The sequence below is a fragment of the Natator depressus genome, chromosome 7 (genome assembly GCF_965152275.1).
Source record: "Natator depressus isolate rNatDep1 chromosome 7, rNatDep2.hap1, whole genome shotgun sequence".
Taxonomy (NCBI): Eukaryota; Metazoa; Chordata; order Testudines; family Cheloniidae; genus Natator; species Natator depressus.
Window position 1 is genome coordinate 78,554,105 of NC_134240.1, and position 144,179 is coordinate 78,698,283.

The following is a 144,179-nucleotide window of genomic DNA, read 5'->3' on the forward strand; positions in this document are numbered from 1 at the left end:
AGACATGAGACATATTGATATGCTAGTTCTGGTATCTCCATCACTTACTATGATTCATTAGCTTAACCTGCAAAAGACATTTAGTGTCCAATCGAATTTATATACAATATTATTTGGGTGGGAGAAAATAAAACTTACTGAGCCTCCTACGGATGTTTTTAAACCTGCCATACATTTTCCCTAAAAAACCGACTGTAATGTTTTCTATTTTGTTTCTGAGGGCCTGATTTAAATACGGTATAATTACATTCAACCATTTAAAACTATTTATTGCAATGTAACCTACGCTATGTTTCTTGAAATGTTCAAGTTATCCATACTTTGATCACTCTAAGAAAAACAAGGCAACAAAAATGTCGCTAAAGCAGGATATTATATCTAGGGCTGTCAAGCGATTAAAAAAAGTAATCATGATTAATCACGCTGTTGAACAATAATAGAATATCATTTATATAAATATTTTGGATGTTTTCCACATTTTCAAATATATTGATTTCAATTACAATACGGAATACAAAGTATACAGTGCTCACTTTATATTATTTTTATTATTAATATTTGCACTGTAAAAATAAGATAGTATTTTTCAATTCACTTAATACAAATTCTGTAGTGCAATCTCTTTATTATGAAAGTTAAACTTACAAATGTAGAGTTATGTACAACAAAGAGCTGCATCCAAAAATAATACAATGTAAAACTTCAGAGCCTACAAGTCCATTCAGTCCTACTTCTTGTTCAGCCAATCACACAAACAAACAAGTTTATTTACATTTGCAGGAGATAATGCTGCCCACTTCTTGTTCACAATGCCACCTGAAAGTGAGAACAGGCGTTCTAATGGCACTGCTGTAGCCAGCGTTGCAAGATATTTACATGCCAGATGCGCTAAAGATTCATATGTTCCTTCATGCTTCAACCACTGTGCCAGGGGACATGTGTCTATGCTGATGATGGGTTCTGCTCGATAATGATCCAAAGCAGTGTAGACCAACGCACATTCATTTTCATCATCGGAGTCAGATGCCACCAGCAGAAGATTGATTTTCTTTTTTGGTGGTTCGGGTTCTGTAGTTTCTGCATCGGAGTGTTGCTCTTTTAAGATTTCTGAAACCATGCTCCACACCCCATCTCTCTCAGATGTTGGAATGCACTTCTGATGCTTAAATCTTGGGTCAAGTGCTTGAGAAATTTCACATTGGAACCTTCTTTGTGTTTTGTGAAATCTGCAGTGAACTTGTTCTTAAAACGAACAACTTACTTGGTCATCATCCGAAACTGCTATAACATGAAATATATGGCAGAATGCAGGTAAAATACAGAGCAGGAGACATACAATTCTCCCCCAAGGAGTTCAGTCATAAATTTAATTAACACATTCTTTTTTTAATGAGCATCATCAGCATGGAGGCATATCTTCTGGAATGGTGGCCAAAGCATGAAGGGGCATAAGAATGTTTAGCATATCTGTCACGTAAATACCTTGGAATACTGGCTACAACAGTGCCATGAGAACGCCTGTTCTCACATTTAGGTGACATTGTAAACAAGAAGCGGGAGCATTACCTGCCCGTGACAAAGTTCCTCCTCTGCCTTGGTGGGTCCTGCACTTTTTGGCAGATTTGCTCGCCTCAGAGGTTCATGGCAGCCCTCAGTTTGGCCGCTTCTGCTAGAGGCTCAAACCTGCCATTCACTCAGCTAACCTCATCACTGGCCAGCATGGGGGAAATGGAGAACAATCCCCGCAGTCTCTGTGTCCCACCTACTGGGTTGGGGACAGGCCAGATCCCTTTCCAAAATTAGACCTTCCCTGCTGGTGTTCCTCACAGACCAGGTCAACTCCTCCTTTGTCCGATCAGGAGTTGGAGGGATGGAGGGAACCCAGGCCCACCCTCTACACCAGGTTCCTGTCCAGTGCCCTGTGGACAGCAGCTGTCCACAATGTCCCCTGTATCAGCTGTGTGACAGCTACAACTCCCTGGGCTACTTCCCCATGGCCTTCCCCCAGCACCTTCTTTATCCTCACTGCAGGATCTTCCTCCTGAAGCCTGATCACACTTGTACTCTTCAGTCCTCCAGCATCATGCCTTCTTGCTCCCTGGTCCTTGCGCGCCCCCCACTAACTGATGGGAGGTCCTTTTTAAACCAGGTGTTCTGATTATCCTGCCTGCCATAATTGATTCTAGTAAGTTCTTAATTGGCTCCAGGTGTCTTAATTAGCTTGCCTGTCTTAATTGGTTCTAGCAGGTTCCTGATTGCTCTAGAACAGCCCCTGCCCTGGTCACTCAGGGAACAGAAAACTATTCATCCAATGGCCAGTATATTTGCTTCTACCAGACTCCTGTACCCTACTGGTCTGGGTCTGTCACACTCCTATAAATGTAAACAGACTTGTTTCTCTTAGTGATTGGCTGCACAAGAAGTAGGACTGAGTTGACTTGTAGGCTCTAAAGTTTTACATTGTTTTTGAGTGCACTCATGTTACCAAAAATAAATCTACATTTGTAAGTTGCACTTTCATGATAGAAATTTCACTGTACAGTACTTGTATGAGGTGAATTGAAAAATATTATTTCTTTTATCATTTTTACAGTGCAAATATTTCTAATAAGAATAATATAAGGTGAGCCCTGTGTACTTTGTATTCTGTGTTGTAATTGAAATCAATATATTTGAAAATGTAGAAAAACACCCAAAATATTTAATACATTTCAATCGGTATTCTATTGTTTAACAGTGCGATTAAAACTGCAATGAATTGCAATTAATTTTTGTAATCGCAATTAATTTTTTGAGTTAATCGCGAGAGATTAATTGACAGCCGTAATTATATCTGATACTAGAAGTACCAGATGTGTGAATGATGCTATTTTATTTGTATTAATAATAAGTACAGTTTCATGTACATATGGTGTAAAATCCTGGTTCTACTAAAGTCAATGGCACAACTCCTTTTGACGTCACTGGGATCAGGATTTGACCCATTATGTCTGATAGGTAGGAACTAATTGAGCACGAGTGGGACAATCAAACGGAAGTTTAGAAGTCGTGACCATAATTTAGTTGAATTCAGCAAAGTAAGAAATGTGTTCAGAGCCCAGCAGTAAAAGGGCTTAAGAAATTTAAGATGGAATTCACCCCAAAGCATAAGTCCTAAGCACCACCCAAGCCCTACATTCTTGGCTAACATGGGATTTTGAGGGCACATCGGGGCCTTGTTGATTAAATAAGTACTGAGAGGGAAAAAATAGCTACATCTGTAAGGCCAGGTTATGATACTCCTCACACCGGGTAGAATTTTTTACTCTTTTGCAGTCCCACTGAGGTTAATGATGAAGTAAGAGGCTATTAAGCATATGTAAAAGATGGGATTAAGCAATATGTTCCTTGAGCATAAGAAGCATGAAGCTAAATTGGTTTCTGAAGAATAGATCTTGCCAGATAAACCGGACTACTTCTTTGATAGTTACAGAAATTAGGCCTGAATCAAAGCCCCATCTGAAGTCACTTGAAAGTTAACTTCAGTAGTCTTTGAATCAGGCCCATAGTAAATAAAATAAAGTTGTGAATATAATATGTTGGGGTTTTAAGAAAACATTTTCTGTGAGAAATCTCACTGTGAGTTTAATTTAAATCAGTTTGGAGAAGAACATTGTCACATGGAATGAAAACTGTCTACAGCAAAGGGTTGTGATATGGGTTTATGGAGAAAGCCTTGAATGTTTTAAATGATTTGGCAGGAAAGCCATCTGCTGCAGGTGCTTTACCTGAATATAAATCTTGAATGGCCCTTGCTGTCTCTTGACCTGAAATGAGATTTTTTTCTGACCAATCTGATCAGGACAAAAGGAGTTGGAAGCTACACACTCAAGATTCAGATGAATTCTCCTTTGGTGAATGTTATTAACACTATTATATAGCAATTCATAAAATTATCTGACTTGGTAACATTTGGGGCTTGATTTCAAAGTGACAAATGCTTTGAATTATAAAGGAGAGGTTATTCTTTGTCTTGTCTGTTTTTGACTCATGTTGACAAAAGCTTTCTGGCCTTTTCACTACTTGCAGTATCTGTCCCTGTCTGATCAGTATAATAGCTTTATTTTTTTCTGGAAGATGTTCTATTTTATCTATGCTTTGCATTTATATGAGTTCTTAGTAGATGTTTATTTCAAATAATCAAAAATCCAGTACTGCCACCCCCATCCCTACCTCATGAAGATCCCAGAGGGAATTAGCAAACTGCTAGGAAAAAACAACAATAACTAGAGTTGAGGAAGGAATTTTAACTTCAGAAAATGTGAGGTTAGCAAATGTGTAAAGCCCTATGTTAAAGAAGTATATGCTTTTTCTTAAAGAGGTAACTTGTGTTGTCACTCTTACACCTGGTAAGCTAAGCCAAAAGAGCACTTAAAGTGCATGTTAATAAAGGTCTGACTGATCAAATGTCATTATTTTGGTGTTCTTTGCATTTTTACTTTATGAAATGATTTTTTTTGCATGTACAGCAGTTAGAAAAGGTGCTTTATGGCTGCAACAACAGTACAACTTAATATTTAGGAAATTGGCAGATCATATTATATGGTCTTCCTTTTAATCTTTCAGTGTAGGTCCAATGCATGTTCGCAAGTTCACTAGATCCCTCTCAAACTGTGTGCTGTGTATACCGCTGTGTATACCTCAATAGTCTGCTACTCCCATATCATTTACGTATGATGATTTCACAGCAAACTGACGTAGGTTTTCTCACATTCACAGAAGACCTGATAGAACTAGTCATACGTAGTCAACCTTTCATTCATGTTGCTTGGCAAGTACATCTTAATTTATATTTATTTAAGCTGTTACAGAATGTCAGGGTCCTGTTTGGAAAATCAGTCAGTGTAAGACACATTTACCGTAACAACATTATGTAACAAGATCTGAAATTCCTAAGCTCTCTCTAGCATTAGGTGGCACTATTTTGTAAGCTTGCTTTTCATAAGAAGGCTGAGAAACTGAAATCTAAACTGAAATGCTATCTCCCAATGGAGGTTTCAGTATATTTACCATAAGATAATTTAATTAAAATGTGGCCGAGTACAATAGAAATGTAGTGACTGCTATCAGTTAGAACTATATATGTTTTCAAAACCAATGCGGTTACAGTTTTAGGTAAATGATGCATCCCCTCAGCATGCCAGGGTTCTTGTTAACTCTCTAATGTGGCTTGTTTAGAATGGGTTTTGTGTTTAAATTTATATTACTACAGTTGTTATGGCTGACAGTAGTGATCTGATTTATTTGTAGAATCAATGCAGTGCATGGTGCACATGAAGTGGTGGTGGTGGTGGGGCAGTGATTTCCTGCATGAATTTCGGACATGTTTCTGTCTTCCCTAATCCAGGGATGACCGAGGCTGATTTGGCCCTGGGTGAAATTTAAAGCAATGTGTTGTATCAGCTTGCATTAACTGCCTAGGAGCATTACATCAACAGGAATCAACAGCACACTCTAGGCACCTTGTCATCCCACCTGCACCAGGAGAAAGCAAAAGGGGTTGATGCAGAGTGGGCTACAGCATTATGCCACTTTCATAATGGATTAATCCCCACTTGCTCATTTAGGGCACCTCTAACTACCTTTTGCACTGTTGTAGGCTGTCCTATATGTTTCTTAACCCTCAACTTTGTGTTTAATACTAAGCAATATAAAGTCTCTTTGTAATAGTTGTGTGAAAGACTGCATCCTTCACTGCTTGCATGCTTGCAGTATCTGTGTAATAGCATAGCAGCTTGGCTCCAATATGCACATTTCAACATTGCTAGATGGAACTGCAGAGTAACTCTGCTGTGGGTAACTGAACATTGACACAATGCCCCTCTACATTCAGCAACATGGGGATCTGCTTTAAAGCCTCCCGAAGTCAAATATCAGAATCTCAGCTTTCATTTAGAAAAACCTTATTTCTAACATTCATTAATGCTAGGAAAAGCTTGGAAATGTCAGCTGAATTTCACCAATGCTGTGATGTCTGCCCAAATCTGCAGATAGTCTCCAGAAGCAGCCACTAGAGCCAAGGAAGAAGCCACCTGGCTTCATGCTCACCACCTGACCCGATCCCTGCTGCCCCGGCTGTAGGGCTAATGGTTTCTGGACTTGGACGCACTGGGTTCTCTGCAATTGGCTTCTCCTTGGTTAGGCTCAGGGGCACTTGAGGGCTTTTCTCCAGGTTTCTGGCTCCAGAGATCAGACTGGGACAAGAAAAGTGGTGGTTCTTTCCCATCCCATCCACTTGTGGCACCAAACTTGGATGTCAGCTACAGTTCATTGTGCAGTTCTGTGATCCTCTCTTTTTCCATGTTCTTTAATAGCAGTGAAATAATCATCATGTAGGCACTTGAATTATCACCATTGGGCGTCTTTCTGAGTTAGCCCCTTTGAGATGAGCAGGATAGTTCAAACCTGACAGAGCTATTTTTCCAGGCTCTCTGCAGATGCAGGCAGGTATAACTGCCATCCCACATGTCTCTCAGTAACCAAAGCAACAATCTTGGCTTATTTTTGGTAATACTTTGATAGATTAGATGAAAAATATTTCTGTCTGTATAATGTATGTGGTTTCTTCACATACAGATTCCGTTGCAAATAGTATGGGAGCATTTATGGAGGACTTTATGAAATTTGGCCCATTATTCTGCCCTGCCACTACTTCATTCCTTATTACTCAGGAGAAAAAACTTGGTGAAGCCAACAAAGCCTTTGTGCTCTGCCCCAGCAAAGCACCTTAGACACATGCTTCAATCTAAACATGGGAATAGTCCTATTGACTTCAGTGGGACCGTTCATATGATTAAAGTTGAGCATGTGTTTAAGTGCTTATCTGAATTGGGGCCTTGGTTATTGGGAGTGAAGGTTATGATGAGACCTTTCTGCTTTAGTGGTCTGGGGAAAGTGCTTGCTTGTTATGTAGCATGAGATCTTAAACGCCTAACAATGGAAATGAAGGACAGCTATAACCCTGAATTCTTTAGTGTGCATCAGAGAGTCTAAACTATAGCATTAGAAGGGTTATGGTACTTGTTACCAATGGCAATAGTCAAGGCAAGACTCATCAATGAGGATGGTACAGCAGCAATCAATTTAATTTTCTCACAAATCAGAGGAGTTGGCTAGATGGCCTAATAGAGGAACATTTTAATCTGAACAATTGTGATTAATTTATAATGTTTAAAATTGAATTTTTTGTACAGTTAACTTCAAGCTGACTGGTTAATTGTAGTAAACAACATTACTGGAGAGGCAGCAAAATGTCTGACATTTTGTCATGAGATGTGGTCGTGTAACTTTCGTAATAAGGGGCTTATAGCATTTAGCCTTGAATTCCATGTTATTTCATGGTTCTGCCCACACCTGATCTAGACATACCCATATGTATTACAGAAGGAAATATACTGGATGGAAGACAGTTAAAAATAATAAAATGCTGACATAGAGGAAAACAGAAAGTGGGGTAATACGTGTGACTGTTTTTCTATTTAATGCTGACTTTGGGATTTTTTATCTTTCTTTTCTAATGAAGCGAAACACAAACAAGACTATAAAGGATAAAGAGAAACGTAACTTAGAACAAATGAGAATATGATCTAAAGATAAAGAGCCAAATGCTGAAGTCCTTTTCTTGGGTAAAACCTTCACTAATTGCAGTAGAACTTTGGCCTGAATAAGGCCCACTCTGCTTGTAGGAGCCACTCATGTAATTCAGATCTGGATCCAAACTTTCCCGTGGTTCTTGAGTATTCGGATAGAGTGACTTTGGTTCAAGAATACCTGTAATTTTAAGATTCAGCATGACATTGTCCTCTAAATATACAACAGAAAGTTTTGTCCTTATAGGTCCTCCTTGATCACAAGTTCCGGAGAACATTAGTTTCATTTTTGATTTATGGGAGAGAATTGGTATTAAAAAATTAAATTTATAGCTGAGGAAGGGAATGCTGTTGTCTCTTCCCATCTGATGAACTATAAATTTACAGTTCTATGCAGCAGCTTTAAAATATTTATTATTTAGGGGCCTGTTCTCTGCCCCCATTTACTTAGTCCTGCTGATTTCAATCGGACTACTTTTGTAGAAGAAGTATGTGAGTACAGAGAGATTTAATGATAGAGATTGGAAAATATCGGCAGGAGCCCACATTAAATGTTTTAGAAGAAAACATGCATTGGATTTATACCAGTGGTTAATTTACTATGTGTACTAAAGCATCAGAAAGGATATAACCGAAGCATAATGATCTATAGTACCATTTATAGGGGCATTCTGGATAAACAGAATTGGGATTTAGACTTAAATTTAGACTTATCTGCATGGTGCATTGGTTTGCAGTAGAGGGGTGTACATTCTACTATGTGCCAAATGTTGCTCAATAACTGGCTCTGCTGGTGCACACTAGAGTACATTTATGTAGTACTGTTTGAAACAGGAGTACCTTATCACATACTAGGGAACTTTTAGTGAATGCCAACAGAGTTCACAGGGACCAGTTAGGATATGTCTACACAGCACAGTAAGCCAATCCAGCAACATTTGTAATACCCATCACCTTTGGGTACATCACAGTCCTGATTGTCTCACAAACCTCTGTCACAACGAGCCCAACAGTTGATTTGCCAATTCCAAACTGGTTGGTCGCAGACCTGTAGCAGTCTGGGGTAGCCAGCTTCTAAGTGGCTATAGTGAACCATTTCTGGACCAGCAGGGCCTCCCTTATGTGGTTGTCCTGGCACTAGAGGATAGGTGGAAACTGATCAGGAATGTGTACTACCACATGCAGAAGTTCTGGACCCACTGTAGGTCATTCCCAGTCTGCATGACAATGTGATCCCAGTCTGTGCTTGTGGCCCTGCTTCAGAAGCACTGGTCTACATTGGGGGAATCTGTGGCTAAGGCAACAGGCATGAGAAGCATCAGCTGCTTTGCAACTGGCATGTCAATATCCTCCCCCACCCCGAGAAATGACTTCGGCAGTTCAAATACTGCTGCCAGAATGTCCAGCAGTGTCTTGCATATGCTCCACCTGTTTCACAAAATATGACTGATAGCATGAGGTGGAGAAGTTCTTCCACCGGGTCACGATTCATGTTGGCACTGGCTGCTCGGAGTATGAAAACACAAAATGGCTCAGCTTGATATGTTTGCAGGCTAACACCACCCAAAACACTGCTGGGCAGCTCCTTTGGGACCTACAGACAAATTCTCTCACAACCCAGTATAAACCATGCCCTGTAGCGCTTCAGCTGGTGAGGGTGCTAGGAACCTTGGGATACGATAACATAAGCTGACGTTCTGACTCAGGTCTGCATAATGCAGTGTGGAAATGCCAGTAGGGTTACAAGGCTCAGATTTCCAGGGCAGGGTGGCTGCTCAAGCACAGGCTTGGAAATGCTGAGTGTGACGTACTCCATATGATTTATGAAAATATGCTAATGAGTGTGAATATAATGTAACTGGAATATGCTTCATGCAAAAGGTCTCTTGTAAGGTATCATTACAAAGCTTATAAACTACCGAGTGTGGTCATCCTATTTGTAAAAATGTATCTTTCTTGTATCTGAAACTATAAATATGAAATTAACTCTAAGGTCCTATTTTAATTATGCAAAGTGTGGGCCATTAATGGTGGTTTGGAATCTTGATGACTCTGATCAACTAGGACAATTGGTTATAAATGGCTGTGTTTACTTGCAAGTCTTCCTGTGAGTCAGGCCAGGAAGAATAAAGGCTTGGGGGTCTTACAGGACATGTGACCATGTCACCTGGTACTGGAAACTATCTTAAACCTGGGGCTTCTCCATTTAGAAGGAGGGGTGGGGACCCAGCGAGACAAAAGATTCCCACCTTGTTCCAAAGCTATATAAAGGGGTGGAACAGAACAAAGGAGGTTCCAGTCATGAGAAATCCCCTAGTTACCACCTGAGCTGGAGCTAACAAGAACTGTACCAGGGGAAAGGATTGGGCCCAGACTAGGAAGGAGTCCAGTCTGTGAAAGCAGCTTATTGGAACGTGTCTGTGGGTGAGATTTTATCTGTAATCACAAAAAGAAAAGGAGTACTTGTGGCACCTTAGAGACTAACACATTTATTTGAGCATAAGCTTTCGTGAGCTACAAAGTGAACTGTAGCTCACGAAAGCTCATGCTCAAATAAATGTGTTAGTCTCTAAGGTGCCACAAGTACTCCTTTTCTTTTTGCGGATACAGACTAACACGGCTGCTACTCTGATATCTGTAATCAGTTTCTTAATGTATTAGGTTTAGACTTGCGTGTTTTGTTTTATTTTGCTTGGTAACTTACTTTGTTCTGTCTGTTATTACTTGGAACCACTGAAATCCTACTTTTTATATTTAATAAAATCACTTTTTCTTATTAATTAACCCAGAGTAAGTAATTAATACCTGGGGGAGCAAACAGCTGTGCATATCTCTCTATCAATGTTATAGAGGGTGGACAATTTGTGAGTTTACCCTGTACAAGCTTTATAGAGAGTAAAACGGATTTGTTTGGTGTTTGGATCCCATTGGGAGCTGGGTGTCTGGGTGCTAGAGACAGGAGCACTTGCTAAGCTGTTTTAAGTTAAGTCTGCAGCTTTGGGGGCATGGGTCAGACCGTGGGTCTGTGTTGCAGCAGATTAGCATATTTGGCTCAACAAGACAGGGTTCTGGAGGCCCAAATGACAGAGAAAACGGGCTCAGAGGTAGTCTCAGCACATCAGATGACAGTCCCAAGGGGTTTCAGAGTAACAGCCGTGTTAGTCTGTATTCGCAAAAAGAAAAGGAGTACTTGTGGCACCTTAGAGACTAACCAATTTATTTGAGCATAAGCTTTCATGAGCTACAGCTCACTTCATCTGTGACCGAACCCATCACACCAAGTTTTCAGGTGCCGGTCACACAGACCTGGGCTCAGTGTGCTGTGTGGACCTACCCTTAGTGCACAGCATGCTGATGCATACTAGAATTTATGACCCTCTAGTGCAGACTAACGCACCATGTAGACAAGTCCTTAGAATATTCGACTGGAGATTTTACTGCTTTATAGATCAAAATCCGCCCTCAGATATGTGAGTGCACTAATCCCATTGAAATCACTAGCTGAGGGCAGAATTTGGCCCTTAATAAATAAAAATTATATGGAATAAAAACTGAGAAACCCAAATATATCGAACTCAGTATATTTCTGTCTTGAGATTCTGGTAGATAAAATGTCTTGTGGTTTGATTACTGAATATGTGCAGCTTGCACTGGGAGACTTGTATAAATTGAAAGTATATCCAAGGTCACGCTATATAACTGCAGGTGTCTGAATCTAGGTCATAAGTACATAACACACACTTGTCACACTGTATGGACAACATTATCTAACTGAACCCATGGGGCTGCATCTGCAGATAATTGAAGTCATAATTACAATGTTGTGGTGCTTTTACAGAGTGTAGCTGTCACCTAGGAAACTACTGGTGTTCAAAATTTTAAAAAAACCCACCCCTGTAAAATACAAAATTGGTGGGATCAGGTATCTGATAACACATTTGTGCTCTAGGTATAAATGTAAGGGTTCAAAGATTTCTGGTATGCAGTCTCTTTAAGGCATTTTTTGAAACGGAAAACTTCATCTTTAAATTAGTCTCATTATTTCTGGCAGTTTTTCACCACATACTGTGAACTGAGCTAGTCTTCTGAAGTAATGATCTCATTCTCTCCCCCACTTCCCTCCCTACCTATGTCTTTCAACCCAGCAAGATCAAAAACAAAAGAGAATGCTTGAGTTAGGGGAGTGTGTTGCCCATGTTGCAGCTGACTGGCAAAAGATGTGATATATTAATAAATCATGTAGTTACTGGTGGCTTGTTGTTTGTTTACAACAGAAAAGATCTATTAGAGGCCAAATGAATTCAGAGGTATAACAGTAACCTTTGGAATTGGTGGATTCTGGGTCCCTGTCATACAACAGGCATATTGAACTTAGTAGTAAAGTTCAACCCAGGAGAGGTGACTTGGGCTAGGGAAAAAAATCATTTGTTTTCTATTTGCCCTCATGTGTTGAACATTTATTACAGAGAATTTCTTGGCTGAAATGTGTCAGCTATCACATTAACAGGGGACACTCTTGAGTAGTGGCAGTTATTTATCAACATTGATGTCCTTTTCACCTCGGAATGAGGGTGGTATAAGAACTGTCACACCATCTCTTTCTCAGGTCTGCAGCTCCTCATATCCCAGGAACTGCAGCGTCCTTTTTGTGACTCAGCCATATGGCTAGGTCACTCAGTATTTCCCCGTTTCTGGGGTATAGTCCTTCAGCTCTCTGTCACTATCAAAGTTACCCAGGCAGTCTTCCCATTCACTGCCCTGCTGCATGTCACGCCCTTGGTGGCTGGTAGGGGTACCTGAGCCTGCCCACTACTCTGGATTTCAGTCCAGGGATCCTACACCCAGCAGTTCTGGGCTTTCTACTCCCAGCCCTTCCCTGGGCTGCTTCCTACAACTCCTGGTTCCCCTCCTTACTCTAGGTGTACCAGCTCCAAACCCTCTTCCCAGGGAGTGAGTGCCCTATCCCAGCAGCAGCCCCTGTCTGTTGCCAGCTTCTGGCTTTGTAGACCCTGCCTATTCCTGCACAGCTGAACCTTCTTGCAACCAGTTTGCGGCTCCTTGGCTCTTCCCCCAGGTGCAGCCTGTGGAGTTAATAAGTCTACCAGGCCATCCTGTGTGGGATGAACACTCCATCACAGCAAGAACTTTCTTGTACTTACACAATGTAGCTATCTCTCACCAGATGTTTGGAGGAAGGGCGTTGGCGAAGGCTGGAAGCCATGGACATGGAATGGACTTCACGGTGCCAGTTACAAGTCTCATAGATACATTTAGCTGGATATTGACAAGATCTGTGTGTGAGTTTCTTCCACAGACAGGTGTGCAGTACTCAAGCATGTAATAATCTAAAGCCGCTGATAGCATTTGGCATCATGACTCCAACTTGAACCTGCTAGCTTTTGGATGAGATTGATGTGACTTAATTTGATGGGCAGGCTTTGACACAAACAGGTACCTCATAGATGATCCCACCATCAAACTGCCTGGTTTCTTGCTCCACTGAAGACAGTGGATGACCATGAGTCATATTAGGATGCTACATGGAAGACGTGTACCTGGTGCAAAATGAAGAATCAAGGATTTGCCACAATGCGAATGCAGGGAGCACCAAATCATCAAATACATTGTGAATGAGTGTCCCATTTTTTCATTTCCAGGAGGTGTAGAAAAGGTGCACTCTGCATCTCCTGGAGCTGTCAAATGGATTTCAGATCTTTCTATTAACTTGTAAATTTACTGTTTCCAAATAAAAGAAGACTACCACGGGCTTTCTGGTGCTCTATACAGCTATCTGACATAGACAGACTGGACTCTCAATTAATTTATCAGTCATGTTTCTGAAGAGGAATTGCTAAAATTTCTTTAGCAAGGCGAACCTTAGAATTTGACCTTGGCATGAAATAGCTCATGATTCTGTCATTATTTAGCAATTAGCTTTGAAGAAGTAGAACTAGATAGAAAGATTACTACATAAATGTACTTATTTTCCTCAGTAGTGGAAATTATTAATATAATATTGAGGGAGTGGTATTCATGAGTCCCTATAACCAAAGAACTGGCTGTAGATGTGACATTTAAAAAAAAATTTGTTATGGACCACCGTTGTCATGATAAAATGGTACAAGATATGAACATGAATCAGTTAAAGCTTGTGTTGGTGTATTTGCCTAGATGGGGGAGTAAAAAGAATATTGGATCCATGTTAAGAAGGCTAAAATGAAAAATTTAACCGTATTTCTTTCATACAATATAGGATTCTTGAAAGTACAACCATATGTGAGGTCTAGAGATGTGCAAAAAGTTAGAATAATTATATATAACTAAAACAGCAGGGAGATGAAATGTTAAAGAGGCAAAGCATCTGTTATCCAGATATTAAGGTAAAGAATCAGATGCAAGAAGCAGTGAATTGACCCTGATGATCAAATATCAGAGGGGTGGAGTAAGAGGGAGGAATAATGGCTGTGTGGTTAAGTCACTGTACGAGGCCTCTAGAGATGTGGGTGCAGTTCCCATTTCTGCCTCAGACTTTGTGGGCCATATTATGGTAGCGCCCAAGAACCTCAGCTGAGATCAGGGCCCCATTTGCATTGGGCATTGTGCATATACATAGCTATTAACACAGACCAACAAAAAACTAGTAGATTGAAGGTGTGTAAATGGAAAGTGGATGAACTGGAGTACAAGGTGATTTTGTGTGGGAACCTCCAGCTTCTGTCCCCTGTGGTTGGAAGAGGTGCCAGTTCTGTCACCCAGACAGTAATTCTGTATCACTATACCCCAATCCCTCCCAAAACTGGTCCCCAATTAATACTGGTCTCCAGCACACATACAGCACCTGCCTTCTACCCAATTTATTCAGTGCAGTTAGGGGTGATGGAAGAGGCAGGCACTGGCCATCACTGCAGTCTCTGTACACAGAATACAGTGGCGGCTTCCTCTTAGTACCACCTATGGCTGCTAACTCTCTCAGAAAGGGTAAGGAAGAGGAGAGGGATGTGCCCCCAACATCTTCTGCGTTAGAAGAAATAACAACCACAAAGAGGAGTGGTTGCTGCATGTCCTTGAGGATTATGACAGCAGGTGTGCTCTCGCTGCATGTCTTGAAGTGTGGGGAGGCAGAGTGCTCATATTACTATGGTGGAGATCTGAACCACACTTGCTTGTGAATGAACCTTTAGATACTAATATTTTGTGCAAAACAAGTACATGCATGAATTATATTCCAGTGTAGAATAAGTAGTGAGTAGTTTTCTGACTTTAAAATGTTTTGGAAAAAATTTACTAGTGAGAGGTACCCTCTAACAATACTTAGCAATTCTCTGCATGAGAGCAGTGAGACATAAGACTTAGCAATTTAAATACATTCTACACTATTTCCCTCAAATTACAGAGCAATTAACTCTGGGCAAAGCTTGGTTACAGCAATCACACTGTCCAGGTTCCCCCACAGCAGACCACTTATGTCAAATAGAGAAATCACTACTAAAAATTCAGTATTTACCAGTGGACCCTGTACTACACTGGAACATCTGAGATCCATTATTTCCTGTTCTAAATATCAGAAAATAGTGATATGACATCTCAGCCATAACTGTAGCGTTGAGCCCTTGCATAGTGTACACATTGTTTAATGTGTGCACAAATATGAATCAAAACAATGTGTGGGTTTGTTACAGATAATGTTAAATACTAGATATAGTACTCTACACTGAGCAAATGTCTCAAGCCATTTTAGTGCCTTCTCTCTTACGCTCAAGACCAGAGGGTAAAAGCAGGGCAGATTAGGGGCAGAGAATAGGTGTGTTTCAGGGGACATGAATTCAAATATAATCTTGTGTATGCAGATGATATGCTTAGCTGCCCATTTCCTTCTAACCTTCTAATAGGCAGGAGTAACTTTGTGATTGCCCAGCAGCACTCTAATCAATGAAGGATCAGGTCCCCTACAGCTATTAATCGTTTTTATTGTGCACATATATACACAACATTCCACCCCGGCACTATGCAGGATCAATTTCTCTATGGTAACTGTTGGGAAATGCTGAGTTCTTAGTGGTAACCAGCTAAATTAATCAACTGAATACAGCATTAACTATCTGAATGAGTTAGTCTTAGATTTCAAAATACATTGAATTAGTAGAAAGCAATTTTAGCAAGAGTAATTAAGATAGCAGTTGGTGTATCTTCAAGCTTTTATTAATTTTATATAGTTTGTTAATAAACATTTGAAAAGCTTACTATGAATCAACTGGAAGGGCAAAATACAAAGCTAGTTTTGATAGAAATAATGTTATTACCATGCTAGCTGTCAGAAATTTGTGAAGCCAGCTTCATTCTGTAAAAAACCACTGTCCTGAAGGCATTGCTGGCAGTCAAATTATCACCTGTAGTCAACACCTTAATGGTATGTATACAGTCTTATCTTCGAGTGCTATTTTCAATTCCACATCAAAGCAATTACATAGTTCGTTTCCATCACTGGAGAGTTGGCCTCCATTGGGGGGGAGGGAAATCAGGAAATCCCTAAGCAATTGTCAAAACCTTAGCTGAATAAAAAAAGATCAGTGAATAAAAATATATTTTCTACAGTATCTTCACACAAACTTCCACGTAAACTTTACTAAGGGGTGGCATAAGAAAAAAGCATGTTAGCACAATGGTACTAGCTACTGTACTCTGCTCCCATATAGGTCCATATGTACCATTTCTTCATAAAAGATTGAGAGGGAAATGTAGTAATAAATCCCACCATTTTATGTTTGCTCAGATTTTGGGCTGCAGTCTCCACACCTATCCTTTGGAGCAGCAAGGGTCTGGGAACTAAAAATGGAAGCAAGGGACCCATATGAAAATATGACTGCCACAGAGCTCCAGCCAGGCTTTTGGAAAGACTATCCTCAGGTAGTACGGTAGTTGCTTCTTGGCTAGGCCTGCATTCTGATCACGACCTGATCAGTGAGCACATCAATATTGAGTTAATGATACTTCGAACAAAATAAAGGAAGATATTTTATATTTACTCTTGTTGTCCTAGAAAGGAGTTCCTTTTCATAGTTCTCTTCATTCCCCTAGCCGTTCCTTTTTATGTGCGTGGCTCATGAGCTGCAAGGATTATCTTCCAGAATGGCTAGAGATGTCTACCCAGTGTGGGGCAGTACATCCAGCAATACTGTCTTTCACCCCTGTTATAGTTGTGCTTGCCCTCCATGCTACATTGTAGTGGTTTTGTTGTTGATAGTCTCATGACTTCAGTGCAAGTTTCAAGATATATGATATCTTTTATTGAAGTCCCAGGTCGTAGAGTCATGGAGTTATGTGAGAACCTTGATTAAAAAATAAAACAAAAATCTAGCTCTCATGGTTGTAGAAAGAAGCTTGAAAACATGAGCACAGTCTAAAGACTCAAAAAACAGAAGGCCAGAAAGAACCACCCCAAATTTATTAAATATTTAAAGCTCATGATCTTTTTCAGGGGTGGGGACCTGACTCATGACTTTTGAATTCTTGATCCACCTGCCTTTTGTGTTTTTCATCTGTGTGTTTGAAAAATACAGGGTGTTAGGTTTGCTGGTATGAATATATGGCTTATTCCAAACATTACTGATATGTTGATAATTTCATGCAGTTAATGACACATCTCAAAGTATTTTATGGTCTACCCATTCTTCTCCCACAGCATAGCTAGGGCTGTTTTGCTGTAAGTGACAGATGTGTGTCCCTCTTTACATTTAAAAATTCAGAATTTTTCAACCAGCTCTAGCTGTAAGGGGCATGTGTTTTACCTAAGCCTTACCCCTTTTGGTGCTTTAACAAAATCCTTTTTCTCTTTCTCATATATCAGTTTCTAGGTGGGATGTAGCTGCTCCAAATTAGGTTTGCTCTTTCCCTTGCTGCGTTCACAATTCTGACTGCAAGCATTCCAACAATATGGTATTCTCAGAGAAGACTGAAAACAATTCCTGTTCTTAATGGTATGCCACTGATATATTAAGAGCTAATAATGTAGGTAAAAATGAGGCTCAAACTTACTTGTCAGGTTTTTTTTTCCAGAATCAGTAATGAACAAACAAGAGGGTCAAACAACCACAATCAACACGAATGCCATTCATTCAAAACATCAATAGGAATAACTTCTTTAAGCAATATTGTGTGACTGTAGTTTTTTGCCCCTACCCTTCTGAAATAGCTCAAACTCTTGAACACGCCTTTTCTTTTTTGTTTTGTTTTTGTTGGCTTGCTTTTGCATTGTCCTGTTAATCAGGGTTGGTGGCTCGTATTCTTCATAGAATATTAGGATTGTAAGAGACGTCAGGAGGTCATCTAGTCCAATCCCCTTCTCAAAGCAGGACCAACACCAACTAAATCATCCCAGCCAGGGCTTTGTCAAGCCGGGCCTTAAAAACTTCTAAGGAAGGAGATTCCACCACCTCGCTAGGTAACACATTCCAGTGTTTCACCACCCTCCTAGTGAAATACTGTTTCCTAATATCCAACCTAGACCTCCCCCATTGCAACTTGAGACCATTGCTTCTTGATCTGTCATGTGCCACCACCGAGAACAGCCTAGCTCCATTCTCTTTGGAACCCCCCTTCAGGTAGTTGAAGGCTGCTATCAAATCCCCCCTCACTCTTCTCTTGTGCAGACTAAATAACCCCAGTTCCCTCAGCCTCTCCTCGTAAGTCATGTGCCCGAGCCCCAGATCATTTCCGTTGCCCTCTGCTGGACTCTCTCCAATTTGTCCACATCCCTTCTGTAGTGCGGGGACCAAAGCTGGACACAATACTCCAGGTGTGGCCTCACCAGTGCTGAATAGAGGGGAATAATCACCTCCCTCAATCTGCTGGCAATGCTCCTACTAATATAGCCCAATATGCCGTTGGCCTTCTTGGCAATGAGGACACGCTGCTGACTCATATCCAGCTTCTTGTCCACTGTAATCCCCAGGTCCTTTTCTGCAGAACTGCTGCTTGGCCAGTCGGTCCCCAGCCTGTAGCAGTGAATGGGATTCTTCCTTCCTAAGTACAGGACTGTGCACTTGTCCTTGTTGTATCTCATCAGATTTCTTTTAGCCCAATCCTCCAATTTGTCTAGGTCATCTCCAAGTGTTCCATTGAAGTCTGTGTTCCGAGCTGACACCGAAGTTCATGTCCTCCTTCAGCATTTTGAACCACCTTTTTCTGTGTCCTCCTCGTGACGTTTGTCCTGTAACTACTAGATCTCCTACTCTCTAACCAATACATCCCACATCTCATTGTCTCATATGATCAAATCATCTCAGCTGATACTTCCTCATCTTTTCTGTCGTATGGGCTACCTGCATCATGGCTTGTACTGTTTAAATTGCGTAACCTATTAGGTCTTGTCTCATCCAGTAACAACCTGAGCATTCTCATGTTTGTAGTGTGAAATAGTTCTTGTTCTCTCTTCCTCATTGACCAGCATCCTGACCAGTATAGCATGGCTGGTCTAATCATGGTCTCATACACTTTGCTATTTATCCTTATTGCAGGAAATTCCTGTCAACTCCCTCCATTTACATCAAGCGCTCTTCATGTGATTCTTAACATCTGTGGTCCCATCACAGCTCAATACTCAACTGAGGTACATGAATTGTTGCACAGACTTTAACTGTATATCATCTAGTTTCACTGGTGGCTTGTTGTCCCAATGAAGCATCATGTATATGACGTCTTTTGTTGCTGACACATAAACCATTTTCTTCTAATACAGCCCTCCATTGTTCAAGGTCTCTTTACTGTTTCTTCACAAAACAATATAATGTCGTTGGTGAAAAGCATGCTTTATGGAGCTTCTCTCCTAATACGCTGCATCAAGGTTCCCATTACAATCACAAGTAGGAATGGGCTTAAGATTGATCTTTGATGTAGACCTATCCCACAGTGAATGGCTCACTGCAGCTGCTTCTCACTTCTGTTGTTGTTACTCTCATGTGTGTCCAGGATAGTCTGAATGTATGTTCTGGAAAATTACACAGTTGTAGGCACCATCACATCTATTCTGTAAGAACTTTGTCATAAGCCTTCTGTAAGTCCACAAACACTTAATGCAATTCCTTGCGTTTCTTCCTGTACTTCCACTGCAATATTTTGGCTTCAAACAATGCATCCATTGTTGATCTTCCTGGCATAAACCCAAATTGGTTGTCACTTACTTGGTGCTCCATTTCCTCATAAAGTCTTTTCTCGATAATTCTTTCCTAACATTTCATCATGTGATTCATTAACTTGATGGGTTGGTAATTACTGCATTCTTGCACATCACAAACAGGGCTCTCTCTGACTACTTATTAATTTAACATCATGCCAAGGCACAGCTGGAGGTCACTTCAAAGCATTGCCTGATTTTTGTTCAACTTTTACATGAATATTGCAAGATCCATTCAGTTCTCTCAGTGCTTGGGTGAGATTCCCCAGAGTCAACCCACCGCTTGTTCCTAAAAAGAAAACAGTGCAAAAACATAGTAAGTGTTGTAAAGCAATATGCCATGCATGGTTGCTGTGGTACAGCAATATATTGCAAAGAAAATTATAGCCATTTCTACTGAGAGGCTGTAAAGTCCATTTCTCCACTAACTACTCAGGGTAGGAGGAGACTATATATGAGGGTAGAGGACTGCTGTGAACGTTCACCACATAACCTGGGAAGATACACCGGGGAATTAATATATTTGTTGGGATACATTAAAGGAATCAACCTCCCTTCGTGCCCTCCCTCCCAAAATGGGTCAGCAATGGCTGTGTTGCTTCTTGCACAGGCAGAAAAGTGACTTGTTTTAAACACTCCTGACTGATAAAAAATGTACAGGCTGTTATTGAGATGCTACTGGCAGCCTGTGTGAGAAAAAATAAGCAAGTATGCCTGCTGCCTGCAGTATGCAACTGGTTGCCTCAGTAATAAAGCTACTGTTCAACTTTAGTGCACATACACAGGTCAGCTCATATCTGTCTGGGGATGCATGTAGCAAGCAAAGGGAGCAGGATCATAACCTAGTATTCCTAGGTGGGGAATAGAGGAGAAAGAAGCAGACATAAGTGGTTGTATCAGTTAGTCAGGGTAGGCACTAAAAGACCAATAAGTGCAGTTTCCATAAATATTGATTTATAAATGAACAAACACAACATTCAAGGGCACCCACTGTACCCCCAGAGAAAGGCATGTTGCATGAAAGGAAAAAAAAACAGTAGCAACTAACACATACAGATACCAGTCATAAACAAGAATGTGAATGAACTTGAAATCCAATGCAGAGGATTAACGATCATAAGAATACAAATACTGAAAAAAATCACTTTACATATGTACGATGAGAAAAAATGAAGGGTAACTTGGGGTCTTGTGATGTTGAAAAGAAGAAAGTCAGCAACTTGACTATGAAAACCTGGTATACAATAAAAGGATGTTATGGTCCAAAAGTGACTCTCCTACTCTTCAGGTACCAGAAGAGATTGTCAACAAGAGATGTTATATTTCAAACAAACAAACAATTGAAGCCTTGCACTGCATGTATTTCTTTCTTCTGAAAGACAAAGCATCTGTCTTCTTTAGGTTTTGCTATAGATAATTTAGGCTTCCTCATGAAGGTAATAACAAATCCACAATCTTGTTGAGAACAAGACAATGGGACTTGAAATTTATTTGACTCTTCTACCAAAATGCAGGCACAAATTGAAAGCCACATACTGATACTGAGAATGTACAAAACAGCCTCTGTTGCTAATGTCTTAATAAAGACAAATAATGTACATTTGTACAAAAAATGTACAAATAACCCACACAGTCTGTTTTCTGTGAGAGAGATGGCTACTGAATGAGCAGTTGCAATTTCCAGTGTTCTTTTTTTCTTTAGTGTCTTGACTTTTATTATTTGTATTGGAATGCAGTTTGCTCAAGTAATCCTGTATGGGTCAGATTCTCTTCAGCAAGTAGTGGTGAGGAGAACTGCTTCTGTGGGTATGCCAAGGATCATTGCCTCTTTGAGGTACAATACCTTTAGAAGTGCAACCATGGCTATATCTTTTTGAAAGGATACAACATGCTTCTCTTCAGCATCTAGTGTGAGGATAGTTTGCTTCATACCCCCTCTCCATTTACCTACGGAGGGCTACTTGTTGGATCTGTTAGACACCTGTACTTCTGCTTCCTGAGCACAAATACTGTGACTATGTCTTGGCCCCGTGTGCCAACTCAGGGCTGTACACGTTCGGCTTGCCATCCCCGACGCCCTCACTGAAAATGCACTTGAATCTCAGGAGTCCAACCCAGTGAGAAAAATGTTAAATGGTAGTTAATTATAAACATTTATACACATTTGTAATTTAAATGTTAAATAGCATAGATTAGGACAAAGATAACTCCAGCCCAATATTGGCAGACAGTCACGCAGGTTATTTCAGTTGCTTTTATTTTTTAATTACAAGATTAAATTTGAAGTCATCAATTTTATTCACATTCTTTCCTCCCCTCCCTCAAGCTGGAATACGATATTAATTAGCTGCATCTCTTGAATATTGAATAGCGTGTAATGTTGAATGCATTCAGCTGCAGAGCATTCTAACAGCAGCCTACACAAAAATCCCAATCCAATATCTGACCTGTCTCTCTTTTCTGGTAGAAAGAGCCAAATAGTTTTATAACACATATCAATATGTAGGTATAGGACTGACTTCAGTAGGACTCTACATGGATATAAGGTTCCACAATAGCAGATCGCAATGCAGAGTTGGAGCCTAAAAAATAGAAATAACATCCAGTTCTACCAGTTTCTCCAGTTCTGCTGGTTAAACAGAATTTGTTTGTGAAGCTAGGCTGTACTGTAGCTTCATATTGCTTATATAAAAAAGCAAAGCTTGGCTTGTCCTATTGGAGGAGCCTGGGTCCTGTCATCCTATTAGAGAATGATAGCTTTAACAGTAGGGTCTTGAGTGCTAGGTGGTTGTCTACACTGTATGTGGGATACAATTTGATATTCAGAAGACATTGCTAATGAATTTAGTATTCCACCTTTTGGAGTGAGGGAAATGTGAGTAAATTTACTGACTTTGAGTTGTGAATGTATGCAACAGTTGCTTGGTAACTAGTGCAACCACTTGTGCGTAGCGGGGAGTAGCCATGTTTAATCCATTCCTTCACAATCAGGTTCCAGAAACGACCTTGTAAAATGTCATATCTTAAGATACAGTGTTATTGCAATAGAGCCTATAAAGCTTGACACAGACATAAGGGTTCACACCAGCAAGTCCTGATGCAAGATCAGAGATTTATTTTGTGTCAGTACTAACTAAAAAATCCAAATATGGAGGGAAAATACAACCACAATTGAGTCAATGCCTAAGAAAATGTTAAGATGATGCAACACAGCAGCTTAGCAAGAGAGCACAACATTGTGCATTATGGGAAATATGCTCCGGCCATGGAGCTCTGCCCACAGAAGAGAACGGGAATGAGGAACCTGAATTACAGTTCTCATGAAGCACTGCAAATTTCCAAATCAAAACTTTCATTTTTTGGTCAATTTTTTTTTTAATTTTGAAATTTACCATAGTGGAGGGAGAAATATTTTGCAAACAGCTCTGGGAGAGGACAAAGGATGGAAGTCATTTGCAGCTCAAAGCCTAACTTCATCAGAGTTTCCTGTGTACCTATTTGCAAAAGGAATGGGGAAGGAGATATTTGGAAGGTGTAGTGAAAAAGCAGGAAGGTAGATTTAAGGTAAACCATATGATGAGTTTTTATTAGGTCTTTTATGGAAAGGCTGAATTATCACATTTGCTGTTGGGTATTTATTGGAATGGGATGAACACTCTATTCAAATTGTGACTTTTTTATACAGGGACATTTAAATTCAGTAAAAGCACTCAAGGTTTGAGATGGAGGGCTTGTTGATGTTGATATAAAGTTCAATAAAGCTGCTTAAATGGAGTGAACATGTTGGTACCTCTCTCTTTCTAAAATGCTAATATCCCTACTGACCCTACCAATTATCCCATTTTTTCTGCCCTGGAGGGGAGTGTGAAAACATAACACACTTCCCGGAGCCTTACATCGCTGCTTATTAAAGTGAGTCCCTGAAAAGCAGCAATGTATTAGCACAGACATCGTGCTCCTACTAGCAATGTGAAATCAATAATAATAAAAAGTACCACTTCAAATGACGAAATAACTTTCCAGGCAGTTCCAAGTACCATGCCTACTCTATTTGAACAAGCAGGATAATGGCACTAAATAAAATGATCAAATACCCTGTGCAAGTTAAAAATCATTTAGCTAAAGAAATTCACATGGATTTGACTCGGGGGAAAAAAACTTAGCTTCTAATTGGTCTTCCTCAGTTCCTTTAGGTACTATGCACAAAGACGTTGGGATCTGGATGAACAATGAGTTGATCCTTTTTGAAACAGATACTATTACATTATTTGCATAAATATGTTCTAAGCTTGGGCTTATTCCCAACTATCTGCATTCCTCACAGAGAATTTCTTCTACTGAGCTTATGCTAAGCTGAAAAGAAATACTTACATTTTAGAATATGTTGGAAAACTGACAAAAGTGTGGCTACAAAAAAAGAGTACTTGTAAAATGTTTATTCTACACATATGCATTGTTGCTTGTGACAGGGTCAGGCCAGATGGCTACAAGAGAGTGGTTGAAGGTAGATACATTAGTTCCAGATTAAGCAGGTCCCTTTTCTCTGGGTAAGATAACAGGGACTATTCCAGAATACTCAGGAACTTTCTAGAAATAATTAAGGCAGGCAGGCAGGCTAATTAGGACACCCGTAGCCAATTGGGAAGCTGCTAGAATTAATTAAGGCTAATCAGGGCACCTGGTTTAAAAAGGCTGTCACTCCAGTTAGTGAGGTGTGTGCGTAAGGAGCTGGGAGTGAGAGGATGTGCTGCTGGAGGACTGAGGAGTACAATCATTAACAGACATCAGGAGGAAAGTCCTGTGGTGAGGACAAAGAAGGTGTTGGGAGGAGGCCATGAGGAAGTAGCCCAGGGAATTGTAGCTGTCGCGCAGCTGTTCCAGAAGGCACTCTAGACAGCTGCAGTCCACAGGTCCCTGGGCTGGAACCCGGGGTAGAGGGCGGGCCTGGGTTCCCCCCAAACGTCCGCACTCCGGACCCAACACAGGAGGTTCCACCAGAGGGGAAGGTCTCTGAGCTGTTCCCCGACCCACATGGTGGATCTGCAGAAACTGCGCGGATGGTTCTTACTCTTTTTTTCCCCATGCTGGCCAGTGATGAGGTTATCCTAGTGAAAGGCAGATTTGAGCCACGAAGATGGCCAAACTGAGGGCTACTGTGAATCTGTGAGGTGAGCAAAATCCGCCAATAAGTGCAGGACCCAAAAAGGTAGAGGAGGAACTTTGTCACATGCTGTATAGAGTATGTCTTCAAATACCAAAATCAAAAAGTCATTGCTATATACTTCAAGACATATTCATGAAGTCATGCAGCAGATTTAGGAGGCATCAATTTCTTTGCTGTATGTATCTGTGTTGTGTTTGATAAGCTTTGATTAAACCCTTTCTTGGTTTTGATCATTCCTTGTCAGCTATAGCCAAGTGAAGATAGTTTAATGGAAATAATCCAATCCATTTTGGTGCAACACTTTGTATATATATATCGGGGTAGGTGTATATATATACACCTCTACCCCGATATAACGAGACTTGATACAACACGAATTCGGATATAACGCGGTAAAGTAGCGCTCTGGGGGGCAGAGCTGCGCGCTCCGGTGGATCAGTGCATCAGCGTGTCTGGCTCCGACAGGCTGCTCTGAGCGGCATGGTAAGGGGGCCGGGCCAGGGCCGAACGGTTGGATAAGGAGCAGAGGGTCTTGGGGGGTGGTCAGGGGCAGGGTATCCCGCCCCCAGGGTCTGGGAGGCAGGAGCTGTGGGGGGCAATTTGGGGGCCCCAAAGGCCCAGAGTGGCCCAGGTGATTAGCAGGGGGCTGGGAGCCTGCTTTGCTTCCCTTGCCCCAGCTCCAGCCGTGTTGTTTGGGGGAAGGTATCCCCCCCCCCGCACTCACTGGCAGCAGCGGAAGTGGAGCAGGCTGGGACAAGGAAAGCGGAGCAGGCTGGGGCCGTGTTGCTCCACTTTCTGCTGCAGGTGAGTGCAGGACCTTTCCCTAACCCCCCCACCATCCCAGCGACAAAGCTGGGGCCGGGGCAAGAAAAGCGGAGCGGGCTGGGGCAGTGTTGCTCTGCTTTCTGCTGCAGGTGAGTGCGGGGGGCATCCTTTCCCCAACCTCCCTGCACTCACTGGTGGTGGGAAGCGGAGCGCCGCGGCTGGGAGCTGGTGGGAGCTGGTGCTCCACTTCCTGCTGCTGCCGGTGAGTGCCTGTCAGGGGGCGGGGGTGTGGATAGGGGTTGGGGCAGTCAGGGGACAGGGAGCAGGGGGGTTGGGTGGGATCCTGGGGGTGATTAGGGACGGGGGGGTCTCTGGAGGGGGCGGTCAGGGGACAAGGAGCAGGGGGGCCAAAGCAAGTTTGATATAACATGGTTTCACCTATAACCCGGTAAGATTTTTTGGCTTCCGAGGACCGCGTTATATCTGGGTACAGGTGTGTGTATGTATACACACGCGTGTGCACACACACACACACACACACACAGTTATTGCTTGTGAAAGGTGCAAGATTCACATGCCTTCAGATTGAAATCCTTAATATCCACATACAGCAGGCATAGTATGGATTATGCTAATTTCCCTAATGCCACCTCAGCAATATGCCTCAACCTTAAACCAGAGGGATCACTCCAGGAGATTCAATTTAATTCCCATTTCAGTTTTTGGCTTCTGTATTGAAGCAGATGACATGGACAGTTGTAGTTTGTAGTGGTATTTTTTCTGATGTGGACCCTTGTGTATGAGGTACTGGAATGAGCTTCATTTTACATAAGCCGAGAGATAAGAGGCTTTGGGCCAGGTTCCCTGCTGCATCCAGTTTATGCTGTGTAGAGCAGAGAATTGGAGGCTGTCAGTTAGTTGGCTAGGATTCCCCAATTCTCTACCCCAGCCTTGAAACAGTTCAGAGCTGCTCTAAATTGCATCAGTTGGCTCTGGTCCCCTAGGCAGGGCTGGCCTTACCATGAGGCGAACTGAGGCGACCGCCTCAGGTGCCAGACTGTGGGGGGATACCACTAGGACCCAGAGTGTAGAAAATTGTGTCTGCTGCTGGTGCACATATATTCTCTCTGCTCTAGATGCACAGAGATGGTGGAATACTGGGCTGGAGGAAGGAGGGCACAAGAGACATAACAGGCGGGCAGGAGAAAAGGTGAGAGGAAAAAACATAAAGCAGCAGGAGCTTCAGGGAGAGAGAGGAGGAGGAGGAGCCTTTTATGTACCTCTCTAGCACCCCCAGGAGCCTGGACTGATTAACACCAGCTTCTCAGGGAGCTTCCTGTTTCCTGCAGCTTCCCTGAACCCACTTGAGGAGAACAGTCAACTGAAGTAGTAGGAGCCAGTTAGGCCCTTAAGATGCTGATATCTTCCCTCACTCAGGCCCTGCTACCAGCCTGCTCGTTTGTCCCCTTCAACTGAGTGTTGAGAGCCACTCTAGCTGGCACAGAACAACAGTCATGAGTGAAAGAAGAAAACACCCCTCTGGGGCAGCATTCAGAAAAAGAAGAAAAGCTTCCTTTGCTTTCTTATCTAAGCAGGAAGGAGCTCTCCTGAGATACATAGACACAAATGTTCACGGTGAGCCTTCCGGCCCCAGTGAGGATGTGAGTGGTGAGGAGATGCCTGATCTTCCAGTTCGTCAGAGTGCAGGTGACCTGGCAGCTACTGCAGCATCCATATCTCCATCTCAAATGGATGTAGCCATGCACATTCCTGAAGAAAAGTGTAGATCAGAGAAGAGTGTGGTGGAGGTACAAGAAACGGCTGCTGCTGAATTTAGTCCCTTAAGTCTAGATGATCCAGGACTGTGGACCCACTTGAGCAGTAGCCTGAGGGACTTCCTTGTATTGCATGGGCCACAGCAAGTGAAAAACTTCATGTTCCCCAAAGACAATCAAACTAGAAGTTTCCATCCAACACATTACTGGTGTGAAATCCCCAGTGGTGACAAAGTGGAGAGGCCTTGGCTTATGTACTCAAAAACCCAGAATGCTGCATACTGTATTTGTTGCAAACTTTTCCAGTCTAATGTTCCAGCCACATTGGGTTCTACAGGAACAAAGGACTGGAAAAATCTGGCTAGAAATCTGGCATGCCATGAGAAGGCAGCAAATCACCAGAGAGCATTCCATAGATGGAAAGAGCTTGAAATGAGACTAAAGTTAAAGGCCATCATAGATGATCAACATCAAGAGAAGATTGTATCAGAGTCTCTTTACTGGCAAAATGTTCTGAAAAGACTCATTGCCATTGTGAGAATGCTTGCTACCCAAAACCTAGCACTGCGTGGCACTTCAGATCAGCTGTATGTGCCAAACAATGGAAACTTCCTTAAAATTGTGGAGCTGATGGCTGAGTTTGATGCTGTACTCCAGGAGCATCTAAGAAGAGTCACCACCCAAGAAATATACACACACCGCTACATTGGAAAAACAATTCAAAATGAGATCATACAATTACTGGCAACAAAAGTCAAACCGAAGATTGTGGCAGATCTGAAGTCAGCAAGATATTACTCTGTTCTTCTGGACTGCACACCTGATATCAGCCATACGTAACAAATGACTTTAATGGTGCGTTTTGTAACAACAACAGAACCTAGTGAAAATGTCCCTGTAGTGGTGACTGTCAGAGAGCATTTTCTAGAATTTATTGACATTGATGATACTAGAGGAACTGGTATGACAAATGTGCTTCTTAAAAAGCTGGAAGATACGGGAATTGCGATAGCTGACATGAGAGGTCAGGGCTACGATAATGGTGCCAACATGAGAGGAAGGAACAGAGGAGTGCAGACATGGATCTGAGAGTTAAACCCTCAGGCTTTTTTTGTCCCATGCAGTTCTCATTCATTGAACTTGGTGGTCAGTGATGCAGCATCAGCTTCTAGTGAGGGTGCTGAATTTTTTAATGTAATTCAAAGCATCTATGTATTTTTCTCTGTATCTACTCATCGATGGCAAATTTTGAAGCAACATCTGGGAACATCCTCTCTGACACTGAAACCACTGAGTGCCACACGATGGGAAAGTCGAGTGGAGGCGATAAAGCCTATCGAACACCAAATTGGGAATGCCATAGTTTCCATTATGGAAGATAATGCTATGACAGGAACTGTTTGTGGGAGAACAGTGGCAGAGGGAAATGGAGTCACCAGAAACATACATAGCTTCAAATTTCTGTGTGGCTTAGTGTTGTGGCATGACATGCTGTTTGAAATAAATGTTGTAAACAAGAGACTCCAAGGTGTTGACCTTGATATATCTGGAGCAATGGACCAACTGGACAAAGCAAAGTCATACCTACAGTCTTACCAGTCAGATGAGGGATTTCAAAACATTCTGAAGAGTGCACAGACGTTGGCAGAGGAACTTCACACTGAAGCTATTTTCCCACCCATTCAAGAATACAAGAGTCACCGAAGAAGATGACATTTTGATTACGAGGCACAGGATAATCCCATGAGACCCCAAACAACAATTCGAAGTTGAATTATTTACCCAGGTGCTAGACTGTGCAATACAGTCAGTTGAAGAATGTTTTATGGAGCTTAAGGAACACAACAGCATATTTGGGATGTTGTATGATATTTCAACACTCCTCACTATACCCGAAGAAGACCTACACCAGCAATGCAGGGCACTAGAGACAGTGTTGACACATGATGACATGCGCAATATTGATGCGAGTGATTTAGGTGATGAACTGAAAGCCCTTTCAAGATACATTTCAGCAGGATCAACTCCAAAGGCTGTTCTGGAATATATGTGCACAAATAAGATGACCACCCTCTTTCCAAATGCTTTTGTTTTTCTGCGCATACTTCTAACACTTTCTGTAACAGTTGCCAGTGGAGAACGCAGCTTCTCCAAGCTGAAGTTAATAAAAACACAACTACGCTCCACAATGACACAGGAGAGGTTGGTCGGCCTTGCAACCATCTCAATAGAGCATGAGCTGGCCCAGACTGTGGACCTTCAGGAAGCAGTTCAAATCTTTGCAACCAAGAAGGCACGGAAAACACCACTTTGATTATTCAAACAGATAAAAATGCCAGTGTTTACTGTGCAGACAAGAAAGTTACATTTGCTGTTCAGGCCTTGGAAAGTTAAGTGTTACTTAAAATTTTTGAACAAGGCATTTTAAGTTGTTAGTTCTCCTTTATTGGGGTAGGTAGCAGAGCAGTTTCATGAAAGGAGTAGAACAGGATAGCAGAATTGAGACCTTTCAAAGTTTTGGCTGAAGCGAGGGGGAATGGGGGCGTCATTTGAGCTCCCTGCCTCAGGTGCCAAAATGTTGTGAGCCGGCCCTGCCCCTAGGTACCATACACCATCTGCAGGCTCCAGGAACACTTCTCACTCCAGCCATTCTCCCTGTCCACGACACAGTTTCTGTACTAGGGGCTGCAGAGATGGGGGCTTAGGAGCTAGCACTGTTGGCTCCCTGTGGACTCTCCCATGCCAGGAACATCTTGAGCAAAGGACTTAAGGGAGGTTTCCCTTTGTGCTGCCTGAGTGATGCAAATTAACTGGAGTGTGTCAGCTAGTCTTCAAATGAGTCTGTGTTTAAAGGATCAAAGTCAACATTTTAAACCCACCATTTGACCTCCTTTATTAAAAGTCTCTTCCAGACACTTAAGATTTTTAAATGTTTGCCTTCATTTACATTTCCAAAGAGCTATTTCCCATCCCCAACCCCTGTCCCCACAGGTGTAGCCTGGCTGGCTTAGCGCCCACTTTATGAATCTCATAATATCTTATTGCAGTAAAATTTCCTTGGCTTCTCTTCCATGTTGGCCCTTGCCTGTTTTACTAACCTTTGCTCCATTTTGGTATTTCCTGGGGTCTTGCTAAGTCCTCCATGTTGTTATCTTGATTACATTTTGTTGTCTTCCATTTAGATGTTTGCTTCAGCTTTATATTTATTATGCTTCAAAGTATATAACTTTGCTTTTTAAGGTCTGATTCTGCAGTCTTTAAGCATCCAAACTTTCCAGAGCTTCTTAAACCAATTTCTTGCTATTGTTATTTGTAGCTAACCTTTTCTTAAATTTGGTATGTACTCAGATAAGAGATTACTTAGGATCAAAAAATTAAGAGTGATTTCTTTATATACATATGAAAGATACAGCCTGGCAAGGAATCAGTAGAGCCATTAAAGGACTTGAGAGAGAAGTTAGTGACAGATGCTTATGCTTTTATCATAAGCATGAATTAATTCTTTGTCTTAATAGTATAAGGACCCATACTTCGGACTGGAGTCTCTTCTTAAATGACGGGATAGAATATTAAACCATTTTTATCATTATGTGAGAGGAAATAATTAGGCACTTTCAACAGACAAACTCAGTACCAAAGGAATAAAATATGACCTATTTTAAATAGGTTGCTTAAATGACTTGGGATGTACCAGAAGGCAGAAATGCAATTCTTATATTTCCCATACTTAAAAAAGGTTTTTTAAAAAAACAAGCCCAAATGAAGTCAGTCTGCACTGGGAACTTCTGAATTTAAAATGGATAACTTATTTAAGCTTAGTTAAGTGAAAAGAGAGATAATACCAAATGGGCTAGAGTCACTGGATTTTTTTTTTTTAAAAAAAAGCAATTTGAAGAAGTGGAAATAACTTCCTGTGTTGTACCTGGATAAAAAAAAAAAAGCTGCACAAACCTGGATTTAAAGAGAGTCAAGCAATGGCAAAAACTGAGATATGATTAAATAGAGTAAATCAGCAGCACAGACAGAGGAGAGAGAATATGTTAGAAGTTCCATGTGAAGAAAAGCAACTTTTAAGGAGATCAATGTCATGTGATATATCACTGACAATGTCTGGTTTCCTTAGAATCTAGGAAGCTCTTTATCATGTCCTACAAGTTCTGGTGCACTGTGAAGGTGGTCACTCACTGCAGGCACTGCATAGTTGGTCAGGCAGAGGCATAGCAGGCTCTCTTTTTGGAATCCCTTGTCGACAGCTGCTCCAGCCCTGCAGTGGTCTACCCCTTTAGTGATTCAGCCCTCCGGCCAGGCCATGAGTTATGTCTGCCACTCTCAGGATATACAAAGAGTCCAACATAGGATAGCCCCAGAGTCAGGCAAGGGGTTCCAGGCCTCACCAGGCCAAGATCCCAGCATCATAACTTTGCAGGTTATATGGTGTTCTGAGTCCACATTCTTTTATATCCAGGGTAGGATTTTCACCTTCAGCCCCATCCAGAGGTTGGTAGGGGAGCCTTTCTACCACGCTCCAATCCAAAACCCTGTAGTAGGCGGCAAGTTTCTGCACCCTCAAAAAGTGCTCCAGCACGACTCACCTGGATTGCTTCTTACCAGTCTCCTTACACAAAATGACAAATCAAAGCCACATAAAACAAATCTAAGGATAAATCCTAGATTTTACAAGTGTCCAGAGTCCTTTTTCTTCAGCTGGTCAGGACTAAGTAGATTCTCAGGGGCCCCAGGCAGCTGGATCTCCCATAGCTTAGCTCCTTCTGAGGAGCTAAGACTGTATGTCCGTTCACCTCTACTGGTGAGCAACTACTGAGCTGCTCTGCTCCTCTTTTAAGCTCCTCCTCCAGCCCATGCATGCTTTGCAAGTGTGGTGAGGTGGGGCTGCCTGGGGCAAAAGTAGCTCTTTAACCACTTTCTTTCTAGAGCAGGGTTTGTACTTCCCATCACATGCACATATCAGAAAGTCTTGATTTATGGTTTTTGAACTTGAACTTGATGAAATAAGTTGTAGTATGACCAGACATCCCGCTCCCATGCACAAACTCGGTGAGCTGGATTCTTTGTTTTTCTTCACAAAGTTAAAATCTAGCTCTGGCACATTCAACTAGTGCACATGCTCTCAAATGCATGGAACTTAAGTATGTCTTCTCTAACATAGAAAATATATTGTTAATATATTTTTAATTCTTCTTGCAAAATCATTAAAAAAATGAAAAGTATAAAATTTTATGGTGTCTTCATATCCTTTAATAATGTTCTGAGGTTAGAGACCAATCACCACCATAGGATGCAATCCAAAACACAATGCTTGGAAGCAGTAAAGTACTATTCAGCATTAATTAATAAAGCTGCTATAATATTTAAGATACCTTTAGAACAACATCTGAATCATCCTAATTTGCACAACAAAACTCCACTGACAAACCCATTGTCCAGAACATTTTAATATAAGGTGGATGGGACCACCAGCAGGGCAAGACCCAAAAAGATGTCCACCTGCTGCTGATCACCAAACTTAAATTGCCCAGGGCCATATTTTTAAACTTAGAAATTGGTGTGTGTGTGTTTTTAGTTATGAATCCAATATAACTTGTCTCAGTTAAACATCAGGTTATACTTTTGGTTATTGCTCTGAATTACTTTAATCCTGAAATCTATAAATCAAAATCTGATTCTACGTCAACACACCAAAATTGTCCTTCATAAGATAGATTGCTCAGTACTGTGAAAAATACCTACTGACAATATATGTATAATAAATTAGATTGAATTGGTTCAGTTCAACTTATGAAGAAACTGTGTGCGCATATTATATGAACTAAATTCAAATGTATTTTTATGTTTTGCCATCGCAGCATAAATTATTCAGTATTTGCTGCAAAGATATAATGCAAATAGTTCTGAAATTAACAAAATGTAAATTTGGGGGCTTTTTGTTATTTAGAATCGTCTACCTTAAAGGCCAAACAAGACTTGTATGTAAGAATCACTGGGGTCCACAAGCATGAAGAACATTTTTTAAAAAAAGTCCTTACACTGTACTGGAAAAGAGATGGGGTAGTTCCTTTCACCTAAGTATTTGGGCACCACAGATTGGTTGGCATTTCTCTAGGATGGCTCTCTGATACTGTATACACAAATATTAACTCCTTGGTTTATATCTAGTCATTTTGGCCCTTCAATCCTAGGGGTTTTCATAGAATCATAGAAATATAAGACTGGAAAGTACCTCAAGAGGTAATCTAGTCCATCTTCTCATGCTGCAACAGGATAAAGTATATGTAGACCAGCCCTGGCAAGTTTTTGGCTAACTTGTTCTTAAAAACCTCCAGTGAGCAGGATTCCGCACCTGCCCTAGTTACTTATTTCAGAGCTTAATCTCTGTAGTTAGAAAGATTTTTTTTTATAATATCGAGCCTACATCTCCCGTGTTGCAAATTAAGCTGGTTGCTTCTTACCCGACCCTCAATGGACATGGAGAACAATTGATCACTGTCCTCTTTATAACAACCGTTTAGATATTTGAAGACTGTTACTCCTTTCCCCACCTTCTCTCCTCAAGACTAAACAGGCCCAATTCTTTCAACTTTGCCTTATAAGTTGTGTTTTATGAACCTTGTGTTCTGTCCTCTGGACTCTCCAGTTTGTCTACATCTTTCTTAAAGCGTTGTGCCCAAAACTGGACAGAATACTGCAGCTCACCAAAGCCAAGTGGCGCAGAACACTTACCTCCCATCTTTTACATATGACACTCCTGTTAATACACCCCAAAATAATATTTGCCTTTTCCACAACAGTATCACAACAGCATCATGCTGTTGACTCATTCAGTTTGTGATATACAGTAAACCTCACATCCTTTTCTGCAGTACTGCTGCTAGCCAATTTTTCCATATTTTGTATTTGTACATTTGACTTTCCCGTCTTAAGTATAGTGCTTTGCACTTGTCTTTATTGAATTTCAGCTTTCTGATTTCAGACCAGTTCTCTAATTTATCAAGGATATTTTGAATTCTAATCCTGTTCCCCAAAATGCTTGCAATCTCTCCTTGTTTGGTGTTATCTGCAAATTTTATAAGTACACTCCCCACTCTATTATCCAAGCCATAAATGAACATCTTGGATCAATATAAATATATAATATGTACATATAGTATATATTTATACTTGAGCCAAAGTATATGTGAGTATAATCATCAAGGTTATCTAAATTTGGTGAAGTTGCATTTTATTGGTGAGCTCCTGTGTAATATCACCACTCCCAGAAATTACCCCACAGTCTCCAATCCTGATTCTGGGAAGTCATTACTTTTTATCTCAAAGAGTTTTTGTCGCTTCTTCAATTAACTTCTGGGTGATGCTGAAGATACATAATGACACTATAACAGGCAGAGTTATTAAGTTTCCCTCTTTACTTAACATCTCATTGCTGTCACACATTGATATTATTGGCATTAAGATCACTGGCATTATGCTTGCTACTGATACAAAAATATCTCTGCTGAAGACGTAGGAGCATCTACCCAATTGCTAAATACACTTGTCCTCAGTTTTTCTAATGAGGAACATGCACATTTTCTTATTCATAAGTCATTAAGAATATTTCCATATGCTTCATCTTTTGATTGCCTCATGTTAAGACTAAACTTCCCATATTTATAAATGTCCATGCATTTACATTACTAATGCTATTTACAGCCTGGTTTTTTCCCCTATCACATCCATTAAGTGTAGTAAAAGCTGGTTTGCTTATTACAGGTCATGGTCTGCGAGAAGTCAATAAAACCATTCATGAGCCTTCACTAACCACACCAAATTTTCTCCTTCTTTAATATTTCTTAAAAATGTAAATGTATTTTAAAAAGTTTAGAAAATAAGCTGTACTTATTTATGGAGCGGCAGAATCCTCTCCATAGATAATTTGAAACTAACTTTCCATTATAACCTGATTTTAAGCACCTCTCCCCTAACTTTCACAACCAGAAACCAATCCCTCTGAAATGTTACATGCCATCTCTTCCTAGAATTCTTTTTTTCTGAAAAGTTTGGGGAGCAGGAGGGAAATCAGAAAATACATTTTATTCCACTCTCCCCATATATGCCACTCAGATGTAAACACACACACGCCCCTCTTATGGAGTCCCTTAAAATCTGCCAGAGAAGAGTTCCTGTCCTGCAGGCCCTATATGCCAATCTGATTAAAACTTTTGTAGCTCAACCCGGAAATTTCCCACAAAATGCTTATTTAAGAAGATGAAGACTTTGGGTGTCAGCTGAAAGTGCACCTTAACTACTAATATTGTTTCTTTACAAAAATTTAACACCTTTAAACAAGGCAAAAGGCTAAAAAGTCTGGAAATTAACAGTTAAGATATGCAGCAAATGCCTCATTTTCATATTATCCCTTCTTCATCCATTATCACTGCACCCAATTTACACCGCTACCCAACCCAATTTTTACCTATTAAAACTTGACAAAATAGAAGCATAGGTCAAAATAATTTATAAAAACCCATTTCCTATTTGAGCATTCCATTTCCAGTGTACGATAATGCAACACTACTCATGCAAAAGTCCTACATATGCTGGTTGCTACATAATACAGTTAATATCCTTAAAATTCAAGCCTTACCAATACTTGACTAAATCTACACCGCTATATAATCAACATTTTATAACACCAAGTAGATCAATCATTCCAGTTCTGTTCATGAAAGGATTCTTTTACTTCACCAAAATATAGTGCTATGAGCAAACGTATAGAACTCTGACATAATTTAATGTACCCTGGCACTATATGCATTTTACTATGCATTTAATACAAATAAATAAAATCAATAAGATATATCCAACAGAATATTTTCATTACAGAGCAAAACAAAAGGGAAAGGTTGAGGGGGATATTTATGGCAGGTAGTGTGACAAAGGATTTTATGGCAGTGTGGAACTGGCTGGGTTATTTAACTGTTTGTTTCTAGTCATGTAAAGATTTGTAGAGGGCACAGGGTTTTTTTTTTCTTTTTGTTTCTTTGTTTTTAAAGTATAGCTATTTAGATTATAGCACCAATAAATATAATTATTGTACAGGATTCTGTGAAGACTTTTTTGGAACTTGAGATATTAGAGAAAACAAAATTGGTGAATTTTTCAGGTGCTACATAAGACTTTAAAATAGCCACAAAGACTGCAGTGTGAGTGTAGGTCTGCAGAGATCCAGTAGTATTCTCGTGTGTTATCTGTGTTGTGAAACCAAGGTGTAAGGCTACTAGTTAAAGAGCAACAGCTGCCTTCCCCCAATTCTAAGTATAGTGTAATAATATATTATGTTTTATTATTGAGAAACATCAGTAGGATACTGCCAAATTACTTAGTCAATGTAGATAGAAGGTACAAAATAACTTTTGCTTATAAAGAAAAAAAATTGAGTCAAAATGATAAAGTAGCTAATAATCCATTTCTTCCATTGGGATAGACCTACAAACACACAGCACGAGATGGAGATGTTTAAACAGCTGTCAGATAACTGAAGGAAGTATTGAGGGGCAGTCCTTTAAAAGGTAATACTCCCTTTGACTTCACTGGGACCCTTGCCTGAGAAACGACAGAAGGAATGAAAAACTGTTACCTGCTTATGAAGATATTAAGGTGAGGTACATTAAATATATTGAACACACTCCCAGCTGATATTTCAGTCTGTTATCTCTTCAACTTGATAGAACTTTGGATTAAATTCCTTGAATACTGCTGTACATGTAGGTTTATATTCAAGACAGTACTGCAACTGCTGAAAAAATAATACAATTAGATGTGGGTTTGTAACTGCCACAGCATGAAACAGACTTTGTATGCTGCTAATTTATTTTTATTTCTGTATAATTCTTCTGAATTCTGTTCCAAAATCCTGCCTTTATTGAATAGCTATACTTGCTGGTACATCATAAGAATTAGTACAATTTTACAAATAGAAAAAAGAAAAGGAGGACTTGTGGCACCTTAGAGACTAACCAGTTTATTTGAGCATGAGCTTTCGTGAGCTACAGCTCACTTCATCGGGTGCATAGCATATCGTGGAAACTGCAGAAGACATTATATACACACAGAGACCATGAATATATAATGTCTTCTGCAGTTTCCACGATATGCTATGCATCCGATGAAGTGAGCTGTAGCTCACGAAAGCTCATGCTCAAATAAACTGGTTAGTCTCTAAGGTGCCACAAGTCCTCCTTTTCTTTTTTCTTTTTACGAATACAGACTAACACGGCTGTTACTCTGAAACCTACAATTTTACAGTACAGTGGTAGAACTTTTATAGAAAGTTGTTAGTGCACAAAATATTTTATTCAATGAATCATAATCAGATCACAGCAGTGATTCTAAGATGGCTGCTGTAGCTCCTCCAAGTGGACTGAATCAAGTTTTGTCTGGATTCAGAACTTTGGGTCTAAATGCCCACAAGTATTGGGAAGTTGGATACAAAGTTACAGGGTTCGGCTAATTAATTTGCCATGGTCACAGACTGAGTTGGCACTCGAGCCGGAAATAGAACCTCTCAGTAGAAGTGGAGACTTCCATTCCTGACACATCTCATTCTCCTTTGAAAAAGTCTGAACATGTTGTGCTTCTGGAACAGAAAACCCTGGGTTCCATTTCCACACTAAGAGTTGGTCTCTTTTTTTGAACACTTCATTAAGACATCTAATTGAGGTCCTTCCTACCAGTCTCCTGCAATTCAGGTGGAAGTTGAATTTCCCAGAGTATTTTGAAAAATAATAGTATAATGGCTGGCCATTTTATAGGAACCTTTAACATAGGCAGTGTTATCCTTGATCAGATCCGTGGTCCAGTATCCTGTCTCTCACACTGGCCAGTAACAGATGCTTCAGAGGAAGGTGCAATGGACCTTACAGTAAGCAGATGTAGGATAATCTGCATTCAGGGAAAGACTCATTATCCTCTCTAATTATTAGAGATTGGCTTAAGCACAAAAGTATGAAGTTTTATATCCCTTCTAAAATTTTTGTTAGCGTATCTAGTAATTTGTTGTTATAACCCTGGCTATTCCTACTGTCCATTTAAAGGTCCAGTCCATCTATGAACCTTGCTAAATTCTTGGTCTCAGCAACATCCTATGTCAATGCATTCCATAGTCTAATTATTCCTTATATGGAAAAGTATTTCCTTTTATCTGTTTTGATTTTGCTACCTTTCAATTTCATTGAATGTCCCCTTGTTGTTGAGTAATGAATCAGGGAGAACAGAAGCTCCTGATCTTTCTTCTCTGTTACATTCATTATTTTATATACTTTTATTATGTCCCTTCTTATCAGGCTACTGGTAAACAATCTTAATCTTTTTCTTTTCAATATGAGGGTTTTTCCATGCCCCTAATCGTTTTCATTACCCTACCCTGAACACACTAATTGTGTAATATCCTTTTTGTTATGCGTGACCATTAGTGCACACAATATTCCAGAAAATCGTGAACCTTTGATTTATATAGTGGAATTATAATATTTAGTGTTATTCTTAATTCTATTCCTTGTATACAATAACATCTTTTTTGCCATCTTAACTGCAGCTGCACCTTGAGCAGAGGTCGTTATTGAGCAGTCCCCAATGAGACTCATGTCCCTTTCGTGAGATGATAGTGTTAATTTAGAAGCCTATAAAATGTATGAGTCGTTCAAGTTTTTCCCTACAATGGGTATTACTTTGCATTTCTCAGTTGCCAGTGTGTTGTCCATTTACCTAGTTTGGTTAAATTCATCAGTCTTGTCTGGACTTGTCTAACCTAAATATCTTTAACAAAATTTGAAGATGCTACCTCACTACTCACCCTCTTTTCCGGATTGTTAATAAATATATTAAAAACACTGTGTCTAGTACAGAACCTTGGGGCATCCCAGTGTTAACCTTTTGCCATGCTTAAAAACTGACCATGTATTCCTGCTCTGTTTTCCGTCTCTTAGTAAGCTTTTGATCCATGGCAATACTTTTTCTCTTACCCATCACTACTTTGCTTCTTTAGTAGCCTCTTGTGGGGGACTCTTTCAAAGGCTTTTGAAAGTCTAAATAAATTTTCAACTGATTTCCCTCTCCCGCCTACCCCACATCCACTGGACTCATCATGTGGCCCTGGAATACAATTACCCCTGGGGTACAACATGATTCAAGGCTCTCCCAACTCCCAGGGTAGTGGGAAGGGAGCAGAGAGAGAGAGCCCAGCCAGGCTCCCTCATAATAACCCAGGGCCCCAAGCGCCGGAATCCCATCTCCCACCCAGGGATGCAACCTGAGGAAGCTCCTACCCTAGGTTGGATCCTAACTCCTAGAGCTGGAGAGAGAGTAAGAGAGAGAGACTCCATTTATAAACTCGTGGTCCCAGCAGCCCATGTCCCACTTTGAGAAGACCCCTTCTTCTGCTCCAAGCTGATGTAGTCCTGAATCTCAAATGGCAGAAGTCCATGCTACAATGCTGAAGATTCAGGGCCCAAACCCTGCATGATGATGCATGGTGTAGAGGTTGTTACAGCTGCACTTAATATAATCTGTTTGCCCATTTAAAAAACAACAACAAAACAATCTGGGGAATTATATACCAAAAAACATTAAAACATTAAGGTTCCAAAGTCAAGCATTCAAAAGTTAGGAAATGTCAGATTTGCAGTTGCCCATGCAACTTTAATTCAGCCTGCTTGTGTGTGAATTATCAACTTTAATTACATGATTTCATATATTTCACACATGCGTGCATGCACACACACAATATCTCTGCCTCGTTCAATGCATGTGTGGAATGCACAAGGCGGCCAAACTAGTGTTGCATGGGCAACTGAAAATCTAGGATTCAAGTGCTTCACTTTGCAATCTGAATAATGTTCTCTGAACATAGTTTTAGTATACGTTATTGCATAGATGGATAGCAATTTAGTGTGCTGTTCAGTGTTATTGGTTCAATGTTTTTTGGTTTTGTTTCTTAAATTAAGATATCATAATAGAAAGAAGCATGAAGGCTGAATAAGAAAAGGGCCTCTATTTGTTTAAGTTAAATGTGTGAAATATGCTTGCTATTTGGCATTCTCCATTAAACTATTAATCAGTGACCTTGGTGTTTACATTTGAGCTATGTGATCATAGCTTGCTTGCAACAATAAGAGGCCATGACATGTGTTTAACAAAAAATTTAAGCTATTTGTCACTGACTCTTGATTATATAATACTCCGTGGTTACAGAGTTTAAAACACTTCACTGTAAGATTAGTTGATGTTTTTAATAGGATTGTATGCCTGAGAGGGTGCGCCTGTCCCACACTGGCCTGAAAGGGGTTAAAGCAACCCTAGGGAGGCTGTGCAACAGGCAGCCAATTGGAGAGGACCTTAGGGAGGCTGTGCAGGAGACAGCCTATTGGAAAGGGGCTGCGAGGAGCAGCCAGTCAAGGCCAGGCAGGCCCATATAAGAAGAGCTGCAGGGCAGAGCAGGTCAGTCACTCCCTGAAGCTTGAGGAGGGAGGAGGACTGGCTGCCTTGCAGGTGGAAGGCAGCTAGCACATTGGACGGAGCAGTAGTAGGCAGGATCAGGGGAGTGAGAGCGAGCTCCTGGCTGACTGCTGACATGCTGAGGTCCTGAGACAAGGGCACAGAAGGTTCTGGGGTGCGGGGAAGTGGCCCAGGGAACTAGACTGCGAGGTTGGAGGGATGCAGCACATGGCTGCCATCTACAGGGTCCCTGGTTCGGGACCTGGAGTAGTGGGTGGGCCCGTGTCCCCCTGCACCCCCACTTGCCACGAAGGAAGTGGCGGGACAATGGACTATGGTTCCCCCAGAATGGGGGAGAACAGAATGTGACACAGCCAGAGGACTGTGTACTGAAGCGGCTGCTGTGTTCTTTGGGATGACACGCTTCCAGGAGCAGACGTGACAGTGGCAAGGCAGCACCAGACGAGGACACACTGGTGAACTAAGTTAATTTCCAGGACAGCCAGCAGGAGACGCCACAGTGGTGAGTCGAATGCCATCACAATGCCCAAGATTGTAGAGCGCCTCCACATCCCCTCTCTGTCCCCTTTTAAGTGTTGACTACAAGCTCAGTCCAAAGCCCATAGAAAAACTGAATGAATATCATCCCTATTCAGAAAGAGGAATATATCTAGGTATCTCTGGGAACCAGAGAGGTAAGTGATTTTTTTATGGTCAGGCTTAGAGCAGGAGATGGGGATTCTGTTGGTGATGAAGGTGGAAGGGAGGAATATAGAGATGCTGGAGACAAATACACTTATTGCTTTAGGCGTAAAGATTCCAGTCCTACAATCGTTGTTCACAGTGGTTCAATCGAATTGTGAATGTACGTTACCTGCGAAAATCAGGTCACTTCTTTAGATTCCTAGACATGCATCTAAATACCTAACTTTAGATGTTCTTTAAAAACAAAGCCTAAATTTCTAAACAGAACTTCTGAAATATCTGAAGTTCAACCTAATTACTTATTTTAAAACAATACTTTTCCATATACTTTTCCTGGAGTCTTTAAAATAAAGTATATTTTCCTTTAAACTGTGAGTAGATAGAAATTATGTTAATTTGATTTACAGCCAAACATATGCTTAGCAGTACCACATCTGAGTAGTGGTAATACTTTATTCTTCTATGAGATATGTCATCTGAAGTTTGCAAAGCACGTTACGTGCATTAATTAAGCCTCACAACATCTCTAATGTATATAAGGATCATTTCATTCTCCATTTCATTAAGCCCAGTTCAGCCTATCCCTGCTTAAAATATCTGTCGCAAATTAGATTTTAACCTGCTTAGAGAGTGCGCAACTATTGCAAGCTTTATAATTGTCTGCCCCACTGTTACCTCCTGATGAGCTTCAAGTCTGTGGTTCTGCCCATGAGGAATTTTTTCCTGTCCTTTTGAGGACAAATGCTCATCACATTACTGTAAAGAACAACTTGACATCTGGCTCATTTTGTCTCAGGAAACTGGCCACCTGAGTTTTATATCTGATTTCTTAAGGAAACTGGAGTGCTGAACTATAGTACGCTCAAACTCAGCCGCTGTCTGTCTATTTTTATTTCATTCTTCTTGTAATAGAAACGTCAGTTTGAGTGCTTTACATACAACAGGATAAACAGAATGGTTAAAATTCGATATAGGCAGCAGCAAACAATTCCATCATCTTGGCAAACATAGCCTTGCAATTTTTTTCTTAGTACAGTAGGTAAAATAAGTCTACACCTGAGAACTTGGGAGATCTGTAGGTAGCAAAAAGTCTCCATAGACCCTTGAAAATTTTAATTTTAAATTGTTTATATCTATCTCTCTATCTCTCTATCTATCTATCGAGAGAGAAATGTATGCTAGCTCATTTATTTCCATAGCTTGTGAAGGTTGACAGCCCTGGAGATTGAAATCCTCTGTGTATATACTACCTCTTGAATGTGTCTCAGCTCTCTTCTGCAAGGATCACCACTGGGGTAAGGATGGTAGTTACAGCTTCATGCTATTCAAAACTTGGCTTTCTGCTTAGTCTGCCAGTTATGGTGATGGTTTTGTGGTGATACACCTAGTCAGTGGTAACTGGTAGAGCTGGTTGAAAATCTTCCTTTGATGTTCTTCTATGGGTATTTTTGCAAAAAAATAAAATGTTGTTTTGGCAAATGTGATTTTACCAAATATTCTTCTTAGAGTGTCCTCTGCATATTCCCTCTCATGGGGTGCTCTGATTAGTGCAGCCTGAATGGTAGATTTCATCTGCCTCATGCTCACGCAGCTCCCTCACTCCTCCCTCTGGTGAATGTAAAAAAGTTCCAGGGTGAGGATATAAAAGGGACATGGCGCTCCAGCTGTTCCAGTTCCTTCCAACCATGACAAGCTGAACCGTTTAGGAGATGCTCCAGGGTCTTCCTGTATCTGTACTTTGCTATCTATTTATCTATTATAATAGTACTCCTTTAAATAGTGTAGATAGTTGAACTTGAGATGGCAAAACAAAAGAATATACCAAAGAATAAAAAACCTGGTTTCAAGAGATGTGTATCATGTGCATCTGACACACATGCTACGCACCTGGCATACTTGGGAGAGGAACACTCACCCTTGAAATGCTCAGTTGGGTTAACTTCTACAACTTGAGCAAAGAGCGAGACAGAGTAGACCTCAGGAGATTTTAGTACAAGAAGCACTGTCAGCAAAACAATCCAGAACTGAGAGAGGACAGGGTTTGAGCAGGTCTCAGAGACCAGCATCTCTCAGTGAGTCTGCTGGGAAGAAGGACAAACCCTCTTCCTGAATATCCAGTACTAAAGGATCCAGTAGTGACAAGGATGAGAAGAGCAACACTACTGGGGTGTCAGCCTCTGTTTCCAGAGCCAGTCCTGTTAGAAAGGACTCAGCTGTTATGACAAGCATGCACATGCAATCCTCGATGGTGTCAGCCTCTTTACAAAGAGCCAATCTACCCAAAAGACTCATCTAACCAGAACTCTTCAAGGAATCCATTCTGGATACACATTCTCATAGTAGAATTAGGAGACTTTTTTTTTTTTTTGGAACTGATAGTGTTGGATCAGGATGAGCTGGTTCCAAAAGCAAGAGCTAACAAACATATATGATGAGGAAATGATAGAGGCAGTAGCCAGTATCAAAACCACACTGCAACAGATAGTCAAGGCACAAGTTCATTGATCAAATCTGTTGGTGATCGAGACAGGTATAGCAATTAGGAAGGAGTTGGACATATTGTTACAACCAATTCAATTACGTGTTTTCCCAGGGAAGAGTGGAGGAGTGAAAGAACTTAGGATCTCTCCTCTACTTCCTTCACCTACGTCTCTTTCTGGGTCCCCAGAGGAGACTTTTTCTCCGCTGTCCTTTACTCAATGAAGGAGATTGTTGTCTCTGTTTTTTTCTGAACCAAGAATATACTCTGATCAGAAAAGGAGTACAGATCATGAATTGGATCCAGAGAGAGAGAGAGTACTTTAACATCCTCATTCACATACCCTCGATCCATATAGACAAAAATATTTCCAACTGGATCCGAGTATGGTTTCTGGCCTGACTGGCAAGAACCCCCTTAGGTTGAATGGTCACATTATCAAGAGGTCTCTCTGTATAAGAATAGACCTTTGCCAGTTTGGTATTGAGAGGATGTTCAGTTATCAGATCCAAAGGATTTGGATCTGGCAATGCATCTAAGTCCTGACAAGTATCCTACAGTAGTAACAGATTTGTTATCAGAGAAGAAAGCATTAATGGAGTTACAAGAGTTGGATACAGATTCTGGAGGGATACCATCTCCAAATGAAAATGTTGGTGACACCTTAGCATTGTTGCCATCAGAGGATTTGGTGACCTTCCATGGGCTGGTCGATCACATGGTAAAGATATTGATATTTCCTCAATTTTGGTTGAAGAATTGTCTCATCCTGATTTTAATATTTTTGGGCAATCTACCAGAAAACAGGTCTCACTTCCCTCGTTGGAGGGATTGTTTCAGCCAGAGAAAAGGGTTTGGAAAACTCCCTCATTCTTTCAGCCTTTATATAAAAAGAAAAAAAAAGCTGACAAATTGTATCAGTTTCCTCAGGAAAGCCTGGTTGTGTTTCATATCCTCCCATCTCCTAATTTGTTAGTGATAAAGGTGACACAACAAAGATCAAAAGATGCCCAAGTTCACTCTACTCCTTCAGATAAGAAAGGAAAAGACTGAGGGTAATTGGGAGAAAAGTGTTTTCTTCATGGATATATCAAATTATGAAGCTGTCATGACTAGATAACAATACCACTTATGGGGGAAAGTGCTCCATTCTTAAAAGCTGTGCCAGAAAAGCATTAAAAAGTTAGTGAAAGCCCTTCTGATGGAGGGGCAGAATGTTGCTAAACTTCAGCTAAGAGCAGCTTCTTCAGCTGCTTTTGCTAGGGTAAGAGCTTCAGATATCACATTAAGAAAACATGCGTGGCTGAGGTTGGTGGGTTTCCCTCAGGAGACAATGATGAGGATTGAAGATATTTTCTTTGAAGGAGATGGTCTGTTTAGTGTGCAGACTGAAGAGGTGCTGGAAAAATTAAGAATGTAAAATCTACAGATAGATCTTTGGGTGTCTTTATTACAGCAAAGAGATCATCATTGGCTCCACTAGTCAGATACCAAAGACAATACCCAACTTCTTCAGCAATTCTTTACTACTATCAAAGAAGGAATAATTAACCACCAGCCTTAGCATCATACTTCCCAGCATCAACACCAAAGAAAAAAGTCAATTTGTAATAATAGGGGAAAACTTCCAATTCTTCATCTTCTGTGATTCCTGCAAGGTCTCAGATTTGACATAAGAACACAACTTCCAAAGAAGTCCAGTTAGACATCTTTATCCCTCTGTTTGGGGGCTATTTGTCCCACTTTTATCATCAGTGGGAATTAATAACAAACGGATTCTGGAGGTTAATGCATGAAGTTATTCAATACAGTTCAAGAACCTTCCTCCCAACAATTCACCAGTTTCATTTCGGTCCGGGATCCAGTTAATCTCTGTCACTGTTCAAGGCAACTGCACCTGTATTTCACCTAAGTAGTTCAGGAAGGACACCCACTCTTGACTTCCAGGTCCTCAGCTGTTGCATTTCTGGGTGGAGTCCCTTGTCTCTGTATCTTTTCTGACTGGGGGGCTCCCAGGCTGCACTGTGTATTTCTCAGCAAAGAGACTGCCTAACCAGGCCTGCTTGCTTTCTCATCAGAGAATGATACAAATAAAGGTTACCTCACATTTCTTTCTAAGCAAGCCTCCTTCATCCTAAAGGTAAAAAGCATTACAGAGAAAACAATAAATGCACACATGCTAATAAGCTTACCAAGCAACACCCCACCTAGGGTTTTTTTTTCTGGTTACAAGTTCATCACAGCTTCAGCTCAGAATAAGCTTAAACAGTTTTATGAGGCCTTCCATAAGGATTGGGGCCCTCTGTGGACCAGGAGTCCTGCCCTTTTGTTGGATCAGGAAGAAGGCACTGAGTCGGTTTAAAACCCAGGCTTTGATCCAGAAGTCTTTGCTTTATCGGGTCTCTGGAAAATCCAGTTTGAACTAGTATATGCATATCACTCCAGGAGGCTTCAAAGGCTGATAATAGAGGAAGTTCATTAGCATTCCCCCTCCCTACTAGAGAAGGTACATACTGTGTCACCACAAATACATACATATTTGCATTTTTAATACAATGTTCCCCAAATATATTAACATAATTCAATAAGGTTTAATTTATTCAGTAAAATTTATCTTAATTCCCTGAGGTTTATTCAGGAAGTTGTCAGTCTGTCACAATCTCAATTTGCTCAGAAAAGAGGTTCAATCTCTATTGCAGTCAAGAGCAAAGGAGGTAGTGCCATGTGATCAGAAAACAAGGGGTTTTTATTCATGTTATTTTCTAATTCCAAAAAAGGATGGGGCCCTCCATCCTACTTTGGATCTTAGAAAATTAAACACCCTTAGAAAAAAATTTCATTTCTGCATGTTATCTCTAACTTCTAGAAGCTCTTCTCTCTCTTCAGGATTAGTTTGCCCCTCTGGATTTAAAAGACGCATATTTCAATAAGGCTATGTCACAAAAATATCTGCATTTCATGGGTGGAGGGGACCATTTTTCAGTACAAGGCCCTCCCTTTTGTGTTACCACAATTCTGAGGGTGTTTACAAAATGCCTGTTGGCAGTGGTAGCATATCTAAAGAGGCAGGGGAGGTATGTGTTTCCTTTCCTAGGTGACTGGCTAATGAAAGTATCGTCAAGGGAGAAAATCCTCTTACATATAAAACAAATGTTTGCTTTTTGTCAGTCTGGGATTACATGTGACCTGAGAAAAAATGGTCCTAAATTCAACTTGGAGAATCCCTTTCTCCCAGAGGAAAGGTTTATAAAAATAAAAGGGTCAGTGTTATTTCCTTCTCCAGTTCCCGCAACAGCCAAACTTCCCTTCCACCTTCCATTTTGTCAATGGGTCTGTCATAAATATAAAGGGAAGGGTAACCACCTTTCGGTATACAGAACTATAAAATCCCTCCTGGCCAGAGGCAAAACCCCTTCTTCACCTGTAAAGGGTTAAGAAGCTAAGATAACCTCGCTGGCACCTGACCAAAATGACCAATGAGGAGACAAGTTACTTTCAAAGCTGGGGGGCGGAATAAAGGGTCTGTCTGTCTGTGTGATGCTTTTGCTGGGACCAGGTCAGGAATGCTCTTCAGAACTTTTCTTAAGTTAGTAAGTAATCAAGCTAGAAATGCGTTAGATTTCCTTTTGTTAAATGGCTGGTAAAATAGGTTGTGCTGAATGGAATGTATATTCCTGTTTTTGTGTCTTTTTGTAACTTAAGGTTTTGCCTAGAGGGATTCTCAATGTTTTGAATCTGATTACCATGTAAGGTATTTACCATCCTGAGTTTACAGAGGTGATTCTTTTACTTTTTCTTTAATTAAAATTCTTCTTTTAAGATCCTAATTGCTTTCTCATTGTTCTTAAGATTCAAGGGTTTGGGTCTGTGTTCACCTATGCAAATTGGTGAGGATTTTTATCAAGCCTTCCCCAGGAAAGGAGGTGTATGGCTTGGAGGGATATTTTGGGGGGAAGACGTCTCCAAGTGGGCTCTTTCCCTGTTCTTTGTTTAACACGTTTGGTGGTGGCAGCATAGAGTTCAGAGACAAGGCAAAGTTTGTACCTTGAGGAAGTTTTTAACCTAAGCTGGTAAGAATAAGCTTAGGGGGTCTTTTATGCAGATCCCCACATCTGTACCCTAGAGTTCAGAGTGGGGAAGGAACCTTGACAGGGTCTATTGGCATCGACCATGTCAGTGACACCATATGCTTGTCTTCATCTGGGTTAGCAAAAAATTCAGTTCAGTTCAGTACTGGTTAGCAAAAAATTACAAACTAGGTGTAGACCGCATGCATCGCAAACTGGTAATTCCATAGTAGGTGTTAACATGGCTGGTGGACAAGCACTCCAAATGTCATGACGGGTACACCTTTCAGTCTTCATTTGCCATCAGTAATACTTACTTCTCATGAACTTACATTGGGATGGGGAGCCAATTTAAAGATAAATCTGTTAGTCAGAGCTCAGTGGTCACCAGAAGAAAATAATCTACATATGAATATCTTAGAGTTGAGCACAATCAGGTTAGCTCTAAAGGCATTTCTGTCTCAGGTCAAACAAAGGGCAGTTGAGGTGGACACAGACAATAGGATATGATTACATTATCGGAAAGAAAACGTGGGGCTCATTTCCCTACAATTATGCATAGAGACAAAGCATTTTTGGGAGTGGTGTATAGATGTTCACTCAATAGCAACCCATGTATTGGAGGGGGAAACAACACCCTTGCAGCTTTTCTGAGCAAGTTGACTTTTCAGATGCACAGCTGGTCTTTGAAAGACAGGGCAGTAGCACACCTCTTCAGTTTATGGGTGAATCTGATTATATATCTTTTTGTATCCAGCAACAACAGGAAGTGTCAAACTTTGTTTGAGAGCAGAGGGACAAAGGGACTCAACATCAGATGTATTTCTAATGCACTGATGTCGGGGCTTAATGTATGTTTTTTCCTATTTCCCCTCATTAAGAGAGTGATAAACAAAATAAAACAAGGCAAAGCCAGGGTAGTTTCGATAGTGTCAGCCTGGGCCAGACAACAGTGCTAACTAGACTTAATTCAGCTGGCAGGGGTTAATTGAGCTTCTGCTATTAGTACTGGACTTGTCACAACAACAAGGGCTGGTTTATCACTCAGATCTTCAGTCTCTTCAGCTAATGGCATGGGGAGTATGACCCTGGGATTGTTAAAGAATCTTGTTCATTAGATGTGCAAACTGTTTTGATAAGTTCAAGAATGAGTCCACAGAAAACTTATACTTATAAATGGAAAATATTTTTGTTGTGGATTTCTATGTATGATATGGATCCATATACAGCTCCAATTATATTAGAATATTTATTGTATCTTAAGAAAGCAGCTTTCACTATCTTCAGCGAAAGTTCACCTTTTAGCCTTATCAGCATACTCTATACCTGTGGATGGTAAATCACTTTTTACTAATGATACAGTTAAAAGTTCTTAAAGACAGTAACAATTTATATACTCTAGTAAGACACCTTGTGCCATCCTGGGATTTGAATTTAGTGCTATCACAGTTGATGAAGCTTCCCTTCGAACCTTTGGGAGATGGTGCTTTGTTCCATCTGTCTATTAAGACAGTATTTTTGAAAGCTATCACTTCTGCAAGGCATATAAGTAATTTGTTCCTTCCTCAGGGAATTATAACAAATTCTACTAGATCAGACAGGGTATCTATGACTTTTTCTATACATATTCCTTTAATACAGAGATGTAGAACAGCAAGATGGAATGTTGTCCACACATTTATTAAACGTTACTTCTTAGATTTAGAATCTAGATCTGATGCAAAATTTGGCAAGGCATTTCTGCAATCCTAATTCAATTAGCACTGCATGGTCCCATCCTCCTGAATCAGACTACTCCTTTTAATCTGTCCTATAAGTGGGAATATGCAGAGAATGCCCAAAGAAGAAATGAAGGTTACTTACCTGTAACCAGAGTTCTTCAAGATGGACTCTTCAAATTCACTTTCCTCGAAGTCCTGCTTACTAAAGGGTTTGGTGGCAGAGGAAGGAACTGAGGTGGCTGGATCACCATACTCCTTTTATACCCTCGTCCTGGAATGTTTGATGTTCACTAAGGGGAGGGCAAGAGAGGTGCGTGAGCGCTACTGTGTTTACTGCTAGCTACAATTCTACTGTTCAGACTGCACCAGTCAGAGTACCCCCTGAGTGGGAATATGCAGAGTCCCTCTTGAAGGACATCTGTCACAAGTAAGTAATCTTCATTTTTCAGTTTTAAATGAAAATATTAGAAAATTTCAGTGGGAGATAATCACTTCTGACCAGCTCTGAAACTCACTTGTTTCCTATACTTTTATCCACCGAACAGTCAACACTTCACAAATTTAAGATATTATCAAGCTCATCTGGATTTGAACTGGCAACCCTAGCTGTGAAAGCCTTTGTAGCTCATTATAATTTACTGAATCAATATGTCCTCTTGCCAGGATCATTTTAACCAGTCATTAATAGTATGTATGATTTGGAACAGCGTGCTTGCTGTGCTTTTTAAATTTCCATGCAGTTAATAGCTTCAATTATTCAAGTACTCTTCCAGTAACTATCAAGAAGACTACATGAGCTGAATATTGTTGATGGATGACCGAATTAGTTTTAAATTAAGCAGAATACATTTTATTACCTGAATCACAGACTGTGACATCGGGTAACCTTAGAAGTATGACAACTTCTCTGATAAAGGCCAACTTGTCTTTTAGCAGACATTTGAAGGCTCGTTCACTTGAAAGTGGTACTTGAACTACAGAGGAAAGTATTAAATGTATCAGAATCAGGGCCACTGCAGGCTGGAAGTTGGAATGGGAGTTAAGTGAGCCTGTGCCAATGAATAGATAAAGAGGACTGTTGCTGAGCTTGAGTAGCTTTTCTTTTTAAAGCTGTTGCTTGCAGAAGGTGTCTGAAAGACTGACTCCTTGCACTCCAGTATCCACATCTCCTCTCGCCTGCTCCTCTGCCTATGTTTCAAACAGGCAAAGAAGGGCCTGAGAAGGCAGGGGTGGAGAGACAGGTGTGGAGGGCCAGTGCTGAGCTCTGCATGTCCAGTGTTCAGCTCTCTTCCATGGGCAAGGAACTAAGAGGGGAAGATCCAGCCCCAGTAAGAACTTTAAAAAAAATCACAAAACAGTCACATGTAAATAAATGAAACCCACAACCAGCGCAGTTCAGGAAACACTAGACTGAAACACCATGGTGGCGTTGGAGGATGGGTTAGGTACTGAACTTGAGCCAGAAGGTGTCAGTCTTTCTGATCCTGAGCCCCTAATCAGAAAGGAAGAAATCATCTCATAAAGGTAGTCAAGGGAAGTTTCAGAAATGCTCTATTCCCTTGTTCAGTGTCTGCCTCCTGCTACAATGCAGTGACAGAAGGTGGCTCCTGAGGCAGTCTTTCCTTTACAGTCCCCATGGTCCTCCACATGTGCCATTGTTGAGGTGAACAAAGATGGAGTTGGGGAGAAAAGCAAATTATTCCTTCATCTGTCTGGTTTACATTGCTGCTAATGCTAGCAAAGCTGACAAGAGATGCCACTGAGGAGGCTGCTTCTGAGGAAAGACTCTCCTCGGTAGCCATGGATCTAATTAGGCAAAAATAAACAAGCAAACACATTTCAAAGACCTGCTGCAAACCATGTAGGTGTTGGAGCACTGCACAGAAGCTTGCAAGATTTATTTTTTATAATGAAAAATGTTATGTAAGCTAATCATAGGGGTTGCTGCCTATAATAAATCATCCATTATGTGGGGTTGGGACTTCAAGCAAACTTTTTGTGCAAGAGATTGCATTTCTCATCACCCAGCAGTGGAGCAGGTGACTTCCCACTTGACATGCCATTAGTTTGTGCAGCGTATACTTCTGGCAGTAATATTTTTATATATTTTTGAATAACTCTTGGAAATTAAATTACTATGTGTGCTGTTTCCATTTGCTTTCATTGTAGTTACTGCAAGTGGTGCATAAGCTAACTTTCTTTCTATATTGTATGCTGGTACAGTAGAACAAAGATAACATGCATCTAAAAATGTGTAGTAAAATAACCATAATAAATATCATCCCACTCCCTCAATACAGAGAATGTGATAGAGGAATTTATGGTTGACTTTGTGGTGATGAAATAACTTTGCTTTCTGTGAAAGCTGTTTTGTCATTGTCAGCTCCCACCATTTTGTTTTTTACTTTCACATATCAGCTATTTTTATTTTGAGATTATGTATTTTTTACAGTTGTAAGGGAAACAACCCTATGTCACCTTTGCTGACTATTTTTCTTAGTTTACCTTGTCACTGGAGTATTAACTCATTTTCAAATATTTTCTCTTTCCAGTAAATCAGTATCAGCAGAATGTTGTTCATAATTTATGATGCTGTGTGTGTGTCTGTGCCTGTGTGTTTGGTTCCCAGAGACATGTCAGCAAGCATCACATCTCTGGCCGCAGTTTAGAACCCTACGTGACAAATGCTACACTTAATGGAATATTCTATAAATAATTATAAATATTATTATAATCTTATAAATTATAATATTATTAAATATCTATTCTATAAAATACAGATGGGGGCATTATTTTGGTCATAAGGAAACTGTTTGTGAATGAATTTATTTTTCTTAGGAAAGGAGGTGATTTTTATGGTAACATTTATTTTTCATGTGGTTGCTGGTATTAAATATCCTCAGTGTAACTACACTAGAATGATCTTTAGGTGTAACAGAATGTAGTGTCTGCTCAGGCCTCTGCTGACCATTGCAGCTTGATCAAACAATCAGAAGTTCATTCGATAATCATATAAAATCACATGAATGATCCCAAGTGAGAGATTTGTTCTCAGTGCAGGAAAGTAACTGATGCCCTCTGAAATGTCAGTATTGTAAAGATTTCACCTGATGAAGACTGAAAGCCTTGACTCCATGCTTAGGGGAACAAGAGAAAAGTTCCGCAGTAACACTGTTGGAAATTTCCATCTAACAATCTGTTGTCAAAAGCATTGGTGTGAGGCCCCAAATGTTTCCCAGGCTGCTTGCTCCAAAGACAAGAGCAACAAAGTACTCATTTTCAATTACCATGGGACTTTAAAATATAAACCATGTTCCTCTGCTGTCAGCTGCTCCGAAAGCTGGAAAAGAAAATCAGCAACATCTCTGTTGTACTGTTAAATTGTTTGATTGCTCTCTTAGTTCATATTTATAGCCCTTATGGTTAACGTAAGTAAAACATTTTACACTCACAATATTGCCTTTAATGTAAACAGTATAAAATATTGGGTTCTAATAGTATTGAAATATTTTTCTCATCTTTACAAAAAGAGTGAAGAATCTAATCTATCTCATTAATTCAAGACTCACCTAACACACAAGTAGATATCGAATAACCGAATAGCCATCCAATACAATTTCTAGGCCTACAAATTCCAAGTCTTTATGAGTATGGTGGTTGGATTATACTTCAGGTCTCTGGATCAGGAAAAAAGATATTTAGTGTGAAATGCTGAAGCTGAAGATGAGGGGAAACAGAATCAAATAAACCAGTAATAATTGGTGACTTAAACAGAATATAAATACTGTGACAGGGTCAGGCCAGATGGCTACAGGAGAGTAATAGAAGGCAGATATATTAGCCCCAGGTTAGGTAGGTCCCTCTTCCCTGGGTAAGGTAACAGGGAAGGTTCCAGAACAATCAGGAACCTTCTGTAGACAATTAAGACAGACAGGCTGATTAGAACACCTGCAGGCAATCAAGAAGCTGCTAGAATCAATTAAGGCAGGCTAATCAGGGCACCTGGGTTTAAAAAGGAGCTGGGAGCAAGAGGTGCTTGGAGCTGAGAGTGAGAACGCATCCTGTTGGAGGACTGAGGAGTACAAGCATTATCAGACACCAGGAGGAAGGTCCTATGGTGAGGATAAAGAAGGTGTTGGGAGGAGGCCATGGGGAAGTAGCCCAGGGAGTTGTAGCTGTTGCACAGCTGTTCCAGGAGGCACTTTAAACAGCTGCATTCCACAGGAACCCGGAGTAGAGGGCGGGCCCGGGTTTCTCCCAAACCTCCCAACTCCTGGTCAGACAAAGGAGGAGTTGACCTGGACCGTGGGTTCATGAAAACGGCCAAACTGAGGGCCCTTGTGAAGCTCCACGGCAAGCAAATCCGCCAATAAGCGCAAGACCCACCAAGGTAGAGGAGGAACTTTGTCACAATACATTAGGTCAAAGTTTAGGGAAGCAATTTCCCAATGCCTCAAACAATTACTGCTTAGAATATCTAGTTACAAAGCAGATGAGAAGAGAGATTACTCTCAGGTTAGTTAGAAATAACACAGAAGGAATTGATTCAGGAAGTAGATGCAGTAAGTAAAAGTGTCCATAATTATGGTGAAGTTCAAACTTTTAATGCAGGAATTATGACAAAAATTGAACAGCGTTGGAGAGGGGCTAGTGGACAAATTGGACCACTCATTTGACCCAACGTGATGATTTATATTTTTTTTATTTCAGAATTTCACAGTGTATTATAAACTCTTCAGGGCAGGGACCATCTCTTGATATTATGTTTTACAAGGTCTAGCGCAACTGGGCATCAAGGTGCTATAGCAGTATAAATAAAAACAAAAATAATGAAGAAACCTACAGGGGTCATCATTAACATATTCTCATTTACCAGGAGTAAACACACAGTGGTATTTCAGATACTGTACTTTTTTCTGATTCTAAGTACATTATGATGGGGTGGAAACCCCACACTAGCACTGAACGTGTTAGCAGTGGCCTGAGGGCTCAGTTAACCCGGTTGCTGGCACCTGGAGGGGCATTAAGTTGGTCAATTAGCTGATCCACCTGGAAAGGAGTCAGGGTTCCTTAAAAGGACTGAAATCTCAGCTAGGGAGAGACCCTAGAGAGGAAGCTATGAGTTTCTGTTCTCTGAGAATGGTCTGATAGATGTTCAGAGCAAGGAGAACTGGGAAAGGTCAGGGGAGTTCACTCCTATGATGGGTCTCAAAATAGGCAAAAGGCTCCAGAGAGGCAGTTCTAGTGTGCCACTGTTCAGCTAAGGAGCAGAGTAGTTGGGGAGATTTGTGAAGGACTAAAGTTCAGGCTCAGAAGGAGTGGAAGTGAGTTCGTACTTTTGGGTTGGGATTTGTTGGAGAACTCCAGGGAGGAATCCTCTGAGACACTGCCCTGAAGGAATGGTAAAGCATGACAGGAATTCAAGTGCACAGTGAGCCCAGGAAGGGGCTGGTTGGACAGGCCGGAAGACAGGTTGAGGTAGGAGGAAGTCCAGGAAGGAAACAGGGGGCCTAAATATAGAGCTCTTGACTATTTATTATGTGGTTCTGGACTGGAACCCAGAGAAAAGGGAGGGCCTGGGTTCCCCTAGTGGGTCACTGGAAATGGTGGTGTGAAGACCTTGGAGACCAGGATGGAAGAACTATTGAGTCAGGTCTCAAGCCAAAGACTGCAAAGCTTTGGTTACCCTGGAAGAGGTGAGACTTGAAAGTGACCTGGTTGGATGGCTGAGTCCCAAGAAGAAGCCAGCCAACAGAAGGCCCAAGGATGACTGTCAGCATAGGGCACTAGATGAGGAAAGCCTGCTATGCCACATCCAGCCATGACAGGGCACCTCCAGGTGTGAGTCACTTTTCTATTTACGTTTAAATTTTTTCTAGCAATTTGAAAGGCAAGACTGGGTCTACTGATGTCCCCTTAAGTGAGATTTCTTATATTTAAATTAAATGTAAGAAACTTCTACAGTGCAACCACTGCATAGTGAAATACTATGTTTCATCTTACTGTGTGGCAAATGTTGACTTGAAAACTATTCTCCTTCCCTGAAGAGAGAGAGACTAATTAGCGTTCTAGGATTATATGAATACACTTTCCAATGCCCACACAGCGCAGACAAATTCTCCTAAAATGCATTGTTCAAAAAAGAAAAACAAAGTTGATACTGACAGATCAATTTAATAAAAGAGGACATTAGAAATCCAATTTCTAAACTAACATTTGTGGCTAAATGCTGAATACTCTTAATCTGAGAAACCTTAGTGTATTTTCAAGAGTCACAAATCTCTAAAGTGGTTTTAAAATACTTTATTTGTTTCTCAACACCATGCCATGTCAATGAAATAAGATAGTTTAATGTGGCAGCAAGTTATAATTAATGACTGCAAGGCATTTGAATCAGAAAATCAAATTTTCTAACTTGGTTGTTAAATGGCTAGCATGCTTGATGCTAGATAAATAATAATGTTGTCAAACCTTCTACTTTGAGAGGTTTATTTTTTAAAGTTCATGGCATATTCTGACCTCCTTTCAAAAAATACTTTCATGAAATATTCTTAAAGGTTATGCTTTAAATGTTAAGGCTCAAAACTTGACATTAGATGACTCCTATATATTTGTACTGCAGCCCCAAACAGTCACATTTTGATGCACCATGTCATTTGCGTCTCTGTGTCAAGACATTGCATCACTGCACAGTGACATTGCATCCTTATGTTCTGGCAGACTGCTCATCACATATTTCCATAATATCATAAAATTCAAAATCAATGTGGGATGCTCCCACTATAATGCATTCTTTGCTTACAGGATCTAAGAGAGACCCATGAAAGCCATAACCGCCCTATGAATTTAAGAGGTTGCAAAACTAAAAGGACCAGTCAAGGTTGTTTACTTTTGATTTCATTGGCAACTAAGCTACCACAGTTATTAACACTAACATTGGAGGCCTGAATGTGACTAGAAGAGAAAACAAACTTGTGATGTGCACTGATGATGCTCTGACTCTGTTCCTCTTCCTCTTGACTCTTCCTCTTGACTCAAATCTAATCCCTTGTAGGGGACAGATGAACATGGGTTAGCCTTAGAATTGAAACATGATCATATTAAATCCACAATGCCACAACTTATAAACATTCGTGATGTAACCAGAAGCCAGAGTAGAGGTCTCCTTTTCAGTGGGGCTAACGAAGACGACAGAGGGTATTTATGTAACTTTTCCACTTCACAATTTGAAGACCTGAGCTGAGTTCACTTTTTTCTGTATTACCCAGCCTCAAAAAGGTGATCCTGGAGTTAGCTGAGATGTGTCTATATATGCCTTATTTTACCCATACATAGTATTGCTGACTTTTTACCAATGTGAAATAAATAGACTATTTGGTCCTTTAATTTAGGCTTTTAAAGACTTCCCATCAAATATCTTGAATAATTTGAGCACAGATTCCTGAAGAGAATATCACTTCTAGAGCTGTATTGATGCTGTGATCTGCTTTAATTCAATAGTTTAGTATTAATTCTAGGCATATGGTTTGGATTGCCTACAGAGCAATAAAATTGTGATTTTTCTGCTATTGAGAGGTTTCCTTTGGTTCACACTTAAAAAAGCTATAATTTGTGGCCAGTAGAGTAGCCAAAACAGCTACAGAGAACTTTTTAAAAAAAAAGCCACTTGAAATTGGCCCAGGATTTGAGATCTAGTGCATTCCAAAGCCTCATTCCAGGTTTTTGAAGGTTTGGCAAACTTGGGTTGAGGAAGGTGGCTCATGGAGCTGTAAAGCTGTCAAACCTCCTTCACCCACCAACCACCTTTTCAGTTTCACCACTTAACCACAACAAGCTTCCGATATATTCTGATGATTCTAAGGCAAGAAGAGGGGAAATCCCAGAGTTTGTGGAGAAGAATGGTGGGAAGGTGGCAATGGGAGGAAGTAAAAGATCGGTTATTTTTAATCTACCAAGTAATACTAATCTCTGGGCATGTCTAGACAAACCGTGAGTGTGCAGCAAACTGCAGTGTAGATCTTAAAAGCTCCAGCAGGCCATGCATTAACTATCCCTGTGCTGCTGCACACTAGAAATTTCCTATTTGTAATGCACAGCAGCAGGGTTCACAGGGATAGTTAGTGCATGGCACACTGGAGTTTTGTAGACTTACACCGCAGCTTATCGCTAATTATTTGTCTCGACCAGTGTTTCTCAACAACCAGTCCATGGACCGGCACTGGTCCCTGAGATCTCCCTGACACAGTTTAGGAAGGCAGCAAGCCAGTCCCTTGTATCAAAAAGGTTGAGAAACACTGGTCTAGACAAGCCCTCTGTCATGTGACAGATAAGATACACATTTGACCTCCTACATGATTTATTCCCATGGGGGTGAGATAGAGTTGCTATGGGGGTGATTACCTCTTCCCCTTTCCCCAAAGAGACTCAGGAGATGGGGATGGTTGGTTACCTATACTTGCAGTTTCCTTCACCATGACCTAACGGAGGTACAAGCAAAGTGCTCTTGTTTATTAAGTGTCACCCGCTACTTCCTCCCTGGCTCCTACAGCTTTAGGAAGGAACCTTGTTGTCAGAAGTTCCCCCGTCTCATGCTGCCCCTCGAATCCTTCCTTCCTCTGCAGTAACTTGTGCCACTTAGTCTCACAGGACTTGGAGGTGAGTGTACTATGCAGACCAGTCAGTCTTGTCTACGCTCAACCATGGAGTAAGCTTCATGAGGAAAGACTTCTGCAGGATTGGGGGAGCATGCAACGGGGCTGCCACTATTTCAGTCCATGCTTCCTCCGACTCAGATCTCTGGGTTTCAGCTCCCCACAACTTACATAAGCAAAGGGAAACTTTGGGGTCCTTGACACAACTTAAGGTGGACTGAATGGTTCCCTTCAGTTATGGACCTCTGTCATCTGTCTGTGAGGAAGGTCATGCAGCGGTAATGGGAGCTGCTGGAAGCGGTGCGGGCTGAGGGACGTACTGGCTGCCACTTCCAGCAGCTCCCATTGGCCTGGAGCAACGAACCATGGCCAGTGGGAGCTGCGATCAGCCGAACTTGCAGATGCGGCAGGTAAACAAAGTGGCCCGGCCCGCCAGGGGCTTTCCCTGCACAAGCAATGGAACAAGTTTGGGAACCACTGCTTTAGAGGATGATATATCACTGTGGAACTCTGCAACTAAAGTATATTCTGCTGTAAGTTTAACAGCGGTTGCACAAATCCAGATGTATTATATGATTCAATTTTTTTTCCAACTTCAGGTTCGTGAAAAATTCTGGACTGAAATAAATGTTAACTAAACTCTTCTACTACATTACAACTTTCTGCATCTCTTTAGGTTTAATAAGCATGTGTCAGGATTCTCTCCCCACTCTGAATTCTAGGGTACAGATGTGGGGACCCACATGAGAGACCCCCAAAGTTTATTTCTACCAGTTTGGGTTAAAAACTCCCCAAGGCACATATTCTCCCTTGTACCTTGGATTAGGTAATGCTGCCACCACCAAGTGATTTAGGCAAACTCAGGGAAAGGACCACTTGGAGTTCCTACTCCCCCCCCAATATCCCCCCAAACCCCCGCACCCCCTTTCCTGGGGAGGCTTGAGAATAAACAAGATGACCACAGACCAACCTTGGTTTTTTTTTAGGACACTAAAAAAACCCAATCAGATTCTAAAAGAAACAGAACTTTATTATAAAGAAAAGAGGTAAAAGAAGCACCTCTGTAAATTAGAATGGAAGATAATCTTACAGGGCAATCAGATTCAAAAACACAGGATTTCCCTCTGGACCAAACTTTAAAGTTACAAAAATAAAACCAGGAATACACCTTCCTCCCAGCACAGAGAAAATCACAAGCCAAAACAAAAGTAAGCTAACACATTCCCTTGCTAGTACTTACTAATTCTAATGGAGTTGGATTGCTTGCTTCCTTGATCTGTGTCCGGCTAGCACACAGAACAGACAGACCAAAACCTCCCCCCCACCCCAAGATTTGAAAGTATCTTGCCCCCTTATTGGTCCTTTTGGTCAGGTGCCAGCCAGGTTACCTGAGCTTCTTAACCCTTTACAGGTAAAATCAGGGGCGCCTCTACCAATTTTGCCACCCCAAGCAGTCACTGCCGAATTGCCGCTGCCGCAAGAGTGGCGGAGCTCCAGCCGAATTGCCACCACGCCCAGAAGAGCGGCGGAGCTGCCACTACGGGACACGGACTGTCGCCCCATTCTGAATACCGCCCCGAGCACCTGCTTGGAAAGCTGGTGTCTGGAACCGGCCCTGTGTAAAAGGATTTTGTGCCTCTGGCCAGGAGGGATTTTATATTACTGCATACAGGAAAGTTGTTATCATTCCCTTTATATTTATTACAGCATGTTTCTGAAAACTGATTATAGGGACAACTTTAATTGTTTATCAGCAAAATATTGGCATAATTTCATCCACGATATGTCTTAGTATCCATGTGCTATATCTTTTTTGTATAGTAATTCTTCTCTCACAGTTTAGAATCCTTTAAATTAAGTGTAACTGACATTTCTTCAAAATCCCGAAGAATCATCTTCAGAATTATCTTCTGAGAAGAGTTCTGAGTGAATGAAAAGATTGAGCTCAGGAAAAGAACTGTATTAAGCTGCTTATTATAATCCTTCTGAAATCATTTAAATGTATGTATATTTGCATGTGAAAGCTGCTGAATTATCATTCCAGTGGAATTGTTTATACAAATGATGCCAGTCACTGTCTATCTTGTATTTTATTTTTGGCTGGAAAAACTTCTGTTGAGAAACACCAACTCATCTTTAATTGCCTTAGTATTTTACAGACGGATAGGAACCCGTTAATGAATCATGCTTTGTTGTGAACTGATAGGATTGCTGAGACTACATGTAGTCTAAAATTGCCATATTAGAAAACAAAAAAAATACAAATAAAATTGACTAATATTTTCATGCATTGTGGCTGTTATATAACCAGGAAAACTTTTACCTTATTGAGCAACATAAATGCAGAAATTTGGCTTTTAGAATGAGAGACATGATTTTTGTAAGGTTGTCAAAAGTGACTGGTGATTTTGAGTGTTGGAATTTTTGGGTGCCCAGCCTAAGACCCCTTTAAAGCTAGAGAAACATGCTGGTCTTTTAATTGAATAACTCTGGAAAGAAGAGAGTGGGTTAGAGTAAAATGATAAATACAAATGTGTTTGGACATAAAATCGGCTTTGCAATCCCCCAAACAACTTCAGAGGTTGAGATTTACAGCTGGCCAAACTGTGGCATTAAAAGCTGACATCTCCCCAGTGCAGAAATCCATCATGAGCTTGCATCAAGAAGGGCAGTAGAAGAGAGCAGAATTTACTCTACTGAAGGCTCTGGTAATGACCTAATATATGGAGAAAATAAAGTGGCGGGGGGTGGGTGAAGTATCTCAAACACAGCTTGAAAACAACTCTGTAAATAGAATCCCAGAAGGCTCTCAAAAAAAAGGCTATATGGTGGATTTTGTACTAAACTTCCTTAAAGGATTATTGGGTCAAGATGACTCTCTTCCTGTTCCTGCTGCATGTAGAACAAAGACAGAGGGCTTACTGAAAAAGCCTAAAATGAGAGCCGCAAATCTTAATTGCAATAACACTGGGACATTCAGTCCCAAGTTATACAGTGAGGGAAGTCAAGAAAATTGCAACATGCACTGCTGTCCTGATACTAAACTATAAAGGGGAGACAATATTCTCTGACTCTGAGCAAGTTATGGAGACTCTTGAAAAGTATGGAGTTGGGCCTGGGGTCTCCATGATTGTGAATTCTGGAAGGCCCTGATCACCAAATACATACCAGCTTTGTTAAGTGACACCTATTCACTGTTTACCAAAATTGTGACTGATCTGGACTCTAATTCTTCAGGTGAACTGTGCGTAAGCATGGCTTCCAGACTCTAAGGGCCTCATTCTCCTCTTACTTATGCCAAGTTTTGCAGCATTGCAATTGTAGGGCAGTTACTCCTGAATTAAACTAGTGTTTAAGCCCTTATCTGAGAGGAGAATCAGACTCTCGTTATCTTTTAAAGCAAACAATTGGTTTCTTTGGCCAAGGCTTTTTTTTTTTTTTTTTTTTTTTTAAGGGTTGCTGAAGTTCAGTCTCTGGCAAGCACTTTTGTGCTCTCTCCCATGCTGTCTCAGATGAACTGTAAAGCTCCTAATCAAAATCTTTAAAGCTGTTAACTTGTTCCCTTCTAACTGATTCCTCAAAACACATTTCATCCATAAAGCATTCAGTGAAGTATACCCATTACTGGTAGACAGATGGAGAACTGTGTGATCATTACAACTGACTGTCTGCGAATTCCACCCATCTTTGTATCTCTCACCGCACCCTGCTCCTGGTTTGTCTCAAACAACAATTATGTCTTCTCTTAGACAGTAAGCTATTTGAGGTAAGAAGTGTCATTTAGTGTATGTCTGTACAGCATCTAGCACAATGGGACCGAACCTGATAGTAGCTTTTAGATGGTACTGAAGTATGAATGTTTAATAATCAATATTTAGGCACCTAAACAAGTGGCCTGACTTTGAAAAGTGTTAAGCATCCAACAACTTTTTGGGCTAGACATCAGTGGAGGGGTGTAATGACAAAAGTAACTCGGTGTGTGGCTGACACACTTGGTTTTGCTACTAAATGTATTTTCTCTGCTTATATTTTAAAACTGGGGGCGGGGGGGTGGGGGTGGGGGGGAGTGAGAATGGTTCCATCTCCTGTTTCAAAATTAGACAGAACTGTGACCACCCACTACCATTTCTCACCTGTTTATGGAGATCCCTAGAGATAACTTGCCCTTCATATTAGCTCCAAATGCTATCTGCTAGTTAGGAATTAAAATATTGAAGTCTGCCTGTTTTATTCACAGTAAATTACTTCCTTCTTTTTCAAAGTATGACTGACGATCTGAACCATTAGTAAAGACAATTTGTATCCTGGAATGCCTAGGTAAATATTAATAAAATGAACGTCTGATCAAAAGTTAATTATCCCGTCCAGGTTATGCACATTACTGCATGCTTTCCCCCTCCTCCTCCTTGAGCTTGAGGAAAATCTACTAATGAATGTATTTAAATTAATGGCCAAAATTAGCCACATACGTCTCTGGCAAAGAAAAGAGAACAGGCACCTCCTTGCCATACTTAATTTTGTTATTGTTGGTTTTGGTCCAGCATACACTGTAACAAAATGTGCTGGCAAGCCCTGCCAGCAAAGCGGCGACACTAAACAAAAAAAAAGCACAGCAGGTGAGAATCTGGCCTTTCTGCTAGTGTCACTCACTGTTGAGGGTGTATTATGCGTCCTCCTCTGTACCTAAATCACCAGAGGATGTGAATGTTACAAATGCCAGCTGTGGAGTATGGTTCTCTAGCTCAAGCTGTAGAAACTCATGCTTTTCCCCAGGGTGTCACCAGTTCAATCTCCAGTGTTGGCCAAGATGGTGGCTGTCAAACTTGGATGGGCAACAATGAACAACTGTGGTATTTTCTTTGTTGTCTATCTGAGGACACTATGAGCAAATGAAAATGGATGTTCAGAAAGGGAATTCTCACAATCGGTATAATGTAGCAACCACTGTGCTATAATAATTCTGGACTCCTTGGGGGTTTGATAGTCAATATAATTTATTGAAATAGAAAGCTACCCGCAATAATGCTGCAATGGCAATTTACTATGCCTTCTATTTCCCCAGTATGTTTTCTTTAGAGAGTGAACAAAGTATCTCAGCAGCTTTATTAGTGCTTATTGATGGACTGGTAACTTCATGCTTTGCAGCATTTTGTTTTATAAATGGCTTAATTTTTGACAGTAAACCCTGGAATAGATCTGTTACTATTTGTTCAGTCAGCCCCAAAAGCTGCAAAATGTATTTCTCAAAAGTTTCTGATATAATGGTAATTTCTAAAGAGACTTCCACAGGCTAATTTTCTGTTTGTGAATTAGACAATTAGGGGTATCTGTATTTTTCAAAGCCAACATTTTAGGAATTATCCAAATTGGTACTTTTTGTGCCGGTATTTTGTATGGAGACAAAGGTTTGAACGCACAGAAATGGCAAACTAACATCTTAAATTAACTCTGGTTAATTGAGGCTATTTTTAAAATTTAAATCAGTAAGTCCTAGACCATGTACACAGAATTAAAAATAATTTTTAAAAGTGTCTTCTCATACAGCCTGCCTGTGAATAGTTAGAATTTTTACCATGCCCTTTGAGTTGCATTTTCTTTCTGGAGGTTCTTTTTCAGTCGGGATGTTATTTTTCCATCTCTTAAGTTCATCTGCCAATCTCCACTTGTTTTTAGTGTAGTTGTCTATCAGGCTCACATTTATGTAAATCTCAAAATCTAACACTAGCTATTGGTGAGGAAAACATTTTGGCAACTAACTTCATTTAGACAATGCCAGCCAACTCTTCATATAAAACTTACACAGAAACTTACACAGGGCTGTTTCTCCTAACATTGCGTACACATGTCCATGTTCTCTTACCATCCATCTCTTGCTTTGTTAAATGTTCTAAATTGTAACTTATGCTTTGAGGAATTTCAGCACTCCACGTGCTATTTCCCTTGATTCAAAAACCCAATTTATTTTAGGTCATGAGCCATTTCTGGAGGAGTTAATAATATATACAGGGTAGTGTGGTGAATTTGTGCATCTACTGAACAAATGGAGTATTAGATAGTAGCCAGCTCTGTTTCATGTCTTAGTTTAATTTCACTTTTTTGTAAAAGTAAAGAGAGTTTAAGAAATACTTCATTCTGATTGGCAGAACTGTTTTTGCATGTAGATATTTCCCAGTGTGTTTATTCCGGAATTCAGTTCCATATGTCATTGTGAGATGACACATGGCTCACTTGATGATGTCCGATGAGGAGAACAGTTGATGCATTGATATTTCTCATGTGTTAGGGTCCTCTGAGTTAACTCCATGTGGCGTTGTAAGATAACATAGAAGATGTGGTAGAGTGGAAGGGGTGAAAGAACTGTTTGTATACCTTCAATGCATCAAAAATACTGAGGTGCAGTGGTAAGGAAAGTCCAAATACCCAGCATTTAATTCTTTTTTAAAAAAATTATAAAACAGTTGTTTAAACAAGGTGCTCTGAGGGCAGCACATTAACCCAAACTAGTACAAATACTTTGTGATGTCTGTCAGGTTCAGTTTTACTCACTTCAGAAAAGAAATCCAACAAATGGTTCCTAAAAATAAGATAGTTTATATATTCTTTGTTTTCATAATGCACTATTACAGACAGAAGAAATATTTTGGTCTGGCCATTTTTGTTCTTCTAAAGTGTGATTACAATTCACTCATCTGCAAATAAATGCTGTGTGAATTTCAGCTAATGACACAACAAAAAAGTAATGTTTGTCAACATTTAATTTTATGAGAATAAGGGCTTGTCTACATGAGGAAGTAATGCACAGTTAGTTAGGCTAGTTCACTAGTTACTCTGGGCTAACTCCCTAGGTGGACACTCTTATAGTGTACTATAAACCACGTGGGTTTAGTTCAATTCAAAGTACATTAAGCTACTGCCTACAGGGGCGTTCTTAGTGTGCTGTAGGAGTGTATTGACCCCCTATGTAGATTAAATATAAACTGCATTTTGCAATGTTAGTGTTACATTTTCTAGTTCATTCTTTCTGTGGAAGCGAACAATGTTTACAATGAACTAAGCTGTAAATATTCTCTTTTATTCAAAAGTGAAAGTATAATTACTGTGAACACTATTTTTGATTAAATGTTTGTTTTACCTGTATGTGCATTTATATCCGATCACTCCTCTGATGTAGGTGGAATTAGTTTAGTAATTCCATTTCTGTTGACTAGCAGAATAACTGTTAGAATAATTAGTAAAGTAATTATTCCACCATAGACTGAGTGATCACTGTAGTGAAAATCCATACAAATCAGCAGATTAAAGTTCAGGAAGCCTTTCTAGCAAACTAGTTGACACCCAAAGCAATTAGTTCTGAAAGGGGTCCTGTTTTAGGGGGTTGAATCTGAATTGTAGCCAGGGGCCCTATTTCAGTGCCACCCAACCCCTCTGTTTAATTTAGATTTCTTGTTGAGGTCAGGGAGGACTTGTTAAGCATTTATGTGCGCTAAAAGTACAGACATTAAACATACTGCAAACTTCATGCCTTTGGGAGTGTTGTATGCTCTACAGGTTTTCAGAAACTCATTATCATTATAAATGAAATACATTTTTAAATGAAGAGGGTCCAACATGCCATCCTATATTCTTTATATTAAATGCAAATATTATACTCAAAATAATTCCACAAAAAACACATTTTTAACATACAAGTCCTGACATTCAAAAATCAATGTGCCCACTACACCGCTGAGCATTTTTGGAATCCTTTGCATGCTTTTGTCAAAATGCCTGAAAGTCTAAAGAAAATGTTTCATTTTGACATTACTGACGTTTTTGGTTCCGTGAAGAATATTTGACCAGCTTGAAACAAATAGTTTTGGTCGACCTGAAACTGTATGGTTGAGCAAATTAACTGTCCAGAATTTTTTGTGCCACTCTAATCATCAGTCCCTCTAAGTAGGAGGAGAAAAGCTGGGGTGAACTCACGATCAGGATTCTCTCTTGTATTTGCTTGTATAGCGACGATCACAATGGCGCCTTTGCCTGGTTGGGGCTCTGGATACTGCTATACTAATAACAATAGAGTGACCAGATGACAAGAACAAAATATCGGGACATATGGGGGGGCAGCCACAAGCTCACCCCCCCCACCAGGGACAGCTCTAGGTTTTTAGCTGCCCCAAGCAAAAAAAATATATATATATATATATATATATATATATATATATATATATATATATATATATATATATATATATATATATATATATATGGGCGGAGTGCTGCCGAAGCAAAAAAAAAACCCCAAACCTGGAGTGCTGCCGAAGCAAAATATCGGGACAAATGGCGTCCCGACTGATGTACGGTCGGGACACGGAACAAACAACTAAATATCAGGACAGTCCTGATTTTATCGGGACGTCTGCTCACCCTAAATAACAATGACATTAAAAAAGCTGACCCAAGGGGGTTCAGCAGTCCAACTGCACAGCTGTGCAGAGTGTAGCATTTCCACCAAAAAGGCTTTGTTCACCTAGACGCTTTCTTTGAAAAAGCTGTCTCCCTGCCAATGCAGAGAGGAGGGGGGAAATACCCTGCCATGACTCCGGATTTCATAATTAGAACACAATGTGACTGGATAAGGGCCTTTTTCCTTGAGACAATCCAGCTGGGTTTGTGTGATTATGGCTCAACAGTTTTGCATAACTTGGAAGGCACATAGAAAAGTCATTTTAACATTTAACATGGCCATCTTCTAGGTGTGAACAGTTGTTCCAAAATTGCTAATCCGTAAATAAAAAAGATAGGTACAGATCTATCTGTTACAATAAAGGATGGACAGAGGTGTTGTCACCTGTCATAGTGGTACTAGATGAAGCTCCTATTACTTGATTTTAGCCTAAGAGTATTGAAAGGAGATTCTACTTGTTGACAATACTTCTCTGAGCTAGTTATCTTTTAAAGGACAGTGTAGTGAGTGTACAGAATTATCTATTTCACATGAAACTATTTTCAATTATAATTTCTTTTCCATTACATTTTCTTGGTGTTTTAATGAAAATATTTTTAGCATTCCAGCTGGCACTTCACTCAGTGACACATACATTTTGGGTAATGTCACACATGTCATTTTGTGGAATGCAAGCTGACTGATGCTATTTACATGAAGAAAAGGAGTACTTGTGGCACCTTAGAGACTAACAAATTTATTTGAGCATAAGCTTTCGTGAGCTACAGCTCACTTCATCGGATGCATGCAGTGGAAAATACAGTGGGGAGATTTTATATACACAGAGGACGTGAAACAATGGGTATTACCATACACACTGTAATGAGAGTGATCAGGTAAGGTGAGCTATTACCAGCAGGAGAGAAAAAAAACCTTTTGTAGTGATAATCAAGGTGGGCCATTTCCAGCAGTTGACAAGAACGTAATGAGGAACAGTAGCAGGGGAAAATAAACATGGGGAAATAGTTTTACTTTGTGTAATGACATATCCACTCCTAGGCTTAAATAAAGACCTGATCACTCTCATTACAGTGTGTATGGTAACACCTATTGTTTCATGTTCTCTGTGTATATAAAATCTCTCCACTTTATTTTCCACTGCATGCATCCGATGAAGTCAGCTGTAGCTCACGAAAGCTTATGCTCAAATAAATTTGTTAGTCTCTGAGGTGCCACAAGTACTCCTGTTCTTTTTTGCAGATACAGACTAACATAGCTGCTACTCTGAAACCTGCTATGTATATCGGAAATGTAAACACATTATTTTAATATTTGGCACAAAAGGTCTGCTGAAAAGAATAAAATAAATCCTCTATGATCATTTTTAAAGGTCTCCCAGTTGTATTTGTGTCAAGGATTTGCTTTTTGAACCGTGACAAATTAAGGGTTGTAGCTAAAATACTATCTGAAGTATCTGTGGACTGATGGATAGCTTGGTATTCGTATGAAGTCATTTGAAAAGGTTCAGGGCACTAGGCGGTGTTAAGGATGTATGAACAGATTCACAAAAAATAATGTTACCTGAATTGTGGCCTTCCAATGTTTCCAAATTGCATTTGGACCTTTGTAAAGCAGACAATCCAGATTTTTGAAGAGAATATGTATATCCCGCTCGGCTCCACTTTCATATGCAATTTTTTCCCCCCACAGAAACAACAATCCTATTTCCTTTCAGCAATAAAATGAATTGGGGATGTGGGAAGACTGCCTGGCTTTTTATAATGGTGAGGCCAGAGCTCTTCAGATTGTCTGATCTTGAGAGGTGCTGAGCATCTAAGACTCCCTTGATGATGATGATACCATATTTGAATTATTTTTCATGATCAAGGTTCATTAAATGTTAGTGCTTGAGGAAGAGGTACTCTGTTATTTATACCATATGAATTAAATTAGTCACTAATCTGCTGCATTAAGATCTAAAGCTGCATAAGAGCACAATAGAATAGATGTAGGAAAATCCTCATAGTGACAGTCCTAGCTTACAATTTGTAATGAATGTTGATTCTTAAGAGTTGTCAGTTCATAAGCTAAAGTATTTATTACATTTTGTATTATTGTTTTCACTTGTAATTAGTAGTAGAGCAGTGAATGCCATAAACATTTAACTATACTAAAAGTTCATAAGTTGATTCAAATGGGTGTTATTTAATTATTTGTACTAGCTATTATAAGGCATAGTGTTTCAAGGTGCTCTGCAAGTTTCCTTATACTTTGTCTTGCAAATACACCCTCTGGATTCTTTTCCCATTGTTCTAAGTCTTTTATATACCAATTACACCAAAGTGTAACAAATTGTGTGGTAGGTTTATGTAATGTAATCAAATCAAAAGTGAAAGACTAACATTAATTTACTATGATGGTTGGACCCCAGATATCACAGTGACAGAGCTATATGGAAACCTAAGGTTATTGAAAACCTTAATTCTCTGAACACCTTTGGCAGACCATCTTCTGGTATAAACTGGTGTATTTACACCAGGTGTAGGAAATTGGCACCATGTCTGTAGAGGAGCAGAACTTGGCTTTCTTCTCACTTACACACATATAAGTCAGGAATAAGTGGTGTTACACTGGTGCAAAATGAGTGTTTGAACAGAATAATGCCTCCAGTACCTGTTGCTGTTTATACCCGGAATTTGGCTGATCTCACTGAGGCTGGATCCAGTACTTGGCACGTTTCACAGGTGTTCTATTCTACAGTTTCTCAGGGTAATTTATAGCATGTCCACTAAGTTTTTATTATAACTTTTGCTAAATCATTGTTTAAAGATAAATCCAGTAACTACCAGGACACAGTTCTATAAGATTAAGAACCTCTGTTTAGTTGATGTACCATGATTTATAGCAATAACCTGATGATCAGACCTTTTATAGATTCCCATAATAGTTTGTGATGAACACTGATGCATAACAATAAATGACATGGATGTTTCAATACTGTGATTTTTTTTCTTTTTTGGATGGAAACAAGATTACCTGTCTAAATCTGATTTTTGCAAGACCTGTAAACATCAACATAGTGAAAAGACACCCAAGACATCCATTTTCTATATAAATATTTATTTTAATACACTATTTTCTTGAAATATAGTGGACTTTATTTTTCCATACAGAAAACTGTAAACTGGCATAACAACGAAAATTATTGTGGCTTATTTATGGGCTGATATGAAGTAGTTCCTATTGGAGGAAATCAAGACAATCACGCCTCCATATTTTCTACTACAATCTTTCTAATAACTTACAATGTTCACGCAGTGATAATTTAACAGTTTCCCACAGGAATTTTTTGCTTGAGTTTTCTCTTGGCCTGTATGTGTGGGTGAGTGTAGGGTTGTATACATGCACACAATCACACTGGTTGTTTTAAAGGATGTGATTCACTATACTTCAGATATGGATATGGAGAAGAAAGGAAGGGGAAGATTCCTCTGTAGAATATTTTCCAGCCCCAGAGGGCTATTACTGTAAGCTGGTACAGATATATGCAGCAAAGCCCACACCACGACTTGATGCCCTAGAAGAGTGATTTAAATGTCATCGGTTTCCAGCTTCATCAGATTATTCTCTACTGGTTTGAAGGGGGATCAGGAATAAAACATATCAATGAATACAGTCACCGTGTGCAGCAGAAGACATCCCTTCTAACTTTCGCTGGCAAAAAAACCCAAACTAAAGTAGATTTTAAATTTGCATGAAATTCATGATGTTTTATGCAAATTCATAGAACTCATTAAACTGCTTGCTGATAGTACATAGAGTTCTAGCTCCTCTCCATTGATGTGGGCAGTGGTTTCAATGGTATGGGGAGTACATGACAGCTCCTCTCCCATTGGACTTAGTACAAGGGTATGACAGGTCTCAAGGCACAGGGATCCCTGAATGAGAGTGGTTTGCAGGACACCCTGAGTCCCTTCCCTCTGATTGACAGTGGCAGATGTGTGCTGTCTCCGCATCCCTTTATTCCATTTCAGACTTACTCTCCTTTTAAATGATAAAATATAGAGTTTGGGTGGGGTAGCAGGAAGGAGAGTTGATCTGGGGAGAAATGGTGACTGGATTTTTGAGGTGGGAGGGAGGAAGTAGGTTCTTTTGCTGTTTTCCCTTCTCCCCCTCTCCTTGAAATAAAGTTGTCTCTGTTGCAATGCAGTCTGGCTGTTGGTGGCAATGGTGTTTTCATTTACATTAAACATATACTGTGAAACCCAAGAGAGAGAGAGACACTGAGAACCAGAGACTAAAAAATGAGGAACACGGGCACAATATACCAATACAACACAAGCAGGAGACAGCCATGGGAGTGCTGATGTCTCATTTTGATTTACCTGAGACGATGAGACCACAGCCCCAACACTGAGACAACCATGGTTGCTATGCAACAGCCAAATTTGGTTCTTAGCTCCTTGTGGATAAGGGGAATGATAAATCAAAGCCTATTTTTATTTCTTATTTTAGTCACGTGGAGCAGTGGGGCTACGGTGTTACTTGCCTAGATAACTGAAGACAACCTATTTACTCGTATTTATTTCTTTTACTCATAACTCCTTAACAGAAGAATAACAATTGTGGGGTAAGTTTCAGAGTAGCAGCCTTGTTAGTCTGCATCTGCAAAAAAGAACAGGAGTACTTGTGGCACCATAGAGACTCATAAATTTGGTAGTCTCTAAGGTGCCACAAGTACTCCTGTTCTAATTGTGGGGTAAGTAAATGGAAGCAAGTTAATAGATCTAGTACAGAAAGACCTAGAGACTACAACATAATGGGCAGCTCGTTGAAGGTACATATGGAATGATGCAGACTTAATTAGTTTTTGTACAAGGTATCTATCAGTTAAAAGTAAATGAGTCTAAAAGTGTGTGTCACCAACTGATGACAAAACAGCAAAAGCCTTGAATGTGTTAAATGCCAATTACTGTCTCACAAGAGTTGAGTGGTTTTAGCTTTGATGGTTTTATTGCATCCATTTTTGTTACACGACTTGCATGTAGTTTTCCATTTGCTACTTAGTCCTTGATCCTGCTCCCACGGAAATCAAATTTTGCCATCAAATTTAATGGGGGTGGAAATGGACCATAAGCACTTATTGAGAAAAGCTCTTTATGTTCTCATTGAATTAAATGGGATTTAAGCATATGTTTAAAGTAAAGCATATTAAGTGCTTTCCTGAGTACCGATGCTTTCCTGAACTGGGTTCTAAGTTGGAGTGATAGATACATCCCTGAACTAGAAGAGATGTCACTAAGCAGACAACGTTCTGAGGAGCAGAGAAATACCTCTGCTTTAAAAGTCTGTGAAAGTCCTCTTCACATTATCTAATTAAGTATGGGCCTGAATCAAGATGCTGGATCCAAACTCTCCCCTAATTTTGTCACCTTTGAATTTAAATTTAGAGCTAAATTTTGTGGCTCAGATGCTTCTCTAACAATAAAAGATTTGTTAACAAATAATATAGAAAATAACATGACCGGCTTGGCTCGGCTCCATTTGATACTATGCTGCATCTACTTAATCAGAATCCTATTTGATAAGGTAGCATATCCACTGGGGATATCTGAACCTGCCAAATGTTTGGCTTTGATTGGAATCAAACTCAATTTACTTAATGTTCTAAAAGGCTTGTAAGTTCAGCATTAAATCGGAGCTGGTTTTACAGTGTGTTTGCAGAAGACTGATTTATTTTGAACAGGTTTGCAGAAGCATAAAAACTAGTAGGAGTGTGAAGTATCTTGTGGGCTCTAGCAGTCAGCAAAAAATACTGCCCAAGCTTGAGAGGCTGTTGTTGTTGTGTTTTTGTTTGTTTGTTTTTGGTTTTTTTGGTAGCACCTCTCTCCATAGTACCTAAATTCTGCACAGATAGTTTGGTCATTTTGCAGGAATTTATACATTTTATATTTCAGATCCTTAGTCTTGCTTTTATCTAATGATTCATAGTGGCTCAACCTGGCAGTGTTCAATTTTTTATAGTCTAAAGTCATCCCTAATCTAAATAACTTCTCTTCTGTAAGAGTATTGGGAAATTAGGAAAACTCTCTTTATGATGAGCAATATATATATATATATATATATTGGAATGGAAGTGAATAGTCCCCCTTGTAAGGATCATTCAAAATGCCAGTTCAGTCTTCAGATTAATAAGCCATAAGGCAACAGGATCTCTGAAATTAATAATATGCTTGATATCCCACTTTTGCCTTATTGTTAGAAAATAAGTATTCATCTGTTTTACATTCCATGTTTCATTGGGAAGATGGCCAGAGTTCTCACTAGAATGCCAATGGAACATTTTTACCAACCCAAGAGAGCTATAAAAAGGATCAAAATCTATTTTACATCTGGAACTAATATTTAGAATTTTTACATTTACATTTTACACATAATCAGTTTTAATAAAAGAGAAATGTATGGTTATAGGTGTCTCAAACGTCTGTTTTCACTTACACTGCTGCTTAATATTATTGCTGCTAAGCATGGCTGTTGCACAGGTACTTTCAGAATAAAGGTATTTTTTCATATTGAAACCTTGTTAATTGAAAGAACACAAATAGCTATCAGCACATTAGCACCATTGTCATAGGATATTCATATATGCACAGATTTTAAGGCCATTATAATCATCTTGTCTGACCTCTTGCATAACGCCACACACACTGACCTATTATTCTTTATATTTTATTTGTACTGGTATGGAATGGAGAAAACCATGCTGTGGGAGGGAAGAGAACAGACCACGGATGAATGATTTATTTTAATGTATGCAGCTCTTTTTAAAAACAAAAACACCAATCATTCCTACAGCTTTAACACATGATATTTAACATTACAGAAGAGGGAGTGCATTGAATCACTGCATGCATGACACTTGGCCAGCACGTATATGGTAATCCTTTTACGGTGTTCACTAGTACAGTGAAGAAAGTTGCATAAGAGCTAGTAGAACTGACAAAATACTTGATAAACTTGTGCAGCCCTTTCCCAGGTTGCACCATAGCAAAAGCTTACACTTACTTGCATGGATTCAGCAGGATTGACAGACAATCTAAGAGATGTTTTACTATGGTCGTGGGTCTTGTACTATATAGGAAGTATATAGAAATCTATTTGCTGTAAATGAGCAACATGAGTAACTATACATCAGTAGAGCTTAAAAAATTACAAAATCACTGTTCTTCCATATCGTCTAGCAAGCAGTTTCTGTCCAATGCAACTCACCTTCACATTCTCAAAATCTCTCTAGACTGTCATTAAATGTATTCCTGCAAATTAGACAGCTACTGTACTCTCCCACCACAGATGTGCATGCACAGATGTTGTATTCAAATACATCGTGCTATTCCTCCCAAGGTACTACCCATTGACCTAATGTAATTGTACTTTCTTGCATTCACCTGTTGGAACCAATCTCCATACACACATGGGTGCATCCATTTCAGTTACATACTAATAAATATGGAAATACCGACAGCTTAACACTATTCAGGTTGGCAGTAAACAATGCTGCTTATTATAGAAAATCCAATGTCCTCATAATATCATACAGCATGTTGTAATTTCATTGCATTGTGCCAACTTTCTACCGAAGAACCAATCGTTTTGTGCGGGAGGAGAGTCTGCAAAACAGCCACAAGGTTAGTATGGATCTGTAGATCCACCACACTGGAAAGATGATACAAGACTGCTGTGCTATTGGGGTATAACATGAGTGTGCAAGAGAGGGTTAATAATGGATCTTTAGGATTTGGACCCAGTGGTTGGAGATGGCTCAGTCCTAGCCAAATGCAGCAGCTAGTAGCAAGTCAGAGCACAGTAGCATGGGGTTTGCCTCACCTGTGCTACTGACTGGCAATCTACTGCTAAGAGGTCAGATTTAGTACCCAGATGATGGTGGATGGAGCAAAGCTATTTCTCTCCATTCTCAAACGTTAAGGCTGACTCTAGGAGGGGGAGCTTTGTTTATTTTAATCAAACAGTTCAATTATTTCACAAAGTCTATATGTGTGAGTTAAAATGAGCAGGATTTGGCCGTGATGCTGTCAAGTACGGGTAGGATTTTGAAAAACACTTACAGGATTTGGGAACAAAACTCCCATTGGCTTGCTATATGACTGGTGCTCCTAAATCACACACATGCTTTAGAAAATTTTCCTCACATTAATAAGATGACAAGACCGTGTTTTCCCAATTCTCTTGAAAGATGTTGGCTCACTTTTTTTCATATTTGCCAATACCACAAAAAAGCCTAACACAAAGAAACTTCTTATCCGCATCTTCCTGTCCTGAGTTGGAACCTTTATAGTAAAATATGGCTACCCAACATCTCATTAAAACTTTACAGAAGGTAAGAAACCCACAACTGTAGGCTCTATAATCCTAATACTCAAAGAAAAAACGTTTAAACGTTCGTTTAAAAAGCAAATGATTGTCAAGGCAGATATAACAGGTTAACAAAGTGTCTGTTTTACAGAAAGGTTTTTTTTTTAAATAAACAAAACCCTAGGCAGTTTTCTATCATTTCAGAAACCTTTACACTTCTTGATCCATTTTCCCATATTTACCCTTTATCTCTTAGCCACTCTGATTGTGTTTTAGCTGATACCTAAGCTAGTGGTTGAGAATCATGAATTCTTCAAATTCAGACCAGAAAAGCAAAATATTTAACTGCAGATTCTCTCCATATAATAGAGCGGTTAAGTCCTTTACTTATACTTTCAGTTACTGAAAAGTCCTGGCAAGTTAAATTCCAGTCTTTATAATAATATGTACAACTTCTATACTCTTACTTTATGTTTCCCCTTAGGAACTTCAGTTCTAGATTGCAGAGACCTCTCCTACTAGTGATAAAAGGGGATCAATCCACTTCCTCTTAAGACATGGGGGTAGGGGTGGTCCTCCAGAGATGACTCATCTCCAGCCTTCTGTGGAGGAGTCCAGGCACTGAAGGTTGGCTGAGCTGTGGCAGATGTTTTTATGGGACCTTGGTCCTATTGCCAGTGTGCCTGTGGGAAAGAGAATGTATCCAACTGGGCTAGCAGCCTCCTCTTTTGATGTATGGCAGAAAAGACTTTAGAAGAGCTGTTCTGTGTGCGGGAAGGAGAATAGGGAACTAGAGGCAGCTTGCTGAAGCTATGGATAGAGGGCTGTGGTAGGCAGAAGGGATGGATTTTGTACTGTCCAGTTCTAAAAGTGTGTGTTCAGTATCATCTAAAAGGATATAGTAGCAGAATGTTCAAGTATGTGATTTTTAGTTGTTTTAGACAGTCCATATTCTTTATCGCCCCGATTCAGCAAAGCACTTCAACACATGCTTAAGAGCTTTGGTTGATTGGGGCCTATGAGGGGTCCCAACTCTGAATGGTTCACTCAAACAAAACTCCTGTTGACATCAATAGGAATTTTGCATGAATAAGTAGTAAAAATCAATACTGCGGTTAGTATCAGCAATCTGTACAGATATTTCAAGGAACATAGAGAGCTTTCGAATCTCATTTTCATTTTATTGAATCACAGAAGTAGGTCTTGGGAGAACAGATACAGGGCCAGAGAATTATCACTGTTAGATATTTTTTTAATGAAGAACCAAATGTACCAGTCTGATTGGGCTTCTGACACAGTCACCTTAAAAAGTGTGAACAATGTGAAAAACTCTATATTGAATTTTTAATATCATGCATTTTCTTATATGTAGGAATTTTTATCACATGGCAATTAGCTCACAAAATTCAATCTTTATAATGGAGTAGCATGGGTATATATGAGGGCACAGTTTGGCCCTTCTTACTTGTAAACAAATTAGATGAAATGCAAGGTCAGTGAGATTGGCTTTGAGAGCCATTCGATGAGTAGGAGAGTCCTGCGTGTAAGGAAATTTAGATTTTAAAGAAATAAATTCAGCATTTTTCATATTGTTCACACGCTTTTGAATATGATCTTACTTATTCCACTTAAAAGCCTAAAGGGCTTGATTCTGGCCTCCTACTCTCCTCCTTTCCACCCTACTGAGACAATGGTTCAAATTCACCTTTGATGCAACTACGCTGTACTCTAGGTGTTATATCAGGACTGTGTTTTGTTTTCATTCTTTGACTGGGTATAATGGAGAGCAGAATTTGGCCCAGTGTTCATTCCACTTACTGTTCTCCATGACGTTGTCCAGTAAGAATATACAATACTAATGGCAACAACATAAAGATGAATGATCCTTGAAAAGCTTGTTCCTTTTCAGGAATAGTATGGAGCTTCTAAGGAAGTTTTTTTTGCTCAGTGAATCTATAGATTGTTGAATAAACTGAACAGAAGTTCTATAAAATGAGATTCAAGAGAATGTTTCCTGGAAACCTTCACAACATAGTGACTGTGGATGATTCAAACAATAAGAACTATCCCAGACCTCAAACCAAATACAAAATTTTGTGTTTCAGAAAAGTTTCACTGATTTCCCCGCTACTTGAGTAAAGTAAAGAACTAGAAATATCAAAATTATGAGACAGACTAACCCAGCTGAAACCAGAAATATTGACATGTTTGAGAGATCCTGCTCTTCAGACTTCTGCCTAATGACCAAAACAAAATCGTTCAGATAAGCACCCAGACTTTTATCTAGCATATTTTTATAATTATGGCGGTCGTGAGAGAGCTTTGGAAGCGTAGTTTAAATGTGAATCTCCCAATACCATTCAAAGGCACTGCATAATAAGTTGTTTTAGGTTAATGAAAACAAACTTGCATAAGGATTGATGCCTTTAAGGTGCCTTAAGTTGTAGTTATTTGTCTCTTTAAAAAAGGTGTAACTTAAACATAGTATCATAGAAAATTAGGGTTGGAAGAGACCTCAGGTGGTCATCTAATCCAACCCCCTGCTCAAAGCAGGACCAACCCCAACTAAATCATGCCAGCCAGGGCTTTGTCAAGCCAGGCCTTAAAAACCTCTAAGGATGGAGATTCCACCACCTCGCTAGGTAACCCATTCCAGTGCTTCACCCTCCTCCTAGTGAAATAGTTTTTCCTAATATCCAATCTAAACCTCCCCCACTGCAACTTGAGACCATTTCTCCTTGTTCTGTCATCTGCCACAACTGAGGACAGCCTAGCTTTATCCTCTTTGGAACCCCCCATTCAGGTAGCTGAAGGCTGCTGTCAACTCCCCCTTCATTCTTCTCTTCTGCAGACTAAATAAGCCCAGTTCCCTCGGCCTCTCCCCATAAGTCATGTGCCCCAGCCCCCGAATCATTTTTGTTTCCCCTCCAATGGACTCTCTCCAGTTTGTCCACATCCTTTCTGTAGCGGGGTGGGGGCCCAAAACTGGACGCAATACTCCAGATGTGGCATCACCAATGCCGAATAGAGGGGAATAATCACTTCCCTCGATCTGCTGGCAATGCTCCTACTAATGCAGCCTAATATGCCGTTAGCCTTCTTGGCAACAAGGGCACACTGTTCACTCATATCCAGCTTCTCGTCTATAATCCCCAGGTCCTTTTCTGCAGAACTGCCGCTTAGCCAGTCGGTTCCCCTGCCTGCAGCAGTGCATGGGATTCTTCCTTCCTAAGTGCAGTACTATGCACTTGTCCTTGTGGAACCTCATCAGATTTCTTTTGGCCCAATCCTTTAATTTGTCCAGGTCACTCTGGACCTTATCTCTACCCTCCATCTTATCTACCTCTCCCCACAGCTTAGTGTCATCTGCAAACTTGCTGAGGATGCAATCCATCCCATCATCCAGATCATTAACGAAGATAAAAAGAAAAGGAGTACTTGTGGCACCTTAGAGACTAACCAATTTATTTGAGCATGAACTTTCGTGAGGTACAGCTCACTTCATCGGATGCCTCTGATGAAGTGAGCTGTAGCTCACGAAAGCTCATGCTCAAATAAATTGGTTAGTCTCTAAGGTGCCACAAGTACTCCTTTTCTTTTTGCGAATACAGACTAACACGGCTGTTACTCTGAAACCTGTCATTAATGAAGATGTTGAACAAAACTGGCCCCAGGACCGACCCCTGAGGCACTCCTCCTGATATCGGCTGCCAACTAGACATTGAGCCGTTGATCACTACCTGTTGAGCCCAACGATCTAGCCAGCTTTCTATCCACTTTATAGTCCATTCGTCCAATCCATACGTCTTTAACTTGCTGGCGAGAATACTGTGGGAGACTGTATCAAAAAGCTTTGCTAAAATCAAGGTATAACATGTCCACGTCTTTCCCAGTATCCACAGAGCCAGTTATCTCATCACAGAAGGCAATTAGGTTGGTTAGGCATGACTTGCCTTTGGTGAGTCCATGTTGACTGTTCCTGATCACTTTCCTCTCCTCCAAGTGCTTCAAAATGGATTCCTTGAGGACTTGCTCCATGATTTTTCTGGGGACAGAGATGAGGCTAACCGGTCTGTAGTTCCCCAGATTCTCCTTCTTCCCTTTTTTAAAGATGGGCACTATATTTGCCTTTTTCCAATTGTCCGGGACCTTCCCCGATCACCATGGGTTTTCAAAGATAATGGCCAATGGCTCTGCAATCACATCAGCCAACTCCCTCAGCACCCTTGCATGCATTTCATCGGCCTCATGGACTTGTGCATGTCCAGCTTTTCTAAATAGTCCTTAACCTGTTCTTTCACCACTGAGGGCTGCTCACCTCCTCCCCATACTGTGCTGCTCAGAGCAGCAGTCTGGTGGCTGACCTTGTCTGTGAAGACCAAGGCAAAGAAAGCACTGAGTACTTCAGCTTTTTCCACATCAGATTCCAGTCACCAAAATACTAAGACTGAAGGTAAAAGAAGAAACCTAAGAAGTTAGGATCGGGAACACAGGCTGCATTGTGCCCTAACTTGGTATCAGGAAAATAAAAGTTGATCCTTTTTGTGAGAGGGTGCCTGGAACCGTTGTGTGTAAACTGGGGGCGTTCCTATCTGCACTTTGATATTGTATTTATTGGATGATAACGTCAATACTCAGGGTTGGAACTTGAGGTACTGAGCATCTCCTGCTAGGAACTCAGTAAAAGTAAGCATTGCCTCACAAAACTTTCGCTGAGGTCAATGGGACTTCTTTGTTCACAGCAGCTTCAAAATTGGGCCTTTAATCTTTGTTACGTTACTTTTGTATCACTGGTTTTGGATGGATTGGCAGGATCCCATTAAATGGTACAAATTAAAGATCTTGTCAAGGGAGTAAACAGAGGTAGCTGAAATATTTGTTACGAATATTTATCACTGATTAATTTGCATAACCCATTTTCAAATTGTAGATTGTACATTTTTTATTTTGCCTGTTTGCTATTCATTATTTGGAGCTGCACAGCTGGTCATTTAAGTCATATGGTATTGTTTCTGTTCTCTGATTAGATGACCAAAATGTTAGCCACAAAATATCATAGAGCAAATAATGAACAGCACAGTGCTAGCACCAAATACTTGTGTTTATACTTGTTAAAGGTTTGGGATTCATGGGCATTTTCACCAATACCAGGCAGTTATTTGAATACTTGCAGGTAATAACTAATATGATCCCAAATATGATAGTGAACTAAACATAGCATTTTATATGTGAAAATATGAGTGAATCATGGGTGGTTGTTTATTCAACTAGCAATAAAACTGAAGCAGAATTTCATAAAAACACATGGTAGTCTGGCACAGAACTAACAGCACTAGCAAATAAAGGCTGAATGCAGCAACTAGGCAGGGAGTCAGTGAGGACTCATTTTAAGGCAACATGTGGTATATGGTGCAGGATAGGACTGGCAGCAATTGTTGAATCTGGCGGATCAGCAGAGGCACCTGGTGATGTGATGAAAGACCAGTAAGGCCATCTCACTAAATTAAGGACTATAAAGCTGTGTGGAAGATATTCTTGCCCCTTCTGAAATATTGTGTGCTCAGGCTCACACAAGTAAAGCATACTTGTTTCTGCTTCAGGAAAACAAAAGATGGACTTTAATATATGCTCGAAGTGTGGAAATTCATTTTATTTGTTACATTAGCTCATTGCTATGGGAAATAATGGAACTGTGTTCTAGATCAAATGCATGAAAATTCCTGGAAAAGACCATTTTAGTTTAACATGCTTCTAATGAGGAATCTTTTTGGGAGAAGGGCTGGGAGGAGAAATTCCCCCCACACCCATGAACCAGGACATCTGCTGGGTTTGATTAATGGCCACAACTAACCTCTCCAGGATGGTTGCACAGGATATGGGGACCACGGGATGCAGATCCATAGCCACTTCCTTAGCCTACCCCCAAATTAACTTTCTGTGCTAGCCGCACACAGGCCAGTACAGAGACCAATTCCATGATTCCTTGAATGACCCCGCATCCTGCTGCCCTTTCCCCAGCCTCCATGCTCTCTATGTGGGGGGTTAAATGGCATGGAGGGCCTTGGACTGGTCCTCCACACTGGGAAAAATTTCAATCAAGGAGCCATTGTGTCACATGAAAGTTTACACAGCTCCCGCTTGTACTGTGCCCCTAATAATACCTCACTGTCAAGAGCAATAACACTCAGCTGGTAAACTGAGTCAGAAATAACCAGTGTCCATCAAAGAAAAAGAAACAAAAAATGTCATCTCCCTAAAGAGTTCTATAAAATAAAGTCCAGGGGCTAGATCTTAACCTTTTATCTCCAGGTTTAAAAATAATTCTGGCTATTAGACCAGCAAATACTTTCTATGTTAGAAAATCCTCTTTAGTAATTTTATTCAAGATTGTCGTTACTTTGATGAATAACACAGGTATTTTTCTCTATTGTTTAAAAAATTTCAAGATCTCAAGGCTAGACCCTGGCCCATAATATGGCCCCTTTGCACCTCCAGGATAGCACAAAACGACTGTAAAGCTACTCTAACTGGGTAGATTTCCTCAGTATGGGAGTTTCCCTGCCTGGTGCTTTAGGGACATATTGGGGAGACATGTACAAGGACAGGGGACGTGGTTAGAGTGGTGCTACACTCTGAACCCCAGCTGTTAGAGCAGCTCTGAGGCTACTCTTACAAACACTGGGGCCAGTCCTTCTCCAGCAGTCCGGGAGAGTGGGGAAGTGGTGCAGGACCTAAAGGGCAGTTGTATATTGAGGTCATCTTGACTGGACCTGTGGATCAGGACCTCAGCTTTCAATTCCAGTATTCATGATTATTTTTTAAAATTCTATTTATATTTTCAGAATGGATCAATAGAACTTGTGCATAGATTCATTTAGCATTAAAATTCTGAGAATTATTAGAACTGATACTGCTCTTTTCATATTAGCATGGTTCTCTCTTTGACTGATAGGAAGCGTTAATTGCATTGTTTTGACACGATCCTGTGAGTCACTGGGACATGTTCTCAGAATCTAATTTGGGAGCTAGAGTAATATTTGCACCATGTGGTTTCAAACTCATTTTTAGTTTTTGGAGTAAATTTCACTTTAATAATTAAAAGAAGCATAAAGGCTACAGGTTCTTGTCTTTTTTTTTTTAATCTGGTGAGGTTACCAGCATCATCCACCATCATGTTGCTTGCGTATGTAATACTAATTCTAACTGAGGTAGGGACAAATTCCCCTCTGCTACACTAGCACAAGCCCACTAGCTTCAGTGACTAGTTTAACACAGATTTGTTCTTTCTGCAAACAATCTTCTACAGTATGAAATGGGCCCTTATCCCAGTCACTGGAATTTGGTGGTATACCCATCCTTAAAATATTTTTATACGGGAGGAAAATGGATTTTCCCCTCCATTAAAAAGAGAGTGCCAGAGGGGATTACAAACTATCTAGGCTGTTTACCAAGCCGATAAAAACAGAGTGCTGTGCATCATCATCCAGTGATTAGCACAGGCTAATCATATCTGAGCCACCCTAGTGCTAACATGTGATATGTTCACGGAGCAAAAGTCAATAAACTTAAGAAATCAAAGCCCATGTTTCACATTAAAAGCACACCTGCTTTGATAACAGTGGTATAAGGGTACTTCAAGAATAGGTTAATTAGTTCTAACTTTCAGCTCTTGCACATATTAGGGCAACTTTAGTGAAATGAACAAATTATCTAGAGCAACAGGAATAATTAAGAAGCTTTGCCAGTTTTTAATTGAACATGGAAAAGATCTTAAGGTCTATTAGCTTAAGATATTGATGTTAGAAGTGTGTAAATTATTCACAAAATATCTAAAAGCAAATGGTGAACTGCAACAATTAGGGAAATGGAAGAAAATATGAAGAACAATGCTTGTATAAATATCTGTGGAGTGATTACCGTTATGCCTGGTCCTGGGTTTCACAGTACGTATGCACAATAATGTCTGCAGATTCCCATCCACCTCCCTCACCAACCTGAATGGCCAAATGCCTCTACATGTGTATACCCAAGATACTCCTTCCCCCAGCTGCTTCCTGTCTGATATCCTTTTTTACCTACCAGGAAACTGGGCCAAAGTGTATTTTTACAAACTTAGAGTAGAAGAGTCCTATTGGGAATTCATTCTTACTGCAGCCTATCAGTGTTAAAGTCAAGTTAGACTGTGATCAGAGAGTTAGCAATGCTCTGACTGAGTGGGTCAGTTTTGTGAAACTGCTGGACGGCTAATTTAATATGACAATCTAGGGCTCAAGTACCCTGATTGCGATGACATACCTGGGACCGTAGCAACAGATGGGGTGGAATCCAATGACATCAGTGTGGCACACTTTGGTGGGTAGGGGAGAGTTTGGTTTGGCTTTGACTTTATTGTGAGGAGGAGTTGTTAGAGTGGAAGAGACTTGAGTGTGAAGCTGCTGTCTTTCTATATGCAATGTTATGAATTCTAATCCTTCTCCGAATGAGCAGCTCATTCTGGTATTATAAGAAGTACATGTCTTAAGTAGTGCCTTGTTTTTAATCATGTGCAGATGTGGCCTGTATCGTGTGGGAGACATTTATGACAAATGTTCAGCTTTTTCTGTTTGAGAACTTTAGTTCTTCATTTGCTGGCCCCTAACATGTGCACCCTGTGCACCTGAGCTAGGAAGATTTTTTGGTAGCCGTCTTCATTGGTCTGAACCTGCACCCTTCCTCTCCTCCTGCTGCAAACCAAGGGCATAAAGATGATGAATTGTTAAAAAGTAAGATCGAGACCTTTGTTATTTATACCTTAATTTATAATTATGGATAGTGAATGAGTTTAGATGAAAATAATGATTAGGCCAAGGCTTTGCCTGGCATATGTTGCTTTGTCATTTCTTTTCCTTTTTATATAGATTTGTTGATATGCTGAACATGATATTTTTCCTGACAAGACAAAGGTAATATGTTGTGCAGGAAGTTTTGAGGTTAACTCCCCCCCCCAAAAAAAAAACCCCCCAAAAAAACAACATCCCTGTAATGACAAAAAGCCCTTTTTATTGCAAAAACCCAGAGGCAGGATAACATGGAACAGACTCTGTCAGGGCCAGGGCTTACCTCTCTCAGGTCAGAATCTGATCAATCAATGCAGAAAGAGCCCATAGACTTCAGCTAATTTTTGTCTAATCCTCCTAGGTCACAAGAAATCCTGTACTTACATGAGACTTTTGGTGAGACTTTGACATTGCTGTCTACAGGTTTGGCTTTGGACAGTATCCATGCAAAGCAATATCATAGGGCCAAATTAGTCAGACTGTGGGACTGTCTTGATTGGAGAGCAGGGCATATATGTGCATGGGAGTTCCCTTTACACTTCCCCTCACAAGAAAAATTATTAATCAGATGCCTGCCTGTTAGGATGGGGTACCCAGCTGGATGAGCATACGGCACAAGGGACATGTACTCCCTGGGAGTCCTTGATGCACAAAAATCTTTTAGAACAGAGAAGCCTGCAAAAGATTCTTACTGCATATACAATCCCAACATATTCAAGTGATGTCAGACAACATGGCAACATTGTTTACATCAGCAAGCAACCAGGAGTGAAATCTCCCTCCCTCCCTTTGCTCAGAAGAGTTCAATCTTTTGAACCGGTGTCTTTGTCACTAAATAACCCTATCAGCAGTCCACCTCCAGGGATACACTAGTGGACAGACTCAGCAGGAGCTTCTCCAATGACCACAAATAGAAGCTATACAATTCTGTAGACAGATGCATATTCCAGTATCGGGGTCTCAGTCTTGCAACCTGTCTGACTCAAGAGAACAGAAAATGCAAGATGTATTTGCTCCAGGGGGACTCAAGGTCAGGACTCCAGCAGAGATGCCCTTCTAATAATCTCATGGTCAAGATACTTAAGGTATGCCTTTCCCCCATTCCAATCTTTCCTTGAGTTCTAAGGAAGGTCCAGCTGGATGAGTCAGTGAGTGTCCTCGTTGCTCCCAGATGGTTGTGATTCCTGAGCCTTCTCCAGATGTTAACTCATGCACCCATCAGCATCCCCCAAGCATCAGCATGACCAAGGACATGGGTGAGTTCAGACATCCCAATCCAGACTCCCTCCATTTCACGGCATGGTGGTTGGATGGGTGTTAAACCTAAAACAGAGTGTGGAAGCCATTCAAGATGTCTATAACAATAGCAGGAAGGAATCCACCAGAAAGTGCTACTTTGCCAAGTAGAAGCATCACAGTCCCTCTATTTTTTAGACCATCCATTTGCCTTGAGGACCTCAGGTCTGCTTCCTGTATGTACACTTGGTGGCTAACAGCACCAGTCACCATCCAACTGGCAACCACTCCATTTCCACCCATCCAGGAACTGTACATCTTCCCAAGGGTCTACTCAGAACCTTTCCTCCAGCAGGAACATTCCAACATGGAATCTTAACTTGGTCCTCTCAAAACTGATTCCCTGTTGACCCTTTAGCAACATGCTTGCTGACCCTTCTATCTTGAAGGTTGCCTTTCTAGTGGCCATCCCTTCAGCAAAAGGGTAGGGGAACTAGAAGCCCTTATGGCTGGTTGACCATACACTTCATTCCTTAAGGATAAGGTTTCACTGAGACGGCACCCCAAATTAACTCCCAAAGCAATGCCAGACTTTCACGTGAATCAGAAACCTTGTCTCTTATCCACTTGCCACTAGTGAGACTAGGAGACTCCATTTCCTGTATGTATACAAGGTGCTAGCATTGTATCTCCAGAGAACAAAGTCCTTTAGGAAATTGCCTAGACCAGTGGTTCTCAAACTTATTTGATTGGCCCCCCACTCTTTGTGCCCGTAGTCGTTTATGCCCCTGAAGTCCATATACCGCCACCCAGCTCTCAAGGCAGTGCTGCGCCAGCAACAGCACTTTTCACAGCAGACTTAGTGCCCCATTGCCACGCTTGCTTCTGCACTGCTGCTGGGGCTAACAGCTGGAGCCTCACTCCTCCAGGTAAAGGATTGGGGGTGGGGGGAAAGGAGAGCCTGAGCCCGGGTGGCAGGCCTCTGGTTGTCCCCTTTATCATTGCCTCCTGGGTGTGCACGGCCCAGCCAGAGCCCTTAAAAAAAAAACAAAAACAGCCCACCTCATAGTTTGAGAACTGCTGGCCTAGACCAAAGGTTTTTCAAGTGTGGGGCCCCTCCCCCTAGGGGGGACATAAGGACCTGATTGGGCCGCACTGAAGGGCTGGGGTTTGCAGGGGGTTCTGTCTGGCAGGAGAAGTGGACAGGCCCTTTGCAGGTGATCTGTGCTGTCCGGCCAGGACTCTCTTTCTGTCTTGCTCCCCTACTGCTACAGCTGCCCTACCAGTTAACCTCATCTGGTTGGAGGCTGGCAGGAATTCTGTGAGTGGAGACCCGAAGGCTCCCTGAGGAGTACTGTCCCCTTGCTGGACATAGCCCTCTGTTGACCCTGGCCCTTCAGCGCAGCCGCAGGGCACAAAGCCCCATCTGGTTCCCCTGCAGACGAACCTGCCTTTTCCCTCCTCTGCTGCTCTTCAAATAATGTGTTTCATTCTTTCAGTCTAGTGGGTTTTTTTCCCCAAACAGGTAAATTTTAATAATTGTGTCAGTGCCTGCCAATGTATTTGGTAAAACCACTCCCTTTCTCACAAAGTATCAGTGGCTGCAAAGCTGCTGGATGCCGTCTATTGCAAGATCTGGATAAATAGAACCCAATTTTGTGGCTGTGCATGATTCCTTCCAGTAGAACAGATAAAACAAAGCATTTTTTTATTTTTGTTTTGATCTGCCAATAAGAGGATAATGCAATATTAAAAGTAGCAGTAATTTTCCAACTTGGTGCTAGGCAAAAACTCTAATATACATGATGTGTGTGTCTGTCTGAGAGCACCTCCTCACAAGCAGGGCTGCTCTCTGCCCTGTTATTAAGGTACTGGAGCTGGCAGGTTCTTTTCATCTACTGGATACTATTGAGTTTAACTGTATGCACAACTGGTTGCTACTGTTCACAAATGCAAGAGGACCAGTGGAACCAACCCAATTCAGTGCTTGTATGCACTTTCACTCTCCTTTAGCCCTGGTCTACACTAGGACTTTTGGTCGAATTTAGCAGCGTTAAATCAATGTAAACCTGCACCCGTCCACACGATGAAGCCCTTTTTTTCGACTTAAAGGGCTCTTAAAATCGATTTCCTTACTCCACCCCTGACAAGTGGATTAGCGCTTAAATCGGCCTTGCCGGGTCGAATTTGGGGTACTGTGGACACAATTCGACAGTATTGGCCTCCGGGAGCTATCCCAGAGTGCTCCATTGTGACCGCTCTGGACAGCACTCTCAACTCAGATGCACTGGCCAGGTAGACAGGTAAAGAACCTTGAACTTTTGAATCTCATTTCCTCAAGAAAATAGGCACGAAACGATTGTCTGCTGCTGCTTTCACGGAGGGAGGGAGGGAACAGGGGCCTGACGATATGCACCCAGAACCACCCGCGACAATGTTTTAGCCCCATCAGGCATTGGGATCTCAACCCAGAATTCCAATGGGCAGCGGAGACTGCGGGAACTGTGGGATAGCTACCCACAGTGCAACACTCCGGAAGTCGATGCTTGCCTCGGTACTGTGGAAGCACTCCGCCGAGTTAATGCACTTAATGCACTTAGAGCATTTTCTGTGGGAACACACACACTCGGATATACAAAAACGATTTCTAAAAAAACTACTTCTATAAATTCGACCTAATTTCGTAGTGTAGACATACCCTTAGACTATACTAAGTGAAGTGTGGCCTTTGGGGTTTTGCTGTGTTCTATTTTTATAACTGAAATTGTTTTGAGAGAATTAGGTAGACCCCAAATCAAACAATGGATCTTTCTATGGTGAAAGTAACATACATCAGCATCCAATCCTTTATCACCCATAAATCATGATTCTGCTCACTCTTACTCTCTCTGCAAGTTCCTTGAAATATTCCCATGGCTACAAGCACAGTGATAGAGATGGACATAGAAGGAAACACTGTTTAGGAAGAGAGCTAGAGGGAAGGCTGCTGCTGACCTTGAGGAATATCTTGCTTTAGATGATGCTGGTGATGATGGCAGGCAAGCAGTACAGAGCAAACAGAGACTGACACTAGTGTACGTGATGAATCATGCTAGTCTGCAAAGCAAAGGAAGTAGCAAGAAACAGATGGTAGGAAAAGACCACTGGAAAAGACCAAAGTTCAGCTTGTTTCAGAAATCAAAGAAGAAAAGCCCCACCTCCCCCCATACCACATATGTTTTAATACTCCTTGCCTCTATTTCCCACATAAACGAACAGCTTCTGTCAGATCAGAATCAGCCTGCATTTTCTGTAGCAGGAGTGCAACATTAGCAGTGTTTGGGTCACTCTTAGAGCACCGAGGAGCCTTGCCATGAGGTTTGTGTTTCTTGCAAAATATTCATAATTCAAGGGAGAAAAGTGACTTAGTACATAGTGACTTGTGCTGCTTCTGAAAAGAGACCTGAAGCTGAAAGACAGCAAATCAAAAGCTTTGTGAAAAATAGAGAGGTGTAGTTAGAGAAGGAGGAATTGCTGCTGTTGCTTTCCTCCATAAAAGTTTCACAGCATCTACTTCAATTATATGTCTACCATCAGTCCTCGGAGGCACTCCACAAGCACTTAGCATTAGTACCACCACAGCAGAAAGGAGCTTAGTCTCAGAAATCTAGACAATTTCCTTACCAAAGTAAACTGAAGCAGGCTCAAAATCATCCCACTAGAGTAACTGTGAACCAGAAAGCTGCAGAAATTATTGCTCTTAATCTGCAGCCCTGCTAGAGCATACTAGCTTCCAAAGCCTGTTATACAGCCATACTGTTCCTTCCCAAGCGGAAAATTTGTCTTTGCCATTGCTATGATTTGACAGTTTATAGCTCAAATTAAGCCACGTTCTCAAAGAAGCAGAGGAAAAATGCATAAAGTTTATCACTGAAATTTGAACAAGCGGCCAAACCATTTCATAGTAGCTTGTTGAGTTAGCTTTGGCAACACCACCTCTGGGATAGTCTCTTCCAGAACTAGACTGTAGAAGCCCACACAATAGGAAACAGTGGTCCATTTCCCTCACTCACATGCCTCTGGGAACATTCAAAAGCAGCTGCAATACCTGGTTTTATGTTTGGATCACTCGAAGGGCTTCATATATTTTTCTTTCCAGACAATGATGGTAACTAGAAATGGGACCAAGCTGCAAAATTTGGACACAGACTGCAATTCCCTTTAAGTTGTGGCTGTTGGATCTTTACTCCACCAGTGTAAAGTTGAATTGACAAGCAGCCTGGGTGCTTCCAGGTGCTTCTGAGCACCAGGTCCAAAACTGCACAAGAGCAGAAACTTCCTTTTTGAAGCACCTCTGTAGGATAAGCACTAGCAGCTGCACTTCAAATTAAATTTTCTATGTCATCCCGCAGCCGGGTTGCAGTGTTGAGGAACAGCTGGAAACAATCTGGCTGCTTTTCCATTAACCTGTACTGTGATGGGAAAGAAATAGAGGAGAGGGGGGATTGGGCGAGGACAGAGAAGAGCACACTGAGGAGCCTGTGAGGAAGAAAAAGTCTGGCAGAAGGAGAGAGGCCGAAGGGTGATGACTATCTCTGACTGTCTACAACCATTGTGTAGGATGGCAGGGGAGGGGACAGAGAGAGAGCTTCTCTTGCTTGCTCCCACCACCCCATTTATTTGACAACGGACATAGGGATATTTTTTTCCAACTATGACTGCTGGGAATTCTGCATAACTAAACCAAGCTAAGTAGCCAATCAGAATTTGGCTTTGAACAATCAGTGCCCCAAACCATCCTCCAGTGGTGGTTGTTCAGAATTAACTTCAGCTTCACCCTGAGCGGAGGAACAACCATAATGTAACATTTGCATTCTTAGGGTTTTTGATTTGTGGAGGATGTCCCCCCATGAAAATGTATCCGACAGAACTGAAGACCTTACCAGATAGGGCTGGAGCCAGTACCCATCAAAGTCAATGAGCTTTAGATCAAGCCCATTGTTCGTCCCAAGTTCTCTACCCTGACAAACACATGTAACACCGTTGCCAATCAGTGGATTATCAGGCTTGACTGAAGTCAAAGTTATTCTGCCTGGAATATCTGATTTACCAAACTTCAGCAGATTTAGATTCTTTGACAGAGTCTCATCACATAAATGCATAGCATGACTTTAGATTGAGTAAAATGTGAGTAGCAGAATATTTCTCTCACAACGGGTAAAATAAGCTAGTCCAATCTGCTTGTGTTCACCACTGTGCTACATTTAAACAGAAAAATAGACTTTCCTTACATAGGAGCCCACAAGATTGGTGTGGCCAGTGTGACTCACACCACAAAGGTCCTACTGGAGCTATTTTAGATCATATACATCTTTTCTGTGATAAGGCCAGGCAGTTACTCCCTCATCCATACTTGTCTAAAGAACAATGAAAACAAATGACAGGTTTCAAGGATGCACGACAGTGTTCGCAAAAGGCTGTTCTGTAATATGATTAAATGCAAGCTAAAGAGGATTGAGTGAAACAAACAAAAAAAACCCTCTATCACCTATCCTCATTAAAGACCAGTTTAGTTTTATGCTGACAGATAAATGTAGCATAGCATTTTGCCTCCCCCCCTCACCCAAAAAGCAGCTTCATCTGATAGACAGTTGCATAAAGAAGGGTATAAAGGTTGCTCTGCTTTCCTTCTCAAGCATTATGTTTAAAAAACCCCCACAACCCTCTAATACTTAATTTCAAAGTGCAGTTCTTGTTTCTCATAGATCTCATTCCTCTGCAGCTGAAAGTTAAACACAAAAATAGTATACATTTGTTTTGGAGGGGCTTTAGAAAATGCTTTTCTCCCACTAAATTTGCAAGCAGGTGAAAGGCTTAAGGGTTTGTCTGAAGTAGATTTATGCATATTGCTGCAGGCAAAAATTTGTTTAGCAGTTTTGCTAACAAATCCCTCCGTCCCCTTTCCAAACCTCTCTCTTTCTCATTGAGTGAAACTTTAAATTGTATCCCAAGAGGAGGTAAACTGAAGGTCAAAGAGAAATGTGGCTTGTTTAATCACATGGCTTAATTTTCGCAAAAGTGAGAGACCTCTGTAAAAGTGAGCAGAAAATATTTGGGGGTGAAAAATCAACTTAGAAGGTAAACACTTTCTTCCAATGCCATATTTATGTGTTTTAAGGTAAATATGGGACAAAATCTAGATGACATATAGAGATCAGTGACCTGCCTGCAGGCAAATACAGCAATATATGAAAGTTATGCTACTATTTAATCATCTACAGTGAAATTTATCCACAGTGCAGAGGGCCTCTGAAAAGCACTAGGCACCTAGGCGCTGAGCAGGTGTCTGCTGGAGAAGTGTCTGCACAGTATTTCCTGCATGCATTCCCTGATTTCTGTAAAGAGTCTCCATGCCAACTCTACATGAAAGCCCAAAGTGGCAGAGGTGCAGCAGGATCCAGGTTTATGTGAATCCACTCGCCTCAGTCCTTGCACCACTGTCATGGTTGTGCTGCAGCTGCTATTCCAGCCCATAGGAAAAAAAGTTCAGCTGAAAGTATTTGCTGAATTTCACCCAAATTTACAAATGGCTGTGGGGCCCTGAGAGGTGCGCTTTTCTGTGAATGTACTTTTGCCAAATAAATCACTCAGTTCTACTGGAGGATTTAGAGGATCTGGCAGTCGGTACAGGGACTTGGAGCAATCAGGCAGGATTGGAGGAAGAAGAGATAAGGGCACTGGTGGACAGTTGGTGGTTTGAGTTGTGGGAGCTGAACAACATTGTCTAAGGTTGAGGCACTGAGTTCAAGGAGGAGCAGCCACATTTTGGAAAGAAAAGCAGATTGTGGAGGGATCAAGAGCAGGAGGTGGATTTAGAGCTGGGAAAAAACTCTGGGTAGTACTTTAGCCTTCTCCTCTCCTCCAACAATATGAAGGGGGTTTGGGAGAGGGAATGCAGTTGTAAGCTCTTTAGGGCAGAGACTCTCTTAGTATATGTTTTTGTTAAGTTTCTTGCACAATAGAGTCATACACTTGGTTGGGATATCTAGGCACTACTGTAATATAAATACCAATAGGAAGTAATGCTCGCCTCCTGTGTGTCACTTATGTATTATTACTAATAAAGCACTTATCTCGCTTGTAACCATACTTGCCTATCTATACTGTATTTCCTCTGTGCGTGACAATACAATAGTCTGTAGAACAGTGACACATCTATTCTCCCCAGTGTCTTAGCATTCAGAATTTAAAATTCAGTGCAGATTCCCTTGCCACATCATTCCTCACAGGCAGGCAATAGAGAGATGAGTTAAATAGAACACATGCTATCACTCTACTGTGTTTTGTAACTTTTCAATTTAAAAGTATGTCCTTTTTAGTGGTTCACTTAGCCCTGGTCTACACTGGGTGAGGGGGGGATTGATCTCAGTTATGCAACTTCAGCTATGTGAATAACGTAGCTGAAGTCGACGTACTTAGATCGACTTACCGTGGTGTCTTCACCATGGTGAGTCAACTGTTGCCGCTCCTCTGTCGACTCTGCCTGCGCCTCTCGCAGCGCTGGAGTACAGGAGTTGATGGGAGAGCGCTTGGGGGTCGATTTATCATATCTAGACTAGACGCGATAAATCGATCCCTGCTGGATCGATCGCTGCCCGCTGATCCAGCAGGTAGTGAAGACATACCCTTAGCAAGTGTTTGTTTATATAAAACACTCACACAAATGATGGCAGCTGTATATGAGCAGGCCCTGTAGTTAATATGATGTCATGTGCTGGAAAAGTACTTTTGTCTCAAATTAATGCTGTCTTGAACTAACCAGTTTGCATTCTACTCTCTGGGAGGGGAAATAACCTGCTTCACTTTTGATCAGCCTCCTCCCTTTCTGAACAAATGCAAATAATTATATTGAGAAAGACACTGAAGGATGGGCTCAGTCTGCAGACTTATTTGAGGAGGAGGAGGGGGTAAATGAAATGGGAACATCCTGACATTTTAAGGTCAGGCTTGACAAAGCTTTGTCTGGGATGATTTAATTGGGGATTGGTCCTGCTTTGAGCAGGGGGTTGGACTAGATGACCTCCTGAGGTCCCTTCCAACCCTGATATTCTATGATTCTATGATTCTATGATCCAAGTCCTCCCCTCCCACTGAACCTCCTAATGGCAGGGAAAGAAGTGTTGCTGGGAATGGGGACCACTAGGTACTATTATTTGTATTACATTAGCACCTGTGAACCTCAGTTAAGGATCAGAACTCTACTGCATTTTGCTAGGCTCTGTCCGGGTAAATAACAAAGAAGGTCACCCCTGCACAAGAGAGCTTCTTTGAGTGCTTGTGTATATCCATTACACTGTAGGTGTGTGTGTATCCTGTGCACTGGTGCTGGAGTTTCCTTAGCAGTACCAATAGGTCCTGCCTCTATCCAACCTCCTTGTGTTTGGAAGCAAGGGTATAAAGGGCATAGCTGCCTCCCCCTAGGGTGACCAGACAGCAAGTGTGAAAAATCGGGATGGGGGTGGTGGGTAATAGGAGCCTATATAAGAAAAAGACCCACAAATCGGGACTGTCCCTATAAAATTGGCACATCTGGTCACCCTACCTCCTCCTTCCCCCCCCCCCCGACCCTCCTTCAGCTCCTTACCGTCCATGGTTGGAGTGTTTTGTGTTCCCTGTGAACAAAAACTTCTCTACTGAGTTTCTACCTAGTAATACACTCTCTCCCCCACTTGACTCTTAAGACTTTTTCATTTGATTCTGTATTTCTTATTTTATTTCAGATTTAGGTCTTTGGTAATTTTTTTTTTCAGTCAGGCAGTACTGGTGTAGTCCATGCCAAGGCCCCCAGCTATCAACCCGGAGTGGGCTGCAGAAAGCCTGTGCCTGCCAATGACCCGCATTTGTGCTGTTTCAAGTGCTTGGGTGAGGGCCACGTTAGATACAGGCACTCTATTTGTCACAGTTTAAAGGCCAAGATCAAGAAGCTGACGGAGGATCACCTTGTGTCCTGATGGAGACTGTCCTTAGACTGGGGTTGGAATCCCAATGTTTGTCCAAGGGAAGCTCTGTAAAAACTCCTTCCTGTAGTGCCCTCCCACCCCAGCATCAGCCATGCCTGCAGAGAGAAGTGACTCGAGCCCAGAAATTTAAGAAGAAGTTGTCACTGGTCTCTTTGAAGTCCAAGGTGCAGGACTCTTCCACAGAAGATCATTCCAGTACCAATGGTAGAGCACACCCTTCAGCATGCCACTCCCTGGTACCAGCTCATATAGATGGACTAGAGCTGTAGACTCCAGTGCCCTCCCAGGGACCCTTGAGATGGGCTAAGTCCTCAGCTGAGACACAGCAAACTTCCCTGATCCTGGCGTGACAACCACCCGTATCAATACCGATAACGGCAGAGGCTCATGCTGCAGCAAGGGGCTTGTTATGCTTATTGGTGCCACTATTGCCATTGCTTCAGGGCAAAGACTCCCATCCAGCACTGCTGCTGGTGCTCAGATCGTTGTCACCAGGCAGTTCCGTTCTGGGGCCAGCAACTTCAAACTTTAGGATTGGTACTGCCTCCTTCGACTTCCCCAGTACAGGTACCAGCTCCTCTGTGCTGCACGTTACCAGCAGCTAAGAAGGTGTCTATGAATCCTCCAGTAATGCATTCCTGGCATGGATCTGGATCAGAATTGCAGAGGATCCCTCCGGGCACTGCACTCCCCTGGCTCACAGAATACTCAGACCGTTCCTTGGACTCTGAGATGGGTTCTCAGGTTTCATGATACCAAGAGTCTCGAGTTTCCTTTCAGTCCCATTCCCAAACTCCTCATCATAGGTCTGAGAAGAGAATGGCCAGAGATGGGAATACTTGGGCCAGACTGTACCAACCCCTTCATTGGCCCTATTGGATGCCATAGGGGATGCCCCTCGGAATCCAGATCTACATTGCCAATATCTTGCACAGGTAGATCCCCAAGGAGGAAATCTTCTCCTGCTTGTACCAAGAGACTGTGATGATGGTTGCTACTGATCAGCCTTTGGTCTCTCAAGTATAGGACTTGCCTCATCCTGCTCTGGAGCATCAGCCCGCCCCGGTATTGCAGGACCAGTCTTGGGAGCTCTCCCCTTCAAACATCCACCTCATCACCTGATGAGGTCCTGGCACTGGAAGAATCCTCTACCATACTGGATGACTTTATGGTGTACCAAGAGCTGCTCAGGAGAATAGCAGCCTCTCTCGGAATCAAGTGGAACTAGTGGAGGAGAATACCCACAAACCGATATTCTCTAACCCACTTCAGCAGGAAAAGTAGCTGTGCCTATACACAAGGATATTATGCAACCAGCCAAAGTTCTGTGGCAAACCCCTTTCTCCATTCCACCTGTGGCCAAGCAAACTGAGTGTAAATACCAGGTTCTGTCCCAAGGGTTTGAGCAGGTTTACTTACATCCTAATCCTAGGTGTAGCCACAGTGAATGTGAGAACCCATCAGGGTTGGGCTAAGACAACAACTAAAGAAAAAGATGCTAAGAAGCTGGACCTTATGGTAAAGACTTGTTCTACAGCATATTCTTAGCTCTGTATTGCCAGTCACTACACACTGTTGGTAGGTATGACTATTCTAACTGAGAAGCAATCTCTCAGTTTGGGAATAAGCTGCCAGAGGGTTCCAGAGAACAATTTCAGTCCCTTGTTGCTAAGGGCTGCCTTGTCTCTTGATCCGCTCTGCAGGGCTCCTTGGACCTGGCAGATTCTGCAGCCAGGGCTATGATTATGGCAGTCACAATACACCATTTTTTCCTGGTTGCAGCTCTCGAGGATCCTTGTGGAACCAACAATTGAGGATCTTCCTTTCAAGGGCTGTGCCTAAAACAGGTGAGTCATTGTACACGCTGAAGATCTCTAGCGGTGTTGAGGTCCTTGGGCCTCTAAAATCCAGCTACAGAGAGGACAAAATATTGTCCTCGTTACCAGCCTAAACAGCAGTATTATCTCTTCTGTCAGGGAGACCGATCTAAGAGAAAGCAGAAGTCTCAGAGGAGAAGGTTGATGGCTTCTAATTCCGAGGTCTCTTTGTCTAGACTCCCGAGGCTCAAAGCAGTTGGTTTGACTCTTACGTTGAAGACAGCATACTATGAGACCTGGATCTCAATGGTCCTTCTGTCTCCTTTCTAGGACAGATTGTTCCATTTTCTACATGCCTGGCTGTCCGAGTGGGTGCTAGCATGGATATACCTTCCATTTTCTTTCTATTACTCACTTCTTCCCGCCGTACCCAGTCACTCTTCACAAGTCTGTATTAAGGCAAGAAGAGCAGACTGTACATTCCTTGGGAGCCATAGAAGAGATCCCCTTCTGCATTGGGGCAGGGAGGTTCATTCCCACTATTGTCTAATATCCAAAACAGGGGAGGTCTCAGACCGATCCTAAACCTGCAGAACCTCAACAAATATATAAAGAAGATAAAGTTCTGTGTGGTGTCCCTGTATATGATTATCCTTCCCCTAGATCTGGGAGACTGGTATGCTGCCCTCAACTTACAGGATTTTTACCTCTTTGTGGTGATCCATCCTGGCCACAGGAAGTCCTTGAGGTTCATGATAGGAAATGATAATTACCAATTCACTGTTCTGACATTCAGCCTATTATCAGCGCTGAGGGTCTTTACCATGGTGGCATGACAGTGGGAGTAGCCTACGTCTTCCAGAGAGACATCCATATGTATCTTTAGAGGGATGTACTGGTTTGGGGGTCACTCCAGAAACAGGTGCATGCCACAGTCCATGAAACACTGTCTGTTCAATGTCCTGGACCTAAAAAGTGAACTTTATCGCCTCTGCAAGAGCAGAGTTCATAGGTGTGGTCCTGAACTAGATCTCTGCTGAAGTATTTCCGCATCTTTCCAGTTTCAGACCCTACGGAACCTAAATACATCCCTCAAGGATCATCCACAGACCACTGTGAGGAATTGCCTCAGACTCCTAGGTCACATGTCCACATGTACATACATGACTCCTTATGGTAGGCTGCACCTCGGAGCATTGCAGGCATGGTTATGGTCAGTCAATCACTCTAAGTCACCATCTAGATAAGCAGCATGCATCCTGGACAAGGTATTATCATCTCTGAGCTCGTGGATGAGCCAAGACAATGTGTATAGGGGAGTGCCCTTCTTTCTACTGCTCCCTTCCACGACTTTCATAAGAGACTCTTCAGCCATGAAGTGGGGAGCACATCTGGGCAATCTTCAGGCTTAGGGTTTGTGGACAACAATACCCTTGAGTTGTGTGCAATCTTCTGTTCATGTCAGTGGTTCCTTCCTGACAGGATCAATATCCAACACTTTTCTGTTCCTATGGGATAAGGACCTCCTGTAAGCATACCCACCAGTGCCTCTGATTCCCAGAGTCATCCTGAAGCTCAAACAAGATCTTGGCACGATGATTCTCATAGCTCCAGCTTGCCCGAGACAGCCATGCTACTCAGACCTATGCACCATGTATACTCAGGAAACCTTCCCATTACCAATCATCTCTACTTACAAAGTGGGCATTTCATTAGCTGAAGATTTGCAGTGTCTTTCCAGGGTTAGCTCCCTGTAGAGCTTATTGCAATAGTCCAGTCTGGAGGAGATAAAGACATGGATAATTGTGGCAGTATCTGATTATTTTACATTGGAGAAACATTATGACTAAGCCTATATGAACTGAAAAGTACTTGCTTATTTTTGATAGAATATTACAGAATTATAGGACTGGAAGGGACCTTGAGAGGTTATCTAGGCCAGTCCTCTGGACTCATGGCAGGCCTAAGTATTATCTAGTAGTAGTGCGATGACATTTCCATTTTTAAAGGCTGTTGAAGTTGGATTAAAACTCAGAATGAAAACGCTATTAACCAAACAGAACTATAAAACTCAGAATGAAAACGCTATTAACCAAACAGAACTATAAAACTCAGAATGAAAACGCTATTGAATCAAGTGTATGTTCCCAGTGAAAACCAATAAACAGGTCACAGATTAGAATATATCTAAACTTTTTTACATGCAGGATGCAGGAATGTTTGCCTACTACTGTCTAGTCACAAACCTTCCAAGGTGACTAGCAGGTGGTGGTTATTCAAATGTAGGTGAACTTAGACTCTAGCAATATTCTGAATAGGTTCTGACCAGGGTTCCCGCATTTTTCACACCCCTGAGAGATGTAGCTAGCCCAATGTAAATTTTGTAGACCAGCCTCACTCCATCTGTTCTGATCTGACTTGAGTTTATGTGAGAACTCACTTCTCTCACACACGCATACCCTACGCAGAACAATGTTCTACCAAAAGTTCCTGGGTGGGTTCATACACACCTGCTGTCTTAAGTGGGGCTTATGCTTCGTTATGTTAATTGACCGCTGAGTTCACACCTACCAATCTAATTGGGGTTTTAACTCAATCCATCACAAGGTTTTGTCCAGCTCATAACATTATTTTACCCTGAGTTAGAAAGTATCTAATTCAGTTTTGTATATACATTTTACAACATGGGAGACAGGATCAGTTGTTGAGGGACATCATATTTCAGATTCCTTGGTGATGAAGCAACTATTCATTATTACTGACTGAATTCCTGGAAGCCGCCCCAGTCTCACCAGGAATGTCTCAGTCACCAGAGCAACAACCAAAAATCCATACCCCTGAGAGATGTAGCTATGCCATCCTAACCCCCAGGCTCTGTCTACAGTGCAACTGAACGACAAAACTTTTGTCGTTCAGAGGTGTTAAAAACACACACACACCGAAAGACACAAGTTTTGACAACGAAAAGTGCTGGTGCGAACAGTACTTTGTTGGCAATAGCGCTCTCCTGCCCACAAAGCTACTGCCGCTCAGGGGTGGAAGATTTTTGTCGGTGGGAGACCTCTCTCCCGCCAACAAACAGCAGCTACACTGCGCACTTTTTAGCAGCACGGCTGTACCGGCACAGCCGTGTCACTAAAAGGTGCATAGTGTAGACAAAGCCCCAGCATAGACAGTGTTAAGCTGACAGAAGAATTTTTCCTTCAACCTAACTACTACCTCTCAGGGAGGTGAATTAACTACAGTGACAGGAGAACCTTCTTTAGTGTTTTAAGTACAGAAATACCCTAAGAGACGCAGCCTGGGGGAGCAGCTAAAAAGAGTGTTGGTGACCCTGGAAGAGGCCTGGGGAGAGGTTTTTGTGTCAGCGATGCAGGCTGAAAAAAGTGCGGTTAGCACTGTGAGCAAAAGAAGTTGTTTCCTGCTATTGGATTTCCTCTATGTTGAGACATATGACTTTGTACATTCTTTGTAAATAAACAAAATTGCACCAAAGAAATACCTGACTACCACCAATTTTTACCAATTTGTACTCCCAACTAGAATGCCCTAAATTTTGTCTAGCATCTCGGGTCAAAAAAGTGCAACAATACCATCAGTGTTCTGATGACACTGACAACTATGTAAGTTTTGTTTCTGGGCCCCACAGTTTCCGTCTCTGTTCTGGAAAAATGCTTTTAATAATACTGTTCTCTGGATGCACTGAACCTGCTTCATCCTCCACTCTGGAAGTGCAAAGTCTGGCTGTTGTATATGAGGAAACTCACTCCTCCTAATCCCCACTCAGTGAGGGGATTTATTCTGATGCAGTGAGTTAGGTTATGAATGTTAGCGGCACTTCTGAGCATGTCCTTTCTTTGGATCTCTCCCATGTATTGGATGTGGTTCAAAAGTGATATTTATTTATGTTCCTGTGCCTTCACTTTTCTCTTGAAACGTCAAGACATGCTCTTTTGCCCACCAGGTTCATTTGTTGTAATACACTTTTTGTGGTGCTTTTAGTAGGGCTACTTCCTCACATGAAGCTTATTCAGAGTGAAATAGCATGGTTTGAGCTATTGTGATCATATTGGGCTGATCCAAAGCTTACTGCAGTCAGTGGAACTCCTTCAGTTGACTTCAGTGGGCTTTGGCATAGAGACATTGTGCACATCCTAAATTATTTGTGTTGTCTGCCTATGCAACCACTGATTCATTTGAGTTGGCTCTATTGGTTTTTAAACTCCTTAATTTGGTTGGCTCTGGATATATTTAAATCCCGCACCTTGAGTCTTGTTTTGAATGATAATCTGAACTCATGTGCCATTCACGGCTTTAGGAATCCACCATTCTGCCTGTGGTGGACGGGGAACCTGCTTTTGCTGTGGTGTATGCTACTATGTGGAAATTGTACCACCTTTGAAATACAATGTATTGTATTCCTTTTCATTAAAAACAAACCACACCTATTAGCTGTCCATTGTTTACCCTCCATAAAATTGTTTAAAATGGCTAGTTTGGGAGCTATATTTATCAGCTTCCCTTTCCTTCCCACTTTAAAATTAGACCAGTCCCTTATTTGTGTTTCAAGAGAATGATATTTTATTTGTTTTTATTCTGCTGTAAGATATCCACGCAAATTGGCAGGAGGGAAAGGGAATACATAAGTAAAATTATTTGTTATAATATAAATCAGAAATTTCCCAAGAATTGCTTTAATGTGTTTTACATTTAAAATTACTCTAATTTTTACACTATTGAAATTTTCAGAAATTCAGTTTCTGAAGAGTTTTTATCATAGAATCATAGAATATCAGGGTTGGAAGGGACCTCAGGAGGTCATCTAGTCCAACCCCCTGCTCAAAGCAGGACCGATCCCAGACTAAATCATCCCAGCCAGGGCTTTGTCAAGCCTGACCTTAAAAACTTCCAAGGAAGGAGATTCTACCACCTCCCTAGGTAACGCATTCCAGTGTTTCACCACCCTCGTAGTAAAAAAGTTTTTCCTAATATCCAACCTAAATCTCCCCCACTGCAACTTGAGACCATTACGCCTTGTTCTGTCATCTGCTACCACTGAGAACAGTCTAGATCCATCCTCTTTGGAACCCCCTTTCAGGTAGTTGAAAGCAGCTATCAAATCCCCCCTCATTCTTCTCTTCTGAAGACTAAACATCCTCAGTTCCCTCAACCTCTCCTCATAAGTCATGTGTTCCAGTCCCCTAATCATTTTTGTTGCCCTCCGCTGGACTCCTTCCAATTTTTCCACATCCTTCTTGTAGTGTGGGGCCCAAAATGGGACACAGTACTCCAGATGAGGCCTCGCCAATGTCAAATAGAGGGGAACGATCACGTCCCTCAATCTGCTGGCAATGCCCCTACTTATACATCCCAAAATACCATTGGCCTTCTTGGCAACAAGGGCACACTGTTGACTCCATTCCAACTTCTCGTCCACTGTAAGCCCTAGGTCCTTTTCTGCAGAACTGCTGCCGAGCCATTCGGTCCCTAGTTTGTAGCGGTGCATTGGATTCTTCCGTCCTAAGTGCAGGACTCTGCACTTGTCCTTGTTGAACCTCATCAGATTTCTTTTGGCCCAATCCTCCAATTTGTCTAGGTCCCTCTGTATCCTATCCCTACCCTCTAGCGTATCTACCACTCCTCCCAGTTTAGTGTCATCTGCAAACTTGCTGAGGGTGCAATCTACACCATCCTCCAGATCATTTATGAAGATATTGAACAAAACCGGCCCCAGGACCGACCCCTGGGGCACTCCACTTCATACCAGCTGCCAACTAGACATGGAGCCATTGATCACTACCCGTTGAGCCCGACAATCTAGCCAGCTTTCTGTCCACCTTATAGTCCATTCATCCAGCCCATACTTCTTTAACTTGCCGGCAAGAATACTGTGGGAGACCATGTCAAAAGCTTTGCTAAAGTCAAGGAACAAGACGTCCACTGCTTTCCCTTCATCCACAGAGCCACTTATCTCGTCATAGAAGGCAATTAGTCAGGCATGACTTGCCCTTGGTGAATCCATGCTGACTGTTCCTGATCGCTTTCCTCTCCTCTAAGTGCTTCAGAATTGATTCCTTGAGGACCTGCTCCATGATTTTTCCAGGGACTGAGGTGAGGCTGACTGGCCTGTAGTTCCCAGGATCCTCCTTCTTTCCTTTTTTAAAGATGGGCACTACATTAGCCTTTTTCCAGTCATCTTGGACCTTCCCCGATCACCATGAGTTTTCAAAGATAATGGCCAATGGCTCTGCAATCACATCTGCCAACTCCTTTAGCACTCTCGGATGCAATGCATCCGGCCCCATGGACTTGTGCTCGTCCAGCTTTTCTAAATAGTCCCGAACCACTTCTTTCTCCACAGAGGGCTGGTCACCTCCTCCCCAGGCTGTGCTGTCCAGTCCAGTAGTTTGGGAGCTGACCTTGTTCGTGAAGACACAGTCAAAAAAAGCATTGAGTACATTAGCTTTTTCCACATCCTCTGTCACTAGGTTGCCTCCCTCATTCAGTAAGGGGCCCACACTTTCCTTGACTTTCTTCTTGTTGCTAACATACCTGAAGAAACCCTTCTTGTTACTCTTAACATCTCTTGGTAGCTTCAACTCCAGGTGTGATTTGGCCTTCCTGATTTCACTCCTGCAAGCCCGAGCAATATTTTTATACTCATCCCTGGTCATTTGTCCAATGTTCTACTTCTTGTAAGCTTCTTTTTTGTATTTAAGAGCAGCAAGGATTTCACTGTTAAGCCAAGCTGGTCGCCTGCCATATTTACTATTCTTTCTACACATCGGGATGGTTTGTCCCTGTAACCTCAATAAGGATTCTTTAAAATACAGCCAGCTCTCCTGGACTCCTTTCCCCCTCATGTTGTTCTCCCAGGGGATCCTGCCCATCAGTTCCCTGAGGGAGTCAAAGTCTGCTTTTCTGAAGTCCAGGGTCCATATTCTGCTGCTCTCCTTTCTTCCTTGTGTTAGGATCCTGAACTCAACCATTTCATGGTCACTGCCTCCCAGGTTCCCATCCACTTTTGCTTCCCCTACTAATTCTTCCCGGTTTGTGAGCAGCAGGTCAAGAAGAGCTCTGCCCCTAGTTGGTTGCTCCAGCACTTGCACCAGGAAATTGTTCCCTACATTTTCCAAAAACTTCCTGGATTGCCTGTGCACCACTGTATTGCTCTCCCAGCAGATATCAGGGTGATTGAAGTCTCCCATGAGAACCAGGGCCTGCGATCTAGTAACTTCTGCGAGTTGCCGGAAGAAATTCTCGTCCACCTCATCCCCCTGGTCTGGTGGTCTATAGTAGACTCCCACCACGACATCACCCTTGTTGCTCACACTTCTAAACTTAATCCAGAGACTCTCAGGTTTTTCTGCAGTTTCATACTTGAGCTCTGAGCAGTCATACTGCTCCCTTACATACAGTGCAACTCCCCCACCTTTTCTGCCCTTCCTGTCCTTCCTGAACAGCTTATATCCATCCATGACAGTACTCCAGTCATGTGAGTTATCCCACCAAGTCTCTGTTATTCCAATCACATCATAATTCCTTGACTGTGCCAGGACTTCCAGTTCTCCCTGCTTGTTTCCCAGGCTTCGTGCATTTGTATATAGGCACTTGAGGTAACCTGCTGATTGCCCCTCTTTCTCAGTATGAGGCAGGAGCACTCCCCTCTCACGCGCTCCTGCTTGTGCCTCCTCCCGGTGTCCCACTTCCCCATTTACTTTAGGGCTTTGGTCTCCTTCCCCCGGTGAACCTAGTTTAAAGCCCTCCTCACTAGGTTAGCCAGCCTGCTTGCGAAGATGCTCTTCCCTCTCTTCGTTAGGTGGAGCCCGTCTCTGCCTAGCACTCCTTCTTGGAACACCATCCCATGGTCAAAGAATCCAAAGCTTTCTCTCCGTCACCACCTGCATAGCCATTCGTTGACTTCCACGATTCGACGGTCTCCACCCAGGCCTCTCTATGCTGTCTTTTTCTTTCATGTGCCAAAACTATTTTATTTAAAAGTCTAAAAAGATAGCATAAAACTGTTTCCTAGCATCAGGAATATAATTGAAGCAGAAAATACAAATTTTTCTCCTTAAATATTGTGATTCTTGCATGATATTGTTCAATAACTAAATGGAATTTTTATTTAAATGTAATAGCTATTTTTATAAACTTCCTTTGTAGCAGTATTTGCTAAATAATCCTTAATTCTTAAAACACATTGTGGTTTTATTCACTTAATGGGTTTTAACCTAAGAGTTTTTCTGTTTATTAAATTCACTGCACTATCTCATAATTACTATGAATAATGAAAATTATAAATGATCAAAGAGAGTAATACCAAATAAACTAGCCTATATCTAAAATATAAATGTACAGAACAATGTTAATTAGCCACTTATATGTTCATAATCTCAATATACTTTTAAAACAAAGTCATAAAGGTCCAATCACACTGTTTTGTAATAATAAATTTAAACTCTCTCCTCGGTCTTATCTGTATATTGGTAGTTTGTTCTATACACCAATCACATTCCCTATGTGCTGTTTCTCATCAAGACATTAGAGGAGGTTTAGAGATCACAGGGAGATGTTAGTTAGAGCAGCATATAATGATTCTCAATTAGTTCAGGTAATGGTAAGTATCAGCATTTTGCAGGAAATGGAGCTTGAAATGTTTTTGGAATGAAACGTGAATAGGATTTCTCCAGATCCCAGACACTTGCACTGAAGTTCAAGGGACAGATGAAATATGTGTTGTGTTTATCTATTCAGTCAGACACAGTAAAGGATATTTTTGGGGGAAAATTGACAGATGGTTATTGTGCATCTTTAAAAAATCAAAACATTAGAGTCCTTAATACTTTACTTTGGTTATACAGCATATGCATCTCTTAATATAGTGCGTAACATTTGTCTAAATCATTTTGCCTTCTTATTGTAACTTTATGTTTTCTCAGGAATGAATCATTTCTGTGCTATTTATGGTTCTGCTAGTCCTAGGATTATCATAACTATTCAATTTTCTAATCAAATAACAGTTTATGAAAAGTATTTATTAGAGAAGAACTATCTTCTGGAAGTTGACTTTCCCATATCATAGAGTATTTTTGTGATACACATTTCAAAAATACATAGGTTTAGAAGTTCTCCCATGGCAGGCAATTATTATAATTTGTTTCACTGATATTGGACCTTTATCCAAAAAAACCTCAAAGTGCTTTACAAACATAATTATTATTCCTTATCTGTATTGCAGTGGCATCTAGAGCATCCAAATGAGATCAGTGTCCAGCTGTACTAAGCACTGTGCAAATACATAGTAAGAATGAGTTCCTATCCCAAAGATTTTACTATTTAAAATGCAAACCCTTATACATGTACTTAACTGCACACATGAGTAGTCTCATTGACTTAAAGGCAAATCAATGCATAAGTATTGGCTGGATTGGTGACTAAACAGACAAGACAGGTAAAAATAAGTACTATTATCCTTTTTTAAAGATGGGGGACTAAAGCACAGATTGATTAGGTGGTTTGCCTAAGGTCACCCAGAAAGTCAGTGGCTGAGCTCTGAAATGAAAATGTATCTTTTGAGTCTGTCTAATATTTTAACCACAGCACCACGGTGCCTCTCAATGACCTTGTGGTATGTTTTTATGTGTAAGCAGAATTCTATCTATCTATTAGATGAGTACACGGAGGGACAAAAGACGGAGTGATATGTCCAAAGCTGCACAGTGAATTCTGACCGTCAGTCCCTTGTTCTAACTATGGGGTGATATAGAATGCAGTATGTTGTATCAGATACACACTCATCATAAAAGGACAAAAAAAATTAGGAAATAAAATAATACACCCCATGATGGGCTTACCTTCAAATAAGTGAAAGGTGCCATGCCAGTATTATGTTTTCTTAGGTGGCTATCTGCTGTGGTTGTCAAATGAGAGTAGATAAATAAAGTTGTTCATGTTAATAGTAGAGCTGTGTGACATTTGAACAATTTCTTTTCATCCTGAAATAGGATGAATAGTTGAAATTTTGAAACCTTTTACAGAATGTAAATTCCCAAAAATTTTGATTAGGAAATGTCAAAACATTTTGTCTTGATACTTTCAATTGAAATGAAAAAAATTGACAATCAGAATGCTACTCATCTTTCCACAGGATTTTAGTGAGAGTTGGTTGAATGATACCACTGAATACAAAATTTGGTTTACTTTTCCTGGAGGTTTGAATCAATCTCATAGTTTGCAAACCTATTTGATATTCTGGAATATTTGAAGAAAATCATGAGTGGAAAGATACCAGTCCATGATACATTCACAAAGTGTTTATCAGTCACCCAAATATCTTAGTGGGAATATGACATTAAAAAAATGCATTTACAACATACTGGTTTTCTGCTGTACATCGACCAAATCATACAGACAAGTTTGGGAATTCATGAGCGTTAAAAGCTGATGTGTCTGTACTGAGACAAAGCTCCCTTGGATATTTTTCTCCCCACCAGCTGTGGTGTCAATCTTTACAAATGCACTATGCCGCCATTCAACAGTTAGAATAGTTAAATGTCCTACACTCAGAAACAAAAGACAATTGCAAAGAGGTAGAGGCATACCAGTGTTTCAGCCGTTAGGCCTTCTTTGTCAGTTGTTATCTCCGTAACAGACAGAGTAGGCCTAAGAGTTGAAATATTGGTGTTTCTGTCCCCTTCTTTAAGCTTCTTTTGTTTCGGTGAGAAATATTTTAATGTGCTAACATCAAAGGTTTTGATATCCAGTACTTATTCTATATGCTGAGAGGGACAATAAAAAGAGAAAAGTAGGAAACGCTACAATATTGTTTTAAAAAAAGCTTTCACTGCTGCTTCAACTCACTGGCACAATTCATGCTGGGAACTCAGTGAACATGCAAACAAGTAACTTCATGGACATATATAAAGAAAGAGAACTGAAGGACAAAATGTTTGCTCATTTGCTCGCCGATGTTTGTTTGGACATCGAGCACACTTTTAGTAAGACTCGCACATTGTTGTTTAAAACTTGGCAGTTCAGCCATAACCATCTGTCTTTCTATTTGGTTTGTTAAACATTTAGGGAAGGGGTGTGACCAGCCATACATGGATGCACAATTTGAGAAGGGAGGATACAAGGAAACTCCCCTCTGCACTTCGTGCTTCTGCACTGGGACCTAATTCTGTCTATGGGTAAAGGTGGTGGAGTAGCATTATATATTAATAATGAGGTAGACTGTAAAGAAATTAGAAGGATGGGATTGATAAAACAGTCTGTTTGGGCCAAAATCACTTTGGGGAAGAAAGCGACCAGGGTTCCCATGGGATAGTGTTTGCAGTATGCTACAGACCCCCAGGATCTGATCTGGATCTGGAAAGAGACCTTTTTAATGTTTTAAATTAAATAAATGCTACTGGAAATTGTGTGATTATGGGAGACTTTAACTTCCCAGATATAGATTGGAGGACAAGTGCTACTAATAATTGTAGAGCCAAGATTTTCCTGGATATAATAGCTGACAGATTTCTTTACCAAATAGTCTCCAGGCCAACAAGAGGCGATGCCATTTTACATTTGGTATTCGTGAGAAGTGAGGACCTCATAGAAGAACTGGTGGTAGGAGATAACCTTTTTCCAAGTGGGATAAAAAGTTTTGCTGACCCTGGAAGAGACCTGGGGAGAGCTAATTCAGTTTAAACTAAATGGAAGGATAAACAAAAACAGATCAGCAAGTAGGGTCTTGATTTCAAAAGGGCTAACTTTAAATAATTAAGAGAATTTATTAGGGAAGTGGACTAGACTGAAGAATTCAAGATCTGAATGTGTAAGAGGCTTGGAATTACGTTAAGTCAAAGTTGCAGAAACTATCCTAACTCTGCATCCCAAGCAGGGGGAAAAAAGTGTAGGGAAGGGTTGCAGACCAACCTGGATGAGCAGGCATCTCAAACAGGTGATTAAGAGAAAGCAGAAAGCCTACAAGGAATGGAAGATGGGATGAATCAGTAAGGAACGCTACTGCTTGGAGGTCAGAAAGTGTAGGGACAAAGTGAGAACTGCCAAAAGCCATGCAGAATTGGACTTTGCAAAGGAGATGAAAACCAGTAGTGAAAGGTTCTATAGCCATATAAATAAAAAGACAACAAACAAAAAAGAAGTGGAACCACTTAACACTGAGGATGGGGTGTAGATTAAAGATAGTCTAGACATGGCCCAACACCTAAAGAAATACTTTGCCTCAATTTTTAATAAGGGTAATGAGGCGCCTAGAGGTAGTGGCAGGATGGCTAATGGGAATGAGGATATGGAGGTAGAAATGACCACATCCGAGATGGAAGTCAAATTCAAACAACTCAGTGGGACTAATGGGGGGCCTGGATAATCTCCATCCAAGAATAATAAAGGAATTGGCACATGAAACTGCAAGCCCAATAGGAAGGATTTTTAATGAATCTGTAAACTCAGAGGTCATACCCTATGACTCAAGAATTTTTAATATAGTACCTATTTTTAAGAAGGAGGTGGGGGAGTGATCCAGGAAACTACAGGCCTGTTAGTCTGACCTCAATTGTATGCAAGGTCTTGGAAGAAAATTTGAAGAGAAAGTCGTTAAGGACATAGAGGTAAATGGTAACTGGGATAAAATACAACATAGTTTTACAAAAGGTCGATAATGCTATACCAACCTGATCTCCTTCTTTGAGAAGAGAACTGATTTTTTAGACAAAGGAAATGCAGTAGAACTAATCTACTTGAGATTTCAGTAAGGCATTTGATACAGTTCCACATGGGAAATTATTAGTCAAGTTGGAGAAGATGGGGATTAATACAAGAATTGAAAGATGGATAAGAAACTGGCTAAAGGGGAGACTACAGCGGGTCATACTGAAAGGTGAACAGTCAGGCTCGAGGGAGGTTACTAGTGGAACTCCTCAGGGATCAGTCTTGGAACCAACCTTACTTAACATTTTTGTTAATGGTCTTGGCACAAAAAGCGGGAGTTAATAAAATTTGCAGATGACACAAAGTTGGGAGATATTGCCAATACGGAGTAGGACCAGAATATCATACAAGAAAATCAAGATACAAGGATGATCTTGAAAACTGTAGTAATAGAAATGGGCTGAAATTTAACAGTGCAAGGTCATGCATTTAGGGACTAACAAGAATTTTTGCTATAAACTGGGGGCACATCAGTTGGAAGAGACAGTGAACAAGGAAGACCTGGTGTATTGGTTGATCACAGTATGACTATAAGCTGCCAATGTGGTGCAGCCGTGAAAAAGGCTAATGCAGTCCTAGGCTGCATCAGGTGAGGTATTTCCAGCAGAGATAGGGTAGTACCATTATTCAAGGCACTGGTGAGCCCCATGTTTAAAGAAAGATGAATTCAAACAGGAACAGGTACAGAGAAGGGCTCCTAGGATGATCAAAGGAATGTAAAGCCTACCTTATGAGAGGAGACTCAAAGCTTAGCTTGTTTGGCCTAACCAAAAGAAGTCTGAGGGGAGATATGATTGCTCTCTACAGATACATCAAAGGGATAAATACCAGGGATGGGAAGGAGTTATTTAAGCTAAGCGGCAATGTTGACACAGCCATCAATAAGTTTAGGCTTGAAATTAGATGAAGGTTTCTAACCATCAGAGGAGTGAAGATCTGGAACAGCCTTCCAAGGGAAGCAGTGGGTGCAAAAAACCTAACTGGCTTCAAGACTGAGCTTGATAAGTTAACGGAGGGAATAATATGATGAGACTGCCCACAATGGCACGTAACCAATCTGTGACTGCTAGCAGCAAATATCTTCAATGGCTGGTGATGGGACACTAGATGGGGAGGGCTCTGAGTTACTACAGAGAATTCTTTCCCAGCTGTCTCACTGCTTGGTCTTGCCCACATGTTCAGGGTCTAACTGATCACCATATTTGTGGTGAGGAAGGAAGATTGGCAGAGGGTTTTATCACCATCCTCTGCAACATGGCGGACATGCAGATTTAAACTAGTGCAAATGATGGATTCTCTGTAACTTGAAGTCTTTAACTCAACCAGAGGTTATGGGTTTATTGCAGGAGTGGGTGGGGAGGTTCTGTGGCCTGCAATGTGCAGAAGGTCAGACTAGATGATCATGATGGTCCCTTCTGGCCTTAAAGTCTGTATTTTTATCATCTGACCTCCCCCCTGCATAGTATCAGAGTATTTCCCAGATATTTCAAAATAAAAACGACAGAACCACATTCTGTTTCTTCATTTCCAGCCTGTAGGAATGAAGCTTGATCAGTTTTACCGAGTGTTTTTCTTGGTGTGTGTGTGTGTGTGTATGTGTGTGTGTGGGAATTATTGAGAAAAGCTAAAATGAAAAATCCCAGACCTCGTGGTCAGAGTGTAGGAACTGCTAGCACCCACTGACGTTTTCTCAGAATGACAACAATCCTTCTGTCTTCACTTCTGCTGTGATTACTAATAAGGGAGTCAGCTGTGGTGGTGGCTTTGTAATGTAGATATCTGAACAGCAAGGAAGAGAAACAACTATTGGATGGTAACAGTTATTGGCATCAGTGTCTGGGGTGGAATTGAAACAGAAATCGATGTGAAAGCTCCATATCTCATTAGTTGTCTCCTGAGCTATTCAGCTCCTTATACTCTTAGGTGTGTTGATGATAGCAGTGGTATAAAAATGCAGAGGCTAAAATTTTCCAACCTAGGTGCCTATAGTTAGACTCCTAAAATCATATTTAGGCACCCAAATAAGTGACTTTTCAAAAAGCTGAAAGAATGAACTATTTGTAGGGTTTAATACTAATAGACCATGAGGGGCCTGGCCCACATTTTCATAAATCTATAATGGTCTAGTGCATAAGACATTCAGAAGATGGGGGTTCCAATGCCTGGTTCTGCCACACACTTCCTGTGTGATCTTGGGCAAGTCGCTCAGACAATGTGGGGCAGGATCTGTCTCAATGCCCCATCTATAAAAAGGGGGAATATAACACTTGTTTTTGCCGACCCTTTGTCAGCAATTTAGACTCTGAACTCTTTGGACTTGGGATTGTCTCATCTCTTGCTATTGCTATATAGAACACCCAGCACAATGGGATCACATCTGAGTTGAAAGCTCTGGACAGTACAGTAATACAAATAATAATAAAATGTAACAGTGTCCTGAAATTCAGCTATTGTATATGCCTGCTGAGGAAAATCAGTCATCTAGAAAAATGAGAGTAACTAATCGCTGGGCATCACAACATGGGGAGTAGATGGCCAGCCCTCAGTGGAGAAAGAGGTGGTTAGGGACTATTTAGAAAAGCTGGACGTGCACAAGTCCATGGGGCCGGACGAGTTGCATCCGAGAGTGCTAAAGGAATTGGCGGATGTGATTGCAGAGCCATTGGCCATTATCTTTGAAAACTCGTGGCGAACGGGGGAAGTCCCAGATGACTGGAAAAAGGCTAATGTAGTGCCAATCTTTAAAAAAGGGAAGAAGGAGGATCCTGGGAACTACAGGCCAGTCAGCCTCACCTCAGTCCCCGGAAAAATCATGGAGCAGGTCCTCAAGGAATCAATCCTGAAGCACTTACACGAGAGGAAAGTGATCAGGAACAGTCAGCATGGATTCACCAAGGGTAGGTCATGCCTGACTAATCTAATCGCCTTCTATGATGAGATTACTGATTCTGTCGATGAAGGGAAAGCAGTGGATGTATTGTTTCTTGACTTTAGCAAAGCTTTTGACACGGTCTCCCACAGTATTCTTGTCAGCAAGTTAAAAAAGTATGGGCTGGATGAATGCACTATAAGTTGGGTAGAAAGTTGGCTAGATTGTCGGGCTCAATGGGTAGTGATCAATGGCTCCATGTCTAGTTGGCAGCCGGTGTCAAGTGGAGTGCCCCAGCGGTCGGTCCTGGGGCCGGTTTTGTTCAATATCTTCATAAATGATCTGGAGGATGGTGTGGATTGCACTCTCAGCAAATTTGCGGATGATACTAAACTGGGAGGAGTGGTAGATACGCTGGAGGGCAGGGATAGGATACAGAGGGACCTAGACAAATTGGAGGATTGGGCCAAAAGAAACCTGATGAGGTTCAATAAGGATAAGTGCAGGGTCCTGCACTTAGGACGGAAGAACCCAATGCACCGCTACAGACTAGGGACCGAATGGTTAGGCAGCAGTTCTGCGGAAAAGGACCTAGGGGTGACAGTGGACGAGAAGCTGGATATGAGTCAGCAGTGTGCCCTTGTTGCCAAGAAGGCCAATGGCATTTTGGGCTGTATAAGTAGGGGCATAGCGAGCAGATCGAGGGACGTGATCGTTCCCCTCTATTCGACATTGGTGAGGCCTCATCTGGAGTACTGTGTCCAGTTTTGGGCCCCACACTACAAGAAGGATGTGGATAAATTGGAGAGAGTCCAGTGAAGGGCAACAAAAATGATTAGGGGTCTGGAACACATGACTTATGAGGAGAGGCTGAGGGAACTGGGAATGTTTAGTCTACGGAAGAGAAGAATGAGGGGGGATTTGATAGCTGCTTTCAACTACCTGAGAGGTGGTTCCAGAGAGGATGGTTCTAGACTATTCTCAGTGGTAGAAGAGGACAGGACAAGGAGTAATGGTCTCAAGTTGCAGTGGGGGAGGTTTAGGTTGGATATTAGGATGAAACACTGGAATGCGTTACCTAGGGAGGTGGTAGAATCTCCTTCCTTGGAAGTTTTTAAGGTCAGGCTTGACAAAGCCCTGGCTGGGATGATTTGATTGGGGATTGGTCCTGCTTTGAGCAGGGGGTTGGACTAGATGACCTCCTGAGGTCCCTTCCAACCCTGATATTCTATGATTCTATGATAATCACAACAAACTAATCACAACAAAACAATCAGAGTCCCAATGTTGCTTTCATTGTCCTAAAGTCAGAGATACACTATTCTCATTGTTCTTTAGTATAATGGAATTTAGTGAAGCTATTCATCCTTTGCACACAGTGAAAGGGGATGGTGTAAAACTGAGATAGCTGTAGTTTAATAGCTTAATAATTCACCAAGAAAAATGGATGTGCAAGTGACCCATGTATCAGGCTTTCTGTGGTGCTTATGGTAGTTCATCAATTCTTGACAAAGACAGGCATGGGCTTTTGGGACCACCTCTTTTAAAAATAAAATGGCATAGTAGCCAGTGGTCATGAGGGATTCGTGAAGAATGTTGTTCTCAAATGTAATTTGTATGCCAATAAAGAAAAAGGACCTCCCAAAAGGACCCCCCCAAAACAGCAAGTAATGATCAAAAGCTAATATGTAAAAACTACATCCTTAAGGACCCAAACCAACCATTTCTGTGGCAGCCTGACTCTAGTTTATATTAGAGACATTTCAACACCTGCCGGCTCTATTAGGATCGAGAGCAACAAGGAGCCAGGTGCCTAAGGCATTTGGAATCATAATTCTTAAAGTTGGCATCTAGGCATGTACATGCCAATTGGATCCCATAGCTTTTGTGTCTATCTGCTCTTTGAGAACTGTGTTCAGTCAGTGGCACTCCACAATGAACATTTATTGTTTGACTGTTGCACTCCAACATAATAATAATTTTTAGCCGTGCAACAAATAATTTTTAGCCGTGCAACACAACTGATCTGAAAATGCTTATTCTGTAGCCATCTGGGCACTTATTCTACTAATAGGCCATGCTCCAATAACCTTCATTAATGAGAAATAAACGTAAATAGATAGGACTGGATTGTAAGTTGCTAATGCAGAGGTAGGGGAAGACACAAATGAAGGGCTAGTAACAAATGCAGTCTTGGACTTTCACTTGAACATGACAACTCCTGTCTGTTAATGCCAGCTCCACAAAAGGACCACACACTGGCCAATGCAGCTGTCTCTCTACAGAAGGGAGTGCAGGGTACACCTTCCCAAGGGATATCACAGAAAATGGGTTTCCCCCAGGTGCTGGGGGTTATGGTGCTTCCCTGAAAGGCATGGCTCCGCAGTGCCCTCACCCTGGGACAATAACAGACTGCCAGTCTGTCTCATTTATTATGAGTAAGTCAGTCATGCCAAAATGTAGATTAATAGTTATTTCAGTGGTAAAAACATTTCACAACTGTATATATTTTCAACCTAAAGCTTCATACATAAAAAGCATATTCAAATGTTTAGGGACCAGTTGAGAAAAAATACATTTGCAACAGATTATCTCGCTCCTGTTTGTGTAATGAAAGTCACTGATGAATAACTACTAAAGCCATAGATCACTGTAATAGCCAATTAATCTATGATGGCCCATCAAGTCACAGTGCACTTGCAAAGCAAACTAAAAAATATAGTATTGTATGGTTTATCTTTTAATTGCACAGAAATGGGATGTACAAACTGCAACTTAATTTTATTTTGTCAATTTAAAAGGAGGCTTCATATAATGAAAATATAAAACAGATTTATGCATTCAGCAGGTCAACATAGATTGTCCAATTTTTTCTGTTTTATAAACAGAATAATTACACATGTATCTCATGGGTCACACATCAATCTAAAAATGTAAGTGATTTACTTTAAAGCACTGTTGTAAAAAGCTATCCATTCGGTTTAATTACAAATTATTTGTTTGATTTTGTTTAAAAGCAATCAAACTAGAAGGCTAAAGGGGTATCTTTTGCCATCTATTTTAAGCAGAACTCCCCACTGAAAGCAGTGGGGAGGTCAGAATAAAAATGTATGGGACAACCAACTCCAAATCTTGGAATCAAGTACCAACTGCCAAAATTCTCTAGAAGGTTATTTCCTTTTTCCTGAAAATATAAACGCCTATAAGGCTTCGGGCACCCTGAGGGAATACAAAGTTGTTGGGTGATGCCTTCCTACTCCTAAATGTCCAACGACATCCCTCTACCAGATGCATATCTTTGCTCCTAATCATGTTGTTGCCAAGTCCCATTTCTGGTACTTTGTGTCTCAGCTGAAGAAGATGAAGAAATCTTCTGGATAAATTGTGTACTGTGGACAGGTATTTGAAAAGTCCTCTTTGCAGGTGAAAAACTTTGGTATCAGGCTACGCTATGATTCTTGTAGTGGAACCCACAACATGTACAGGGAATACAGGAACTTGACAAGTGCTGGTGCCCGCCATGATGCCCATGCTCACTCTATTCAGGTCATGAAGGTTGAGGAGATTGCTGTTAGCAAGTGCCGTAGACCGACAGTCAAGCAATTCCATGATTCAAAAATCAAGTTCCCTCTGCCACACAGAGTTCTGCGTCATCAGCACAAACCACGTTTCACCACCAAGAGACCAAATACATTCTTCTAAATGCAAGAATATTCTGTTTGCTCTGTGTTACAATATAATTCTTATTGGAAAACAAACAAACAAGAATATATATTCATTAGAATACTTTTGTCCAATATAAAATGACATAATAGCGTTATAAAAAACATTCAGCTAATATATGCTACTGGTTTTAAGAAGCGATCTCTGTATTCTGATTGATTAATTTCTTAATCAGTAGAAAAAAGTTAATAGAATCAATGAATATTAAAGATTTATTTGTATTAATACAATGACGAATATAGAGGTCATTACTTAGGCAAATTTCCATTAAAGTCAGGAGTATTTTTTTCCCAAGTAAGGGACTGAATAAAAATTGAATGTGCACAGAGAAAAATGTCACTATCAAAGCTAATAGGTAAAAGGGTATGGGTAAGTTCTTTTGAGAGAGAACTTTGAGTGAATCTTTTCAACAAGGTATATTTTAGACATGCTGAGATGTTTTCACAAAGATCTTTTTGCATGCTGGTGAATTTAAGCAGGGAAATTTTATAGGTGAATTGACGTGCTTTTTTTTTTTTTTTTTTTTTTTTGTATGGATGTGCTGAAGGTCCCCATTCTCCCTTTGTACCACACTCCCTCTCCTCTTCCAAAACCAAATCAAACCTAACCTATGGTCTCTGGTTCACATTCCTCTTGCACTCTAGGCGTGCTACTCAGCTGCTCAAAGACAGTTATGGAACTTAGATGCTTGGTGCAATCAGGCTATATAATCCTTATAAGATTAGAATCAGTCTGTGCTGAGCTTTCAAGCACTACATTGACTACAGCAAATGAAAGAAAATGTGGTCTGGGACTTTATGCATACTTTTTGGACTGAGAGTTTTGGGTCAACTGATGGAAAAGATACAGTTCAGCTCATGAAGTTTTGGTACATAAGTACTTATGTCCTGAAGTGTTTGCATCCAGTATTAGACATAAGTCTTTATGCAATGAAAATAATTCAACATTATTGTTTTGTACAATAGCACTTTATATAATAAAAAGACTTCAGAACATAAAAATGTATACATAGACTAGCTAAGAAGTCTGAAGATTTATGAACAGCGTGGTGTCCAGTTCTCCTTTCTTCTCTGTTCCCGTTGCTTTTTCCTGCTGAAATCAGGTCTGGGTGCTGATTTCATAACTTACAGGACGTAGTATAGTTGATGAGCTTCCAAATTCCAGTAAAGCATAGTTTAGAAGCAGAATCTGAGACTGGGATTGCTGAAAGAGAATGCCAACAAGCAATTGCAGGTTCATTTTTGATCTGGAGAGAGATGCAGGAGCTTTGAGTGAGAGACCTGGTCAAATTTCAAAATGTAACTTTCTCTGGAGAGCAATTTCAGGTTTTCAGGAGTCTTGTAGCGAGGAGGCGCGGCCTCCCACCCCGTCAGAAGAGGAGAGACACGCGCACATCCCTACTTGAAGTCTTAAAGCAGCCAACATGTATGTTTTAAGTACATCTTACATTTCTTTAAAAAAGCAACAATCAAACAAACAAAAAAGAAATATTTTAGATGAAGAAATTTGTTAAAGGTAAGATTGTATTTATTTATATTTCTTAGCGTCAAACGTTGTTAGTTAAAACACCCCAAAAAATCTAGCAACTAAATTTTATGATAAATTAAGGTAATCTACACAAAGAACTGAATAGTGTTATAAGGCTGTAATGATAACTCAAAGGTGCTAACTCCTCTTCATCTCAATGGGTTGTTAACTCCAAGACACAGTGCTCTGGGCAGAGCAGAGGACTGTGGGTGTGGCAAGAGGACAATGGCCAGCAAGCCTGGCTCACCCACCCAAGCAGACCTATCTTCTGGAGGGGGGGAGATGCTTCTCCTGTTATCCTGTTCCTGGGGGAAAAATGGGCTTATCACCACTCTAACAAAGAGGGATATGTCTATACTGAATTGTGAGTGCAATCTTGAATGCCATTTTGTTTCAGGGGCTCCATGCTGTATTGTAGCCTGTCACAGCCCGAGTCAATCTCTTCCGTTCTGACTGTAGTTAAGAAGTTCCTTTTCTAAGCCTGTGTTCCTTCCACCCATGGAGAGGGAGAAAGTATAAGCAAATGGGGCCTCAGGGGCACTGAGGCACAGGTTTCAGAGTTCAAGGCAGCTGAGCTATAGAACCTCATGTTCCAAGGGAAAGGCAGTAGATGTGGGAGTTTGCCTTAAAGATCCAGAGCTAGGAACATTGATCCAGTTCCATCCTGACTTACAAATCTTAGAACCACATGGGATCCAGTGGTTGGGTCCACTCAAAACAGACTAGTATCCTTGTAGAAGGGGACTGGGACAAGCTGTGACAACCAATACTCCAAGTGGAGTGTGTGGCCACAGTATAGCGGTGGAGCTATGGAAGTGAAACTACAGGAGCCTTGAATCATGCCTAAGACCTGGATTGCCTTAACTCTAGGGTGACTCTAGGCCCACAGTCTCTGTTCCACCAGTGGGCCTAGAGTCACCTGAGTTCCAAAAGTGGCTTTGGGAAAGATGAGATGTGGACATTAATCTCTCTGAGGTAGTTTTCACTTGTCAATGGCTCCTTGTGAACACCTAAATAAATGTAAAGCAGCTTTGTTCTAGTAGACCTCCAGAAGAGGATGGATACCAGTACCCCAATGACCTCCCCTGAGATTGAGCTGGAGCTGATGAAACAGGTGGTTCAGAGTATTTTACAATTTTCTGGTAATAGCTGCCCCCCTAGTTGCCATGGAGTATAATTTAGAACAGCTGAATTGTGAATCTAGTACAGATTGTGTAATATTTTGTTAATCCATCAGCCTCTGAAGATATCGGAAGAAAAGCTTCCACATGTGAATGTGAGTAACTATTAAAAGAGATAGAAAAGAAATATTTCAAGTTCAAACACTATGAGCAGCTGCAGCCCTAAGTAGAGTAAAACAACAATACAATAAATCCCTTATCAAAGATGTGCAGATCCCAAAAGGCTGCTCTTCTAGAACAGGCCATTCCAACCAACATGTTACTCAAATGGGAACATTGATCTCGAAAACCTCAGATGGTTCTATGTGAAAGGAGAAAATAAAATTTCTGTAATAATGTGGTATAAATAGGGTCAAAATTCAAGTTAGAGTATATTCTGCCCCATTGGAAATATGTATGATATGGGATGGTGCTGTTGTAATATTGTAAATACAGAGAAATGTAAGGCATGGTAACCTAAATACAATAGTAAAATAAAAATAGCTGCAAATCAATAACACAGAAGATGGCAAATGAGGCAAGTACAGAACACCCAGTTACAGTGGGAGCTTAGTCCAGAGTCCTGGAACAGGATCTGCACTGAAGGCAATGGGGCTCCATACACAGTCCTCCCATGCAGATGCAGTAGTAGCATCAGGAAATTAAAGAGTATACATTGAATTACTATCTGGGTATAAATCCTATAGATAAAGAATGTCATTAATTGGGAGAACTCTTTCCCCCCCAAAGAAACTTCACCAATAGAAAGGCTCAGTACAGCGAAGACTTGTTTGCATCTCTGCATTGCTGTCATATTTCATGAGGCACTTTACTGTTTGGCTGAATGTAACATAATGCATTATCTCTGAGCTATGAAAGGATTCGTAGTGTTGCCTTAGATTATAAAATCTCAAAAGAAAATTATATTGCATTTGGCTTGTTGCACTGTGCTTTACAATTTTTAAAAAATCATAAGTGATTAAAAATAATCAAATAGAAGTCAGAGATCTAGGGTGAGATCCTCACCACTGCTTCAGCCAGAGATTTAGGATGAGATTTTCACCCCCGCTTCAGTCCCTTTATGGTGTGTAAAATTGCTGGAGTAACGTGAAGGGACTCTAAAAGCTCTATATCCAGCATTCCCCTGGTGCAGACACAGTGGAAGGTAGCCACAAGGCTCCCTCCTGAGAATCCCCTTGCAAGCCCAGGCATAGAGGGTGGGGCTGGGGGTGGGAGAGGCATGTCAGGGTGGGGTCACAGCATTCAGTATTGCGGAGATTCTGGACAGTCCTGAAGCCCACAGAGCTGCCTGGGGAGGCTGCCGTAACTTAGACAGTCTTGGGAGGAAATCTTAAGTTACACTGGGGTTTCTCCAATGTTTGGAACAGCTGAGGATCAGGAAGGCACAAAGGTGGCGTAAAACTACCATTAATCCCTGCTTCACTGGGGCTGTGAATTCTGTGCTGCTATGCGTCTGAGTGGCGCAGTACAGAATCTCCTCCACAGGGTTCATATCCTGGTAGCAGACTTCTGCGAGGCACAGTTCATCAGCTTCAACCACAGTATCTTAAATGGCAATATGAGTCAAGCATTAGAATCAGTCTTAAAAAGGAACAGGAAGAGAGAAAATTATGTAATGCTTTGCAATCTTCAGCTGAAAGGTTGCCCCAGTAATGAAGTGAAAACCTTCTGCTGAGGCCGAATAGGGACAGTGTAATCCAACTCCCATTGAAATTCAAGTCTTTCCATTGACTTTAATGGGAGCTGGATCAGGCCCTAATGGCACTGAAGCACTTAGTACTGGACTGATAGAAGGGGGGATATAAAAATGTGTACCTCGTTTAATGTGTACCTATGAGCCACTTTTGATGCAAGTTGTTGATTAAAGAGGAAGGGAGGATGGAAGGGGAAAATAGTAGCTTAAAAGTGATTTTTTCCCCTCCCAGCCCATTCTGGGCCAGTTTCTTTTCATTGTTTGAAATGATCAGCAGAAGGCAAATGTCAAATCCAGATGCCTGGGGCACATACAAAATATATTTATCTAGCAAAAAAAATTAGCTTTAGATTAATCGGTGCTGCCTTAAATCTTTTCGGCTTCTCCTGTGGTGCCCCAGGGACAGGGCCGGCTCTAGGATTTTTGCCGCCCCAAGCAAAAAAAATTTTGGCCCCCCCTCCAGCCCCAGCTCCGCTCCTTCCCCAAATCCCCAGCCCCGCCTCCTCCCCCGGGCCTGCCGCATTCTCCCCCATTGCTTCCTGTGGCTTCCCCCCACAACCCTCTGCCCTCGCTCACCTCCGCTCCGCCTGCTCCCCTGAACACGCCGCCGCTCCGCTTCTCCCCCCTCCCTCTCAGGCGAGGGAGAGGCAGCGCGTTCAGGGGAGCAGGCGGAGCAGAGGTGAGCGAGGTTAGGGGGGTAGAGGAACCGCTCCCCGCCCCAGCTCACCTACGCTCCACCACCGCCGCCTCCCCTGAGTGCGCCGTCGCTCGGCTTCTCCTCCCTCCCTGTTTCACGCGCGGCAAGCCTGGGAGGGAGGGGGGAGAAGCGGAGCAGCGGCAGCGCGCTCAGGGGAGCAGGCGGAGGCGAGCTGGGGCGGCAGGGAAACATTTCTAGGGGCGGCATGGCCGGCGCCGGAATGCCGCCCCTAGAAATGTGCTGCCCCAAGCACCTGCTTGTTTTGCTGGGGCCTAGAGCCGGACCTACTCAGGGAAGCACCACAGAATGCAGGATCTCAGCACAGGGGCTTGAGGCAGTGGCAGGTTGGGGCAGTTGTGATGTTCTTATGAAAATAAACTGAGTTTTAGGAATTATAATTAGTAGGTGGCCTCCGAAGAAACGTTAAATTTGATTTCCACGAGCAAAGCCTCATCTTCTTCCCCAAGAGTATCCCGGGTTACCTGCACTGTTACATTCTTGCAAAATCAATCTTATTTTGAAATCCACATGATAGAGATGAGCTCTCTTTTCAGAGTGTGAACATCAGTATGTGGTGTTTTCCTACTGAACAAAAGGAAAAGCTTTGGTCCAGTAAAAGCAAAGCTCAGCAAGATAGGATTATGCTGTACTTTTCTGTACCTGTTGAGCATGTGAAGGAAGCTTAGGGAGCAAACGTTCATTTTCTTTCTTTCTTTGGGTAAAGCTGCCTCTTTCTGGCATCAAACGAAGTGAAAGCTTGGTTGACATGCAGACTAGTCAGTGCTCCTATCAGAAAACCTGGACAATGAGTAATGTTTGTGGTTTGGCTTGTTCAAGGTCCCTTTGCGATGTCTGGTTTCTCATTGAAGGAGAACGGTGAGCTTGAATAATGTGGCCTGGATGCTTGAATGATGTGGCCTTAACATCACCTTTGCAGTCCACACCCTGATCCTTTTCCACTGAGTGCCGGTCCGGTCCTAGGTGCAAGTTATATAGCAGCATGAGGGCTGCTTATGTTGTGCTGGCTGCCTATGGCTCCAAGGACCTGTTACAACAGCCTGGGATTACTGAGGTATATGGAGGCCCCAATCACGCCCAATGCATTGCATGCAAGGAAGGGGAGGATGTTGTAAGGGCCACGATGGTGCTTCAACACTAACTGAAGACCCACCCAAATGTGGGAAATCCAAAAGTGGGTTGAATTAGGAAGCTGTAGAGCAGTCTTGCACCAGGGAAGGGGCACCAAGATGCACAGCTGAGGATCTGAGCCCACAACAGTTTTTCAGTGAACTATCAAAATAACCCATCTTTGGACCTGATTCTTTAGTTAGGGTGAGGTGTTTATTGATAACTAGTTCATGTTTATGGCTTGAGGAAAACACAGTTTATATTTGCTATATATAGTTATTTCTATGGATCAACATTACCAAACCTGGGAAACTGAAGTTAAGATGCTAAATCCATTTTTATGAACCTAAGTGGCTTTATTTGAAGAGTGGGAATTGTGGGTGCTCAGTGTGTTGTATTTACACACACTTAGATAACCGGCACACTGTCCCTTTTGAGACACAGTAGGGGACTCCGTTACATGGTTTCTCTTTCTTTCTGTGAGTGCGCTGCTGAGAGCAGTGTGTGTAGTGGAAAAGCCTCCTTAATATAAAGCCTTTTAAATTTACCCTGTCCTGTGTAGATCTCCATTTCTATGTACAGTCTAAATGAAGGCACTTAGCATCTCTGATAATCAGGCCACTTTATTTGGGTGCCCAAGGGCAGGTGTATACTGAAAATGCTGTAGTGCTTTAAAGAGGATGCTCTAAACCAGTGGTGGGCCACCTGTGGCCGCGGGCTGCAGGTGACCCATCAGGGTAATCCGCTGGCGGGCCGCGAGACAGCTTGTTTACAAACACATGTTTATAAACACTGGAAAAACACCAGAAAAAGTTAAGTGTATCTAAGGACTTGTCTATACAGACCAGTAATGTGGACTACGGGGATGTGATTTCTAAACCATGTTGTTCATTAATTGGTCCAGGTAGACTCTGCTGGTGTACACTAAAGGTTTCCTACTGAGCTTTACCATAGTGCTATTTAAAACAGTACCACCTTAAAGCACACTTGGGAAAATTATAGACAGGTTACTCATTACAGTATGTACTACTGTCATAAGCAATTTATATAACATACATTGCTCATTACAGTATATGCAAAGAGCCTGGAAAAACACTGATTTTTGGACATCTACATATAACTCAAAAATTGCTATAAAATAAACTCATAAAATTAAATTAACCCCTGAAAAAGAGAAGCCCTACCTATAAGCAGTGGCATTTCCTCCATCATTATTAGTTTCTTCTCATACAGAGACAAATGATTAACTATGTTCACGAAGGAAATATGAGAAGGATGAAGGAAAGATGCCCTCTCAACCGTCTTGAGAGTATGTATTAGTCAGTATGACACATACCAAAGAAATCTTGCATTATAAAGACAAGATCTTAGCTTCTCAAAAATATCTAATACAAACTATTGAAACTGTACAAAAGTTAAACCTATATACTGAAAAGTGTACTGGCTCAGAAACCTGTGCTTCCTGCCATGTACCATAATTGTATAAAGAAGACATCTGCCAGTGGGCAGGCTGTAGTTGTAGCTTTTCCTGGCTGCTGAGACATTGTGCAAATACCATCTGGGAAGCATGAAATTGCAAGCCTTCACAAAGTTATTACTATAGTAACTATATTAGAATCTAGTATCAATAATATTTCTGCCTTTTAGTACTAGTTATATGGAACCTGGTCTTGTTGTGCAAATAGATCTAGTTATATTTGGAAGAAGCTAGAAAATACTCAGGAGGATTTACACAGTTATCTCAAACATAGTCTATGCTGAGCTGATTATTTTGAGATATTGGTGCAAGATAGTGATCCAGAGTACATTTAAAGAATATGAGTTTAGGCCAGTCTGGATATATTTGACATTTGGGAAACAAAAAACAAAACAAACAAACAAAACCCTACAGTATCCGTTCTTCTTTAAATTAATGATTTGCTGTCCCATTCCACTACACTGGGATGTTTCCTGAGACTCTTGTGACTTTAGCATTTCTAAAGGAAACCTTCTCTTTATCAGAACTATTGATTATATACCACTGAACAAAATAATTATTTTTAGATGGACCAGTTGACCAATATTCATAATCAAGAATGTCTATCCATTATTCTATATGTGAAGTAATATGATTGAATGCTGAATGATATATAACAACTTCTGCCTAAAGTCCAAGTTTACTGAAATAAGAAAATATATGAAAGGAAAATGATTACAAATCAATATCCATTTGAATGAGTAACATTCTCATATTTGAAGCACTCCTTTTTCTTTTATTGCAAGTTACAATACAGCAAGGGAATTCAGCCCTGAGAGTGGGAGTCACTATTCCTTTCAGTTGTAGACAAGATAAGCACTTGTAAAAACTCAGACTGCCTTTTTAAATGTCTGTTGTTAAAGTTTTCAAGCCTCTTGTCTGGGCTTTTCCTACTGTATTAGAAAAAACAATTCTAAAATCACTTTCCTCTAACCTTTATTGAACATCTTAAGCTGCTGCCCTTTTAACTTACAATGTAACCTGAATAACTGATCATTTTACATCATAAAGCTAGAGTATGTATGCTCTAGTATACTTTACTGGCTCCTTAAAGTTGATCTGAGGCTGGGAACCCCAGCTTACACTGGGTTTTTGCAGTCCGGCAGCTTTTACCTTGTGGGGTAATCCTAACAGCTGTGGTCTCCTTGGCGCTGCACAAGAAGTTCCTTTTTCTTGGCAATGGAGATAAATTGAAAATAAAGATCTTTAGGAATATGAAACCTAGACACCAAACTCTCTCATTAGTTGATTGCCAGTCAGAGGTTTAGTCTTTAATAACATATCAACCAGATCCACTCTTCAATCCAGAGTAGCTGCAGTCCCCCATCCCCCCATGGTGTTTTCCAGTCCTAACAGATTAGCAGTTTATCAAACTGAATGGCCAGACATAATTTTTTCTGAGCTTTACCAAATAAATGGTGAAGAGAAGAAGCTGCCATGGCTGCTGATAATTGGAAATCCGTCTAAAAATAAACATGCCGGAGGAATTTGAAATGAAGATGGTGAAAAAGGTGAATCCTGAAGATAAATGCATTAAGCCACCGTCCATATTTATAACATTTCTGGCCATTCCATAACACAAGTGTTAGCATCAAGTCCTGAAGCCGTCGCACCACAATAATCTAAGATCAAAATATCCTACAGAACACTGTCTTTAGCTAGCCAGAAATATTGCAAATAGGTGAAAACATTACTTGGGTTTTCATGATGTGGAGTATCCATGATTCTACAAAATACCAAACAGAAACCTTCCTATGTATTCAAACTCTTATTGATTTGGAAATAGCTTGCTGAAGTATTGTTTTAAACAGACATGCATAAATATTATTTTTAAAAAGACTCTGATAGGCGTGCATGAAATACATGAAAGGAAAAATTGTTATCAATAACCATTGACTTCTCTTCTGTAATGCAGAGAAAAGATTCATATTAAGACCAGCAAATCCATTGGAACACAAAGACCTAGCCTTAGAAGACCCCACTGCAACGTTTAGTGAGCACTCAGTTGGCACAAACAGTTAGATGGCCTCAGAATGTGAAGATGGCCTCAATTAAGGACAGACAGCATCTCTTTCAGGGAGGGCACTCAAGCACATGCTTAAGTGATTTCCTGAATCAAGGCCTAAGGCTTGCAAGCTGATCTATGCTGGCAGCCTGACCTCATATGGACATGCCGAAATCACTCTCTGAGCTTCAGTAAACCAGTTCTTCATATCCCAGTCTCTGTCAACCACTTTGTCATGCATTCTCCATGGCTTGATTGGATAAGGGAGACAGCAGCTGGGAGTCATTCATGTACTAAAAATAAATGTTCTCCATTTTGTTGTGCTATCAACTAAATAAGAATATTGTTAAAATGTGCCAAGAATTTATAGAATCTTTTGTGGAGACCATCAAAATTAATGACAGCAATTTAGATTAGGGGTAAATGTTCAAAAGCGCCTGGGTGCCTAAGTCCCTTTTGAAAATGGGACTTAGGCTCTTAAGTCATTTAGGAACACTAGAAAATTTTACTCTAGCTGTCTTTAGTGCTATAATTAACATTGAAGAACCTGTGGATAATTTTCAGGTACAATTGCAATTATTAAAAAAAAGATGAAATCTGATATGAAAAAACGGAGTTGTCCATAGTTCTCTGAGGAAATTATAATAATGAATCGCCTAGAAAAGGTGATACTCTAGGAAATAATTTATTTAACTAAAATCTATATATTTGAGATTTATTTGAAAGGACTCACTTGTGGGGAAAATCCTATAGAATTTAATGAGAAAAGGTAACCTTACTGTGTGTTTTGCAAAATTAAAAGATAACTATATTCCTATCAAAGAATTTTATAGGCTTTGAGACATCCTATAGAACAGATATTCTCCATTAAATGCTTTATATTTTTAGAGTATCTTTCCTTGGAATCTTATAGGTTTCTTCCCTGTTAGATTGTATAGGACTTTTCCATCAAGTATATAGATAGTAATGACCCCATGAGTAAGGATCCCTGGTTAATTTATGAAAATATTTTATCCCCAATCCAAATTAGTAGAAAACCCTTTTATGTTTCTAATAAATGAAATGAAAGGGAATATATTGCCTTTGTAGCACTCATAAGTTAGAATATGTATGCTAAAGTATTAATGTCAATGTGACCTTTTTATTTGTTGGGTAAGAACTGGATGGAATGCCAGAGCTATATATTCCTGGGCTTTGTCCCCTTAAGGTTTGGAATGGTGCTAAAGAGGTCAAACAGGATACGGCTTTGGGAAGTAAAGTGTGGTCAGAAGAGTTTGGTGCTCCTGGAAGACTTTCCACCAGTGGGGCTTATGCAAGCTGTTTCTGTTGGATTCAGACAAAAGTTTTAATGAAATGCTCCAGTTTGAAACAGGAGCCTAGTTGAGGGTGCATCAAATCTCCTCTGATCTTGGCTCTGGTAAGAGTAATATATTAAAGCTGATGAAGCAAGGAAAAAAAGGATTATTTAGAGAACAGAATTCCTATCTTCTCTAATGTCAGAAAAGGGATGCTACCTAGGAGATGCAGATCTGAACTGCTTGAATGAGAATTTATATATAATATAGGAGAGAGATCCTTTTGTGTGTGTTTTTTTAATTCCATGAAGTTGCGGATGATCTGTGACTGAGATTTTGTTCTATACTAATGATGAAACCAAGAAGTTTTAAAAGAAGCCAAGTTAGCAATCTTCCAAGCACAAGGGGATTTTAATACTGATATGGATTTTTCAAAAAATTGTTCTTAGCCACAATTTGAATAGCTCTCTCTCTCTCCTCTTGCTTTCCTATTCTCTATTGATCAGTTTTCTTGTACATAAAATATGAACATTTTGGAGAAATCCGTACATAAAAATATGGATCTTTCAGTTATTATTTTACAGGGAACCAGGAGTGTGACATACAGATGTTCAGCTGATACCACCCTCTCCTGCAGGGTCTTACCTTTTTTTTAAACCGAGATGCTGTGGAAGAAAATATCATTTAAACATTTTACACAAATTAGAACACAATGTTCTCTGATTTTTTTCCCTCCCAAAATATTCAAAGTTTTAAAGTTTTTAAAGACCCTTGTCCACTGTGTCTGTGATATGCTAGAGTTTTGAAATGTTATGTACTAAGAATAGTGAGATAGGTAGGGATAGTCTGCTGTGATTCCCATTGAAGCTGCTCATTGCTTATCTTTCTGGTTCTTTCAAAATGACTGCTGTGTTTCAGCTTATTATCTTTCTGTGTGAGAAACACAGCATAAAAATAGTTGTCTTTGAAAATCTGTGACCAATTCAGCAAATCTGTCAAGACTAAGAACATGAAGTGACAGCTGGTCAATAACTTGCCTAAATGTGAAATGGGGAAGGAACTTGCAAATCATTTAAATTCCAATTACTTGATACAGTACTTGAGAGATTTTTAAAACAGAAAGCTGGACATGACTGTGAGAACAAATAAGATGGGCAAGACTAATGATTTTACCTCTGTTTGCTTTAGTCTGACAACTGTTTTTTAAGTTGTGGTCATAAGGGAATTGGTAAAATCAATGGATTCTGAAGTTGGTTGTGTCAAATTAAGTTTCCAACTTTTTTACCACATTTGAACAGTCTACAACAAAATACGCAACTCCTCAGCATAATGGCTGTATTTCTGGGTGGTTATGTGAATTGGATTGAACCTTTGAATTACATCTGGTCCAAAACTGGGATAACATTTTCATAAAAATGTGGTTGAATTTTTTTGTCAAAATTGTGAATTTTAATAATCTTCCACCAGCCCTGATTTTTTTTTAAGGCTTGTTCACAATGAATAACCTGTCAGAATTCTTGGGAAAGCATATGCTTGGGAACTTACATCTTTACTCAGCAAAGCTGTTATATATGTGTTTAAGTGTATTGCTGAATCAAGGCCCAATTCTCCTGTTTTATTGAAAGTTCTGATAATGCAAGTAATCTGTATTAGGCTATTTCTCTGAAATTCAAGATATAATACTATTTCTCTTATTCTGAAGAAAACACCATCTGCTTGTAACAAATGAGTAAATATGACTATCGGTGGCCATTTAAAAATTTGGACAAAGTTTTCCAAAATGGCTGCTCAAAGTGAGGTTCTTAAATCTATTGAAGGCACCTACATCAGTGGCATCCGTCAGCCCCCATAGAATTTTCCTAATAAACAACCTAAATCTCTCTTGCTGCAGAATACTACTTATCCTACCTTCAGCAGACATACAGAACAGTTGATCAACATCCTCTTTGTTACAGATTTTAACATATTTGAAGACTATTATCAGATTCCCCCCCCTCCCCCCGCACAGTCTTCTTTTCTCAAGATTAAACATGCCCAGTTTTTTTAACCTTTTCTCATAGGTATTGTTTTCCAAACCTTCTATCATTGTTGTTGCTCTCCTCCGGAGACTCTCCAATTTGTCCACCTCTTTCCTAAATTGTGCCACCCCAAACTGGAAGAATATTCCAGCTGAGGCCTCACCAGTACTGAGTAGAGGGGAACAATTGTTTCTCATGCCCTACATATGACATTTCTATTAATGCATCCCAGAATGATATCAGCCTTTTTCACAACTGCATCACATTGTTGCCCTGTATTCAGTTTGTGATCCACTGTAACACCCAGATCCTCTTCAGTACTAATGTTGAGCCAGTTATTCCCTAATTTATAGTTGTGCATGTGATTTTACCATCTTAAGTGTAGTGCATTCCACTTGCCTGTCTTGAATTTCATGATGTTGATTTCAGACCAATTCTCCAATTATCAAGGTCATTTTGAATTCTAATGCTGTCCTCCAAAGCACTGGCAACCCCTTCCAGTATGGTGCCATCTGCAAATTTTATAAGTTACTTGATGGCCTCCTTTGGAATTGAAGTTGTTAATATTGGCACATAAAGCTCTATGTGGTCTGGGACCTGGGTACCAGAGTGCCTCTGTCCCGTTTCCCCCTATAGTACTGCTGCAGCTGAGGTTAATGATGAGCCTTGAACAGGAACCCTTTCAATATAAGTGAGAGGCAGCTAGTGCACTGGTGTATTACATTGGGGAACTTGCTCCCCTTTAGTCAGGCAAAGCCTGGATTTGAGTGTCTTCTGTGCACAGTCCAATGCCCATCTCCTTTCCCAAAGTTTTGGGGAGTAGTTGTTTTATATTGTGTCAATTTATGGGGTGACCATCCAGAGCAAGGAATGGGAGATGAGATTTTTTAAAGCAAATTAATATATGAATCTAAGTTTATAGAAAAGGTACAATAATATATTATTTGAGAAATAATAAATTGTATTCTAATTCAGTTACACATTTCCATACACGCAGGCCCCAATTCAACAATCCATCATTAGTCAGCAGAGCACTTAAGCATGTGTCTAACTTTAAGTATATGAGAAGTTTCAATGAAAGTTGAGCATGTGATTAAGTGCTATGCTGGATCGGGGCCATAGGGCTGAAATGCACTCCATCTGCATAATGAACAGTGCCAGAATATTTGAGCTTTATGCAGAAAGACTGTGGAGCAACTGAGGGAAATGAAACACACCTCTGTAGCTCAGGGATAGGGGCTTCTACAGTCAGCCCCTCCATAGCAGTTGCAGTGGCTGCTGGAGGAGCTGTCTGTTTAAACATAGATTTTCTCCCAAAGCGTCCTTTCACACCGTCCTGTTCCCGTGCAGCCCTTATATGAGTTGTAAGTGGAGTGAAAGGTCTTACAGTGTCCCTCCCACATTACAGGTGAATTTCACTCTAAATGCAGATTATTTTGGTTATGCTCATCCTCTGATCCACTTCCGTCCTATTATTTATTACACGCACTTCTTGCATCTTGTATTGTATTCTTTTGTAAAGTCTTTGGGGGAGGAAGTGTGCCATCGTGTGCTCTAGTAGAGAGACCAGAACAATGGAGTCCTGATTCCACTTAGGGCTCTGAGCACTGACTCAACACACATTATAAATAAAATAATAAACTGTGTAATGCAATAAATAATTATTGAGAATAGCACATCAATAAATGATGTGTCATAACGTAAAGAAACAAGAGGGCGGAGTTAAGGTTAAATGTTCAGCTTTTACTTTCACATTTTGTATTTCCTGACTCTTGCTCATTTACCAGTGTACATGCTTGTATTTTAAGACAATTGTATACCAAACTCTGTGAAAAAATAGTTTTTAGTTCAATTAGTTTTAATATAATTATCTCCATGTTTCTAAACCAGTTTTGTATTTCATTAAAAACCATTCTAGTTTCTTAATCTTATTTCCATTTCTTTTGTCAACAGTTTCAGTGTAATTATTTGTATTACTAATATACTAAATGAGGTAACCACTATCTGCATGAACCACTGAGCAGTTATAGATGCAATTGCACAGGTTTAAATATGAATTCTAGTTTTTCATGTTTGAGGAGAATTAATGTTTGGCACAATCAGGCCAGGATAATTTCTTAGTCAATGCATTTTAAAATCTACCCTTACGAGAACATCCCTAGGCAGAATGGTTACAATGATATATTCTCTACAACTGAAGACTGATTTCCCTTGGTTGTAAATGTGTCCCCAAACTGATGTGGTAGTAAAACACCCTCTTCTATCATGCAAGGGCATCACTTCTGAAGCATGCCAGAGGCAAGAAGAAATTCTAAATGCATTAAATTCTGAAGTAAATTATGAGCGGCATGATTACAAAAGTTAAGTGAGTTAAATTATTAAACAATTATTCAAGGATAAGCCATCTATGTGAATAGTCACTTATTTTATATGTGAACCCTTCTTGCTAAAGTCAATCTCATGCATAATAAACTTTTTAGGGAACAATCAATGTAACAAATTGATATCCTGTGGTATTTAAACATACTAAGAACTCAGAGAAGTAGCCCTAACTTACTGGAGAGATTTTACTCTCCATAGGATTGGTGTAAATTCTGAGTAACTCAGCTGAAATTCATTTAACTAAGTGAGGAAACTGGCCCATAAATACTGTTGGGGTGGACATAAGGCTTTGTGTACATCATTCTTGGGTACAAGTTTTCTAATAACTGTGTATTTTATGTTGTTTAATGACAATATTGTTGGAAAGAGAATATTAAGTAGCTTGATATCAGGTATAAGTAACATATCAAACCTACTAATTTAGTTTGTTAGCCTCATCATAGAATCATAGAATATCAGGGTTGGAAGGGACCTCAGGAGGTCATCTAGTCCAACCCCCTGCTCAAAGCAGGACCAATCCCCAATCAAATCATCCCAGCCAGGGCTTTGTCAAGCCTGACCTTAAAAACTTCCAAGGAAGGAGATTCTACCACCTCCCTGGGTAACGCATTCCAGTGTTTCACCACCCTCCTAGTGAAAAAGTTTTTCCTAATATCCAACCTAAACCTCCCCCACTGCAACTTGAGACCATTACTCCTTGTCCTGTCCTCTTCTACCACTGAGAATAGTCTAGAACCATCCTCTCTGGAACCACCTCTCAGGTAGTTGAAAGCAGCTATCAAATCCCCCCTCATTCTTCTCTTCCGTAGACTAAACATTCCCAGTTCCCTCAGCCTCTCCTCATAAGTCATGTGTTCCAGACCCCTAATCATTTTTGTTGCCCTTCGCTGGACTCTCTCCAATTTATCCACATCCTTCTTGTAGTGTGGGGCCCAAAACTGGACACAGTACTCCAGATGAGGCCTCACCAATGTCGAATGGAGGGGAACGATCACGTCCCTCGATCTGCTCTCTATGCCCCTACTTATACATCCCAAAATGCCATTGGCCTTCTTGGCAACAAGGGCACACTGCTGACTCATATCCAACTTCTCGTCCACTGTAACCCCTAGGTCCTTTTCCGCAGAACTGCTGCCTAGCCGTTCGGTCCCTAGTCTGTAGCGGTGCATTGGGTTCTTCCGTCCTAAGTGCAGATAAAACTTTAGAATATTAAATACACCAGTTTTGATGAGAAATAGAAATTAAATTCCTTATAGTTTCAGAATGGATTTATGGCTTAAGAGAAGATTCATATGCTGCAAAAATTTTAAGCATGTTAGTGACATAGTGTATACGTTGTGCTTCACAGTGTCAACGTAGTGTAGGTTATTTTCTACAGCCTCTGAAAAAGTCACACAAGTCACACACTTAGCACAAGTACTAATTACAGTAAGTTTCTCGATCTGAGAGAATCAGACAAGGGTTATTGAGGTTGCCCTTGGGGGAGGAGAAATCCATAAGGAGACAATTGTGAGAATTTTTTCTGACTGAGCTGAAATGCACCATGTTGTTGAAAAGCAATTCAGATTCCCAGCAAGCTGAATCCTACTTCTTTCTGAACATAAATGATCAATCGAATGAAGCTGTGCTTACTCATTTCTTAAGATAACCAAACATTCTGGGTTTTCAGCAACATTTCTGAAATGTAATACCTGAGTTTCTACTTATATTCAAAAGGTTAATTGCTTCTATCTTCTGTCTTATTTAGAATGCTGTGGAACCTCAGGGTTTTGTTTTGTGATGTTCCCATGTGATATTATTTTACAATAAATTCCACGATGTCAACAGTATCCAAAAATCTACATAAGTCACCTTAATTTTACCAAAGGCTCTAGGTACCTTTGTGGTGGTCTTGTTTGTTTGTGTTTTGGTTTTTCATTTTAACTCTACTTAATTGCATTTTTTCAAGCCAGTTCCGTAGGGAATATGTGTACATTTTTAGTGGTACTTCTGTTCAGACAAAAGTTGTAATACATACATGAGTGAATGTTATTTGGGTTTCACTAAGCACTTTATTAGCCTTGCATGTATGGCTGGGGATTTCAAATACAGTGCAGTGAGCAAACTTGGAAATATCAAGGCTAGAAGTGTACAACTCTAGAGTTGGAAAGTTACAAGAATGGGATGGAAGAGAATAAAGTGAGATAAAGATGCATTCTAAACAGATGAGAAGATTACTTTTGTATTTAAGATAAAGCTGAAAATTATATGATTTCTCTTTAATAGAAAAACAGGGCATATGTCCATGATACCATATGCCAAGTCCTTCCTTCTTACTGAGAAGGAGGAAACATTCCCTTCTTACCTTTCTAAATCTCAGCCCCTTAAGACCTCTATTCAACAAGGTAAATAAGCATGTGTAGAATTAAATTAAAAGGGGCCACTTGTACACTTAAAGTTACGCATGTGCATACGTACCTTGCTGAATCATGACCAAACATTTGCATTTCTGTTCTTTATTTGAAATACTACCTGATAATACTTTTTGTTGTGTTCATACAATTACATACTATTTCTCAAATAAATTGTACTTTTTCTAACTTTGGATTCACATTTATTTAGATTTTTATTTAAAAAATCCTCTGGGCTCCGATTCTTTGCTTTGGATGCTCAGTCCATGTATTTTGTATTGTGTATATTAATATTACAGCTTGGACTGGTGCCTGGGCTGTAAGACCCTGCAAAGTGGGAGAGTCTAGAGCTTGGACTGCAGCCCAAGCCTGAAAGTCTACACTGCAGTTAAACAGCTCCTTTACCTGAGCCCCATGGTCAGCTGGCATCGGCCAGCCACTGATGTCTAATTGCAGTGTAGACATACCCAGAAGTACAGTTAAACTGAGTTACTATAGTGTTTTTCATGTTCAGTTGAGCATTAAAAACTAGTTGTTTCTTGCACTGAATGACTTATGGAGCTGAATAAGTGCTACTTTTTTTTCCATAGTGAAGAATGAGAGGAAGGGGAAGGTGGTCACTGGGCTTCTTCCATAGAGTTGTCAGTTATCAGTGGATGCAAGACACTGTTTAATGTATAATAAGACGAACCTAAATTATGTTGTAAGATTCCGGGATTCTGCAATACACACTTGCAGCAGAACAAAAATTCTGGAACTGCTTTACTTAAATTGAAAAACATGGAGGTCTCAGTATTGAATAGTACATTCAGTATCATAGCCCATGTGTTCCATACAAAATTCAGTGTATTTAACATTGGTCCTACACTTTGTTTGTGATATGTCACAGATTTGTGCATTGACAATGCATAGACATTGCCAGGAGCAAAGCTTTGGTAGCTGGGCAAGTAGTGGATCAGTTGTTTGTAGATATTGCCTGCATCTCTGCTATGAAGGTATGACATTCTGGGTGCAATCCAGACCAGTGAGTGGATGCATAACCTCTGCCCTGCAACCTTGGGTGCCTCGCAATTCTTTGCTGTTGTAGCTCCCACCTATGCCACTCACAAATAGCTTGCCAGCATGCAGGTAACACCCTGAATGTCTGTGTATCGCTTCAGCACACTCCAGCTTCTACCAGCCGTTATTATTACTTACACAGTGACCCCAGCACCCTCCCTGTCCTGGATTTTCACCAAAAACATGTGTTTAGCACTATTCTGCCTTCTCCTGGATAGTCCAGATATAGTGGGTCTGTTGCCCCTGTAAGGGGATCAAGGTACAACAGCTTTCCACATTAAATAGAGTTACGCACACAGTTCACAAACTGAATTAATTTTGATTAAAGAATAAAATAAGTTTAACTACAAAGAGATGTTTTAAGTGATTACAAGTATTAAGGCATAAAATCAGAAATGGTTACAAGAAAATAAAGATAAAATACTTCCTAGTATTAAATTTAACAAACTAGACTTGGTTTCAAGGTGAAATCTCTTACCATATGTTTCCAGTAACATTGCTGACCAAGCTCTCAGGCCAGCATCTGCTCCCAAGATCCAACGGCTGTTTGTTTTGTCTCCTTAGGTGAAAAAAGACAGATGGACAGGGAGAGATAACTTGGGGTGTTTTGTCCCTCACTTTTATAGTCCCGTCACCCTTTTGAAATCCATTTTCCTGAGAGTGACCCTTAGATAAAGTTCTTTCCACTTGAGAGCAAGGAGATATGGAGTCTGGTGGGGAAGAGGTGTTATGCTGCTGTTTTTCACCTCTGTTTGCTGAAATCCAGATCTGTATATCTCTTGCCTTCCTCCCCACTTCCATGTCAAAGGTAGGTGATGGTCCATTAGCTTTGATGACTCCTATCTAGGGGCATCAACTTGTCCTTTGCGAAACAGGTTTACTCACTTCCCAGATTTGTCTGGTAAACATATTTCAGTCATGATTTCAGTTTATGTTCATAACTTTACACATAATGCTGCCACATGCATTTCACCATGATGTTACTGACCAGCAAGTTATTAGTTTTCAAATGATACCTCAAAAGGCATATTTTGTACAAAGACTAATACAATTGTGTGTAGGGCATGAGTACAGGGGTGCATTCGGTCACACAAGGCTATCATCTATTGTGGAGATCTAGCAAATACAGTACAGTGCCAGATTCTGTAGTCATTAGTAAGACCAGCCAGGGCAAAACTCACACTGAAGCTAATGGGAGATTTGCTGGATTAGGAAGTATGAAATTTGGCTCACAGTAGATCCCATCAGCCACACCTGTTGTAGTAAGGCTGAAAAATTTCCATATATCTGTTAGAGGCTGGCTGGCAAGCTAGGCTGAGCCTTGCATGTGACAGATAGCTATCTCCCAGCTGAGTGTGATGGAAACTTAAACAAAGTATCTGATCTCAGCTGCAGGAAAAAGGACTACTTAAACAGAGCTGTGAACTGAGTCTAGAGAGGAGATCCAGGAGAGCTCCCTCTCTGGAAAGGGCTTCAGGAAATCAGTCTGGAAGAGACCTATAGGAGGAGCAGGTTAGGCTCTTGAAAGGGAGGTGGCCTGTAAGATGCAGGACGGTCCCTGAGGGAAGCGGTCAGATTCTCTAGTGTCAATAAGTGTGGAGGGGGGACCCGCTGGAAGGAAGCAGCATAGGAGAAGCTCTACAGGACCCAGGAGTAGGGGCCAGGAAGCAGAGGGTAGCCTAAGAAGAGCAGAAGAAATATTTAGATATTTATTTGGACGTAGGACCTTTTGTTACCTTGGAGGGGGATTGAACTTTTACATGGCCTGACCAGTGTTGCAGTGGTAAGAGCAGCTGCTTACTATCAGACACTTATGGCTAGAGTCTTAGCTCAGTTACACTAAGGTAACTCAGCTGCACTCAGGAGTTATTCCATATTTACTCTGGTGTAACTGACATCAGAATCTGGCTCTGAATTTGAGAATGTTTCTATCATCAAGGCAAAAGTACATTTTTTTTTCTCCTCCTGTGAAGGAGGAAAAGATAACAAGCTCTTTTAACGTTGTTGCTTTGTAATGATCACTGTTTTCTGAGATGGCATTCACTGCTAATGCTGGACCACATAGTACTGTTTTTCTGAAGGTATGTTTCTGATGGTTATTTAAGAATAGGACTGACTGTTAGAGCAACAGCAGTGGAAGAAGGGGTTGTATATCCTTCTGGCTCAGGCTTGTTTGAGGTTGCAGAAACCGCAGAACCTAGACAAATGGCTTTAGTTAACTTTTCATGCATTTTCTTTAATCATTTCATTCTTCAAAAAACTTAGGTTCCTTGCAATTCAAATTCAAAAAGTTTTGTTCTTTTACTGGCTTCAGATATATTATAAAACAAATCTGCAAAGAAAAAAAATCAGTTTTCCTGCATATCTGAAAAAGGAAAGATCAAATGTTATGCTGACTTTCTCTTTCTTTTGATTATAACATTACTAAAACAAACAAAAAATGCTGTTTTTGGAGTTCCTCTTCTTTCTCTTTTGCAGCTCAGTCTTTCCATCATATTCACCAATCCAACCCCACTTCACATACCATCAAAAATACATACTGAGGACACTTTCAATTATTTCATTCTAAACGTGATTTGGTGTTGTAGTATTTCTACTATTCCCCTTCTCTCCATCGCATCACACACTCAGAGTGCACTTCTTTCAGTGGTATGATATTTTAATGCTTTAAAAGCTTGTTCTTCATACATGTGTTCGGGCTTATGATGAAAAGTGGACATGCTGTGGCAAAAAGCAGTCAGCTTTGAAAGTGTTGTTCACAAAATGGATAAACACTCTCTGTAGGTGTAGTTCTAATTAATGGATAAGTGGGCTGAACTGGAAAGTGACCTAGAAACATAATGGCAACTATGACTTCCCTCTAAGCTCCCCCCCCCCCCCCCCGATGTGTACCTTTCATGTGGTGATGAAACTGAACTCGCCACCAGGAATTAAGGTTATTTATAAATTTCTCATGCTGACTTCTGTGATGTCTGTGTCTATGGGGAGGATGCTGTGTGGTAAGAGTAACTCCATAACGTATCTTTTATTATTGATTTTATTAAAATAAAAGTGTGTGTATAGAATGAGAATTACAGGGGATAAGATCACTCCCTGGCAAATGTGACTGTCAGAAATTGGTGGGGTGCTCAGAATCGAAAAAAGTTGAGCAGAGGACTTGGCTGAACAAGTAAACAATTCATCTCTTTTTCAAAACTGTTTGACTACTCCTGGCTTGAGAGCCTGGAAAAGACTAAAGTAATGGAGAAAACTACTTGAAAATGCTGTTAGGGATTCCCATTCTCTGCTTGTTTCCTCTTCCACCTACACATGCTGATATTATTAGAATAATGCACTCACTTCCAAGTGCAGTTTTGTTTGCTCACAAAGCACTCCTCCATTATCTTATTTCCACTGCCAGTTTTTGTCACTTGAGAAGAAAAAAACCTTTTAAAGGGCTTTATAGCTGCACCTTCCCCACCTTTTAACCTTTCACTCTGATAACTCATCTGGCTTCTGGATGTCCCCACCAACTCAAAAACAAAAATCTGAAGAGACTAAGTAGCTGTATAAGGACTAGCTTTGACTTATGTAATGTGAAGGAGACACTGTGACATATGTTGGTCTGGAATATAATTTTTAAAAACATGCTTAAATGCACTCATTCTAATCTGTTTATCAACCATGAATGAGTCTAATGTTTCTCTCCTGTCCGAGAGCTGACAGATTACTAATAAAGCACTGGGAGATAGAGGCATGGGAGCTGGATTCAGAATACCTTGTTTCTATTTCTGTTTTTTTCCTTCTGAATGATCTTGGACCAGTCACATTGTGTCTCGGTGCCTCAGTTTCCCTGTCAGTAAAAGTGGGATAATATTTACCTCCTTTGTAAAGTGCATTGAGAGCTACAGTGAAAAGCTCTAAATTGTACAGTCATATATTCCAGGGCCAGAAGGGACCAGTGCCAAATACAGAAGTAAAATAACCTCTTTACTCCTACTTGAGACTTCCCTGTTTATGCATCCCAGGATTGCATTCTCCTTTTGGCCACAATGTTGCATTGGGAGCTCATGTTCAGCTGATATCCATCCCTCTACCCCAAATCTTTTTTAGAATCACTGCTTCTGTGGATAGATTCCCCCATTCTGTAAGTACGTTCTTTATATCTAGATGTAGACATTTATGTTTATCTGCTTATCCCCGTTTACCAAGTGATCCAGATTGTTCTGAATCAGTGACCTATACACTTCATTATTTACCACTCCCCAAATTTTTGTATCATCAGCCAACTTTATCAGTGATGATTTTGTTTTTTTCCAGGTCACTGAAAATAAAAAGTTAAATGTGTAGGATCAAGAACTGATTCCTGTGGGACCTCACAGGGGGAACACCCATTTAATGATGATTCCTGGTTTACATTTTGCAACCTATCAGAGCTATGTCTTAATATTTCCTGCTGGAAACTTGCTTACGTAGATTACATCGAAAACATATCTGACCAGTGAATGCATGATAAAACTGAAGACTTTCAAAGTTGTTAGATAAGTTCTATTAACTTTTTTTTTAGTCAGATAATAGAACTTACATTATGGCAACTTTGAAAGCTGTGTGTTTAGTGATGCATTTAAATTGGATCTGCATGCTCCGTGTCCTAATTTACATCATGACACTTTGTCAAGCATAGGGTGAAAAATATTTTAGGCAATGAGGTGAACCCTTTTTATAAACAAAGGGATGCTAGAGTGAAGGTCACATAGCCTTCATCCAACATTTATTTATGGAGTCAGTTGATTAATCACAAAATGAAAAATAAGGTGGCATGATTCCCAGGAGATAAAAACATAACCCCTAGAAAGATAATAGTTATTTAATGATGGTATGATATGCATAGGAAGTCTTTGTATCGAGTCATGACTTTTGGAAAGGGATTCCTATGGACATCCTTAGAGAAGGAGTTCCACAGACACAATTCTTGAACTGAGAAGGCTCAGACCACAGCCTGAATGAAATGGTCCCTTCAGACAGGCACCAAGGATAACTCAGGCAATCTCAATTACCTTGGTGGGATATAAGGAAATAAAATATAATATAGGTACCTTTTGGTATTAACTGAGAAGTTTATTTGAACTGGGTCCAGTGGCTTACTGGCAACCCTTCCATAGTGCAGTGAGCTGACAGTAGTGACAGTAGTGCAAACGAGCAAATAAGCACCTGCATTCTGAAATTACTATGGTTTTCAGAGCTGTTTCATGGGGAAACACAGGAAGGAACAAACTACAATAATCTAATCCCCTGGTGGAGGCCTGAATGTTATGAGGTCTGCGGAAAGATGAGCTGAGTAGCAGTGGCCAGGAAATTGATTTTTTTCCCCCTGTGAAAGTTTCAATGTGTCTGTTAAAATGTTTCTATCCAATTTTTTGGGTATGTGTTGGAAAAAACAAAACCTCATTTTTCAGTTTTCAGCAACTGAAAAACTGAATCTTCAGTTGTTAGGGTAAATATTTTGGGTTTACTGAATATTTTTGCCCTCCTGACCAAAAATGTTTCATTTTTGGGTGCTGAAAACAAACATTTAAAATTTGATTTTGTTTTTCATTAAAACCCCATTTTTTGTTTAACGATGTACATTTCTTGTGGAAACTTCTGTTTTCATGAAAAAAAGCCATTTTTCATATACAGATTTTCAAGACAATGGCAACTCACAATACGATATGAGCAGGATATAGGCTTCCACGTTGAAAAAGCAATTCAGAGTAACTCTTGCATTCCAGAGTTGTTGCCTGTGCAGTAACCTCACGACTTGGTGTTGGGCGGGGATGTCTGTTTTCTGCCCATTGAAGTCAATGGCAAGGTTTCCACTGAGTCTAATAGTGCAAGATCAGACCTTAAATAACCCTCTTCACTGCATATTTGTGGAGAATGGCACTGTCAACTCCACATGGATATCTAAAAAAGTCAGGCATAAAGTTACAATATGTACAGACAATTGTACACTGTGTCTCACCAGGATATATATCTTCTACGTAATGACAATTAGAGAATCATGGTGATAAGTACGTGAGATAAACTATCTTCATATTTCTCCAAAGAGAACAAAATGTAAGGTGTCGTCGCAGCAGACTGAAACATCAGCAACAGACACAGTACGCAGGCAGCTGTGTTGATGTCTTACCATTGGGTGAAGGAGGAAACAAAGAAAAAAAATCCGATAAAAGGAACAGCCAACATATGGTAAGCATCAGAAGAATAAAATATCACAGCTTGAGAAGAATGCAATAGTTGACAACTAAATATTAATCAAGCTGAAATAATCACAAAAAAAAAGAAATTCAGAGATGAGGTTTTCTATACGAACTGTAAAAAATGCCAACTTTTACAAAAGTACAGAGCAGTTTCAAAGACAATATGTTTGAAGACCTTCAGATAATCATGTTAATCATCAAATGTGATCACTGTTCCAATTATTATTAAAATATTTTCTCCAAATGAGAAAAACATAAGATTTTGTAACATTAAAATTATACCACATGATAGAGGAATGTACAAGTTGAACATATCTATAAACACATGATGTGTTTAGCTACATAGGTAGAGCTTAATTTGACTGTCTGGGTATACCTCACCTAATCGATTCCCTGCCATTGATGCAGCCTCAGGAATTGGTGGCACCTTGGGGTCTCCTGTGCTCTGCTTGGGGCACAGAGTTTAGCCTCCTGCAGACTGAAATGACTTAGTCAGTCTAAAGTCTTTCGGCTTAATAGAGGAGTACCTGGATTAAATTTAATGGTCTGTGATAGGAAGGTCAGACTAGAAGATCTAATGGTCCTTTCTGGCCTTAACTCTGAAACATCTTTGTCACTGTCCTCTGAGTTTATGCTAGCTTGCAAAAGATATATTAAGGGACATAAGATGGCAAAATGGAAGGGACCTCAAGAGGTCATCTAGTCCAGTCCCCTGCACTCAAGGCAGGACTGAGTATTACCTAGACGATCCCTGATGGGTGTTTGTCCAACCTGCTCTTAAAAATCCCCGATGGAGATTTCACCACCTTCCTAGGCAATTTATTCCAGTGCTTAACCACTCTGACAGTTAGGAATTTTTTTCTAATGTCCAACCTAAACCATCGTTGTTGCAATTTAAGCCCATTGCTTCTTGTCCTATCGTCAGAGGTTAAGAAGAGCAATTTTTCTCCCTCCTCTTTGTAACAACCTTTTATGTACTTGAAAACTGTTATCATGTCCCCTCTCAGTCTTCTCTTCTCCAGCCTAAACAAACCCAATTTTTTCAATCTTCCCCCATAGGTCATGTTTTCTAGACCTTTAATAATTTTTGTTGCTCTTCTCTGGACTTTCTCCACATCTTTCCTGAAATGTGGTGCCTAGACACAATACCCCACTTGAGGCCTAATCAGCGCGGAGTAGAGTGGAAGAATTACTTCTTGTGTCTTGCTTACAATACTCTTGCTAATACATTCCCAGAATAATGTTTGCTGTTTTTGCAACAGCATTACACTATTGACTCATATTTAGCTTGTGATCCACTATGACCTCCAAATCCCTTTCCGCAGCACTGCTTCCTTGGTAGTCATTTCCCATTTTGTATGTGTCCAACTGCTTGCTCCTTCCTAAGTGGAGCACTTTGCATTTGTCCTTATTGAATTTCATCCTATTTACTTCAGACCATTTCTCCAGTTTGTCCAGATCATTTTGAATTTTAATCCTATCCTCCAAAGCACTTGCAACCCCTCCCAGCTTGGTATCGTCCGCAAACTTTATAAGTGTACTCTCTATGCCATTATCTAAATCATGATGACCAAGATAGAAAAAAAAAAAACACGAGGAGAACTTTAAGTAGCAGCAATCAGAAAAGGAGAGGTAAAATCAAAGATAAAGAAGAATAGAACAAGCATATGTGAAGGAAAAAAAAATCAGAAGGACAGCCTAAGGAGGACTTAGGGATGACCAGGTAAATCACATTGTTGGATGCAGTGGAAGAGCAGAGGGTGGATCATAGAGAATAAGAACATAAGAGTTACCATACCAGGTCAGACCAAAGGTCCATCCAGCCCAGTATCCTGTCTACCAACAGTGGTCAATGCCAGGTGCCCCAGAGGGAGTGAACCTAACAGGTAATGATCTAGTGATCTCTCTCCTGCCATCCATCTCCACCCTCTGACAAACAGAGGCTAGGGACACCATTCCTTACCCATCCTGGCTAATAGCCATTAATGGACTTCACTGAATCACTGAATTATGGAGTAGGTATCAGAACAAGAGTATTAGTAAATCAGGAGAATAGCTGTGATGGGGTGTGCACCCACACAAGACTGGAAGGGGTTAAGGTGGCCAGGCAGGTCAGGAGGAGACAGGGAATTGATTAGGCATGAGGCTCACTGGGGCAGGAATAGGAGGAGCTTGTATAAAGCCCAGCAGCTGAAAGCAGAAAGGGGCTGCAGGACAGTAATCTGCAGTCACTCCCTGAAGAAGTGTGGTGTGTTGGTGTCATAGAGGGTAGCCTACAGTTACTCCCTAGTTTTACAAAAGGCTACATAAAAAGCACTAGCAAAGTCAGTACAAACTAATATTTTGTACAGACAAAATGAGAAAGTAAGCAATTTGTCAGTAAAAGTGTGCTGTGACACTTTTGTATTTTTATGTCTGATTTCATAAGCAAGTAGTTTTTAAGTGAGGTGAAACTTGGGGTTACACAAGACAAATCAGACTCCTGAAAGGGGTACAATAGTCTGGAAAGGTTGAGAAACACTGGTTTAGGAGAGGTTTAGATAAATGAGCCAACAAAATAATAATTCAAAACACTGACAAATTGATCCAAATATATGTATTACTGAGCGGCAAAAATGATAGAGAAGGGAGAACTCTATTTCTGTTGCTCCTTACGCAGCTATTCCAGCACACTCATTTCCTATAGCATGTTCTTTAGATAAGAATAACTTTAAGTACAAATTACTCCAGCAGCCTACTTATTTTGGCACTTTTTGATTATCTATCTGTTCCTTCACTTCCATCTTCAGAAAGTTATCTATGCATAACCATACTTGTAGCACCAAAAACATTTTTACTCTTGTTACAAGTGGTTTTAAAGTCGTTCCATTTGCCTCAGAGAACAGGTTCTGCAGTTGCTTGTTCCAGTGCTTAGAAACTCTTAACAGCAATCTTCTGTGTGCATTTATTCGATGCAAGTTCTGTATGGTGCTGATCTCATAACACAGCACAAAACAGCAAATGTGGACAAATCAATTAAGCTGACATTCATCCAGATCAGGGCTGGACAAATGGTGTAGTTAACCTCCTGCAGGGAAATTCACAAGTCTTCACAGACCTGAAGTTGTTTTTTTTCACCTAAGAGCAACTAGAGGCGTTTTCTGTCTATTTGCCTGGAGACAAAGGTGTTAGGGTTTTTTTTAGGATTTTTCTGTAGGCTGACAATCACTATCAGAGAACATAGGTATCCAGTTACAGCACAACCTATATATATATATATATATTTTTGACAAGCCAAGTTTTTTTGTTGTTTGTTTGTTTTATTTCTAACTCTTGGGTGTAAAGTTAGTTAAAAACAGAGAGGCTAACATGACAGAAACCAAGGCACAACACAAATTGGAGTTAACCAGACTGGAGGCAGCAAAAGAGGCAGAAAAAGCCCGAGAGGCTGCCCACAGGAGAGCTGTGGAGGCAAAGAACAAAGAAATGGATGAAGCG

General features: G+C 40.8%; 1 pseudogene; it reads left to right on the plus strand.

Annotated features, from left to right (window-relative positions):
• Window positions 1-44,702: 44,702 nt before the first annotated feature.
• Window positions 44,703-115,569, plus strand: LOC141991336 (large ribosomal subunit protein eL20 pseudogene; annotated as a pseudogene).
• The last annotated feature ends 28,610 nt before the right edge of the window (window positions 115,570-144,179 follow it).